The 136,351-nt window shown below is 37.5% G+C and overlaps 5 protein-coding genes, 1 long non-coding RNA gene, 2 other non-coding genes and 1 pseudogene across 16 annotated transcripts; 5 read left to right on the top strand and 4 right to left on the bottom strand.

The window, feature by feature from the left end:
* Positions 1–2,144: 2,144 nt before the first annotated feature.
* On the bottom strand, positions 2,145–17,490 carry LOC115423485 (polycomb protein suz12-B-like). The gene is made up of 16 exons (XM_030140321.1): positions 16,784–17,490; positions 15,574–15,620; positions 15,411–15,475; positions 13,359–13,427; positions 12,443–12,492; positions 12,275–12,360; positions 11,134–11,380; positions 10,339–10,441; positions 9,564–9,669; positions 8,915–9,089; positions 8,301–8,389; positions 6,949–7,092; positions 6,633–6,790; positions 6,261–6,459; positions 6,106–6,185; positions 2,145–5,438 (listed from the first exon to the last, which is right to left on the bottom strand). Exons 1-16 carry the CDS (start codon positions 16,953–16,955, stop codon positions 4,991–4,993), a joined length of 2,238 nt encoding a protein of 745 aa, XP_029996181.1. The 5' UTR covers positions 16,956–17,490; the 3' UTR covers positions 2,145–4,990.
* A 1,052-nt stretch (positions 17,491–18,542) lies between these two features.
* Positions 18,543–21,728, bottom strand: LOC115424645 (uncharacterized). The gene is made up of 2 exons (XR_003936115.1): positions 21,603–21,728; positions 18,543–20,494 (listed from the first exon to the last, which is right to left on the bottom strand). It is a non-coding gene; the product is annotated as an uncharacterized LOC115424645 (long non-coding RNA).
* A 567-nt stretch (positions 21,729–22,295) lies between these two features.
* On the top strand, positions 22,296–22,367 carry trnat-cgu (transfer RNA threonine (anticodon CGU)). Its single transcript has one exon. It is a non-coding gene; the product is annotated as a tRNA-Thr (tRNA).
* A 2,268-nt stretch (positions 22,368–24,635) lies between these two features.
* tmem220 (transmembrane protein 220) lies at positions 24,636–29,876 on the top strand. The gene is made up of 6 exons (XM_030140105.1): positions 24,636–24,877; positions 24,956–24,985; positions 25,065–25,125; positions 26,995–27,118; positions 28,133–28,192; positions 28,276–29,876. The coding sequence occupies exons 1-6, from the start codon at positions 24,767–24,769 to the stop codon at positions 28,406–28,408; spliced, it is 519 nt and encodes a 172-aa protein (XP_029995965.1). The 5' UTR covers positions 24,636–24,766; the 3' UTR covers positions 28,409–29,876.
* Positions 29,877–33,338: 3,462 nt separating this feature from the next.
* Positions 33,339–39,572, top strand: sco1 (synthesis of cytochrome C oxidase 1). The gene is made up of 7 exons (XM_030142311.1): positions 33,339–33,571; positions 34,281–34,397; positions 36,017–36,107; positions 36,203–36,400; positions 36,485–36,577; positions 37,057–37,172; positions 38,549–39,572. The coding sequence occupies exons 1-7, from the start codon at positions 33,413–33,415 to the stop codon at positions 38,681–38,683; spliced, it is 909 nt and encodes a 302-aa protein (XP_029998171.1). The 5' UTR covers positions 33,339–33,412; the 3' UTR covers positions 38,684–39,572.
* A 7,195-nt stretch (positions 39,573–46,767) lies between these two features.
* LOC115424697 (myosin-1-like) lies at positions 46,768–66,846 on the top strand. 9 transcript variants are annotated; one of them, XM_030142093.1, is made up of 38 exons: positions 46,768–46,968; positions 47,066–47,209; positions 48,701–48,857; positions 49,407–49,434; positions 49,527–49,641; positions 49,750–49,842; positions 49,950–50,013; positions 50,105–50,203; positions 50,280–50,383; positions 50,683–50,821; positions 51,498–51,616; positions 51,702–51,851; positions 51,926–52,096; positions 52,787–53,091; positions 53,213–53,282; positions 54,246–54,333; positions 54,863–54,980; positions 55,055–55,178; positions 55,525–55,661; positions 55,792–56,047; positions 56,941–57,183; positions 57,646–57,822; positions 58,460–58,605; positions 59,519–59,609; positions 59,686–60,075; positions 60,158–60,284; positions 60,370–60,488; positions 60,949–61,145; positions 61,691–61,874; positions 61,959–62,124; positions 62,211–62,335; positions 62,912–63,220; positions 63,309–63,512; positions 64,601–64,726; positions 64,839–65,009; positions 65,087–65,191; positions 65,302–65,397; positions 66,026–66,846. In XM_030142093.1, the coding sequence occupies exons 1-38, from the start codon at positions 46,768–46,770 to the stop codon at positions 66,167–66,169; spliced, it is 5,802 nt and encodes a 1,933-aa protein (XP_029997953.1). In that variant the 3' UTR covers positions 66,170–66,846. The 9 variants fall into 9 exon arrangements, with proteins under 9 accessions (XP_029997953.1, XP_029997948.1, XP_029997946.1 ...); XM_030142088.1 differs by having other exon boundaries at positions 53,201–53,282; XM_030142086.1 differs by having other exon boundaries at positions 53,195–53,282.
* A 7,610-nt stretch (positions 66,847–74,456) lies between these two features.
* LOC115424698 (myosin heavy chain, fast skeletal muscle-like) lies at positions 74,457–100,536 on the top strand (annotated as a pseudogene).
* Positions 100,537–103,002: 2,466 nt separating this feature from the next.
* On the bottom strand, positions 103,003–130,264 carry LOC115424187 (myosin-2-like). Its single transcript, XM_030141305.1, has 38 exons — positions 130,061–130,264; positions 128,178–128,321; positions 126,950–127,106; positions 125,929–125,956; positions 125,736–125,844; positions 125,564–125,656; positions 124,639–124,702; positions 124,454–124,552; positions 124,241–124,344; positions 124,025–124,163; positions 122,351–122,469; positions 122,130–122,279; positions 121,888–122,058; positions 120,614–120,920; positions 119,072–119,148; positions 118,264–118,351; positions 118,052–118,169; positions 116,862–116,985; positions 116,648–116,784; positions 115,650–115,905; positions 115,318–115,560; positions 114,310–114,486; positions 114,090–114,235; positions 112,798–112,888; positions 112,338–112,727; positions 112,053–112,179; positions 111,850–111,968; positions 111,534–111,730; positions 111,278–111,461; positions 110,415–110,580; positions 110,205–110,329; positions 109,303–109,611; positions 109,013–109,216; positions 105,789–105,914; positions 105,533–105,703; positions 103,439–103,543; positions 103,270–103,365; positions 103,003–103,185 (listed from the first exon to the last, which is right to left on the bottom strand). The coding sequence occupies exons 1-38, from the start codon at positions 130,262–130,264 to the stop codon at positions 103,003–103,005; spliced, it is 5,847 nt and encodes a 1,948-aa protein (XP_029997165.1).
* Positions 126,325–126,396, bottom strand: trnae-cuc (transfer RNA glutamic acid (anticodon CUC)). Its single transcript has one exon. It is a non-coding gene; the product is annotated as a tRNA-Glu (tRNA).
* Positions 130,265–136,351: the final 6,087 nt, after the last annotated feature.

Below are 136,351 nucleotides of genomic sequence, written 5' to 3'. Positions count from 1 at the left end.
GAAACAAGCTAAAAATACAAACGTTAACTTTAAATAAATAACGACAACGTGTGTTCGACAACAGTACAAAATCGTTCTTTTAATAGAAAACCATTCTGACTTAACTCAAAGGTTGATTTTACATCATTGTTGAAAACGCTGAATTCGTGACATGGCTCCTGTCTTGTGCAAAACGCTGCTGGTCTCGTGTGAATGAAGAAAAAAAAAAAACAAACAGTAAAATCCACCTCAGGCTTTGTATTGAAAACTCAAAGTGCTTTGCACCTCATTCAGGACCGTCCAACACAGCTCTGCTCGCCGCTTTGGGTAAACTCACTGATGTAAAGCTTTAAAAGAGCAGAAATCACAAATAAATCCCATCTGACAAACAGATTCCTGAACGTGTGCACCGGAGCCTCTTACTGCATTTCATCCGTTAAATACGAAGCCGTGGAAATGACAAAAACAACCAAAAATGCAGCATCTGGACTCAAAGAAATCATGAAGACAGAAAAAAAAAAAAATCCAGATTCTATTACAGGAAAAGCAAGAAAAGGACAAGAAAAAAAAAAGTATAGAAAACCTGCAGCAAATTCAACCCCTTTGGTCTGTGAACTACAAACTACATCTGAGCTGTATGTACATGACGGCAGACGCAAAATAAAACATAAAACCAAAAGGGCGTGGCCATCTGGACTCATCCAAGCTCCGCCTCCTCTGAAGGTGAGTCCAGTGGATAAAAACACTTTCACTCATAACATAAAGCTCATTTTCTCTTGATGACAGGTGATTATTTCATCATCTCGAAGCTTATTTTCTCATCACAGTGGGTTGATTATTTCCCATCAAGACACTAAAGATCATTTTCTAATTAATATTTTTATACTGAGCAAAAATATAAACACACCATGTACAGTATTTGTGTAACTTAAGACGCAAGACCCAAAATGAGCTGATGATGTCCTATAATTGTAAATCATGGTTAATTTTCTTGACTTATAAACAAACTTTGTGTCTATCTCCATGAGTGAGTACTTGCTCAGTGTTCTAGTGTTTCCACCCACAACACAGGTATGTCACGTCCAGACGCTGCTCAAACAGGATTAACAGTATTCAGGCCCTCCTTATACTGGGGAAAATAAAAGGACAACTCAAAATGTCAATTTCCTCAGATGTCACCATTCCGGATAATATCCCATAGGCCCCTAACATTCTACGGGCCACAATTGATAAATATTGTCAACTTGATGAGAAGACGATGTGTTGCTCTATGGCACAGGTGTCAAACATTAGGCCCAGGGGCCAAATCCGGCCCTCCAAAGGGTCCAATTCAGCCCGCGGGATGAATTTGTGTAATGTAAAAATTACACTTTTGATATTAACAATCAATGATGTCAAAATCATTTTAATTCAGGTTCCACATAATTAGATTTCAAGTGAGTCAGAACCAGTAAAATATTATCATAATAACCTATAAATAATGACAACCCCAAATTTTCTGTGTTTTTGGTGTAAAAAGTAAAATTACATGAAAACGTTTACATTACCAAATTATACTTTTACAAAAAATGTGAATAACCTGAACAAATATGAACAAATGGAAATGTCTTAAGAACAGTAAATGCAATTTTACCAATATTCTGCCTGTTACTAAATGTTTAGTGCGATTGTGATGCACATGTGAAAATGATAAACTGAGGCATAATATTGTTAAAATTGCACTTGTTTTTCTTAAGACAATTCAAGTTGTTCATGTTACTCAGATTTTTAAGGAAACTTTGTAGATGTAAACCTAATCATAATATATTACTTTTTTCACTGTTATTATTTGACTGGTCCGGCCCACTTGAGATCAAATTGGGCTGAATGTGGCCCCTGAACTAAAATGAGTTTGACACCCCTGCTCTATGGGAAGCCAATGGTGGACACATGAGATACGGAGTTGTGATTTCTTCCAACCAGCCCCCACCGTGTCCACATGAATGTCCCTGAATGCCAGACGCCACTATCATGTTCTAACAGACAGTAATCTGCACCACATTGATCAACAGGATAAACTGTGTACGATTTAATATATTGTGCAACACCTACCGCTATTAAAAAGTTCAAGAGTCACGTGGTGCGTATATTTTTGCTCAGTGTATGTTGATAAAGTTGGTTTTCTTGCTACAGGTTAATCATCTAAAAATTCAAAAGACAGTTTTTCTCTTCCTAATAGGTGAATTATTTCCTTATGTCAAGCTACAACAGCTTATTTCTGATTTTAACAGGTTAATTACCTCATCATCGCAACATATCTAAGCTTAATTTCTTTGTCATTTAAAGATAAAACAAACTAGGTAAAAAAAAAAAAAAAAAAAAGTTTCGTTTAGTTACTTGTATTTATCAGAGATTTAACAGTAACTGTAGTGACTGATTTCAGGAGAAAATGTCACATCTAGAAACTATTATGGACAAATTCATCAGATTGAATTAACAAGCACAAATTGCATCGTGTCATTCTGTTAAGCTCCATTTGCTGCAAAAAAAAAAAAAAAAAAAAAAAAAAAAGCGCTAATAGAACATTTGCGACAAGATTAAATCTTCGACCAAAACAAGAGTCATGTGAGTGCTATGTGGTGGAAAAAGGCCATTAGAAAAAGAAAAAAAAAATCAGATTAGTCTTTTTTTTTTTGTAATAATATACCCACTTTAACGAGAAAACAACCTCCAAATAATCACCATAATCATTAAAATACTTATAAAAGTATATAAGTGTAAAGGATGAATCAGCACCAGATCATAAATACTGACGACGGATCAAGTCCTCTGTTGATGCAGCACCAACTTCAGCCTCAAAGGGACAAAGCTACAACATTCATCTCAAACACAACAGAGGACTTGGATTTGGTCTGAAGGTGTGGAATCAGAAGGAGGCGGAGCTTCAAGAGGAACATCCTGTATGATTGTGTATAGATTCTGATCTGGGTTTTGGTCACAACAGGTCAGAAAAGGCCTTAAAAAGGAAAAAGTGTGACAGTTCAGGTAGATGGAAACTGAAGAGGACCTAGGATAGACACCTGGGGAACTCCACAATAGACACCTAGAGGCCTGGCGAGGCTGGAAAGCAAATTCTAGGTCTAATCGAACACTTGATAGACCAACAAGAGACCTGGTGATCCAACTGGAGACTAAACTGGACACTTAAAGACCTTAAGCGAACAAATTTGAGCTTTTACAACTAGATCAGGTACCCAGAAATTTGATTCTAGACCTACTGGATGAATCAGAGATCTAATCAGATACGTTGACATCTGAACACCGAACAGATCAGCCAATCAGGAGCGTGTAAAATATGATCCATGACCACAATCTGTACTCCTCAAGGGAAAAGACAGCGATTTACTTTAAAGGTGAAGTGAACTACAGAGCGAGCACAAAGCACTGAACTGCAGGTTCACATCTGAGACCAGCAGAAGACGTTTGAGCTCCGAAGAATCACACACTGCACTGTATATAAAGATGGATGGAAAGCCCCCCCCTCAAAAAATGTATCCAATCCATGAGGGTAATTTCTGTACAGATGCAACGACGCACATCAGTCTTGTTTAGTGTCACAAATGAGAAGACATGTTTGATAAATTTACAGTTTAATTTGTGTTCCCTGGCCCTAAATAAATAGAAATAAATAGAACATGGTCCAGAATTTCACAGTTGGTGCATCTCTAAACTGAATGGTTGATTCATTTTCACTTCTAATGTGAGAGCAGGTGATTGACAGCTGTAAAGACAAATCTCCATCTAGACTCCGCTGAACCCACTCGCCCAGAATCCATTTACTAAAAACAGTTTACGTTTCCAGTAAATCTGATCATGAACGTAAATGTACATAATCTATTGTTTTTTTCTCTCTAACCTGATGTACAATTTAAGTATTCTTAAGTTTAGGCACTTGCAGAAAGTTGGAGAAAGGTTTTAGTTGCTTACACCAAAGTATTTTTAATGTCTGAACCTAAAATCATCCAGGATTTGGAATGTACAAATGCTCAGTTGACTTTGACAGGAAATAACAGGAATTACTGTGAATGTCTCAAAAATATTACACTTAGTTTGCTACATTTATGGGTTTTTTAAGGCCCAATTTTTGCTGTTAAAATACTTTCATGAAACGACCTCTTTTCTAGCCCTTCTTCCTTTTTCTTGTTCCGATAAACTTATAATTCAACCTAAAAATGGTTTTGTTAAAACATTAACTGAAATCTTACTTTTCCACTTTTTGTCAGTGTGGCAACTAAAAATAATTACTTCAGGAAAACTTCTAAAATAAAAAAAAGATGGTTTAGTTCTCTGACTGTGGTGTTCTCAGTCGACCTCTGTTACATTAATATCTAAACATAACTGGATTCATAATAGATGCAGGACTATAGTTTCTGTAAGAGTGGTTCGCCCGTCAGATGAAAACTAATCACCTCCCTGCAACTCGACTTTCGAAAACGCATCGCCTCATCCATCTTTACATACAGTCCATGTGTGGCTGTGAATGAGCAATAACTCAACTATCACAGGGTTTGGAGGCATCTTGTAAAACCAGGTGACTTCCAGACCATCAGTAGCTTTATTGAATTTTTAAAACAGCAAGAAAAAGAGATGAGGCCTGCAGGCAGAGAGGAGCTCTGGCACATTTGCGGATCTGCAGAAAAATAGATTTTAAGCCTAAATTGTGAGCATTTAGTTCACAGCATTGAATTTGTGCCCTGTTTCACCTCTGCTTTGTGCTCTCTCCTCGGTTCTCCTCAAAAACATTTAAGAGGAAGTTTCAAGAGAGAAGAAAAGGATGCCGCCCCTCTGTTTGTCTACGTCTACAGAATCTGTCGAGAGAAAATAATCAAGATTCAAGTTTTCCGTTCGACTCACGACTTCACAAAGTGTCTCTGGTTTCAATGTTTCTTAAAAAACCCTCCTGCAGATTAAAGTTCGTCCTGTTTTGTCGAGATCCCTGCAGTAACCTGTGTTTGTGGTTCAGCTCGTCAGTTCACACCTGAACTGAACCACGGGTGGAGAGTTTCTGCTTCATCCTTCCAGTCCCAGTGGCTCCACCCTCCTCTTCCTCCTCGTCCTGCTGCTGCTGGTGTTGGTGGTTTCCATTCTCCACGATGTTCGTCTCGTCACTACAGGATCTATACTCAGATGGATCAGGGTCATGATCAGGATCCAGCTCCGGCTGGGACTCCACTGCCGTCTCCCAGTCCTCCTCCTCTTCTTCGTCCTCCTCATCCTCCCGGTCTTTGTTGGTCTGGTTCTGGAGGAGGCGGAGTTGGGCCATGGCCTGGTCGATGGTGAGCGTGCTGATCAGGTTGAAGTCGTGCATGCTGATCAGGTGCAGCAGGAAGTTACGGCAGAGGTTGTGTTTGACGATGTGAGCACCGTGGTGTTCAGCAAATGCCAGACAGGCGGCGTTCATCTGGTTATCCGCGATGAAGCTGCAATGAAGACAGACAAGTAAACATAATTTTCTCATTAATTTTTTAAATTATATTGACATAGAGCTGGTTTTCTTGTGGAAAATTAATTATCTTAAGATTGCAAAGCTTTTTTTTCTCTTGGTTTATTATTTCAAGATTCAACAGCTTGGTTTTAACAGGTTAAATACTTCATTACCTCAGCATGTGTACACTTATTTTCTTCATTATTTAAAAATAAAACAAACTATGATACTGAAAGATCATTTTCTAATTAATATTTTAATGTTGATAAAGCTGTTTTTTTTGCTACAGGTTAATCATCTGCAAATTCAAAAGCTTGTTTTCACTTCCTAATAGGTGAATTACTTCTTTATTTTAAGATACAACAGTGTATTTCTGGTGGTAACAGGTTAATTACCTCATTATCACACATAAAACTAATTATCACATTAAAAGTTTGTTTCCTTTAGTTTCTTGTGTTTGTCACAGATTTAACAGTAACTGTGGCGACTGATTTCAGGAGATAATGTCATATCCAGAAACTATTATGGACAAATTCATCAGACTGAATTAACAGACAGAAACTGCATGATGTCTTTGTAAATTAAGTGACTAAGTGAAGCAGATCTTATTGGAAAACCAGGAGAGACAGTATAAAAGTCAAAAACTAGATCTCATCACTGACCCGCGCTTCATGATGTGAAGGTTCCACAGCTTCATGATCTCCTTCTCACCCTCATTGACGTCTGTGAACTCCTCAATTTGCTGAAAAGACAAAGCTCTTCATTCAGTAAAAGCCGACGTGAATGTCAAACTTATGCGTTGTGTCTGTGAACATACCTTGACAGTCTTCTCTTTGAGCCAGTCGGGGTCCCGTTCGTCCTCGCTGTCCACTTCCATCTCCTGCGGTCGCAGCGGAATGCAGCAGTCGCTGTGGAAGTACAGCCGATTGTGTCCGCTGATGTACGTCCTCGGCTGCTCCCGATCTCCATCCTCCGACTCCAGGAACTCCGACAGACTCGGCTTTGTCCTCCTGGGTCTGAACAGAGGAGTTTATTTAGTTTTTGTCAGTTCTGTGTCCCGCAGCTTATAGCTCATCCTGGTCTGAAATCATGACTACGGACCCCTATTTGCACTTGAGCTAAAAAATACATAGAGAAAGATGGCATTTGCTGGGGCATGGCCTATACGCTGCCAGGGGTGAAACTTCACCTGCAGACGAGGACATGGGTGACGGCGGTGCGTTTGACGGGGCCGTTCCGGCTGAAGGCGAACCCTGGCTGGCTGTGGATGTCCTGAGGGTTTCCTGCATACGAACCATCATAACACTCGTTGATGGACACCTCGATCTTCGCTCCTTTAGGGTGAGGCTGTCAGAGAAATCAATCAACACATAAATAAAACTAACAGATGGACGTTGCAGAGGAAACAGGAGCTTTTTGGTTTGATGTTTTTTGCTAAAGCCGCCTCTGTTTCAACATTTACAATCAACCCATTTAAAAAGTGGAGATGTCTTATCAAGTCTCACCACGTAGTTGAAGATGAAACGGGAGTGCGACAGTTTGAGGTGTTTGAGCAGACTGTAGAGCTTCCTGCAGTTTAAGGTGCACCAGGGACAGTGCAGGTCGTCTCTCGCCTCCGTCTGCTGCCGGGTGTTGTTGTTGTACTGAAACTGAGAAGGAGAATGGGATCAGAGTCGAAACACAAACAGAACTAAATCTATACCCAGCAGCAGACATGAGGTCCAGTCATCTGTTTAATCAGAATACTTCATGAATTCCAGGGGAAATTGTTGTGTGTTACAGTTGCTCCGCGCAAGTAAAATAAAATTAGCGGGAAAGAAATGATCAGTATCACAAAAACATACATACACACCTATATATACATAAAGCTCTAAATATACACATTAAAACAGGTATGTATTCGACAAATATTATCAATATGATAATTAAAAGAAGTAACATAAATACGTGTGCAAAAATATTGTTGTGTGTAACTAAAATTATCTGGTTAATGTGCTATACTCTGGCATTATCTGATGAAAACAAGCTTCTGTACATTCCATGTGTGATTGAAATTATCTGAAGCACGTCCCAGGAACATGTTCATGATCTGCAGTTAAACTATAACACGATAACTTCATTTAGACCCTGCATCCTTTGGTGGAAAATTGACTACGCAAAAATAACAGAGATATGAACCATTTGCAATTAGCAGATTTTATTACACAGGTTCCCTTTGGTTTCATGCTAAATAGGGGACAGAGAGTTTATTCAGCCATGCCTTTTAACATTGGTAAAATTAGATATTTAATCATCACCTCATGCTTTATCGAGTCAGAAATTTGATTATAAATGCATATGAGATACAAACTGTAGTTCACATAATTAATAGGAATTCACTTTCAGTGGTTATACCAACTCATAAATACTGAAAATGGGAGCAAAAAAGCAAACTGAACAATGTTAATGTCAGGCTGCAGAAGTCAAATAAATACTACTCATTTTCTGAAACCCAGTTCTTATTTGACTAAATGGTAAATACTTTTCAGTGTGTAGTGACTAAAAACATTTATTCCTGTTTTTATGGCTCTCCGGTCAACAAGACCACCCCATAAAAATTATTTCCCGTATACCAAAATGTGCAATGCAAATTATTTCAACAAAGATGCTGCCTTTACCTCAAAAATTAACTTAATTGCACCTTAATATGCAGGATAAATTTACTGTTGCTATTATTCATATTATAAAGTTTAAAATAAATAATGACTACTTCAGTGCAGCGCTGACATGGTGTGGAGAATGTGATGTGCTGTAAATTCAGATATGTATTCGCTATCAGTGTTAATCCCTGCAGGTACAGATAAAACCTGAGTCTCACCTGGTAGAAGATGCGGAGTTTCTGTCGAGGCTCGGCTAAGATGTGTTCTCTCCTGGTCTGTGTGTCAGTGTTGATGGATTCTTTAACAGCTGCAACACAACACAGACAACCTCACTGTAAACACACAAAATGACCTTTTCTAGTTTAGATTAGATTAAATTAGATTAGATAGAACTTTATCAATCTCTTGAGCAGGGCCCTCTGGAAATTAAGGTTCCGGTAGCAGCTGAACACCGAATGTACACATATAAGAAATATTACAAGACAAAAATGAAATAAAATAGTAATAACAATCACTATAAAAATAGTAGTGAAAAACAGGCAATTGCATATTAGAAAGTACTAGTGGAAACAAAAACTAAAGTAGTAATAATAACTAATAATAAAAAACTAATTATATAAAAGTTGTTAATTATAATATGCACAGTATGTATATATGTGTGTGTAATTTAATAACAGCAGAGCTCCTAATGATATTTATAGTAACAATAATAATAATAATAATAATAAAGAAAACTAACACTGACTAGCTGTACACTGGAGTAAATAATAAACCACATTGCAGTCGCTTCTTATTTTAGACACAGTCCTACATAAGACCCCGTCCTTCTTACTTGGTGCTGGTGTGGCTCTTAGGGTGACGGGTCGGGTGTCCTGGTTGGTCTCAGAGTTGCGCGTGGCCAGAGGTTTGGCGACGGGTGCCGTTGAGTGTTCGGGGGAGTCTCCTGTCCAGCGCAGGGTGAACTGAAGGGTTGGACCCTGGGAGAAGCTCTCAAAAGGAGGCAGACGCTGCAAAAAAAACATATATATGTACACTGTTTATATATACACATATAATGTATGTGTACATGTATGTGTATGAGTGAATATATGTACGTATGTATGTATGTATGTATGTATGTATGTATGTATACATATATATATATATGAGCTTGTTGTAGACCAACTACCTCCTCCTTGTGGTGTGTTTATTTCATTGTGTAGTACCCTGGGTGGGTTTTTATGCACTTTTATTGGTTTTTATGCACTTTATAAATATATTTATATATATAGATGTCTGTGGACTTTTTTTTTTACATAATTATGTGTTTTTTTCTAGCATCTTTTATCTGACTCCCTGAACAACCGTACAAGAGTTCCTATGTGTGTATATGTATGCACAAATGGTAAATAAACTTTTGAATCTTGAATCTTACATTACCACAACTTAACCAGAATCTGGTATGACACATGCAGAGCTATAAACGTGGATCTGAGACACACCTTCCCGTCCAGGATGGTCTCCCAGGTTGCCCTCTTCTTACTGACAGGACACTCTTCCATCTCTTGCATAGACACTTCGTATTCACCATCTAGTAACTGAAGACGCCTGCACAACATTTGATCACATTCACGGTGAATTTACATGTACGTCCACATTATATGAATCTAAGTTTACATTTCCTACTCCACCACATCTCTGAGTCAAATGTTCTGCTTTGTACTCCATGATATTTGACAACTTTAGTTGTTTTAGTGTTTCATCCCTTTCCTGTGGTAAGAAACCAAGGGTCTCATAACATTTACTACATTTTAACCTAGTGTCCACACATTTTACCTGATCTTGATTGTTTGCCATTTGCAGGTTTGTTTTGTCGCATGGACAGATGAAAATAGAGACTTTTATAACCAATGAACTAACTGAATGAACTAAACCTCCTCATCATCTTGTATTTGCTGAAAAATGCATCATTACTAAGCTGAAAACAGGGCTTTTTTGCTAACTTCATAAAAAGTTGGCTTCTTAGAGATACATGGCACTAGCAGGACAAATGATGATCTTACAAAATATGATGCATCGCTGTAGATTAAACAAAGAGTTTATAAAAATAATTCAAATGAGCTCAACCTTAAACATGTAAAGCAGGAAAATGAATCAAAAACATCACATATAAAAGTACAACTCTGACAGACCATTTTTCTGCAGTTCACTACAATATCTTTTCAGTATTTCAATGTTTTTTCCACCTCTGTTGAATTGTTTATCTTGCATTCTTACCTGTTTTTATCAAAAACTGTCATCTGAGCCACAAACGTGGTTTCTCCCTCCTCCCTCACAGAGGAGCCCCTCCTCTTCCTGTTCACTGCTTCCTCTGTGAAATCTGAAAGAGACATGGACACGTGTTCAAACCTCACTGGAGCAGCTTATGCTTTTATTTAAACCCTCATCAGTGAAGGTATGGTGACAATATCAACATATCAAGAGAAGATGTTACAAAAAGGATCATTAACATGAGCTTAAGTTCTATTGAGGCATGATCAGAATGTGCACAGCTGTAAATAGTATATATAGCTTCTTTGATTTGACTTTATTTTTAATTTTGCACTTTCTTTTGCTCTTTTGTGCTTTGCTGTTGTAAATCTGGAATTTCCCCTTTTGGGACAAATAAAGGCATATCTAATCTTATCTTACTTTCTATTTATAACAGTATGTCTACGAAATAACACACAAAAACAATCTCACCCAAGACTGATGAAGCACACAACATGAGTGAACAAAGAAAGTTTGGTAAAATTAGGTTTATGTGATTAGTTTTTCCCTAATCAAGACATCATTATCCGTAAAGTTTATTATAAGTTAATTATAAGAACTAGTACATTTACACCCCCCCCCCCCCCCCGATTCTTTGTTATAAAGTATCCAAAATTACAGACATAATAGTCTAAAGTCCTAAATTTTCACCTGAAGAAGCTCCAACAACTAAATGTTTTCATAATTAAAAAAGAAACACAGAAGGAAAGAAGGAACCAATATCAGAAAAATTCATTTATAGCAGGTTTTAGTTCTCCTGACCTCTGCCATGGTGAGAGTCTCCATTGGCCAGGCCGTTGATCTGAGTTCGTGGAAACCCGGGTCTCGACACTCGGAACAGCAGCGAGTACGACTTTACCATGTGGGAGTTGCTGGGCTCGAACTCGCTGCTGGGAACAAGAAGTGATGGGAAGGAGCCCGGCTTGGCCTGGCCTCCTGAGCTGGTGTCGGGGTTCAGAGGAACCTGCTTCTTCCCTGTTGGGACCTGCTTGACCGGACAACTCACATCCTGCACAGGGAGCAGAAGAACATTAATGGCCAATCAAAGAACCACCCAGGAGGAGCTAAAACCAGTGTTGGCGATATTTTTTGAAGGTCTGAAGCATTTTCATCACACAGTCACACCTGAAACAATACAACATTGATCCTTTACTTTGACTCAGAACATATGGAGCTGAAGTCACAATTTCCAGTATAACTATAGAAACTATTAGTCGACTAGTTGAAAAATAGTTGACAGCTGATTTAGTAGTCAACAGGTCATTAGTGATATCATGCAATTTTAGCTTCAGGAAAAATTTGCATTCTATTGCTGATTCAAATTCTTGAGTATTCAGTTGTTTGTTGAACAAACTTTGGCACTGGAATTGTAAAACACAAAATACACTTTTGGTTAAAGGAAAGTATTTTATTACAGCTGCAATACTGTCTAACAAACTTTTTTATGCATTCTAATTGTACACTAAATGTTCTTGTTAAAGAAAATGTATTTTATTGCTACAATAAATACAAACAAGAGCCACTGTTTTTTTGCAGTTCAAAATATGACCAGTTGGTACAGTAAGCGATACCTAGTCGACTACTAAAATAGTCAGTAGTTGTGGTTTTATATAACTAAGGTTCCATTTTATCCAAAATCATTATTTTTTAACCCTTGTCCCTAACAGATCCATATGGCTATTTACCAATTAATGAATCATTTTTAGTTAAACATATAAAACGTGCTTTCATTTGTTGCCGTATCTCCACCGCGTACATTTTCAGATTAAAGGCACTGACACAAAAAGAAGCTCAATAGTCGATGCATTTATAATGACATTGGAAAATGTTGCTCCTCATTTACAAGGCAGAGTCTGGTTTTAGTTTAATGCTGAATACGATTTACCACATGTCCATCACTCACCTTCCTCTTCTTGTGGCAGACTTTGACCAGCAGGACCTCCAAAGAAACAGAGTTCTGCTCGTTCTCACTGTCCTGAGACGGCTTCCCTGAAACAAGACGAATCAGAACAAGTTAACGGAGGCAAAAATGAATCAGTGAAATACGACTAAAAAAAGAGGATGAACCCACCTGCTTTGTGAAAGAAGCCGGTAAAGGTGAGCTGCAGATTTGAGGCTAAGCTGTAGGAAAAAGAAACAGTTTTGAAGCTTTACCTTTAAATCCTGCGGTAATATAATGAAAGGTTTATTTATACATCCTAACAAATCAGATTTTTACAGTTTGTCTCGACATTACTGAAGTTAATAACTAATCTATTCCACTGAACCAGCAGCACAAATCAAATACCAGGACCTGAACCATTACATCTGTTCCTTTTTTTCCCATAACGAGTCTAAATGTCTGCTGTGAAAAGCGTCTATCACATGAAATTTATTACCACGGTAAGAAAGAAAAGATGGAGAAATTAGATTAAAAAAAAAACAAAAACAGAGAAGCCAGTTAAGCTCAATTTATGAACTACATGTGCTAGTTTGGTTTTTCTTTCAGATTTTTAACTGACTGACTACTAAATTGTCTTGTATATTATATGTTGCATGATACATGTTGTATTTTGTATGTATGTATGTTTTTTTAGAGTATCTTGTTAGAGGTGCACCCTAATTTCACTGTATGGAAATACAATGACAATAAAATCTCCCATCTTATCTTATTTCAATCATGTTGGAATATTATAATACCACTTTTTCCTAAACTTGAAAGAGACTGAGGAAAAATACTGATAAAAACTGAACAAGAACATTCAAACCAGTTGCAAATTTTTCACCCATTTTTACATCTAAGACCTGTACAGAACACGACACCTTGACTCTTAAATGTGAAAAGATTCTCATTACATTTACAAGTGCTTTTGCTCTTCTTTGTATTTCACATCATTTTTGTCTTTGTTCGCTTCGTTGCGTCTTTTATATCTTATTCATCCTCTCGGTTGTTTTCATCTTATTGTATCTGTGGTCGAGATTTAAAAAAAAAAAAGCTTTAAAATCACCTCTGAGTGTCCTGCTCGCCCCTCGTCTTTTCCACTTTGAACAGCAGATTGTCCACCTTGGAGGTTTTCCTAGAAATGACAGAAAAGCAATGGGAGAAACTTCCTCACTTTGCTGGACTATTTTGGAAAATAATGACAAAATAAATGACTAATAACCAGTAATATCAATCACTTCTAGAAACAGGATGGAAGGGATAAAAGATTCTTTTAGTTGCAAAAATAATCTACATCTGTCATATATCACAAACACCAAAAATAATCCAAAATTGATATGTGTTAAATAAAGTGAGCATGATTCACAGCTTCAGGAATATGATACATGTTTTTTTTTCCCTTTTTCCCCCTTTTTTATTCAATTTAATGGATGTCTTCAGAATTCACATTAGTTGTAACCATTTAAATAACTTTTCTGTGTTTTCTGACATTTACAGAGGACAGAATCAAGAAAATAAATAGGTTTGCAGACTATGATCTTATGCTTTCCTCTAATGATGAATAGTGTGTGAAATCTCACTATTTTGATGATCTGTTAATAGTTCAAATAATAATTCAGACCCAAACATTTGCTTCTTTCAGCTCCTCAAACATGAAGACGGTCTTATTTTCTTCATCTTATTTGTAACCGAATAAAATACCTCTAGATTACAAACATGTATCCTCGGGGTTTAAAGAATTAAAGCTTTTTGAGACTGTAGACTGTTGGTTCTAAAAATAATCAGTGTAATGAGATTCAACAAAAATGAGTATTTAATTAGAGGGAAGAAAATGAACAGAATAAAAACTAAACAATCAAAGATTACAGGTGTGTTTTTAATCACACATACATACATCAGTTTTCTTTAACTTTCACTCAAAACTAAAATGCAGATGCAAACCTCGAAGAAATAATGACTTGACATTCCTCATAATAATTACTGACAATAATATTTTGATCGTGATAACATTTTTTTTGCCCAGCTCTCATTTTAGGAAACACAAACTGACTGAAAACTATAAAACACTAAATTCCAAACTCATAATTTCCATACTGCTGTTCATGTCTGGTTCAACATTAGCAGTGCTTCATTTGACTGAAGCAGAAAGTGAAACTGAGCCACGTCACTAGTTTCCATGTCAAATCAGGAAAAACTTAACGGTCATGAACCAAAAACTCTAAAGGCGAAAAACAGCAGTCGGACAAAAGTTCAAGTCAGGAAAAGTAGAGATGAGATAATCAGAACTTTTACGAGGTCTCATCTGACACTCTTGTTATGATTTATTTGCTGTTAAATGACTCACAGGAACTGGTTTTACTAACTGATCATCAACATGTAAAAGAAGTTGTGTTATGACCCGATCACTGGATAATTCTAAAACAATCTAAAAGGTGATTATTCTTTGTTTCTTCTCATTTTAGTTCCCTCCGACAGATGCATTTACACACTGACAACATGTTTCAGTCAAATAAAAGCATATTTATGGCTGATAAAAGGATTAATAAATAAAAATTCTCATTGCTACCAGCCAAGAAGTGAAATGTGGACCATGTAAGCAGCTGATGAACCAATAAGCACAGCAGTCTGCAAGTCTTTTTAAGTCGCTATATATCACAGCAGTTTCCAAAACCTGTATAAAAAAAATGCAAAGGAAGTCTGATACTTCACTATCAACTTTCACCCATTTTCTGTAAGCCTATGAGGTGTTCTCTAAAACTTTCATTCATGCAGCTTCAGCTTTAAAACACACGCTACACATTTTAACACCTTTTCAGAGAAGACCAAACCACAAGCGATGGCAGCGCGTGTATCAGCAGGATCTCTTTTCTCTGCTGTGTCTGTATGCAAAGCAGCCTAACTGAAAACGTCTCCACAGCCTCAGCTTTAACTGATCCGACCGGCCCCCGCCTATAGCAGCCGGCATGTCGGTTTACTTTCCCTCAGGATAACAGTTGACCTGTTTTCCAGAGACAAAACACTCAACCTGCATTCTTCACAGGAAGATAAAAACTTAGATGACTTATTAGAAGCCTAGATGTAATTTTGTGCATCCTGAGAGCAGCGGCGGTAGTTTTACCTTTTGGCGTTATTCCTTGAGTTTCTGTGGGACATGTACGTAAGTGTCCTGTGCAAGAATATAGGCTGCAAAATGACAGGGAGACACAAAACAAGTGTTACACCTCGACTTGGCATGCTAAGATGGGACAGATTTTTGTCATGAAAGTAAAGACAACACTCACTGCGATCAAATTCCTGGTGCGAAGGAATCTGTAGATCTGAGTTGGTTCTATGAGTAAACAGAGCTACTTCAGTAACATTGTACTATTTATACATGATGAAACAGCGAACATTAGAATTTGTCACAAGTTAATTTAACAGAACAGAACATTAAATCCCATGAAAATGTCTCATATGTAGTTGCCTCATTTACTCTTGACCTTAAGTCCCACAAAAGAAGATGTAAACAATGTGTGTAAAGCATTTGTCCCTATTCTTGCCACTTTACAAACTATGTTAATTTTTAGGACTTCTCAATGTGTTAATAAGGGGTTAAAACAAGGAAAATGATTACAAATAATAAAATAGGTGACGAGAAAGAATATCTTTTAAAATTCTTTGGCTAAAATGTGGCAACATTTCCTCCACATGCAGTCAACACAGGTTATAATACAAAACTATGTAAACTATGACAAGAATGCAACAGGAGAGATGAAAAGAGTCTAAACTGTACAATGTGTATGACAGGAACACTATAATTTGTGGTATTTCAGGATATAAAATTCTAAACTGTGCAGCCTTATCCTTCTCCTCTTCCTCCACTACACCTCAAAGGTAAATATTGTACTTTTTAATCTATCCTCTTTGTCTGACAGCTACAGTTTACAGGTTCTCATAATATTCCCTTGCTGTGAAAACCACTTATCTCTCAATGTTTGTGATTAACTGAAGAATGAACATTTTACTTGTGGTTTGAATCAAACTATACTTTGTCATTTAACACAGACTAAATAATCTTTCAAAACAGTCTTGGATTTGCTGTTTTATATTGTTAAAAATTGACTTTTTAAAGACATATGGTTATCAAAGGACATATGATAATTTATAGAATATGATGTTCTGATGTACATTTAACTACACATAGTTTATAAAGCCAATCAAATTCACCCAAGCTTAAATGTGTACAGCAGGAAATTATAACACATACATGAATGCAGCAGGAAAATGAGTCCACTATAGTAAAACACTGACAGGGACAATTTTCCTGCCCAAAGATGACACTTTTCATGCTTTTACATTTAAATAATTATTGACTGGTGAACTTTAACTTGTGGTGGAAGATCCCCAAAGTACTTTTACTGAAAGCTGATCTGATTTCTTTCTCCACCACTGGGTGATGGATTAGCTACAGCTGTAACACTTATGTGAAACTTGATGGCAGCAGTAACTCACTCTCGAAGGCCTGCAGGAACAACTCGTGGTCGGCTTGAATGAGCTGCATGTTGGGCTTCTTGGCTGCAGCCATCGCGGTGGAGGACGGCTGGTACAACCCGTTGGCTTTTCCTCCAGAACTAAAACCCACCGGGTGGCCTCCAGCCGAAGAGCTGTGCTTATGTGGCGCCATCGCCAAAAGATAACCTGTCCCACTACTAGTTGTGAACTGGTGTTAAAGAAAAAAGCAACAAAAAACAAACTCGGGTCCGCTTCCTTTGTCAAAACAAAAGAGCAGCGTTTACACAAATCGGACCGCTCAGGAGACACAGCTTCATTTTAAAGGCAGATTATGGAAGTTTCGGGGTTTAATATTAGACATACATTAAGCCACTCCACGGGGTTTTCCTTCAGGTGAGACTTTAATACTTAGAGGTCGCTGAGAAGGCTTGAAATGCGCGAAACAAGCGATCAACCTCCGGCAGGCTGTCTGCCGCAGATGACTAGCTAACCGGCTAACTTCCTTAGCCAGCTAGCAACAACTCCAGGCTAACCGGCTAGCATTGTTCAGCACCCCGGCTCCTCTAAGGACGATTAAATGAAGTGCTACCCAACGACAAACACCTAAACACAAACACTACTCGTTTTAGAGGGTTTCGACTCCATAATTTCCGCGCAATTCAGTTTTTAGTCGCCGACCGCCTGTTGGCAAGTTCAGATAGCGGTATTATAAAGTGAGGCAACACTACGTAAACGTTTTCCTGCTTTCATTTTTCAAATACATTTGTTTCATGAAAAATTGTATCATTATATATGTTTTTAAAGTATGGAAGGTTACATAAGTAGCCAATTATGACATTTAAAATTAATTTAAAGGGTGAATCAATCCAAATAAGGCGCATAATTTCCCAAAATTTGTATATTTATTAAGCGTATACTTTTATTTTGGAGGCAAATTCTATCACTTCCGCTTTCCTTGCCCTCAGTTCTGTCAATTGACTGGTCTCCGCTGGAAGTTTCCACTGTGATTTGTGTTGAAAGATCCCGCCTTCTAATAGCTACAGCCAATCACCGAGCTTGTTTGTGAAACTCTACGCTCTCATTGGTTGAATTCTCAGCCGGCTGGAAGCAGGCGGTGCAAAGAGAGGAGGAACGTTTTGCCGCCTGCAGCATGAGGGGCTAGGATGAAACTTCTCAAACCATGAATATTTTAATCTCACTAAAAATATTCAATAACTGTAACAGTGTATTTAGTAGTTTAATAGGAAAATCTGTAGATCTGTATTCTGTTGAGCTATTAAAACATTCACATTGTTCAAACATTTAAAGGAAACAGACTGGTAATAATCTGTCCTAATCCTGATGAATGTTGACTAGAAGGGCATATAATTTACACTGTGACCACTGACCCCTGATATAATGAGGACTAAAATAACTCAGCACATAATGTTCTCAGTTGATGTCATTCTGCTGTTTCTCAGCTGCTGCAAAAATAACTCCATCACCATGCATTAGAGCCCTCAATGGAAGTGTTATCTTATTTCAGATATTGTTTAAAACATTTATTTCTGTGCTGTAACGTTACCGGATTTTTCATGTTTATTCAGATTTTTTTTGTTTTTAAATCCCAATGTAAACTATTTTTCAAGGTTTTGAAGGGTATTTCTTTATTTCATCAGAGAAAGCAAACTGCAGAAAGATGGGTAATGTCATCCAATGTGTACTGATTACAGGATTAAGCAAATTTAATGGGAATATATGATACATATTTTTTTTAGATATTTTAGAGTCCGATTAATCCATCAAACAGGAGATAAATTAAAATACTTACTTGTGCATCCCTGTGACTTATTTGAAAAGTATTTCATCATCTGATAAAGAGTTTCCTAAAAGTCAAAAACAACATCTTGAGATTAAATGATTTATTATTGTAACATATTCCCTTTCAGAGGCCACAGTAGTGGTAACGTACAGTAGTGCATATAATTCACTGGCAACAAACCCCGGAAAGCAAAACACAAGAGCCACTACATCATTAAATGTAGAACATATTTCTAACACTTAAGACGTGTGTAATGTGCAGATGGACGCAGACAGGAACAGTGTTGGTAAAAATGCAAGTATAGACAAATAACCTCGACACACAAACCCTGGTTTTCCAACATACATTAGACACTAACAACTCAAATTTGACAGAAACCATCCCCTTTCCATATCATGAACAATTTATCAGAAAAGTAATGATGTAGATATACAAATTCATGAGTTAATCATGAATATTTAAAAACCTACACCAATGATTTTGCGCTAATTCTGTTAACTGCAGTAGTGCAACACAATGCTAAAAAATGAGAGCAGCCCACTTTCACCTCCAGTTTAATCACATCATCACTTTCCCAGTTAAAGCGCAACATAATCTGAAATACAACATAGTCTGACCCCAGTTACCTTTAAAATTTCAGTGGTGAATGAGATTGATAGTGAAAACATAGCATCTATAATGGCCCAATTTTCTTTAAAGTGGACATTGTTATTCAGATGTAATTCAAATTCAGATGAGCTACTGCCCACGACCCTTTCTCATTGGTGCCATGGATACCATCATGCAGACACCTTGATAGGGTGCCAGGATGGTTTATGTGTTCAGATCGGTCTGAGTAACTTATGTAAGTTTTGATAATGTAACATTATTTTTCAAGCCCCTGGACCCATTTTATAAATGAGTAAGACACAATATGTACCCTTTAAGGCTAAGGGCAACAACATTATAAATCATATTTTGCTTTTAAGCCATACATCCAAGACAAAACATATATTATGTAAAGATTTCAGATGCTGCTCAGTCAACTTAATTTCTTCACTGTAAAAACTAACTTTCCAGTCTATCAAGAGTCGGTTTCATCAATAAATCAAGGCATCCCTTAGCAGAAATGACAGGACAAACCTGCATATTTTGTACCCTTTTGACAATGTATCAAGTTATAAAATATTAAGTCTAGATCATGATATGTATGTTAATGTCAAAATTATGAATTAAACATCTAAAAATAATGGACCACAAAAACATTTGCTCTTGAAAGGATGAAGAACAGTTGAGTTGTGAATAAAATTAGTGTTGGCAACTCCAAAAAAGCTTTCCTTAACTAAAATGGCAAAATCTCTGACAGTCCATTATCTCAGACAGTGATTTCCAGTGAAAGTGCAATATTTCCTTAAGAAGCTGTAACCATTTTATATGAAAGTGAACAATAATCTGCAGATACCTTGTGAGGACCCTCTGAGACAGAAACAGACCACAGAGTCTCTAAACCACATGAGTTTTAGGTAAACTGACACATTATGAATCTTCATTTCCCTTGTTCAGTTGTAGCTCATTTTCAGACCGGTATGATCATCAAGTGTGAGCAGAGTGATGGAATCAAGCTGTCTGTCTTTTAGTAACATGAGATGGCCACTTAAAACCAAACATCTAGAGTGTTCTTGGCCCAGGTCTGGGTTTCAGTGTTTTCTCCATAATATGTATGTCATGAGGAGGATGAGGCCAGCCGACAGGCCTGCGATCACAAATTGATGGATAGAGAGGACGTTTTCCAGCGTGTGGATCCTCTCCTCCATGGCACTGGTGTGGAAGTAGTCGTAGATCCCGGCTGTGATGCTCCACACTGCCCACACGGCGTCCACCACCAGCGGCATGATGGAGCAGACAGGGAGGCCCAGCGGCGCTGTCAAAGACTGGACACAACACAGAGATGAAACACAAGGCAGCTACTGCAAAGGTCACAAAGAAACAATTATTGTCTTGTTTTTATTAAACTATTGTTTTATTTTAAATCATTTTAAACTACAGAAATATATATATGTCACAGTAGAGATTGAAATCCAGTAGGATTCGTAATCCTACTAGGACAGATAGGAATCCTACTAGGACAGATTGAAATTTTAGTTTGTCCTAGGACAAACTGAAATCCTACAAGAAATTAGGATCTGAAGATTAACCCTAACCCCCTAACCCCCCCCCCCCCCCCAACCCCCCCAACCCTAAACCCCTAACCCTAACCCTAGGACAGATAGGATTTTAGTTTGTCCTAGGACAAACTAAAATTTCGATCTGTCCTAGTAGGATTACGAATCCTACTGGATTTCAATCTCTACTGCGATATATATATATATATATATATATATATATATATATATATATATACACACACACACACACACACACACACAACTTTGGAAATAATTGTTACTTCACTATGGCGAAGGAGTGGAAAACTCAACATTTGGCTTACTGTAATTCTTAGGATTTTCTCTCATATTTAAGTACTGTATGCTGTATGCTGGAGAGCCGAAGACAACTTTCCACCCTTTTCTTTTCCAACTGAACACATAATTAATAGGTATTTAAATTAGTGACTGACAACACAGACAAATGTGAAAATCACAGCTATGTGTGTAATGTAAATAAACCTAAGTATGACAATGCTTGGCACTATATAAAACTTTGTTTTTTATAAATTAATATAATCTGATGTGACAGATTAAGCAGTGGCTCATGATTAAAAGTGGTACTAAATACTTGCATTACTATGTTAGCACAGACTTTCAGCAGTTAGTCGTGAAATACGTACTAGCAGCAGAACATGAAACCAGCAGGAGCTAACATACTTTTCAAATACGGACGAGTTCAAAGTACGGATAAATATAGATTTCACCAAATATAACCATACATGGAAGACCAACTCTGCTAACCAGGTAGTCGCGTTAGCTTAGCTAGCTTAGTTACAGTGCGATAGGTTTTCAGTTAAGCTAGCAATGATGTTCCATGAAGAGAAATACTTACAGCATTAGCAACATTTACTTCTGAATCTCCAACGAGCTACACAATCTTCATACAATCAAATATCAAACCATAAGCTTTTAACATCTTCGAGCCGCTGAAAGAAAGATTGAATTCCGGTTTGATTCGTGACGTCACTTCCGGGAGTGTTCGCCGTTTCTGTGGGTGGACATCAACCTGCGCCGAGCTACTACGTAAAGAATACACTTTTTAAGAAAACTTTGAGACAGGTTAACATATAATCTATTATTATAATGCCCATAATTAACAATGACTTCTGTTTTATTATTCGGCCATATATAAAATTGCGTGCGTTAATTTTTGACGCACTTGTTCGTTTTACTGGAGCGTGTTTATTCGGAAACATATGTCATAAACTAAACGGGATTATGCTGAAAGTTAATTCATTTACATTCATTTTTGATCGCCGAATTTTAGATTAACTAAGATATATTACATAAAAACTGGCATAGTTTGAGTAAACGCGCGGTTAATCCGTTTGGTGCAGAGAGGGTTAAAAACTGCGTATTGTATATGGAGACCAGATTAAATGAACTACAGATGAGCAAATCGGAATGGAGACTTTGCCTACGGAATTTCATCATGTTATACACGTTCTAAATATAAATCCATATCTATAATTATTGTATATGTACTTTCTTCAAATTAACAGACACCGACCTATTTACATTACCAGGCGCGGTGGCCAAGTGGTAAGGCGTCGGTCTCGTAAACCGAAGATCGCGGGTTCGAACCCCGTCCGTGCCTGCGAACTGGTTGTTGAGAGACGAGTTTTTTTCCTGTGTAGTTCAGATGAACAAGTGGCGTGTGAATTTCGTTGAATGCTTTCTGTATCTGTACAAATATCATTGCAATAACCTAGATAACTTAACGAAACTGCGTTCCTCTTCTACATCCTGAAATATCGTTAACAATATACTCAATATCCTCAGCTTATCATGTACAATTATGTTCATTACCAAAAAAGCACAAAACATTGAATAATGGCCAGAATATTGTTAAAATTGCACTTAGTTCTAAGACATTGCAAGTTGTTCATATTTGTTCAGGCTATTCACATTTTTTGTGGAAAGATAGGACATTTAAAGATTTTCATGTAATTTTACTTTTTTACACTACAACTTAGAACAAAAATGGAAATGTCATTGTTTATAGATTATTATGATAGTATTTTCCTTTATTTGCAAGGGAACTGAAAAACGGATTCTACCCGGATGCAGTCAGACTACTCGGGATGGGAATCGAGACCGGATCCCAGTAGCTCGATTCCTTGGAAACATACGCGATGACATCACGCGTACGCTGCATTGTTTTGGTCAGAACGTAGCCAACACGGTGTTGAGGTAGAAACGGTCTAAAAAGATGACACCAGGTCCACTTGTAGCACTTGCAAAGCTTTCATGTCTTCAAAAGGATGGAATCCCTCCAATATACTCAAACATTTGTCCACAGCATGTGATTCATTTACAGGAATGCCACGTATTTGATACACTACTTAGCAACACTTGTGAATGTAGCGGCAGAGTGAACGCCGGGCCCAGCTCAGGTTCTGGTGCAGGCAACAAACATCGTACCCAAATACAAGTTTCTGGAGGTAGGGGAATGGAAATGAGATGCACAACAACGGGAGACGAGCTGAGCCGAGTTGAACTGGTTCGACGTAGCAGAAATGCGGCAATAGAGGAATTAGTAAAGCGTCTTTAGTTTCACTTTCACTGCACCCCCTGAACTAGGCCCGGCGTCATTTGTTGTTATTATTTGGACATACTGTGGTATATTTTCTGTGCAGAGATGGAAATATAAAAGACAGTTAATGCAAACACACCCGTTTGTACTCTTTTATTCCCTCACCCAATCAGAATCGATAAGAGAATCGATAAGAGAAAGGAAGGAATCGGATTGATAAAGCAAAATCGATAATGGAATCGGAATCGATAAATTCTTAACGATTCCCATCCCTACAGACTACTGAACTACTCCAACATCCATATACTGTCCTCATACTGTCCACCTTGCACCTTACCAACAGGTCATGATTCTGCCAAAGCCACTATTATCACTTTATTTCCACATGTAAATTGTTGCTGCTGCTCATTTTGCTGCTTACATGCATCACCACCTTCAATTTTGTACATATCAAGAGGTTTATTTTATTATATTTTAGCATATTCTATGGTAGTTGTATCTTATTCTGTTTGGCTTTTTTATTTATTTAATTTAATGTTTTATCTTTTTTCATGCTACAAACACCAAGACCCAGATGACATTCTATCATGTCTATTGGTTGAATGACAATAAAGCTGAGTCTGAGTCTGAATGAATGGGTGTGGAGGATTTTATGGTGACTTGGAATCTGACTAACTGACCTACTTGTTGACTATGACTGATCCCTTTGGATTCATCTTTGTGCTCAAGAGCAAAAACTAAACTGAAACAGCTGTAGATCCTTGATGGTTCATACTGAAGTGCACTGGAATTTTCAGGCTGGATTCTTAATGTAAGCACTGGTACGGCCAGCAGATGGCGCCAAACCTGTAGGTTCACAACATGACTTCAAAAGACACGTGTAGATATCATTAAAATAGTTGCACTTACAAAGTATCCTTTCACAAAAAATGTGAATAATTTAAACAATCATCAATAACCTGAAATTTATTCAGAAAAATAAGTGGAATTTTAACAATATCATACCTGGTATTGAGTGTTTGTACTTTTGCAGGTTCCACTGTAATTTGTAAGTTGTAATGTACATGGGTAAACCTTTTTTACACTAAAACAAAAAAAAAAAATTGCTGTTATTATTTATATGATTTATGTTATTATTTTACTGTATGTGACCTATGAGTGAAAATGAGTTTGGCGCCGCTGATCTAAAATAAAATAATGCGTCTTGTCCAGTTTGTTGTTGACTATGTTCTGTTCTTTTTAGTTAATGTTGTTATATTAATATTGTACTGTATTCTTTATGTTTTCTTAGCATTTTGTATAACAGAAAGAAAAGTTTATTGTTGACTTCCTGTCTCTGTCCGAATTTAGCGCGTCACCAGAATCATGTGACTGCACTGCATAAGACGCATCGTACGTCTGCGTGCTGACGTTATTACGTTGAACTCGGCTGGGCGGGACGTGGGAAGTTATAAACAAAAATGGAAGAAGTTAGTAAAGACTCAAACACTGAAAAGTCATGGCTTTTAGTCATCTGGCAGATCTGCAACGTCTTTATGTCGGTATTCTTTGCTCTTGCGACCTACGTGCAGGTAACTGGTTGATTATTTTCCTTGTATGTATTCTTAATCGGGCCGTTTAACCGTGGGTTTTATGTTTTCACTTTGCAGATCAATGACCCTGACGCAGGACTCTGGATGGTGAGTTCACACCGTTTGTTATTCCGAATATTCTGACATATATATGTGACATGTCAGTAATTCTATTTCTCTGTTGCAGGTTGGTTATAGTATCCCTGCTCTCCTCTGTGTATGTCTTGGCTTTAAACCCCAAGTGACAGGTACAAACATGGGCTTAAATGTGCAGTGATAAGGGAGGGTGGATATGTTTGGGCACCTGGACATTGGCTACCTTTGATTAACCTGGGTTTTGTCCTATCATTAGGAACTTTAACCCATAAAGACCTAGTGTTACTTTTGTGGCAGCTCCCAAATCAACTTTTCTCTCTAACTTTTCTAATTTAGCACCTTTTATAATCATATTATCTCTGTATTTTGCATTTTTCAGCGAAAATCAAGCACTTTCCTTCATTTAACAGACGGGAGTATTTTCTCTGTTATAGCTAACGTTTCTTCATCTTAACCGTCAAACAACGTAAACCATCTGTTTATTTTAATGTTTAACAACTTCTGGACCACTAATCCTATTAATAAAGTTAAGTAATTCAGGTAAAATTCAGTTCATCATCTTTTCATGATCATCAGATATGACCCATTTGGATGTTCAGAGGCTCTGTAGTAAATGTGGAAACACAGACATTACTTCACCAGTAAAACCCATGGAGTCTGATAAATCACAGTGGCTGTAGATGCTTATTTTCATGTTCAGTTGACATCTTTGCTGAAAAAAGGCCCTATTTCTTCTATTTTCTTTGTTGTTGTTTTTTATATAGTAACCCTAAACTTTACTCTATGAGTTTAGTTGTGTGTTGATTCAGCCAGTTTGTTTCATGTTATTATATACTGTCAGAATAATATGAGACCAAATGTAACCAGAATGCATGGTTATAATGAACAACAAAGAAAAAGCCTTCATTGCAAATAAACCTTTCATAAACATAAGGAAAACCTTGGCTTCATCTGTCAACATTTTAACCTCCAGCTATGGGTGTTCTATCCATGTTTGTGAACAAGAGTTTCACAGCTTTATACAACAAAAAAAAAAACCCAAAAAAACTGTCCACCTCAAAGGATATTCCATAAAAATGTTACAAAATGCATCTGAAAAACTGTTGCATCATGATGTTTCCAATATAGGCAATCATTTAATTACCTCCACCAAGGAGGTTATGTTTTTGCCAGGGTTTGTTTGTCTGTCTGTCTGTCCGTTAGTGTGCAACATAACTCAAAAAGTTATGGACAGATTTTGATGAAATTTTCAGGGTTTGTTGGAAATGGGATAAGGAAGAAATGATTAAATTTTGGTGGTGATCGGGGGTGGGGGGGCCCACGGGGGAGCCCATTTCCAACAAACCCTGAAAATTTCATCAAAATCTGTCCATAACTTTTTGAGTTATGTTGCACACTAACGGACAGACAGACAGACAGACAAACAAACCCTGGCAAAAACATTACCTCCTTGGCGTGGGGGGGGCCACTGATCAGCCTTGGCAGAGGTCTGCGCTCTCCGAGTGCTTCTAGTTAAAAAAAAAAAAAAGCCAAAACTTGTACTTCCCTGGGTCTCAAGAGGTTAAGCAAACTACCCTCATCTATGTACTATAAACAGTACCAATTTTAAAATCTTCAAGAATACCATAGACCTTATGGGTTAATATTAAATACACTGTGTTTCTCTTGACTTTTACTTCTAATCTTTTATGTACATTTTGCATGTGTACATTTAAATTACAAAGGATTTAGTGCAGAGTTTTAGTTTTTACTGGCGTTTTTCCACAATGTATAGTAGTAGTTTTTCCAGAAGACTCTGAATACTTCCTCCAACACTGGAATAAAACCAGCATGAGCACTGACTGTCTCTCCCTGTGTCAGATAACATTTTCCTGTTTCAAACATGTTAACATTTTTCCAAAACTGTAGCACCATCAAGTGGCGGAACCGCAACTGTACATCTCAGACAAACTGCAGACTTCTGTCAACTCTACAGTATATCTCTATTATTTGCATGTTTCATTTCTTTTCTTTTTTTGCAGAGTCTTTGCTATGGAGGCGTGTTGCGGATCTTCATGTAATGATTTCCACTGCTGTTATTTCCATGTTGGGATGGATTCTTTACAAAGAGCAGATCACAGATATCTTCCAGCAGGAGGAAGGCCGGTAGGCTTCATCTCAACCTCTGCTTACTTCTTAATTATTCACTTTAGATTAGTTATGTTTCTGCATAAATAAGGAAACTATAACTAGGTTTGTCCTGATGTCAGTCTTCTTTTGTCTTAGGGTTTATTTTGTCCAAACTCAGCTAAAAAAACTTCCAGAATGTTTCAGTGTGTATTGTTTTACTAAATTTTTCTCATGTATATTTTGATGTTGAACACATATTTTGTTAATTTCTTTTACTGTGTAAAAGATGGTGTAAAACCACAAATTTAGAGACAGGACAGATTAGTATCAGTAGATGGCTGGCATCATAACTGTAATTACTGACATTGAAGGAAAACAATAGCTAAGAAAATTAAAAAAAAAAAAATCTGGTAGAATTTTGACTTATGACAGTGCGATAATCAATGATCCACAGTTATACATTGATTGTTGTATTAATTTAGGCATGTATTACAGTGCCTAATATGTTGAGTTCAACATTTTGTAATAAAGTCAAAAACAGTCAATTAAATCCACTGTCAGTTGACCTCTTTCAAAAACAACCATCTGGTCTCTTCACCTCCCACTAAGGACCAAAAACCAGCCATTAAACCTCAAATATATAAATCAACTCAGGCTTTTTCTTACCATTGTAAGTCATAGATGCAAAACTTGGTGACATTTGAAGATAAAATATGCCATATTTAACCCTAAAAGATGGTGCCTTTTACCTAGAAATAAACTTTCTCAAAGTAGGGCGTAATCTATTATTCGCCAAATTTGAATTTTGTATTGACCTAATATTTATTTGAGCTATTTTCTGATGATTGTAACAGTATAGGTTGAAAATTAAGGAAACCTGTGTAGTTTTTCACTGAATATCAAGAACCTAAACCCAGCATAAACATCAGGAAAACCCTGCGATGTGTTGGTTCCATTGACTAAAATTTTAAGTGAATCCTTAATGACCTTATATAAGTACAAGTGAATGACATAAAAATCCTGATACATATGTGTTTTCCATGTCTTTAGAGAGTTTTCTGGCCTCTTGTTGACAGTCCTTTGGCTTCTCTTATGTCGCCACTCCGGAAGGTAAAATACAACTTTGTTCGACAGATTAATGTGGCAGATAAAATGGTCTACTTTAACATTGTGACCTTTCTGCTGTCTTTCAGAGCACCTGTTGGGATACTCAGAGTCTCCACTGCCTTTGCCATTACAGTCTTTCCCTTTGTGGCATGGCTTTATTACTACGTCAACAAGGAGCTCAGATCAAACTGGCCGTCGCACTGTAAAACTGCTCTATAGTCAACAACAGCTCGTCAGACATTCCTCATGTGTATTTAAATGGAAAATCCTAACCATCAGTGCTGCTGAAGTATCGTTAACCCTCAGAAATCTAAACCACATTTTACAGAAGGGAATCCGCAATCATTCTCTCAAAATGATTTAGCATTTTTGCATCAAATTGCACCTAAACCTTTTGCTATTTTGTCTGTTTTCCATCTGTCTACTCCATTTGTCATCATTCCGTGTCAGCCTCATGGCAAATAAGTTTCCTATATGTTGTCGACTGATTCATAGTGACATTGTGTAAAAGGCAAAGTCAATAACCATGTTTACATACTTGCTAGCATTCTATTTTGTGCCTTTGTTTTGACCAGTAATAATGTGCTGTTTACATTGTTAGTGAAAGTGAAAACTCCACTGATATTCCTATTTACACGCAGCCATGCACACCCTGACTGAAAACAGTATTCCTTCACAGTTTTCCACTGGTGGCAGATGTTCTACTATGTGAACTCAGCCTCCCTCTATCATGAATTGAAACGTGTTGAAAAGGTCAGTTATTTGATATTTGCTCATATCTAAAACCTGAGGAAATACATTGTTGTAATGTTTAACAGCTGCTTTGTTTCTTCTCCTGATCATAAATATGGACTTTTCTTTGGAGCATCTATCTGTAGCAGAAAGGATCTTACAGAAAAAAAGATCTAATATCAGTGTATCAGAAAATGCTCCATTGAAATGAAGCTAACATCAGTGAAATGTGACACTTTTTGATGCTGTGCTAATCTCTTTTATCACTCATCATCATTTGAATCTGAAATTCCATCTGGTTCATTTGAAGTTTCAGTTTTACATTTGCTTTGTTTGAGGACTGACTCAGTGTTTTTTTTTGTTTTTTGTTCCCTCTGAACTCTGATTGAGCCTCCACTTTTGTTCTCTGATGTATTATACTTGCAAATGAATCTTTCTTGCCTCCAATCTTTTGGAAGTGAGTTACAGCCATTCATTAACATATTTTTGGAGTAGTTTTTCAAAGAAATGCCACTACATTCCTATATTTAATTTAATGACCATATATTTGTGTTTAAAAAATGTTCAGAGCAGATGGAAAGATTATTATACCTGAACATACAACACTCAAGGAAATATGTTAATCATCTCAGAGGGGAAAAAAACTACACAGCTTTACTCTTTGAATGATTGTGATGGTCTAGAGACATGCACTGCAGAGCCCGTGAAATTAGACATATGTGTTTCTGTTGAAAAGCTGATTTTGTCAATCTTTTTTTTTTTTTTTTACTATAAAATGTTTGCCATCAAATGCTGACCTTACATTCCATTGGTATTACAAGTCTTTCCTTGTGACTTTGGACTGAAAGGCACAAATCAATCATGTTATCGATAATATATTAATGTTTATAATAATCTTTTTCCCTTTCAAATCAAGTGCAATATGTAAATAATCTGATGACAATAAAATCAAATAAGATAAGCAAATCTATTTTGTCTGTTGTCCAAAACATTTTTTATTTAATGCATTAATATCACTTTCACTTGCATATTAATTTCTTTTAATTTGAAATGTTTCTATGATTTTAGCATCAGTGATTTCTACATGGTTGTTAGAAACTGAAGCTCTCTTGGGCCTTTTTTCCCCCACAGTTAATACACCTTATATTTCAGGCCTTTTTTTTTTTGTTATGATGTTATACATACTTATTATAAATCATTTCATACAAAACAATCATATTTAACTTGCCTATTTTGATAAAGTTAATATAATAATATAATACTGGTTATATTATGTGCGTTTCTACGTGTTCAGTTAAAATTATATATTATCATTAGATCATATGGGGAAAGATTTCATTTGATAGGTTAAGGAAACTTTCACATTATTTTTGTTATAAATAATTTTATCAGTCAGGATGTATCTGTTTTCTTTATTTAAAAGTAAATTTTTAAGCGTAGCATTTTTTTTTTCCAATCATTATGCTCAGTGATAAAGACAATTTGTATTCGCTGATATTTCTCTACACATTGTTTTGTACAATTCTCCATATTTTTTATTTTACTTAGTCTAATTTCCCTTTATGTACGCAGTAGTGAGTCCCTCCAGGATTTTGCTGGATTCTTTTTTTTTTTTATTGTTGGGGCCTAAAATGTCTGATTTTGCGGCAGCTTTTCCAAAAAATTGCGGCGAAAGTTGTGATAATTTGAGGTTTCTTTTATTAAAGTCACAGGAACATGGGCATTTGCAAATTACCTAGAACAGTCTTTTTTGAGTTTTTAGCCTTGAAAAGCACCAGTAAGCCATGATTTTAAACAAAACAGGCTTTTTTCATTTAATCATTTATTTGTTTTTAGTAGCCAATGAGAGCGTAGCTTCACAGAACACCAGCCAATGAGAGCGGAGCGTCACAGGACACCAGCCAATAAGAGTGTAGCGTCAGGGAATGTCAGCCAATGAGAGTGGAGCGTCACAGAGCGTCAGCCAATGAGCGAGCACCGTCACAGAACGCCAGCCAATGTGAACACAACCTCATGGAATGCCAACCAATGAGAGCACAGTGTCACAGAACGTCAGCCAATGAGAGTGCACCGTCACAGAACATCAGCCAATGAGAGCGCAGCATCACAGAACATCAGCCAATGAGAGCGCAGCATCACAAAACGTCAGCCAATGAGAGTGGAGCGTCACAGAACGTCAGCCAATGAGAGTGCACCGTCACGGAACGCCAGCCAATGAGAATGCAGCATCACGGAACGTCAGCCAATGAGAGCGCAGCATCACGGAACACCAGCCAATGAGAGCGCAGCGTCACGGAACATCAGCCAATGAGAGTGGAGCGTCACAGAACGTCAGCCAATGAGAGTGCACTGTCACAGAACGCCAGCCAATGAAAGCGCAGCGTCACAGAACATCAGCCAATGAGAGCGCAGAGTCACAGAACGCCAGCCAATGAGAGCGCAGCGTCACAGAACGTCAGCCAATGAGAGCACAGCGTGACAGAATGCCAGCCAATGAGAGCGCAGCGTCTCAGAACGTCAGCAAATCAGAGCGGAGTGTCACAGAACATCAGCCAATGAGAGTGGAGCGTCACACAACATCAGCCAATGAGAACACAGCGTCACGGAGCACCAACCAATGAGAGCGCAGCATCACAGAACACCAGCCAATCAGAGCGCAGCATCACGGAACGCCAGCCAATAAGAGCGTAGCGTCACAGAACATCAGCCAGTCAGAGCGCAGCGTCACAGAACGTCCGCCAATGAGAGTGGACCGTCACAGAACTTCAGCCAATCAGCGCGCAGCGTCACAGAATGTCAGCCAATGAGAACGCAGCATCACGGAATGCCAGCCAATGAGAGCGCAGCATCACAGAACATCAGCCAATGAGAGCGCAGTGTCACAGAATGTCAGCCAATGAGAGCGCAGCGTCACAGAACGTCAGCCAATGAGAGTGCAGTCAGCCAATGAGAGTGGAGCGTCACAGAACATCAGCCAATGAGAGCGCAGCGTCACAGAACGTCCGCCAATGAGAGCGCAGCGTCACAGAACATCAGCCAATGAGAGTGCAGCATCACAGAACGTCAGCTAATGAGAGCGCAGCGTCACAGAACATCAGCCAATGAGAGCGCAGCGTCACAGAACGTCAGCTAATGAGAGCGCAGCGACACGAAACGCCAGCCAGTGAGAGTGGAGCGTCACAGAACTTCAGCCAATGAGAGCAGAGCGTCACACAACGTCAGCCAGTGAGAACGCAGCATCACGGAATGCCAGCCAATGAGAGTGCAGCGTCATAGAACGCCAGCCAATGAGAGCGCAGCGTCACAGAACGCCAGCCAATGAGAGCACAGCATGTCAGAACGCCATCCAATCAGAGCGGAGCATCACAGAACGTCAGCCAATGAGAGTGGAGCGTCACACAACGTCAGCCAATGAGAACGCAGCATCACGGAACGCCAGCCAATGACAGCACAGCGTCACGGAACATCAGCCAATGAGAGCGCAGCGTCACAGAACGTCAGCCAATGAGAGCTCAGTGTCACGGAATGTCAGCCAATGAGAGCGCAGTCAGCCAATGAGAGTGGAGCGTCACAGAACGTCAGCCAATGAGAGCGCACCGTCAAAGAATGTCAGCCAATGAGAGCGCAGTCAGCCAATGAGAGTGGAGCATCACAGAATGTCAGCCAATGAGAGCAGAGCGTCACAGAACATCAGCCAATGAGAGTGCACTGTCACAGAACACCAGCCAATGAGAGCATAGCATCAGAGAACACCAGCCAATCAGAGCGGAGCATCACAGAACGTCAGCCAATGAGAGCGCAGTGTCACAGAACGCCAGCCAATGGGAGTGCAGCATCACAGAACATCAACCAATCAGGGTGCAGCATCACAGAACGCCAGCCAATTCGAGCACAGTGTCACAGAACGTCAGCCAATGAGAACACAGTGTCACAGAACGTCAGCCAATGAGAGCACAGCGTCACGAAACGTCAGCCAATGAGAGTGAAGTGTCACAGAACGTCAACCAATCCGAGCGCAGCGTCACAGAACGCCAGCCAATTAAAGCATAGGGTCACACAACCTGAGAGCCTGATCCTTAGTTTTTCTCTTTCCTGTTGCGCGATTACACAGTTAAAGCAAACAGTTTTTTAATAAATAACTTTTATACAAATGCAACGTAGAACAACATCCCTTTCATCCAAATACATGCAGTACGTTAGTTGATTGTAATATGTTGTATTATACCCTCCCGCCTGTAGGGGGAAGCAGAGAAAACATGAACTAAAAATGGGGTAGAAGAAGATGTCACTTCCTCTTAAATGTCATCTGTCTAAACACGGATCTGAGATCAGTTTTTGGAAATTTCAGTCGTTCCTTTTTTATGTCATTATGAGCACATAAAACTGACCTGAGACCAGGAGCTTGTATGCGCTATTACTGCTCCGTTATCACGTTTTGTAAACTTGTAACCCGCTTCCTTGTTACAACAGCGGTTCAGTCAAGGTCCCGACATGTCCCTGAGTATTTTATATCACAGCTCACTCCACAACAATGTCAGACTTGTAGTGAAATGCCACCGCACTACGGCCGTCAGGTTCACACACGGTGTTTTCCGGAGAGACGGCGGACTGACACATACGCTGTGGCCGAGGAGAGTGCACCACTGCACGGTAGGTCAAAGCTAACTGTCGTCGGTACCCACCGGTTCAGTGGATGAATGAATATTTAATATCACAACAGGCTGTGCACAAATAATTCTGTTTAACCTGTCTGCTGTTGGTGTGTGACTGTTTTTAAGCTCAAATATGGCATTCAGGCTACTTGTGAAAGTCCTACAAGTATGCTAGCTGTTACCCAACGGATGTAAAAAAAAATTTAAAAATTGTCAACAAAGACATTTGCATCAGTAATAAGTCTACCTAAATACTCTGTATCAGGAGGATAGATAGCTTCTAAAGCTCTTTTGTACAGCTGTTCTATGTCTTTTAATCAATTCTTGTATTTTACTCTTTAATTTTGTTTTTTATTTATTCTTCTGTGCAGCACTTTGGTCCATTCTGGTTGTTTTAAAGTGCTTTACAAATAAAGTTGGATTGGATAAAGAAAAAAAAAAAGTAGTAATAGTATGTAATAGAAGCCACATTAATATCACTTTGCTGTGGAAAAGTTTTGAGCAAATCCAAATAATCCTTCTTAACAGCAATTATTAAAAAGTGGGTTTTCACCATCAGTTACATTTGACAATCTCTGTCAGCTAGTGTTTCATGCAGGAGAAAGTGACTTCTACATGTGATGGAACTACAGTCAAACTACACCTTTTTTGTGCCGAAGTATTAACCACTCACTAAATCTTGTTTTCCTGTGTTTACTTGTGAACAGGTGAATGTGAGTCACTGGCGCACCTGCAGAACAACACAATGGTTAAATCAGCAGAGCACCAGAAACTATTCATCACTGCCCCCACCTCCATCAGGAGGTAAGGCCAAGAAGTCTGGGGTAAGTGGAGGAAGTTCATCCGCCAGATTCATCAGGGCAGGATGAATTAGTGCTAATACAGAGAAAACACTCAAAGGGATGTTAGTTTTACAGGTAAGCTAATATCCCTTAGCAAAAGAGGTTACATTTAGACATGATGAGGGTACAGGGAAGTTACAAAACAGAGACACAGCTCATTACTGTAATGTGAAGAAGATTTTACATGTTTTTCTCTGGAAAAAGTGAGACAGATCAAAGAGGCAGCGGAAGTAGGAGTTAGTGGATGAATGTAACCTAGTCTAAAATAATGAGTGAAATGCTTTAAAATCACAATGACCAACTTGTTCATTAATGCAGATCTCGACCACTATGTGATGGAGGTAAAATACAAGATAAGAACATTATTTAACATTATTTAATATTTAATGAGAATGTCATTCCATAGAGAACATTAAAGAAGATGGTAGGTGTGGTGCATGACGCCAAAGAGACACACAAAGAAGTGACTTTTATTGCTGTCATGGTGCTGAATTATGACTTTCATAATATAATAGACTCTGGTCAACATTCAGTGATGAATACATATATATTCTATATGTTAACATTTTAATACCAATAACAATGAGGAAACATTGGGCACTGTCTGTATCTGTTACAGAAGCAGGAAAAATATTAATTTGGCTGTCACTGAGTTTAAGGAGTATTGTATTTCATGTAAATTTTTTGTCATGAAGCTTCATGACTTTGAGATGACGTGTCATTAAATCCTCTGTTGGACTTCCTGTTGATCCTCCTGGTGATTTGTATGTCAGTGTCTCTTTCCAACAGTAATTTAAGAACCAGGGTCAATGCAGGTGAAAATATAGACTGTTTTATACTCAGTGTGCTCTGATAAGGCCTTCACCTGCCGTTCTTAATAAGTTAACAACACTTGTGAAAATTCTCTTTCTCTATCATCTACTCTCTGTTCTCAGCAGCGCCTCCCCATGGTCAAAGTCTCCCAAGAAATTTTGTTGTGTCATGGTCTTGTTGGCATTAAATAATGCAACAGTTAGAAGTAACACAAAGGAACAGTCCGTAGTAAATCGTTTTGCATGACTAATTTAAATAATCTGTTAAAGGGAATCTCCTGCTAATACAAGTGTACTTAGGTCACAAAAATTACTGTGTCCACACTTTTCCAAGATTATTTTCTGTAAATTTCATCAGTAGTTTTTTCAACAACAAATGAGGGTTGTGTTACTCTAAAACATTTTGGCCTCATGTACACCGTAAAATATGGTCTGGATCTTAGTATGAAAATATAAGTATGTCTATATATGTAAACATCTATATATGTAAACAGTTTAGTTGCCCTATACAAAGTTAGTTCAGAACACATGTTAAGTTTCCCTGTAAATGTATTCCCCATTTTCTAAATAAAATGTACCTTTTCTCAAAATGTTGGAATAATAAGGCTTGTTTACGTTTGCTACTGACATGCACTTTTTTTCAAATTATTTTAGGAGTTTTTTTCCTGATAAAATCATAATATTTTTACTTAAATCATATGATAGGTACAGCTTTATAATAAATCCCAGAAGTGTCTGCTTTAAAAAGTCTTCTATGGCTTATTTTTGTCATCATTTGTCTTTCCAAAGCCAGTGACGTGGAAATCTTTAGCAATAACATTTGCTATTGGTGGCACTCTGTTGGGAGGGATGAAGTACTTAAAGAAAGAAAAAGAAGAAGGTAAGTCTTTGAATAACTAAAAGACAGAAAGATAATTCAAGTCATATTTCCAGGTAAATGAACAAGCTGCTCTGTTTGTCTGTTGTTATTTGCAGCGATTGAAAAAGAGAAGAATAGATCGATAGGACGGCCAGCGCTCGGTGGTCCATTCTCACTCATCGACCACAACAACAAACCCGCCAAGAGTGAGGACTTCCTGGGCCAGTGGGTCCTCCTCTACTTCGGCTTCACCCACTGCCCAGACATCTGCCCTGACGAATTGGAGAAGATGATCGAAGTGGTGGATGAGATCGGTAACAAAAAACAGGTTTTGATATGAAGTTACTGTCTAGGATCTGAAACGTCAGCTTCAACCACGTTTCGATGTGTTTCCACAGACAACATAAAGTCTCTTCCAAACCTGACGCCGATTCTCATCACCATCGACCCCGACAGAGACACACCAGAGGCCATGGCCACATATGTAAAAGGTACAGAAAACACACTCTGCTTTTGATAAATGTTGAACAATGTGGTGCAGAAATCATCCTCAGTTAAATAATACTACAGGGTGTCCCATAAGTCTCCATACATAGGAAAAATAAACGTTTCTTGACATAAACTATTTTTATTTATATAATATGCTCTATATGACTGCCATTTTGTCGGGAACACATTTCAATGTTTGTCTGCTGAAGAACTATAAAGAAGAAATATAAAGAAATACATGTTAGAACCATATATGTATGGAATGTATTATGTCTCCTATGTATGAAGACTTATGGGACACCCTGTAGAAGCAAATAATGTTAACTGATTTAACTGCTCATCAATTAGACTTTTTCCATTTAAAGAAAATAACAAAACTTACTTTATAATTTCTCACAAGCTAATTTGATCTAAGGCTGGGATATTTGGACAAAAATGTTTATATTGGTTAATAATGATCATCTAAATTTTTTGTATCCAGAGTTTTCCCCTAAACTGATTGGTCTGACGGGGACCACAGAGCAGGTTGAAGCCGTCTCCAGATCCTACAGAGTCTACTACAGTCAGGGACCAAAGGACGAGGACAACGACTACATTGTGAGTTACAGTTTTTCTCAGTCTATGAGTAGCTGCTTATAACAGGTTTGTCTGATGTGACCAGACAGACCGATGCTGCCTTCAGGTGCTATCAGGAAGATGATCCTTTTTGCTAGTGAATTCAAAATTACAAGTGTGTTGTGTTCAAGTGCCTTTTTAATCATAGCCAAATGAAAAATGCCTGACACACAATTTATTGTGACCTGCTACTTGGATAAAAGAGTTTTGGATGGGTTAATTCATCTACTACAGCATTTTGGGGGGTGCCTTTTTTTTTTCTTTTTTTTTGCAAATTGAGTATGCTATAAATGTGCAAATGTGCAGCAGAACGTTAATAAAAGCATTGTTTGTAATTTGCAGTGAATCCCTTATTGCTCTCCACCGTGTTGAAAAGTTCAAAGATTATTTTCATCTCGGCAGCTCATGGATCAAATTTTTTCCCAGTTCTCCAGTGGAAAATACAACATGAGGGGGCGTCAGGATTCCTGTGGTGTCTTAAAAAGCCTTGAATTTACAAATCTGCATTTAATACCTGAAAAAAGTCTTTAAAAGGTATTAAATATGATACAGTAGGTCTTAAGTTATGTTGCCATATACTGCCATAAATGTGTTTATATGTGTCTGTTTAATGTCCAAACTGCAAAGAAAGTAACATTAGTCTACTCAGTTCCACCCGTTCCAACCCAGTTATCACTAACTTTGGAGCTCCTGGTGAGAAATGACTCAGCGGTGGGAATCAAGGTGTTGGATTAAATAAATGCATTTTCCTAAATTCTAGGAGTCACGAATTTTTGCCAGTATGGCCGTGAAATAGGCAATAAATTCTGTTCGAAGTAGTTTTAAAAAGGTCTGAAAAAGTCTTAAACTTGTAGAACCCTGTAGGAACCCTGGGGCATTCATGTGCAAATTTTTAGCCAAATATGTGTAATACTGTTATGAAATGGACAGTTTATTTTTGGTATGTATAACATTTTTGCCCTCTGTGCAGGCTTGGTCAAAATTTATTTTGATATTTGCAAGATTTTTTAAGTTATTTTGTGGAGCTGACATGGGACTTTGTGGTCAGTAGAGGAAGATGTGGCAAGGGGGCGGAACTATATAAGTTGCACTTCATCCCACTCCTTTTCAAATGTGTTTTTTTTTTATGTTTTCTTTGTTGTTTTTGGTTTTAAATGTTGATATTCGAAATTAAAAATAAACAAGCAAACATACAAGTATTTACCATAATTGCCATAGCTTGTGAAGGCAGCATAAGTCCACTATCAGAGCTCGGGTCTGCTGATGCCAACAGGTTAATCTTTAATTAATCAGTAAAACTATTATGTAAAGGTAAGTATGTCAGACATAAAACTCTAAACTCTTGTCGTGTTCTTCAGGTCGACCACACCATCATCATGTACCTCGTGGGACCCGACGGAGACTTCGTGGAATACTTTGGACAGAACAAGCGAAGTGCGGAAATCTCTGCCTCCATAGCGGCGCACATGAGACGCTACAGGAACGCCAAATGAGCTGGCGTTGGCCTCGCACTGCAGACTCTGTCCTTGTTTCTTTTGTGATCTTAAACCTCAAATCATCACTGTCATGTCATGTTGGGACGCTTTGTTTACTCTGAACTAAACACATCTGCGGTAACACTCCTCATGATGGATGGTTTCGCAGGAGAGAGTGGCTCTGCGGCATGATACTGTCACACCGTTCTCCGTTATTATCCGCTGTGAACGTCACTCTGCTGCCGTTGCGTTCACTCTGCATTTTGGAGAATAAAAGCATCAAATGGAGAGAAAATAAATGTTGGAGAAAGAAGTAAAGGTGTGTTCCTGTGGTAAGGACTCAGAGTAACACGGCATTGTTGGATTCGGTTGTTTCTATTTGACAGAGTGCTTTGTTTCTTTAAAACTGGTTTGTTTTCATCACATTTATATTTACAAGAATCTGCTGGAAACCCTTTGTGTGATAACCTGAGACTTAAATTATATGGAATTTTCTATTTTACTTCTGGAAAGTGCTGCAAAAAATGTGATTATAATAAAACATAAAATATTTGACCATATTGTCCATCCTGTTTTCATATCGTTGAGTTTTTCCACAGTTGTTTTACTCACATACTGTAGTTAAATAGAAACTTGAGTCACTTGTACGTCCTTTGCAACTCTGTTTTATGTCACTTCACAGGAAAATACTGTATTTTTTATTCCACCCCCTTTCTCTAAATATGATAAACTGAAGAATGAAGAGTTTATTTATAGCTTGAGCTTGAAAATGTTCATCGTTTTCTCTAGTAGAAGTTCAGATACTTTTGGAAAAACAGACCTAATTTGAACTCTTTACTGCAGTAAAAGTGAAAAAGTTCAGGCCATGAAATGTCCTCAAAGTATAGAAATAAACCCTAAGGCTTTACTTTTGTTCGTAGTTTTCATTTTAGTCTCATTTTGTCTCGATTTTGTGAAGATATGCAGAGATGCTAAGTTTTGTTTAATCCACTCATAAAATGAAAGACAGAAAAAGAAAATCTTTTTTTTTTCATATCAGTAAAATGTCCACATTATGAATGAAAAACAGCAGAGAGGACAGTCTTATATTTTCTGCCGCTCTTTAACCTATTGTAACGTATCTAGATGAGTTTATTATGCACTTTGCTCTTTGTTATAAAAGGTCATTATTTTTCAAAAGTTATTCATTTTGTATGATTACAATTAGTACATTATAAACCATGGAAAATTACTACCGTAGCACCCTTCTCCCAAGTGAGTAAATAATGCACATGGACATATTTTAGCATTTAACATTTGATGTAGCACAAATAATAATGCATATTTACCATTGTTGTTGTTAATCATTTATGCCAGGCAACAAAAAAAAGAAGTTATCCAATTTGTATGAGCACATTAAAAAAAAAAAAAAACATTTTTTGCATGTCAAAAAAATGATTTCTTGACATTACAAATATGGCATTTTAAAGGGTTAAGACAGGTACTGGGTATTTAATATTTTTTACAGCACAAGTTAATGTAATACAAAAAAAGTAAAATATAAAATAAAAAAAATCTAATACAATAAAATACAAGTGAGAGCAAAAACTATTTGTTGTTGGTTATTTCCCACCTCAGGCTTCTCCAGGACAATTTAGTCCAGGTCCAACTGGTCTAGTATAGTGGTTTTAGATCTGGCCCTGGTCTGATCTACCAGATCTAGAAAACAGGTTTTAAAGGCAGCTTAAATACCACGGAGATAAAAGCATGTTGCTGTAGATGTTTTACCTAATTCATTTAAATATTTTAACAACTTTGCATTTATTACTTTATTTTACTTGAGTTCCACCTGTTTGTTATTTGGGATTGTAGATGATTGTACATAACTATAGATACCGGATGATTATAGTTAAATAAACACTTCCAAAAATTAAGATAAGTAATAAAGATCAGCAGGACATAAAAACTGAAAAAGTTTTTGCAGATGGAATCTTATAATGTATTTCTACTCCTGACACTGAATATTTTTATTCCTGTATGTTTTATGTTCTCTGTATTTTTATTTGTTTTTCATCTACTGTTCTGCGTAGGACAGTGTAACCTTGTAAACAAAAGTTCTGTGTAAATCAACTGTATTATTATGTGTTTCATGATGAGCTTTATCTTTGCATTGTCTCCAACCTGTAAAATCTGAGTGGCTCCCTGATGAGTGTTGGCTTTCAGACAGAGGTTAACCACAACGTTAAAGGCATCAGTGGTCGCTGATTACTTCCAGTAATAGTCTAATATCATTTCTGTCATCTTATATTAATATTTAATGAAGAGAAGTGAAGTTTCTGGGCAGAGGAGTGTTACATTGATTACAACCTGAACATCCCTTGGGCCTGTATTGACTTATTAATATCTTATCTGCTCTCACACCTGTTGTGCTCCTCCTTTAGAAAAGGGATTAGAAAAGCAAACAGCAGTTGTTCATCTCGCCGCTGCCAGACATGGATGATGCTTTACTGGAGGAGAGAGGCTTTTCAGAGACGAGGTTTCCATATGCAGCGCTCAGAATGGAATGCATTGATTTCTGGATTGATAAGATATTTTTAAAACCCATTGAGAGTCTCCTCTGTGACTTTGGTCAGAGCAATTCCAAGCATTTCACCCTCGGCATGCGTTGATCACCTCATATCGTTTTCTTGTTTGTAATTATGATGTCTTAAGACAATGATTTTTAACAATTATCTTTTGATTACCAGTTATTTCCTGGTATTAGAATGATAAGAGGAGCAGAATGATATTAATTTTAGCTATATACCCATTACAAAAACTTAGACATATCATTGAAAGTCCTGAGTTTTTCAGTACTATTTGTGAAGAACTTCAAAAAAGTCTAAAATGTCAATTAAATAAAAACGAATCAATAACTTTGATGAAGCACAATAGCTGAAATACAGAACTAGTGTCTGTTTGCACCTTTAATTTAGATCTTTACCGATTAAACAGCGCTATTGGTCAGTAGATCTGTTATTTGACCTCTGTGCAAAATAAAGGGTTTTCTTGTTTTTTCTTTATTCATGGTTTACTAAATTTAGGCACCAAAACATAATCATCTAGGTTCAGATTTAGGTTTAAAACATAAAAAGTTTGGATTAAATAGAATCTTTTATAACCTTAATCATGCATTTGAAAATGTTTCTGCCAAAACAGTCCATGCAAAAATCTTTTCCATTTACCTTCTTCAGCATATGATGAACAGGACAAAGAAAAAGTGATGCTTGATTAATGTCTGTGTGCCTGAATATGAAGGGATTTGTAGTTCTGTTAAGTGGACTACAAGTTAAATAAAAATTTGTGATGTATCTGTATGTAAGTGAAATTCATAATAAGAGAAATAAATATAGAACATATAACAAAAATAATAATGATAATTTAAAGACTATATATATATGTGTGTGTGTGTGTGTGTGTGTGTGTGTGTGTGTGTGTGTGTGTGTGTGTGTGTCTACTTATGAAGTAAAATTGCACAGAATGACTCCTCGCATATTTGTTGCATACCATAAATCCTGACTTTAGTGGCTTCTGTGTTTACTTCATTAGTCCAGTGTCTTTTGCTCTTGCAGGTCAGTTCCAGTTCGGATTTATAGCTTTTCCCTGGAGGTTTCAGTTTAACTAATCAGAGTAACTAAATTTGATTTAATTTAACTGAAAACAGTTTTCATATTATTATTATTATTATTATTATTATTATTATTATTACTTTTTTTTTTTTTTTTACTGTTATCAACATAACATGCACATTACGACATTTAACAACAGGCATAATATTGTCAAATTTGCACCTATTTCTCTGAAGACATTTAAGGCTGTTCATATTTGTTCAGGTTATTCACATTTTATTGTGAAAGCATAGATTATAAATGTAATTATTTTCCTCATGTAATGTAACTTTTTTCACATTAAACCTAGAAATGTATAGAAAGTATAAGTTTATGTGCATGAGGATCAAAAGAAAGACTCAGTTGGGGATGAATTTTGATCTATATGGCATAAACGTTGCATTAGTTCTGATATGTTAGTCTTAGTGCTTTGGGATGCTTTTAAAGAACATTGTTGTCTACTTGTAGTACCTTTTAAATTATTGATGGTATTTTATGTGTGTTTTTAGTTCAATGTTTTATGTATGGTTTTAGAGCTGAGTTTTATTATGTGTTCTATGTACATTGTCAGCGTGGATGTATGGGTGAAGTCTCTATTGTCTGTGACTTCTGCTGCTGTTTTGGCCAGGATTGCTGTCTTTCCTGATTAAATGAAGCTTAATAATTATATATTCAGAAAAATCTGTATTCAGGATCACTTATGGAGGATCATATTCCATGTGATTTGTGCTGTTCACTGTTGTAGATCCAGGTCAAGTTCCATATGTTGTCCTGTACCATACGACATACTGCATACTGTTACATTTAGCTGTTATGATTGAGAATCTGTGTGCAGGCTGCCTCATGGCTCAGATGCTTCCCATTTTTCCACAGATTGTATTGGTGCATTCATCTTGTGCAGTAGCTTTTCTTCCAGGCAGGCCCTTGTCTTTGCCGCTGACCTCCTAATCCAGTGCCGATGCACCCGTCGTCAGATCTATTTTCCACTAGGGTGAGGCTTCGGTCTGCCTCCCGCACAACCAGCTAATGGGGATTTTCTCCCTGCTCCTTCTCTTTCTTGTCCTATGACCCCTTGAGTCCACATCTCATAGTCATGCTTTAACACGCACACACACACACACACTTGTTGTCCTGTTGAGATGTGACAGAGGGGTCGGCAGACTGTGAGTTCCAGGACCGGTGTGGCCTTCTTACTCCAGCCCTGTTCGACTATCCAAAGCCAATTATAATCGCAGCTGTTGCAAGACCTTCAAGTGACATTAAGAGGCAATTAAATCTGCACCAATTAGACTGTCTATGATGCACTGCCAGACAAAATGCTCCCATCATACAGCGATACAGCTCTCCCCCCAGTAGATTACCAAATCATTTCCTCTGCTCTGAAGAAAAGAAACTACCAGGCCAACAAATGTGCATCACTGCAGTTTTTTTTCTTATATACACAGAAGTATATAAAAGTTGCTAAAAGTGCAATTTGAGGATGAATGAGGCACTCAAACAAGGAGCTGCTGTAAGTGCATTTAAAGAAATGTTAACCCTTTCATGCATACTGGTCACTCCAGTGGACAGTTATTCTCCAGCTGTTCTCTTGTATATTCATGGGTTTTGTTGTTTTAATTCCATATCAGCCAACACAGTAGACACTTACACACTATCCCATAATACACTGTAATTCATACCATTACTGTAACTTTGCAGATCAGGTTGATAAACCTGATCTGCAGTAACATGTATTAAATCAATTGCTAATTGTTATTACACTGTAAACAACAGTTTTCTTAATCAAAAAGTTTTTTTTTTGCATATTGTCTGCATGAAGTTAGTCATAACTAGTATTAGAGTATATTAAAATGTGAGAAAACATCAGATTAGCTGCATGAAAAATGCTTTTATTTCATAGCTTTCACACAGTTTATCACTTTCTGATGATGGGTTTTAAATACATGTTTTTTTGCTTCAAAAATTGGTGTCCAGCTGAGTGGACATTTTTGTAACTCCATGAAAAATAGGTTCATAAAAAAAATTTCAATCACATTGTTTTTTTTTGTTTTTTTTTTTTTCATGCCTGAAGAGGAATAAAAACACTCAGGAAAAAAACTCAACTAAGGTTCTCATAATTCATGCATGAAAGGGTTAAATAACTCAGTGATGGATTTATATCTGGATTTGATTCAGTGATGTAGATGTTGGATGGTTGGATTACAGGTTTTTTAAAATGTAATTAGGTTATGGTGGAGTTATATGAGAGGAAACAGTATTATTAGTTGCATAATTCTGCTTATTCACTATTGATTAAATATAACTTCAAGCACAAAGAATATTGATAATGTTACTTATGTCTCAAAGACTGTTAAATCATGTCATAAGAGGCACTAAAACTCTGTGCCCTGAATGATTTAAGATAGAATTTGACATTAATCATTACTTTTTTCATTTCTGTTATTAATGTTTGCATGTATGATACTTAGTGACATCTAGCGGTGAAATTGTAAGTTGCAATCAATTTATGGTCCCTTTTACAGTGTTTTTTTTCTAGTCAGTTCTTGGGGTTTTAGAAAAGGGGATATTAATTTCGATTCAAACTCATGACATTAATGTACTTTAATGCTGGAGAAAAAGAAAAAGAAAAACAAACAAACAAACAAAAAAACAAGAGAAAGAAGTATAAGTCAGCTCACATCTATTGTTATAAAATGGCGGCGGGCTGCGTCTAAGTCGGTTGTGTCATTTTTATCTGCTTCACAGGTAAGGAAGGCACACTGGTTGGTTTGATGACACATTAATGCATACATATTTATAAAAAAAAAAAAATGACATTTATGCTCTTTAATCCTGCTAAAGTCCCATAAGTCTGATAGAATTTGGTACTCAGTTGTACAAAATTAGCTATATTGCTCGTCTCGCTAGCTTAACATTGACCTTAGCACCACTAAACAGATATTGTCGAATTAGTTAAGAGACAAGTAGCAGCTAAATAACAGTTGTTACGTAAACTTTAGCTGTAAGAAGTTTCTGTTAGTCTTTTGTGCTCTACTAAAAGACCACATTTTATTCCTACTCTAAGCTAAGAGGTCTTTGGGATCCGTCTACTACCTGAAAAAATACAAACTGGTATTTAAATTTACGGTAAAACTGCGAATAAACCAAAACGACGACGTAGTAATATTAATAAACTGTACATGATGTGCTGAAATTGTTAGTTAATTTCAGGTGAAAAACCTCATTAATATTACAGTAATGTTTTCATTATTACAAAGCCTAAATGTAACATTAAATGTGTTATTTTTATTTGCACAAAAAAAAAAAAAATAAAATCAAGCATAAATGTGCTTAGTAAAAGCACATGGGCATCTTGTGTAACATTAAAATTCCAAGGATTAATGGATCAGAATCAGTTTAATAATAAATACAGAACTTTGGCAGGTGTAAAGACTTGATAATTAACAAAATTAAAAGCACAGAACACACAAGATAAAAGATAAACATGAGATAATGGTATAGGTAAATTTGAATAAAATAAAAAGGTATTATTACAGGAAATAAAGACCATATAAAGACCATACATACCATTTATATAACAAGATATTGTATATAAAGTGCATAATAGCAGCCGTTTTCAGAAGAAATTAAACAGATTATTGTCAGTCTTAAGTTTTGACAGCAACAGCCAAAACTATAAAAGTGTACATCATAACTCACATTAATTTGTCATCAAGAGATTTCAAAAAGACTGATTTCAATGAAAGTTGTGGGCAGTGGAGGATAATGGAATATTTTAATGACAAACACCACAACAAACATCCAAAATAAGGTGGAGTTAATAGAGATAGGCCTCTTTCTGGAATGTGTTAAATGTTGCCTGTCAACCCTGCTGCTCCCAACACAAACCCAAACAGTCATGTGTAATCAGCTCCGCTCCCAGACAGCCAATGCCAGAATTTGAGCGATGCCCTAACAGACCTAATCTTCCCTGATCCCAGAAAATGAGGCCCGCCATGTCGGGACCGTAAGCCCCCTAAGCTGTCGTCCCTTACCATTCATTGCTTTTTAATGGGCAGTCTGAAGGATTACAATTGAAATCATTTAAAAGTGACACAATACATCTATATATAGAGTGTTCAAAATACAAAATGGTCAGACTTGACTTTTACAAGGTGGTGTAGACGCAAGATCACCAAATATAGGAGTAGAAAAACGCCTCACGAGCTCTTATAAAAGCTGTCAAACCCTTGTTAGAGTGAGGTATGCCTGTGGTGTAGTGTCGAACAATAACAGTTCAGCGTGGAAAGTCTTATTCAAAGCATCTGACATACTAAGGCTATTCCATTGAGGTTTCTTTGTGGCCTGCAGCTTTCTGGTAAGAAAAATCCTGGCTATGCTTCAAAATCTCATAAATATTTGACTTTTTTTTTTTTTTTTTTTTTCATCTTTGCAAGCATGCTTTTTTGTCTTATCTGAACTGTGCAGCCGGACAACATGAGTGATGCCGAGATGGAAATCTACGGAGTGGCTGCCCCGTACCTCCGCAAATCGGAGCGGGAGAGAATTGCAGCACAAAACATGCCATTTGATGCCAAGACTGCTGTGTTTGTGCCGGATGCGAAGCATGAGTACATCAAGGGGAAAATCAAAAGCCTGGACGGCTCAAAAGTTTCAGTCGAGACAGAGGATAGAAAGGTGGGTGTATTTTGTAGAAGGTTCAATCCTCATTGAGAAAATGTGTGAGCATTACATTGTCCATTCAATTCACTGGACCTGTGAATTTGGATTTCAGATGGTTACTGTGCATGTGGATGACACGCGCCCTATGAACCCTCCCAAATTTGATAAGATTGAAGACATGGCTTTGCTGACGCATCTCCATGAGCCAGCTGTGCTTTTCAACCTCAAGGACCGTTATGCCGCCTGGATGATTTACGTGAGGAACAGATGTAACGTGACTGCTGAGTCATAAGCAAATCAGCAGTGTTGAAATGTAATACAGGGTTTATACTTTGGCACTAACAGAAAAGGCACCATATTGGCCAAGACAGATTTTTTCCATGAAAGCTAGTGTTGATTCAGTACATTTGTTTCTTATTTATTTGAGTTATTCTCTATATATACTGATAATATAGTCAAAAAACTAGTATTTAGCCTTAGTCGTATTTAACTTTTTGACGTGATTACAACACACTTTGACCGTGGTATTGTTTCTATAAGCTTTTACAATGTCACAACATTTATTTCAGTCACTTTTTAAGCACATGATGTTGAACCTCGTCCTGACCAACTGAAACAATCCCAGATCATGACACTACCCTGACAGGCTTGTACCGTAGGCACTAGGCATGATGGGTAATCACTCTGGAACAGGGTCAGTCTGGACTCATCAGACCACATGTAATGCAGTAACTCAGTGGTTCCCATTAATTCAGCTCAAGACCCAGAATATAAATACTGTATCTCACATGGCACAAAATTGCACCATGTATTACATCTTGCACCTTGTGTTTGTTTTGTTGCAACTTTTACATCATGTTCACCTTGTTATATTGTCTACGTCAGAATGCTTTTTCAAGGCTTTTTCTGGTCAACATTTATTAAAAATTGAAAGAAAATTCATTCACATATGATATTATTATGCATTTTAATATGATTAAGTGAAACCAAGTAAAAAGAAGTGGAAAAGGCTGTAATAAGCAATTATTCCAATGTAATGTCACATATTACATGGGATTACTTTTAGGTTTCTAGTTTATTTTATGTGACAATGCAGATGTTTCCTCAGGCTTGACATCATTTCAAAGTTGAAATTTTCATTTCTGATAAACAAGCTTTATATTACATTTTAGAAAGAACATGTAACTGAATCTAAAGTATAGACATGTACTTTGTCCAACAACATGTTCCCTCACTATTCTGTGACATGGTAGACTGAATGGTGATGCAAGTTAAAACCTCAGATCTAAACAACAGTCTAAACAAAGACTTGGCACCATGTTAAACAAATCCAGCAGCCTTTCTTACCTTTGTTATTTTAAAATCTGCCAGAAGAAAACATCCCTACACAGTGGAAGGAAGTAAAACTACAGAATGAATGTTATTTTCCCAGATGAGGCCTATTTAGACAGAGATGTGGTGAAAATGGCTTGTGAATGTGCCAGTCTTTGTCAGACTATATAAGAGCATATGATCTGGAATTTTATCAACCATAAATAATTGATTCAGATGTAAATGCACTATTTGTATTATGGTCAGTAACTATAATGAAATGACTTTTTTTTTTTCAACTGTAACAGATGACAATTACATTTATTTCGTAGTTTTATTATGTAACATCTTTACATGTAGTTAGTTACACCACAACCCTGGTAATCAGTGTAGCATTAGATTCACCTCTCTTGTTTACTTTGTGTGTGATTCATAGACCTACTCTGGGCTTTTCTGTGTCACTGTGAACCCATACAAATGGCTTCCTGTTTACAACCCGGAGGTGGTCGCTGGTTACCGGGGGAAGAAACGGCAGGAGGCCCCCCCACACATCTTCTCCATCTCTGACAATGCATACCAGTACATGCTCACAGGTAAACTATCTTAATATTAAAGGTTTACACTTTGTGTATAATAATGTATTTTTAACATATAACAGTAATTTAATCTCAAAATAACAGGAACATTCACATCTTTAAGTGTTAATGTGTAAGATTTAGGCTGCAATGTTTTTAGAGTAGCCCCAAATGCACTTCCTCTTCTTCGTTTTTCCTTTTATAGAGGGTGACATCTAGCATCATGGTGATTTATCATCACCTACTATTTCAGTTGTAATGTGCATCTCACCATGAGATGCCACTAAATCTCATATAATGGTCCTTTTAAGACTTTACACCAAATACTTGTGTCAGTACTTTACCTTCGGGATTAATTGTATTTTCAGAATGTCAGTTTTTACACTGTAAAAATTTTTTTTATCAGATATATATAAAAACAGAATTAATTGAATTTTTGTTTCATTTGAATTCATTCCAAAATACTACACTGAATATAAATCCATGAGAGGATTATTGTGAAAAATACAATCAGAGGCCCTTTTCTTTTTTTGTGACAGTAACCACTAATCATTTTTGATTCAACAGACCGAGAGAACCAGTCCATCCTGATCACGTAAGTCCAACTTTAACCTGGTGTTTGTGAAAGTTACTCTGTTTTTTTTTTTTACCTTGTGTATCATGAGTTTTACATTGTGCTCCTGCCAGTGGAGAATCTGGTGCTGGAAAGACTGTCAACACCAAGCGGGTCATCCAATACTTTGCAACAATTGCATCAATTGGAGACTCGAGCAAGAAAGAGCAACAAGCAGGAAAAATGCAGGTTTAGTCTGTTTACTGTGGGTTAAGACAATGAAATATGCGGATAAAACTGAGGTCATATAAGGATACCAACTGCTCTGCTAACTTTTCTTTCTTAAAATCCTCATAGGGAACTCTGGAGGATCAAATCATCCAGGCCAACCCGCTTCTGGAAGCATTTGGCAATGCCAAAACTGTGAGGAACGACAACTCCTCTAGATTTGTGAGTTCACATTTTATTTTTACCGTAGCAGAAAGTAAACAAGTTTAACAGCAGTGAATCAAGGCTCATGTTTTTCATACCAGTGTTTTTGTTTGTCACTTTTTTAGGGAAAGTTTATCCGCATCCACTTTGGAACAAAGGGGAAGTTGGCATCGGCTGATATTGAAACATGTATGTTTGGTTTTTCTTTCAGTGATTCACTGATACTACATCTCTGTTCTACATTTGTCAGTGTTTTGTCTCTGTTTCTCTTTGTGTTTAGACCTTCTGGAAAAATCCAGGGTGACGTTTCAGCTGCCAGCGGAGAGGAGCTATCACATCTTCTATCAGATCTTGTCAAACAAAAAGCCTGATCTAATCGGTAAATAACTGACCTCAGAATATCAGATTTGTGCACAAGCTGCACAGGCTCAGGCAGTTTGTCTGCTTTATTTTAGAGATGCTGCTGATAACCACCAACCCATACGACTACCCATTCATCAGCCAGGGGGAAATCACTGTGCTGAGCATCGATGATACAGAGGAGCTGATGGCCACAGATGTGAGGATATATTGTAGATTAACAAATGTTAAAAATAAATTACTATTATTAAGTAACTGTGGATTAATTGAGTTATCACTGTTGCTCCAATCAACTCTGTGTGCAAAGGTTGCTTCACAGGTGCTGTGTCTTTTTAGTAAGATATAATCAAACTATAATGTAAAGTGTAAAGTAAAATGACTCGTTTATATGGCTCTATATCAAGATACAGTAAATGTAAACAAAACCTTTGTAAATAATGATAAAGCAGTTTGGATATACTCACATATCAGAATGAATCTACATCTGTGTCTGCCTAGAGCGCAATCGACATTCTGGGTTTTAACACGGATGAAAAGGTGGGCATCTACAAGCTGACTGGAGCTGTGATGCATTATGGGAACATGAAGTTCAAGCAGAAGCAGCGGGAGGAGCAGGCGGAGCCCGACGGCACTGAGGGTGAGATGTCCGAACAGTGATGGAAAGGAATAAAATGCATTTTTGAGAGACAGTACCTGCTGAGTTTGTTACATAGAAGCAATAACAACATGTGGAGTCAGTGTTTCCTTTAGTATTTAGTGTTTGATTCTTTCTGCACTTTAAACTTCCACTCCACTACATCTCTGAGGAAAACACAGCATTTTATTTTCCACTACATTTATTTTACAGCTTTACTTTTGAAATGAAGGTTTGACACAATGATTAGATGACATTTAAAATACACTCCTACTAAAATGAAAACAAAAAAGTCCAAACACTGTAAACAAAAAGTGGTTCTCACCAGCCAAGTCTAGCTCATTACAGACCACAGTTCACAGTTGGAAGAATGATCTACAAAAACAAACTTGTTCCTCTGTGGGATATTGTGCAAACCATTATTTCAGGTTGTCCCTGGTTAAATCTAACTCAATATTAGCTGGAACACAATAAATTAGATATATTTTTGTGCATTACTAATGGATAAAATATGCATGAGATTTTTTACAGTGTAGCATGCAGCTCTAATACTGCTTCTGCATTCATATTCTGTTGATGTCATATAGATTTTTAATATCAGTCAGAGGAATCAAACTAGGATATGCACAATATGAATACTATGTGAAGACTTGTCTCTTGTTTGATATGTATCTGACAGTGGCAGACAAAGTCGCTTACCTCATGGGCCTAAACTCCGCTGACTTGCTCAAAGCACTGTGTTACCCTCGAGTGAAGGTCGGGAATGAGTACGTCACCAAAGGTCAGACTCCACAGCAGGTAAAATAATCCTCTATGTCTAACAACGTTTGTCCGCTACACTGGATTTGGACAAAACTCAAAGAAAAGGATGTTTAATTTCCAGGTGAACAATGCTATGGGTGCACTGTCAAAGGCCGTGTACGAGAAGCTGTTCCTGTGGATGGTCACCAGGATCAACCAGCAGCTTGACACCAAACTGCCCAGACAGCATTTCATTGGCGTTCTGGACATCGCAGGGTTTGAGATCTTTGAGGTGAGCAGGATTGTTTGTTTTCCACAGATGATTTTTGTCCGTATTCACCCAACTAATGACATTATTCAATTCAGATGAACAGTCTGGAACAGCTGTGCATCAACTTCACAAATGAGAAGCTGCAACAGTTTTTCAACCACCACATGTTCGTCCTGGAACAAGAAGAATACAAGAAGGAAGGGATCGCCTGGGAGTTCATTGACTTTGGCATGGACTTAGCAGCCTGCATCGAGCTCATAGAAAAGGTGCAGAAACTTTTTCATATAACACATTTCATATCAACCATGTGTGACCTTTTCTCATTAATGTCTGAATTTTTTCTTGCAAATTTTAAGTTTTTTTGTTGTAGAAAATGTATGACTTTGGAGCACATCTAAATATTTTTCTCATAAACTTGTGACTTTAATTTCAAAGAATATTTTCAAGAGATTTTTCTCCACATAAATTCAGTCATTTACTCATGAGTTTTGTCTCAAACATTGGACTTAAGAATCTCAGAGAATATACTTGAAAATTTATGAGAATATTATTTTTTTTAAATAAATTTCTAACTATAATGTCAGATAATATTTGCCAATTTCTGATTTTATATTCTCTTAATTTTTTCTCCTGAATTTGTGAATTTTCCTCATTAACTTGGCTTCGTAGTTGACTTGACAATCTAGGTGTAATCATCACATTCTACACATTGAAGTTTATGTACATTTGCAGTTTTAATCTTAATAAAATGCATCTTATGATTTGTTGTGCATGGAATGTACCAATGAAAACACAAGGGAATGTCTTTTTTGTTATGATGTGTTATGTGTGTCAGTGCTAAAATAATGAGTTTTGTAGGGAGTAGAAAGTGCAGATATTTGTGTTTAAATGTAGGGTCAAGTGAGGTACATATCAATTAAACCTGTTAATAACAATTAGACATCTGACCTCTGCAGCCGATGGGAATTTTCTCCATTCTTGAAGAGGAGTGCATGTTTCCAAAGGCGACAGACAGCTCCTTCAAGAACAAACTGTATGACCAACACCTGGGAAAGAACAGCATCTTTCAGAAGCCAAAGCCCTCCAAAGGAAAGGTCGAGGCCCACTTCTCTTTAATGCACTACGCCGGCACTGTGGACTACAACATCAGTGGGTGGCTGGAGAAGAACAAAGACCCTCTGAATGATACGGTGGTCCAGCTCTACCAGAAGGCCTCCCTGAAGCTGCTCTCTCATCTCTTTGCCACGTACGCGTCTGCTGAGGGTCAGTTCAGTTTTAATGCCACACAGATGACAGGAATACTACAAATACAATATGTACTCTGATCTGTTACACACATTCTTAAATATGTCATGGTGTATTTCTTCTGTTTCTGTAACTGCTGCAGATGGAAGCAAGAAGAGCGCCAAGAAAAAAGGATCTTCTTTTCAGACAGTTTCTGCACTTTTCAGAGTAAGAACCAGTTGATAAAATAATATCTGGAGGGAATTCATTAAAGGGCTTCTTAGTGCTGGAGTTGTAATTGTCTTTAATGGTACAGATTCATGTGTGTTAGTGAACACAGCCAGTTGTGAAGGAAGGATTCAGAGCTTATACGAAAGTAACAATTGGAAAACCACAAAGTAAAATACTGTGTTACAAGTAAAAGTCCACCTTAATATGGTAACATCTAAAAGAAAGGTCAGTCTAAAATAAAATGTAACTTAACAGACTTACAGTAGACATAAGGGGCTTTATAAGCTTTTATTTTTTGGAATGTTGAGATTGGTAAATCTCATTGTCTCCTATTCTACACTTCAGATGTTAGTTCTACAGCTGTTTTAGTGTCTGTTTTAATTAGAGTAATGTCTAAAAGTATTCAATTGCAAGTCTGATTTGTTTCTGTATGTTATTTGCCTCTAGTGATGTTCACCACCTGTCGCTGCTGGCTTTGTGTGTATGTGTTTGTGTGTGTGTGTGTGTGTGGGGGGGGGGGGGGGCTGCATATCGCAATCCTGAGTTAAGCTATGTCTATATACCAGTGCCACTCCCTAAAATGCAGCTTATAGAATTTTTTGTTCTTAAGACTGTTGCCTCTAAAGTAAGACATACTAAAGCTAAGTAAACTTTGTCAGTGTAGGGAATTTGCATTGGACACAATTGCTATTTAGAATTTGAAAAGTTTACCATATCAGAAAAATCAAGTGCTTGTGCTTAGTTTGTACACTGCTTGTGCTACATGAAACTTAAGAGAAAAGTGTTTGATGGAGGCTGGAAGTATTAAAAGCTTCAGGCAATGTGATTCACACTCAAGTGACATGATTCTGAGGATGTCAGAGGTCTTAGGATTTTTGTTGCTTCTTTCATGATGGCTTTGTCATGCAGGCTCTTATTTTTCAATCTTATCACATAGCATAACCAGTCTGTTTCCTGCAGGAAAATCTCAACAAACTGATGGCCAACCTCAGGTCCACACATCCTCACTTTGTGAGATGCATCATCCCAAATGAGACCAAAACCCCAGGTAAATCCAAGGGAAACAATGGAGGGTATCTGCCGATGTCACTTACCCACCAGAAAATGCCCAGTGTGGGCTGAGTGGTATAACTCAAAAACTGGTAATAAACCAGTTGAACAAGCCAGTAATGTGGATTATCTGACTGGTTTATGTGCTAATTTTTAAGGAAAAAACGTGGTTGTAATATTTGCCCCCCCTGCATTTTACTACCACTGTTTTCACTCAGTACCTTAATTGTGATTGTGGTTACTCTTGTTTTTACATTTCATTCCTATGTACAAACCAATAGATATGGATACTTGATGATGATATACATGATGGCTTGACTTGACAGTAAATGACATTTGTATGAAGCTTAAAAGCTAATATGTGAAAGTAAACTCAGGTACGTAAAAGACAAAGCAGGCATGTTTTCAGGTTGTGGAAATTCCAACTTTATGGATGTAACCTCTGCCACATTTGACCATCTAACAAAAAGTATCTCTGGGATGTTTTCAGTTGTGTTCACCTAACAGGAAGTATATTTTCCATGCAGGCTCCATGGATCACCGTCTGGTGCTGCACCAGCTGCGCTGTAACGGCGTCCTGGAAGGCATCAGGATCTGCAGGAAGGGCTTCCCCAGCAGGATTCTTTATGGAGACTTCAAACAGAGGTAAAACATTAGTATCTGTACCTGTGTAACAAAAACTGACTGAATCTCACTGAACCTGTGTGTCATGACAACAGATACAGGATCCTGAATGCCAGCGCCATCCCTGAGGGGCAGTTCATTGACAGCAAAAAGGCTTCAGAGAAGCTGCTGGGCTCCATAGATGTGGACCATTCCCAGTACAGATTTGGATACACTAAGGTAGCTGTCAAGACATATCAAGATTAGACTTTGCAGCTCTTTTTGTGGTTTTATTAGATTTCTCTTTTATAATAGATGTAACTTTTAGAATAGATGTAACTTATTACAGAGTGATCCTTTTGATAAAGGCCAGAGACTCTCATTAATCAGATGCTAAATTACCTAAAGATTAGTATTCGATTATGAGAGTCAGTGGAGCATCTGAAATCAAATCAGATTAATTTTTCTTCATGCAGAGTGAAGATGTATGCAGTTTGGGCACAGTTATGGACAAGAGGAGCAGAAAATGTCTTTTAATAAGAAATGATATAAATCCAATCCATTTTGCTGCTGACATATACTGTAGGTGTTTTTCAAAGCTGGACTTCTGGGTCTTCTGGAGGAGATGAGAGATGAGCGTCTGGCGGTGCTGATGACTCGCATCCAGGCTGTGGCCAGAGGTTACGTCACACGACTGAGACTCAAGGAGATGACGAAGAAAAGGTTAGTGACGGGGGAACATTTGTTTAGTTCTGAACAATGTGTTTAGGGCTAAAATAAGAAAGATATATGATGATCTGTGGTCACGATTACAATGAGAAACACATTGTTATTCTGCTTTTCTACTGCACAGGGACGCTATCTTCATCATCCAGTATAACATCCGTTCATTCATGAATGTGAAGAACTGGCCTTGGATGAGACTGTACTTTAAGATAAAGCCTCTGCTCCGAAGTGCAGAGGCGGAGAAAGAGATTCAGTCCATGAAGGAGGAGTTTGCACGACTCAAAGAAGAGTTTGCAAAGTCAGAGGCCAGGAGGAAGGAGCTGGAGGAGAAAATGGTCATGTTGGTTCAGGAGAAAAACGACCTTTATCTGCAAATCCAGGCGGTTTGTAAACACTCAGTATTCTGTTTGTATTGATTTGTTTCTATCGGATAAAGACATCAGGAGACGAGACCTTTCTTTTCCGCAATTCAGAAAAGTACATAATCAATAAGGTCTGATAGGAGCAAACTTCATTGATCTTGCAAGTATAGTAGACAAAGAAATTGAACAAAATAGAGGATACATAGTAAGTGGAGAGCAGATGGGGACAATAAACAAAACCGTTATTCTATTATATTAATACTATACAAACATAAAAAAAATCCTTCCCACTAGTGTTGTACAGAAAACACAACATACATACAAACAAAGCTAAATGGGATTTATATCTTTGCAATCTGTAAAAAGATTTATAAATTGCCCAACTAGATAAATCTAAGGATAAGACAAAAAGAATTTACAATGTTTTTTAGTCATATTACATTTCACAAAGTTAATAAAACAATAAAAATAACAAAAAATAAGTATATTTTTATGGCTAAAATACACCTTGTACAATCTGTTACTGCTTTAAAATGGAGTATAATGAGCATGCTGTAAAAATGTTTGACTTATTTGTTTCACAACTTTGCTGAACATGATCCTGATAAATCTAACTGATCGAGGACAGTAGTCAAAGATCTGTTATTTCTGTACAACAGGCTGTTATGAGGGATAAGCTCGTACTTTTGGGATATTAATCATTATTTGTTAAAATTATCTCTTCAATAAGCAGCTGTGAACTAATAAGAGCTAATCTAAATCTGACTGGTCGTTGTAATGATATAAACCTCTCCAGGCTGATCAAAACCTCTGCATCAGCCTGTTGGCATTTGTTTTACATTACTGACCAGGTTAATGAATGTTATTCCTTAATAATCTTAAATAATCATCCCTTTGTGGAGCCCATTCTTTAGGAGAGGGAGAACCTGTGCGATGCTGAAGAAAGGTGTGAAGGCTTAATAAAGAGCAAAATTCACCTGGAGGCTAAAGTCAAAGAATTCTCTGAGAGGATGGAGGAAGAGGAGGAGATCAACGCTGAGATCACTGCAAAGAAGAGGAAGCTGGAGGATGAATGTTCAGAGCTCAAAAAGGACATCGATGACCTGGAACTCACCATCGCCAAAGTAGAGAAGGAGAAATATGCCACAGAAAATAAGGTATCTGATCATTTTACCATGTCGTAAACATGTGTGGATCATTACCAGAAGTTCACAGTTTATTTACATTAAAGTACAGATGTATACTGTGGTAAAAGTAGAAGCACTGTTTTCATCTTGTTATTCTTGTGTGTGATATTCTCTGATGGATTTACAGAAGGATGGTCTTTTCTGTGTCACTGTTCTATGCATTTAGGTTAAAACCAGGTTTGATGTTGTGAAAGGATACAGTAATGCAACATAGAAAGATTGGATAATTCCTTTTACTTGCATTAAAACTAAAGGAACAAGCCTGTTGAAAACATATGGAGTAGAAATTACAGATATTTGTACTAAAATGTAAGGAGTAAAAATACAAAAAAAACCCAAACCTATACTGAAGTACAGTATTGAAGTATTTGCATTTTGTTTCAAACATGTTAACCTTTATCCAAGAATATTAAAAGTAAATCTGCCTTTTAGGTGAAGAATTTGGTAGAGGAATTAACCACTCTTGAAGAAAACCTCCTGAAGTCCTCAAAGGAGATCAGAGCTCTGCAGGAGGTGCATCAGCAGACTCTAGATGACCTGCAGGCTGAAGAAGATAAGGTCAACTCTCTGATGAAGCTCAAGATAAAGCTGGAGCAGCAGGTTGATGATGTAAGTAATTAATTAAGATTTTATGTTTGAGAAGTTTCTAGCATTGCCCAATGAACAATAATTATTTTACTTTTACTATAACTGTATTACATGTAAGGGCTTTACATAGTGAAAACACCTTTGATAATTAATCTAAACAGAGTTACTGACATTCAAGTTAAACCTCCAAATGTTGCACCTGGTTTTAAGGTATGAAAGTGCAAACATGAACCTCTGTATAATGCACAATCATTTGTCTCTTCCCACTGTTGATTTCTTGCTGTTTATGCTTGTTGTGATGATGAAATTGAGTTGCAAGTGAAGCTGTTACTGTTAATCATACCCTCTTTAGGCATCTGAAATTTATGCTGTTTAATATTAAAAGCAGTAACTTGCAGACATATTTACCCAGTGCAATGCAGTAATTACTTGAATCATTTCTAGTAAACAGTTGAAAGATGAGGTTGAGGACAGGTGAAGAAGAAACAACACAGGAAAAAAACATATATGATTCTCTCACATAATTATTGTCGTTGAAGTACAATAATTTTAACCCCCCACTACAATACACTAACATGCTGCTGAAGTCCCATAGATTCAGTGCATATTCATCTGCATTGTTTCCTGTGGATTAGTGCTTGACATACATGTTTTGTAGTTGGAGTGTTCACTGGAGCAGGAGAAGAAGATTCGCGCAGACTTTGAGAGATCCAGAAGAAAACTGGAAGGAGATCTGAAGCTGTGCCAGGAAACCATTATGGATCTGGAGAACGAGAGACAGCAAAATGAAGAAAGACTGAAGAAGTGAGTCTTTAGTTTATTGTGAAATTAAAAATGTAGCTTGTATTTAGTCTCAGCTGTTTATTAGATAGAAACAAGAATTACGATTCATTTTTGACAATAAAAATGATTGCATTTTCTTATGAAATGTCAAGTCCAGTTACAGGGATTCTCTTTTAAATTGATTTATTATCCCTAATTTTAACACACATCTGTATAATAAAACATAAGCAGTGCTAAATATACAGTAAATATGTTTTGGAAGAGATGGTTTCAGTTTGTTAAGGAATAATTTGTGAAACTGGAGCTGTAGTCGAAATAGACAGATGGATCACTTTGGCCAATCAATTAACACTAATAGGAAGTTTAATAAGCTATCTGTATGTGCAGAATTGGTCTCCCCTTGGGTCTCTCAACTGGACATTTCAGTTATGTGATATTCCATATAAACCAGGTAATTGCTTTCAGTTTGCTGTTTGGCAAGTCTGGTTTATTTATTTAGATATGTACCACTTGTTACTGACTTAGATTGTTGGTTCAACAGTTAATCTAGGCTGTTATATCTGCAAATTGTCCCAAACTGTCATTATCATACTGCCTTGTAAAAATCTGCTATGAGTTAACCTCTAGTTCACAGTTATAAAAAATCTTCTCCAGAAAACAAAAGCAGGATTATTCCACAACTCGCACATTCATCCAATAATTACTTTTTAGTGACATAAAGTATGCAAGGTTTTCATGTTTTGATTAAGAACAAAAAGTCCACTTAGATGCAAGTACACACACTGTTTAGACTTCTGAATTACTGATATCTTATGTAATATGGACAAAAATATAAGGATGACTTAAGTTATAGTGTAAGAAAAAGTTATCTGTGTTTTTAGTGATTCAATCAATGTAAATATAAATAAAGAAAAATTAAATGACCTCTTTTCAGGAAGGATTTTGAAATCAGCAACTTGCAAAGCAAAGTTGATGATGAACAAGCCATCAGCACTCAGCTCCAGAAGAAGATCAAAGAGCTGCAAGTACGTCACTGATGCACAATATTTTATTCAGTATGTCCAGCACATACTTTTACTAGTTTATACAATTAAACCATAGGCTCGTATTGAAGAGCTGGAGGAGGAGATCGAGGCTGAACGCTCAGCTCGAGCCAAAGTGGAGAAGCAGAGGTGTGATCTGTTGCGGGAGCTGGAGGAGATCAGCGAGCGTCTGGAGGAGGCCGGAGGAGCCACCGCTGCCCAGGCCGAGCTCAACAAGAAGCGAGAGGCTGAGTTTCAGAGACTACGTCGTGATCTGGAAGAGTCCACGTTACAGCACGAAGCCATCACTGCTACCCTGCGTAAGAAACAAGCCGACAGCGTCGCAGAACTCAGCGATCAGATCGACAACCTCCAAAGAGTCAAACAGAAACTGGAGAAAGAGAAGAGTGAGCTGAAAATGGAGATCGATGACATGGCAAGCAACATGGAGAGTGTCCTGAAAAGCAAGGTATTAGACTGTTAATAGAACCTGGAGGAACCTGACTCATTTATACAGATCTGACTCTTAACACTGATTCTCTGTGTTTCAGGCTAATCTGGAGAAACTGTGCAGGAGCCTTGAGGATCAAATGAATGAATATAAGACCAAAGCAGATGAAGCCCAAAGATCTCTGAGTGATTATACAACACTCAGTGCTCGTCTGCAAACAGAAAGTGGTATGTCTGTGATCATTATATAAGATAAAAAAAACATACAAAAACACATTTATTGGTTAATTTGTGTCCTTTTTGTCCTTAACAGGTGATCTTTCACGACAGCTGGAAGAAAAGGAAACCACTCTTTCCCAGTTAAACAGAGTGAAATCTGTTGGGAGTCAGCAAATTGAAGAGTTAAAGAGGCTGTTGGATGAGGAAATTAAGGTATGAAACACACAAAGTAAACTCTAATGTTACCATGAAATATTCACGATTCAACAATGAAACAAAGCCGCTGGATATGTCCTATTATTCATGATTTAATTTACATGGGCTGGCAGCCATACTCGACAGAATTAATTGAATAACTTGTCATTCTTCGGGAATGAGAATGGAGCAATCACTGTCAGAAAAAATCTGAATCAAAATTTTAAGTGTTTCATTTCTAGTGTCAAACGTATCTAGATACTTTGTTCTTCAAATTGTTATGTACTTGTATTGATGAATTGATCATTTGCACACATTGTAATCCATATAAAATCAATAACACATACAAAGAGGGATACTTTATCTTAACATTATGTGTTGATCAGTTTTCTTTAAAGGTTTCGGTGGGAGGCTGAAGATTTTCACATTTTCATTTAAGTGGTGGCATTCTTGAGTTTGGTAATGGCTCCTTTTTCAGGCTAGAAACGCCCTAGCACATGGTCTGCAGTCGTCCCGTCATGACTGTGAGCTGTTACGAGAGCAGTACGAGGAGGAACAGGAAGCTAAAGCTGAGCTGCAGCGCTGCCTGTCCAAAGCCAACAGCGAGGTGGCTCAGTGGAGAACCAAATATGAGACAGATGCCATCCAACGCACGGAGGAGCTCGAGGAGGCCAAGTACAAACTGTTCCACCATAATGTCAAGGAATAATTCATTTATTGTTATTTACTAGACCAAAGAACTAAAAGTAGTATAGTGAAGTGCACTAATATATTTCCTGTTTCTTTTCATATTTAGGCGTCATCCATATTTTGAATGCAAATATACTTTCCTTTGCTTTTAAATTTGTCCAGAAAATATGTCTCCTTACTATCAGTGTTGCAATACGGGTACCAGTAACTCAGTCACATACACATGAATTACAAAATGAGAAAGGTTTTATATAAAACATAAGCCTGAACCAGTCAGATGATAGCAAACATCAGCTGCCCTCAAAATAAGTGTGAGGTTGTTATTATTGTTTTATCACAAGTCATAGCATCATCATATTGCTGGAAAATGTTATTGCACATTGCAGGTTGAACTCATACCGTGCAGGCCTGATCTAGATCTAATGAAGTTGTGCACTAGTTTTCCACCATCAGACAATGACTAGAAAGACAGTTTGTCTAACAGATAATCAGTTTAACCTTCTTTCACACAGTCTGTGTTTGCTTTGAAGGAAAAGGCTGGCCCAGCGGCTGCAGGAATCTGAGGAGATGACAGAGGCAGCAAATGTCAAATGTGCATCACTGGAGAAGACGAAACAGAGGCTGCAGGCCGAGGTGGAGGACCTGATGGTGGAGCTGGAGCGATCGAACGCAGCCAGTGCCACCTTAGACAAGAAGCAGAGGAACTTCGACAAGGTATTTCTCTCTCTGGGACTTATACACAGTCTCATTTGTATCTTCTCATGACTTTACCGATTCCACTGTTTCATCATCCTGTAGGTTCTGGCTGAATGGAAACAGAAATATGAGGAAGGTCAATCAGATCTGGAAGTGTCCCAGAGAGAGTCTAGATTGTTGAGTACAGAACTTTTCAAGCTGAAAAATTCTTATGAAGAGGCTCTAGATCATCTGGACACCATGAAAAGAGAGAATAAAAACCTCCAGCGTAAGGGAGAAATGATTGTTTTGATCCTAAAATAAAACATGTGAATTTGAGTTTTACCAGCAAAGACTCTTTCTTTATATTTTCAGAGGAGATTTCAGACATCACTGAGCAAGTTGGGCAGTCTGCGAAAACTATTCATGAGCTGGAGAAAGCTGCAAAGCAGGCCGAACAGGAAAAGAGAGACACTCAGGCAGCTCTCGAGGAAGTTGAGGTTTGTTTTCTAACTCCACATCAGAAAAAGTAGAATTTTAAAAAGCTGACAAACAATTCCATATGTTGTTTTCATAATGTCTGCATCATGGATGTCAAACATGTGGCTCACAGGATGAATTTGTAAAGTGCAAAAATCACACTGAAGATAAAGTGAAAAAATAACAAGAAAAAATTAAGTGCAGTTTTAACAATATTCTGCCTGTTACTAAATGTTTTGTGCCTTTGTAGATCTGATCCATAATGCACATTTGTAAATGATAAGTTGAGGCATAACATTGTTAAAATTGCTCTTATTTTTCTTAAGAAATTCCATTTTTTTTCAGGTTATTCATATTTTTTTTTGTTGGGATAGTTTATAAATGTCATTATTTATAGGTTACTGAGCCATTATTTTACGGGTCTGACCCACTTGAGATCAAATTGGGCCAAATGTGGCCCCTGAAGAAGGATGAGTTTGACATCTCTGGTCAACATGAAAAACAGATCAAAGAAAGTTTAGAAATAACTTCTCTATGTTTTTATGTGTATTTCCATCATTTTAATCATAATGTCCACTTCATTTCTGTCCTCGTAGTCTTCTCTAGAACATGAGGAGGCTAAAATCCTTCACCTCCAACTGGAGCTGAACCAGATCAAGTCAGAGGTGGACAGAAAGGTGGCGGAGAAAGACGAAGAAATTGACCAGCTGAAGAGGAACCACCAGAGGACTGTGGACACCCTGCAGAGCACGCTGGACGCCGAGACACGCAGCAGGAACGACGCAGTCCGGATGAAGAAGAAGATGGAGAGCGACATGAATGAGATGGAGATACAGCTGGGTCACGCCAACCGCCAGGCAGCCGAGGCAACTAAACTAATGAGAAACCTGCAATGTCAGCTGAAGGTCCGTGTGCTTTTAAATCTAAATCTCATCGTGACTGGTCATTATGTTCACATACAGTGATGTGCAGAAACATTGCCTTTTTTCACAGGACACACAGGTCCATCTGGATGAAGTCATACACACACAGGAGGATGTAAAAGAGCAGCTGGCGATCGCTGAACGCCGCAACAGCCTGATGATGGCTGAGAATGAGGAGGTGAGGGCAGCACTGGAGCAATCCGAGAGAAGTCGCAAACTGGCAGAGCAGGAACTGATTGATGTCAGCGAGAGGATCCAACTGCTACACTCTCAGGTGAGGAGACGATGACTGCTTTTACACAAAGAAATTGTTGATTATTGGCTTCTGTGTTCACCATTTTCATGACTGTAAGTGCTATGTCATAATTTAAAATCACAATTTGACAGGATTCTTGAAAAATTATCAAGCTCTGCAGCAAAACTCAAGTTAAAATATCAAGAAGTAAAACAGCAAGTGCCTTTTGTGCATTTTGCTTTTTCGAAGTTTTCCACTAGTGCTAGTCTTCCAAATGTAACCTCCACCTTTATTTCTCCAGAAGTCAGCATTGCAAAGTTTGCTTATATCTTAAAACCTATTTATCCTGCGTTCAGGTGCTATGGGAATTATGGCAAATACTACATGCGAACTTGAAAATCGTACATGAATGCCCTGTCACATTGTGAAAATTTTGATACACATACTACTGAGATGAAAATAACCTCTGACCTTTTCAGCATGGCGGAGAACGATGAGGGATTCATCGCGAATGATAAACAATATTTTTATTCGCATTCTGCTGCTGTTAGCTGATGATTTTGCACATTACACACAATTTGCCAAAAAAAATTACAAAAAACAAATGTGGTAGCAGATGAATTAATATATCCAAAGCTGTTTCACCCAAGTAGCAGGTCACAAAATAAAAAATCTAGTGTCAACCATTTTTTATTTCACTCATAATTTTCAAAGTGGAAAAGATCATCTTCCCAATAGCAAATGAATGCAGTGTTAGAAGCAAATCTGTGATAAATATCAAAAGTAGAACTGTTCCTCATTCTGACCAGTAATGAAGGCTTTTCTTGTAGCAGAAAATCTCCACTCCAGTAGGAAAAGCTGTTGTCTTGTTGGTTTGCGTCCAATACATGGAGGTGACTGTAAACAAACAACAGGCCTGTTGTGAACTGCAAGAAAATCACAGTTGAATGCATTCATGTCCAAAGAACCTAAATGGAATATTCTGTTTACATGAACCATATATCCAGAATAGCATCTGTAAACACAGATGGTGCATGAAAAAGAATGTGTAGAGGAAAGGAGGATTGCCACATGGTAAAACCAGGATATGATTAAAAGCCATGTTGTCTACTCTCCTCTCTGAGCAGAATGGAAGTCTCCTCAACAGTAAAAAGAAGATGGAGTCTGATTTAGCTCACCTGCAGTCGGAGGTGGAGGACACAGTGCAGGAGGCGAGAAACGCAGATGAGAAGGCGAAAAAGGCCATCATGGATGTAAGTCTGTCACGATAAAATCAGTGTAGAGTCATTGAAATGAGGGATGGCTGGACTCTGAGCTTGTATGTGCAGATTAAATTTCATCACTCGATTTGACATTTGCATCCAGGCTGCAATGATGGCAGAGGAGCTGAAGAAGGAGCAGGACACTAGCGCTCACCTGGAGAGGATGAAGAAGAACATGGAGGCCACAGTAAAAGACCTGCAGCAGCGCCTGGATGAAGCCGAGCAGTTGGCACTGAAAGGAGGCAAGAAGGAGCTTCAGAAGCTGGAGGCTAGGGTAAGAACAACAACAAGACTACATCATTATGTCTAAAAATACACAGAACAGTCATTTATAGTAAACATGTTCTAAAGGTACGTGACCTGGAAAACGAGTTGGAGGCAGAACAGAAACGCAGTGGCGAGGCCATGAAAGGGGTTCGGAAATATGAAAGGAAAATTAAGGAGCTCACTTATCAGGTCAGTGGCATATCCACTTATGTAACAGTGAATTTAACAAACTGTGACTTAAAATATGCAAAATACTGTGAGAGTAAGAGTGTTATATAATAAAAGCAATAATATTTTAGGGAGAGGAGGAAAAGAAAAATGTGACCAGGCTCCAGGATTTGGTCAACAACCTGCAACTGAAAGTGAAGGCATATAAGAGACAATGTGAAGAGTCGGTGAGTAAAGATGAGTCCGATGACTGATTTGTGTGACGATCCTTGTAGCGAGTTGTTGTGACTCAGTGACATCAGGTTGTTGGAGTCACAGGTTTAGGCAGTGGCCTATGAAAGTAACCTCTGTAGCTGGAATGTTGTTATGAATCAAATATTACAGGATTTTTCTTCATATCACACAGCAAAATACCCTTTACTACAAAACATGTATAGAAATAAGCATAGGCTTTTGCAAAGATTGTCAGTTTTTGTATTTCAACAAATTGACAATTAATGAAAAAATAGATGTTATTGGCAAATCTCTTACTAAACGCAGGACTAGGGAGTTAAACAGTGTTAACTCATCCCAGTTATTGTATGTAAAGTCTGTGGTCTCAGAGTGACGGGATAAAGCATGAAACAGAACAAATTTTTTCTTTACTGCTACATTTCCATTCCGAGACATAGTAAAGAGAAGGCTGATGTTACATAGAAAGTGAAGGAATAGCTGCATTCATTTGTCATATTTTAAGGAGCCACCACTGCATTAACAATCACTTGATCACTTCCGGTACTTCACCTATATGAGTAAACTGTGGCATGAGTCATCCTATAAATTCTCCCTTCCCGTACTGTTTTCTGTCACACTCAGGAAGAACAAACCAGCATCCATTTGGCTAAATTTCGGAAGGTGCAACATGAGCTGGAGGAAGCTGAGGAGCGAGCTGATATCGCAGAATCCCAGCTGAATAAATTGCGGGCCAAGAGTCGGGATATTGTTGGCAAAGGGGATTAAAAATCTGCGAAACAAAGATACCACCAACATGTTGGGTTTTGACAAAGCAACAGCGACTTGTCAGCATTTATGTTAGGATATTATATGATGATGATAAAGAATCAGACAGAAAATATCAACAAATATCATTGACTGACCCAAGTGACGCATTCTGTTATGTTCCTAATATCTTATTGTTTGCAAAGGTAAAGTTTATGGATGCGTAATAATGACTTTTATCATAATGTAGTAATTCATCCTAAGACAAAAAGCAAACTATGTGTTATTATTGTAAAATTTAGTAAATATGTCTAACCTTTTATCTTGCATCATCATTAGGACAGAGCTTTAGTGTCCTTCCACAAAGGTGTTGAGTGTTTTATAAAACACTTTAAAAGCAACACCTGCTAACATCTTACCATCTACTATGAAGGAGGGTTAACAAGTAAATTCTGGTTCAACTCTGGGTTCTCAGTATCATGAGAGTGGTTTAGTTCTTACAGGGGTGAATCTATATGTAACTTGATCTGCAAACATAACCTGCTCTGGGCCACGATATGTTCCTAATAGTCAATCAGAATATCTAAAAGCACCATCTACTCCCTCATGAAGCTGCTTATATTAACACATTATGACCAAAAGCATCTACTGATCTAAAATGTTTACTAACTACTGAACCACTAATTCTGTCAATACATGTAAATAATTCAGATAAAATGCAGTTTCTCATGTTTTTACAGTCATCAGATATGACCCATTTGGACGTTCAGAGGCTCAGAAACACCATCATCTCCATTAACATTGATTCACAAGTAAAACCCATGGAGTTTGACAAATAACAGTGGTTTTAGACGCTTGTTTTTATGTGCAGTTAATGATATTTCGCTGAAAAGTCATGTTTTTTTCTGTTTTGATATAATAATCTTTGAATTTGCTTTGAGTTCTGCATAAACAGTAAATTAAATATAGGAAAATACTTATTTTTCACTGAAACATGCAACATGCTGAGAACAATATAATGAATGGTGATAAATAACTCAGATTAAATGTAGAGAAAAATTAATTTGTAAGTCACTTCAAAAGTAGTTCCTGGGTTCTTAAGGGTTATTCTGTATTTGTAACATACACAGAGGAAAAGTAATGATAAAATTAATATAATTCATCTTAGATGGATTTGGTTACTAACCTATCTGTATAAATACAACCAAGTACGGAGTGTTCGTTCAGAAGGGTTGAACAGTTTGTGATTTAATAAAGTTCAACATAACTGATGTTCATCTGGTCTCTTGTGTTTCGAAGTCTGCGATCAGTAGAGTTCAAGATGTCCCAGGAACGCTTACGCTGCCATCAGGTACACATTGACCTGAACTAAAAATGAAGTCTTATCATGATGTAAAATACATCAAACATCGTCATAATGGCAGTGGAATTTAATTACTTTTGACAGAAAATTAATATTCCTAGGCGCTCATTTCTGCAGGTCAGACAGGTCATATAGCGGCCTCTCTTTTCCCCTGGGGTTCAGCTGCAACAAGAATTATGTCAAATAAAAAAATCTAAAATACTTATAGTGATATCTAGTGATAATGTCATTGATGTAGGTCCCTATACTTAAGCTTTTAACGGCACTTAAAGTTCTAGTTTTAAGAGAAATATAGTGATTTTTGTACTTTTTATACCATTAACATTACTACTAAGTTGGTCTAGTTAACTTCACCAATATCAACGGTCACAATTGTATAATCAGTGTTTAAATGGACAATTCTACTTTTTGTCCATAAGAGACTGATATGAATATGAAAGAACTCAATTCTCGCGGCCTGCAATACAAATTACCAACCAAAAGATGGAGACACCACATGTTCATCATTATTCACAACCTGTCCCTTTGTGTCTTCGACCAGCGAAGCCTGTTAAATCCAATTTAATTTTATTTACATTTTTATTTGAAGAACATCTTTACATTCTCAGTCTATTCATATCCACTAACAGCTGAAGGGATTTGTGACATTAAGACTTTTGGTCAAAATAGTTGGAGTCTTAAGATAATTCAATCTGAGACATGCATAGCACAAAAATGGCTGATCGGTTTTAACTCTAAGTGTATAATGAAAACCAGCCTTTACTATCATTAAAACTTTAGAATAATTAACTTTTATTTCAAAGTACACACTGTCTCTTATGCGTCACAGTTCTTTTATTTGAATTATTAAAGTAATTTTTGAGTCACAGATTCAATCAATTTTCAGGGTTTCTCCTCAGTTTAATAGAAGTATAATCAGATTATATAACAACCTGACTCCAGATTGTGCTGGTTAGGAGCTATGAGGAAGTCCACCTCCGATGCTCACCATAGCTGAAGACAGTTGGCCCAGGTGGGTGGGGATAAAAGAACGATCAGCGTTTCTGTTGGTCCTCTTATTGAATAAGCAGGACAGAAACCAACTGACCCGCTTACGCACCCCCCCCCCCCAGTAAAACCCATGGAGTAACCCCCCCATCCCCCATATGACACCCTGTAGTCTGTGTTTGAAATAGAAGACCTGAGTTGCAGTGTTTTTCTCTCGTAAACTAGTAAAATTTTGCTTTATTTTGTTTCTTCCTTCTAGTGACTCCCTTTTTTTATATCCCCAAAATCAAGTTTTAGGGATGTAATATTTTTTCTTTGGTTGTGGGCCTAACCTTTTTGGGTTAGTCTATCATTTTGATAGAATCAGTGGGTGATGGTTTTTTTTTTAATACCCAAAACCACCTTTTACAACCCTGCTTGTTTAAAATCGCTGAGGGAAATGTATAGTGACTTTATTAATTCTGCCTTCACCTTGTGTTTGGGAACAAAATGAATTTAGAACTGTTTTATGCAACACATATAATGGTTTCTAATCCAAAATATTTGAGGAAATAGGATATTGTTTAGATTTTTGCAATTGTTAATAAGTAGTGAAAAGAATCAAAAATGAGTTTTGTGTCATATTCCTCATTTTTAAACATATGTTGCAGTAGTTTACTTCGTAAAAATGTTTGTGAATACCTCAAACATTTCAAGTTGAATTGAGAAATTAGATCCTTTTTATACAAAGGGAATATAATGTAAGTATGAAATGGTCTTTGACTTGATTCTAAGTTTTACCATGTTGATAAGCATCACACTAACAAATAATGTACTCTGTGGTATCAGCACATTCCATTATGCAGTGTAAAGAATAATAGAAATAACACTTAATAAAATAAGATATCACAATAACAGTGATATTAGGGTAAGGAGTCAAAGCAGGAATCTCACAAATAATGTCAGATTCCTGCTTTGTGTCCAAGAAAAAATTGATCTTTTTTTAAGATCCGTCAGCTTTGGGCAGCAAATCTCTCATAGAGGGATAGTTTTCATTTCCTGTTGCACTATTTTGACCCATCCTGAATCAAAAATTCTCAAATGAAACCAGACGCAAAAGAATATCTAAAATTTAGGAGATTAAACCCACCTTTTTAATACAGTTACAGACCAAAAATATAAAGCAACTCTTACAGCTGACATGACTTTGTCATGACAGATAAATTGGATCTTGACAACTGCTGTAAGACCATGACTTATATGTACAGATAAAATGGCTGTGAGTTAATTAATTAAACCAGGATTTCAGTCAGATGAAAGTGTTGATAAAATCATGTCCTGACTTAAACTGAAACCCACAACCGATCCTGGAAATCTACTCTTAACGCTGCAGTTTCTCTTTAGTTTAACTTTAATAAGTCACATTAAACATTAGATGGCAAAACTGAAACCCAAGAGATGAGACAAAATCCAGAATAACCCGGCTCTGACATCTGGGCTTCGTGGAAAGCCTGCGACTTAAAGCGGACTTCATCAAAATCCATCTTTTTTAGTCCTGTCAGCAGCTGGTACGTTCATGACATTTGTAGAAATCCCTGTTGAAGCAGGGTTAGAGTTACAGCTGTACATGTATGACTTTCACAAGCAGAGCGTTACGAACGAGGGCTGAAGGTAACCTCCGAGCGAAGAGGAAGTGTCCGGGGGAGGAAGAGGAGGAGGACGCTTCATGAGGTGACAGGTTGTCGGTTGCTCTAACACTAACTGGAGAAACACTGTCCAACAGTTTATTGTCAAACTGTACAGTTATCCAATCACCGCACAGTGGAAAACTAAGCCCCATTAGATTCTTATGAATATACCAACACATATCTAATCTTATGAGTTAATTTTACTGCATCGTGCATGTGTGTTACCAGAAACGTAGCTGTCAGATCAGTGTCGTGGAATAAAAAGTGCAATATCTACCAATATTTGTAATGGGTTAGAAATATAAAGCTGCAGAAAAAAGAACTACACAACGTACAAATACAATACTTTGCACAATGAAACAAAAAAAAAATTAGTATTAGGTGTTATGATTCAAAAATTAGCTTTGTTTTATTAATGTCAAAATTTCCCACAGATTTAACGCTAACATTTGGATCTTTTCTTAAATGGCCATAAAGTTCCCTTTGAAAGATCATGTGAAGATATAACTATTAATAGGAGTAAAAACACAACATCGCTCTTCTTGACAAAGTTTATACAAATGTTGATATGCAACTTGTTTTCAATGTGAAGTCAACAGTCCAAGTGAAGTGATAATTTGCTAAAGTCTTTCCTATCAGGCACAGACAACAATGTCAAACAATTCATTTCTTTTCTTTAGTTATTCAGGCCACTTTCTCCTGGTTTCTAAGTTACCAGCATCTTGAGAAGCAGTGTGAAGTATGTTCAGGCTGCTGTTCACACTTGTTCTACTTGTTGCCCCCCTTTAATATGATGACCACTTAAGTTTCACACACTCTCCCATGCATCATCTAAATGCAGCACAGCGGGCATCGTTACGTGTTAACTCGCAAACACTGGCTGTTTCTGACCTTGGTGTGAGTCTGCACCAGAGACATTGAGAGGGTTAGACATTCAGTTTGAAAATATTTTTATTGTAATTTATTTTGTCTGTATCGTGTTCCTATTACTGTGCCTGTATTTTGTACAGTCTTAAACACTCTAAAACCTAAACAGCTGCCAGCAACCAAGAGAATCCACGAATCTAAGATGTTTATCAGCTATTGAATTGCTATTTCTATTGGTACATTTAACCCATAAAGACCCAAATATCCACTGACAACCAAAATCATTTACTGACATAAAATGTTTAATACCTGTTGATCCACTAATCCTATCATTACATGTAAATAATTGGTGTAAAATACAGTTTGTAATCGTTTAATGGTCATCAGATATGACCCATTTGGATATTCAGAGGCTCTGTAGTTACCGTGGAAACACTGTCATCTTCTACAACATTGATTCACCAGTAAAATCCATGGAGTTGGATCAATGACGGTGGATGGAGACACTTGTTTTTATGTTCAATTAATGATATATTTTACTTTTTCATCAATTTTCTCTGTTTTTGATATAATATTCAGCTCAAATTTGATCTTTTATGGACATCAATCATAATCTGTAAATTGAATATAGAAAAACACCAGATTTTCACTTAAGAATGCAAAATACTGAGCATAATATTGGAATAAATGGTGATAAATCACTTAAGAAAAGTTAAAAGTAGAGAAAAAACTCATTTAGGAACTGCCACACAAGTAGCACTGGGTCTTTATGGGTTAAAAAAAATGAATGAGCTTGAGGGGAAATCAAAAATTGAAAATGTATGGCATCCTGCAACAGCTTCCGCTCTTGGTCCACCTCAGGCTGAATATAAAGATTGAAGACACTGCTGTGGAAAATAAATAACACCTTTCCAACCCTCTGCGTCAAATCATAGAGCAGAGCAGTCGAATTTAAGTGAATCTCAAAAAGTAAATGGCAGTTACATATTTAACCCCCTACTTGCCAAAAAAAAACACTTCCAGTCATAGGTTAAATTTTCTGTAGTTTATAAACAGAGTCCAGAGAAGTGGGGAAAAGTATTGTTTTCACTCAGATCATTGATGTTATGACATGACACCACCGAAACCATAAACCTTTAAGTAAGATTTTAATGACTTTTACCTTTTTTTTTTTTACACACTGCTGGATGTGGTGCAGGTGGAAATCAATAGTCCTCCAGATTACAGCGTTCCACAACATGTCAGAGAGCTCAGACACTGACACATGAGACTGGAAGTAGGTTATCATAAATACTAAGTGGTAATAAATGATAAGTCACAGTTAAAATCACCCACGGGCTTCTACTGCTGTTAAAAGTTTGGCTTCTGATTTATCTCCGGGTGCTCATTACCGAGCTCTGCTGCGGGTCGAGTGTTAATGATTCATGGTGTAAACAAATAAAATGACTTTGCCCAATATGGGACCTTAAATAAATAATGGTTTTGTAAATCATACTTGATCTCAGGCGTTCTTTCATCGTTAGTTTTTTCGGCTTCTGTAAATCAAACCGTCCCTCAAAACACCTGAAAAACCCAAACCAGACTAAATACAAGTAGTGAAAATTTCATGGTTAATGATTGATTGATGATGATTCAAGGCGTGAAAACATTGCAAATAAACGCTCTAGATCAGAAGTGGCAAACATGCAGCTCGTGGGCCAAAACCGGCCCACCAAAGGGTCCAGTCCGGTCCAGATATTTACAGATATTAACAGTCAAGAGTGTCAAACTCATTTGGCCACATGCAGCCAAATTGATCTCAAATGGATAAACAAATTTTTATTTTTGTTTTAGATTGAAAAGTAAAATTTTCTAATGAAAAGGCTTATATTACCATTCACTATCCTTTCAAAAAAATATAAATAATCTAAACGTGAACAACTTGAAGAAAACCAGAAAAATAAATAAAATTTTAACAACATTCTGCCTGTTACTATATGTTTTTTGCCTTTTGTTGCCACTGTGATCTGTAAGCTGTAATGCAATGTGTAAATGAGAAGCTGAGGCATAATATTGTTAAAATTGCACTTTTACTTTTTTGCACGAAGACAGAGAGAATATTTGGAGTTAGCATTTACAGGTTATTATGCTATTTTACTGGTTTGGCCCACTTCAGATCATACTGGGCTGAATGTGGCTGCTGAACTAAAATGAGTTTACCATGCCTGCTCTAGGTGACTGCAAATTTGAGAAAAATGTTCCATGTAGTTTCTAGATAAACAAATACGCTTTTTTTACTCAAACTCATCTCTATAAATAGTAAAACCAGGGGTCCCGTAATGTTTTCCAGAGCTCAACACGCTGTCGGCTTGTAAATCCATGCAAGGTGCCTTTAGAGGTGGATGAGCAGGGGGGTTTTGTCTTGAAGGTTAAGATGCATCATGGAGACACTGAGTTACGCATGGTTTATCCTCTTAAATTCCTCGAAAGGGAAAGGGAAGTCGGCAAACACAACATGAACCTTCAAAGCTAATGACAGCACTTGACAGTCTGGAAGGCGTGTAAAAATAGAGCTGGAGTATCGTCACCTGCCACCGCCGACATGTTCCTATTACCACTCGCAGATCCTGTGGCATATTTAAGTACCCGGCAGAGATCGATAATGCGTCTTGATTGGCATGTGAAAGGACACTGCCAAGTTTGGATCATCACTGGAGCATCCGTCTTAATAAAAGCAGCCTCGGCCTCCTGCAGGTGTTCATTTAGACGCCTGCTGTTTGCTGATCACACGTAAGATCTGACATTTTTCACTCTTACACAGACACCTGACAATACTGATGTACACTGATATTTGCAAAGTAATGTGTTTGGTTGATTTGCAGGATAAAACATTTGACCCAGTTCTGCTGAGGAGTGTAAACCTGGTAAGAGAGATACATATGATCTACAAAATAAATCTAAATTACCATTTAAAGGTTAAATGTTTTATATTAAAGCTGTAGATTTATGAGGAAAAACCTCAGATATTTACATGAGAAAACTTGGAAAAATAGAAGTCCTGTTAAGTTTAATAGGTGTAAAGTCGGGTATTAAAAAAAAGTTTGAGTTTTTTTTCTAGTAAATTTATGACTTAATCAGAGAGTATTGTTTGTTTTCTCAAGAGTTCATCATTAAAATATTTTTCTGGCAAATTTATGATTTTGTAATCCCAGAGAATGTATTTTCTTGTAAATCTATAGATTGTTTCTTGTTTTGGAGAATATCTGAATTCTCTCATATATTTCCAACTTTAATCTTGCATTATATTTCTTGAAATTTTCTGACTCACTACTGCTCAAGATGTTTTTATTTGTACCTAAAGTGATCCTTACACATCATTGTCAGATTCTCCTAATGTGCAACTTGGATATATTTATATATTCATATATTTTTGTCAGCTACCAACATGAGCAGTGATGCCGAGATGGCCCAGTACGGGCCGGCGGCTGTCTTTCTTCGTAAACCGGAGAAGGAGCGAGTGGAGGCTCAGAACCGGCCATTCGACGCCAGAACAGCCTGCTTCGTTCCTGATACCAAGGAACTGTATATCAAAGCTGTGATTCAGAAGAGAGATGGTGGACAAGTCACCGCAAAGACTGAGGCAGATGAGGTGACTTTAAAAAAAAAATTATATTTACTGTTTCCAGTGATAGATAATGGAGTGCGTCTGTGGCAATCAAATATGCTCAGTCATATAATGTCGTCTGCAGTCACATTTTTTCAGTGTGGACAGGAAATACAAACTCCAAGAACCTCCAGGTCTGAGACTAAATTTAGTCATTAATTAAATTGAGACTGTGCGAGTTTCCTTTTTTTTGGGACCATGTGACTGTTGCACATCTTCACATCACAGTGATACTGATGTGCGATATTGTGAAGCCCTAATGAGAACAGTAATGAAACTGCAGTATTCACTCATCGATGCTTTTTATGAAAACAGAGTAAGCCTCTGTCTGAAATGAACTAAACTCTAGTTGCACAGAAGAACCCAAAAACTGAAATGTGGGTCCCTGCAGTCTCCACACTTCATTAAATCTGGTCCAGTGCTGGAGATCAGTCTTTGTGTTGTTGGTCCAGTTTGTATTTCATTAAATAAATCCCACTCATCTCATGCAGTGCTGAGCGTAGGATGCAGTGACCGTACTTTCCTTAGACACTGTCAGGGAGATGTTATGGTTGAATATTGACTCATGGGGAAGTGATCCATGGTATTAAATGGACTAAATCCATGGTTTAAAAAAAAAAAAAAAAACATAATAAGTATAACTTTGTCAAAACTTGCCATTTTTAGTGTGTAGTTGCCCCTCTATCTCTGTCTCTGCCCCTGACTGTTTCAGTTAATAAGAGGGAAACTGGTAACATCCATATAATGGAAGGAGGACAATTAAAGACCCAATAACAGGATTATTCCAGAAAAGGATTATGATTATTATTATTATTATTATTACAAACAATGACATTCCTCCCTCACTGCATTCTTTATGATACTCTTAAAATCATTAATGGATATGTAGATTTTTAAGTTTAGATCCTGCGGAACACATAAAACACAAATCATAATGGTCAAATGTTAAAATATTTCCAGGCATCTCCACAACTGATCAATCCAAAAAATAATCAGTTATCAGCAACTGTTTTACAGATGTGTCTTCTTAAATGTCAGGATTTGATGCTTTACTTTGTAAAAACCTGAGATTAAACTCAATAATATTGAATTTTTGTCACTGCTTGAACAAAAAAATGCAGTGAATCCCCTTTTGCTGAGGAAATCATAACCAGTTATTTCTATTTTCTGACATTTCAATGCATTGATGTTGTAATCCATAAAGTATGTAATTGTTAACTGCAGCCCTTATCAATAACATTTCCACTCCTCTACTGTTCTGGATTGATTTTTATCTAGACTGTAACAGTCAAGGAGGAAGATTGCCATCCCATGAATCCCCCAAAGTACGACAAGATTGAGGACATGGCCATGATGACCCACCTCAACGAGCCTTCAGTGCTGTTTAACCTCAAAGATCGTTACGCAGCCTGGATGATTTATGTGAGTGAGACATGGGAGGATTTTATGACCGTTTTTGCTGAGGTTATTGTGTATCTCATACTGTTCGTTTTATGACTGTGATCTGCAGACCTACTCAGGGCTCTTCTGTGTCACTGTAAACCCCTACAAGTGGCTCCCGGTTTATGACCCAAAGGTTGTGGCGGCCTACAGGGGCAAGAAGCGCATGGAAGCCCCGCCCCATATCTTCTCCGTCTCTGATAATGCATATCAGAATATGCTTACAGGTAAGAAGGCTGTTTTCAGAGATACCAAACATAACACAGCTGTAACTGAATTTTGAAAATATCAGCAAAGAAAATACAAATTGATGTACTTTTTTCTTTATTGCATTAAAAGCGATCAAGTCAAGGCTCTGAAATGTCATCAGAGGATAAACGGCTAAAGTCAAAGTGAACCTTACTTCATTTTAATATAATGTTCAGATATTAAATTATTCTAACTTCAAATCAAATGAAAAACAGACTGAAAATATTGAGCATTAACTTCACACCAGTGTGCAAATCTCTGTCTTCCATCATTTTTATCTCCATGTGTGATTATGCACAGACTAATTCAGAGACCATGTTTTTAGTATGTGATTATCCAATCTATTGATGGTAAAATTGGTCTTGATCTTGAAAAGGTTTGTACTAATGTGGTGATTCATGGGGGTATAGCTCAGTGGGAGAGCATCTTACTGCACATCAAGAAGTCCTCAGTTCAAGTCTGGGTGCCCCCTCAGCTTACATAATTTAATATTTTTCATTAATTTATTAACATCATGAACTTCCCATTGGGGCGAAAAATATCTACTTAATGTAAAAAAAAAAAAAAAATTATGGATGGTTCCCCTGAAATGTGACCAAACAAAAGTAAGAGTCTGTTTGTAACATGTAAGGACTAGAAAGTGCAGATAGGAACAGGAAGTTAAGGTTACATATAGTTCATATATGTGAACCTTGAGCTCTGGAACAAAGTAAAGAAGATGAACCACAGTGTCTTCTCATTAAGCATAAGGAGCCCATATTATTTCTCATCTCATCCATGAGAAAACATCACAGTCACTTTAGATGGAAAACAATAACCTCTTCTAGGTTGTTTATTACAGGTGAGTTTGTTTATGTTCAACTGAAACCTAGTTTTGCTTCATTTTTGTGAGATTGATCCAGTTTTGCTTGACAATTAAAATTTAAACCTGATGACTAATGAAGTGACATTGTATTTTACCTGTCTTATGTATTCCTGTTACATCTTAAACAAGTATTTCTGTCGCCAACAGATCGTGAGAACCAGTCTGTCCTGATCACGTGAGTGTTGATTATAAAAATATATAAATGTGTTTTAAGCAGATTCCTGTCTGTTTTTAGGGGTTATTTATGTTTCTTTTACTCTGTTCACAGTGGAGAATCTGGTGCAGGAAAGACTGTCAACACCAAGCGTGTCATCCAGTACTTTGCGACAATCGCGGTGGCTGGTGGTGACAAGAAAGAGCACTCATCACCTGGCAAAATGCAGGTACTGGAAGCACAACGTGACACAAGCACAATATCCCCAAAATTAAATGGAAAATAATGGTTACCTTTTCCAGGGAACTCTGGAAGATCAAATCATCTCAGCGAACCCTTTGCTAGAGGCTTTCGGGAACGCCAAAACTGTACGGAATGACAACTCATCCCGATTTGTAAGGATGCGCTCTTCAAAGTAATCTCCTAACAATTCAAGAAATGGTTGAAAACAGTCCCATCATCATCACAGATTTTCTGTTTCACAGGGCAAATTCATCAGAATCCACTTTGGAACAACTGGAAAACTGGCTTCTGCTGATATCGAAACCTGTAAGTGTGTTTCCTAAAGTCATTACAACTTAAAGCGTACGAATTAATCATTAAATGTATATCTGTGTAGATCTACTGGAAAAGTCTAGAGTGACGTTCCAGTTGTCTGAGGAGAGAAGCTACCACATCTTCTACCAAATACTCACTGGACACAAATCAGAGCTAATAGGTATGAGGAGGAACTAATTATTAAAGCTGTCAAACACATGTAGGGGAGTAAAAAGTACAATAATACTCTCTGAGATGTAGTGGATAAGGTAATGTAAAATAGAAATACTAGTACGAGTACCTCTAGTTTGTACAGCACAGTTTGTTACATTATGATGGCTAATATTTTAAACACATAAATGATGTTTTTCATTACAGAGATGCTGCTCATAACAACGAACCCTTACGACTTCCCCATGATCAGTCAGGGGCAGATCTCTGTGGCCAGTATCGATGACAAAGAGGAGCTGATCGCCACAGATGTGAGTCACACATAGAACGGCTTTAAATAGCTTTCCCTTTATTTTTCAGAGGCTTTAGCATCATTTTGGACCATTTATAACTCACCGGCCAATAGGCCGTGAGCTATTGTGAAGACAGTGTTTCCACCATCGTTGTCATCTTTGTTAGCAATTTCTTCAAACATCTCTGACTAAACTGCTGGTTGGATTCATTTCACATTTTTTATGTATCGTCCTTGGGACAATGTCTACAATGTTTGTTCACAGTTTTGAGAAATTTTACTTCTGGAATTTTTGATGAATTTTTGAACTATTAAAAATTTGCCTTTACTTATAATGGACCATATTTTGATGGTCTATAACATGGAAATGGTTGGAGATATCAATATAGTCCCTATTGATCACTGATTGGAAGTCATACATGGACTTTCATTTAATTAATTGAGTTATCCTCCAGTGAAAGTACCACCCACTTCTATTGGGAGAGCTCCTGCATCAAGACCACATGACTCTAACATAGTGGCAGAACCTGACAACCTCACAAATTCAGCTTGTTATTGATTCTTGATAGAGCATGACAATAAGATACAGGGACATCGGTCCTATTTTTGTTATTGTATGTCTTCAACAATTTGAAAAAACATTAAAACAAAACTTGCCTAAGTGTTCTGGAGACTAATTGGGGAAATCTGAAATTTGGAGATCTGAGAAAAGTCATTTTAGTTTATGTGATGTCTAAAATGACTTCAGGTTCTCCACCTAAACCATATAGTGGAAGGTAAGTCTCTGTTACTGTACAGCTGTGTTTCCCGACCTTCAATCCCAAAGTCACCAATTGACAGAGCAAAATATGTAGCTGCAATATGGTCTGTGAATTCATTTCCCTAATTAAAACAGAGGAAATGTGATTTCTGGAAGAATAGGCTGTAGCACCTATTCTTGTTGAAATTGAGATAACCCTCAGTTAGAAAAAGACTCAACAAGAACAAAATGGTTTAAAATATGTTTTTAAAAAACAGAGACATTAAAAATGCAGTTCTATGGCCATTCGTGACACATTTTTGGGTTTGGATCTAGAGTTTGTAAAGCGCTGCTGTGCACTGATGTTGGGTTGGATTCTGCTGACAGTGTTTGTCATGTGACAGACTGCCACTGATGTCCTGGGTTTCACCAATGAAGAAAAAATGTCAATCTACAAGCTGACTGGTGCTGTGATGCATTATGGGAACATGAAGTTCAAGCAGAAGCAGAGGGAGGAGCAGGCGGAGCCCGACGGCACTGAGGGTGAGTATCTGCACTTACACTGAAGTCTGGTCCACCATCAGAACAGATCTACAGTAGATAAAGGGTTGGAAGGGGTGTAACCTCCTGTAATTGGTTTAAAGTACAGTGTTTTCAGTTTGATCTGGACTAAGACTCTTTGTTTTGGTTGAATCTAAAACCATCGGTGGTTTCATAACTGCACATACAAATCAGATCAAGCTGAAAAGTCCAAAAGTCTGAGATTGAAGGCATTAGTGCCTGATGGGAAGTGAAACTGTTGTGATGGCATTTTGACACCTACTTTGTTCAGTTCAAAATGTTCATCAATGCTCTGAAACAACAGAACAAAAAACATGTATTTATTTATTGACCTTTATTTATCCAGGTAAGTCAATTGAGAACCATTTCTTATTTACAGTGAAGACCTGGCCAAGAGGGAGCAGTGATATATAAAACAATATAAGATTAAATATTGGCAACAGTAGGAAACATGTTTATAGAAATTTTTACCCTGTAAGGAGATGAAATGAATGGAAAGTGTAGGAAATCTAAGCTTACTTTGCAGTTATCCTTCCAGATTCATACACATGACATGGATATATAATGACTGTACTGTCATTCACAAACACCATTTACACAAAGTTCTACCAATTTAATCACGCATGCCTTTGCATTTACATTAAACAAAGATATTCAATATATTTTAACATTCTGCATTACATACCATTTATCTGCTTCCTTCTATGCACTTGTAGTTGTACATTGTGGTTTTCATCGCCACTGAAGACATGCCTGATGATTTTCTGTGTAATTCCCAGTGGCAGACAAAGTCGCCTACCTCATGGGCCTGAACTCTGCAGACCTGACGAAAGGCCTTTGCTACCCCAGGGTCAAAGTGGGGAATGAATACGTCACCAAGGGCCAGACAGTCCCTCAGGTAACCAATCGAACCTTCAACACTGACAAAGACTTTTACTGTGAAAATGTATTTTATTTTTATTTATTTAACCTTTATTTAACCAGGAAGTCCCTTGAGGTAAAATCTCTTTTTTGAGGGAGACCTAGCCATGGGGCGCATCGGTACAATACAAAAGAACAGACAGAATAAAAAACTTACATACAATTAAGACAATGTAAAATCATTGGAATCCAGTTTAAGAATAGCAGTTACACACTTCTGTAAGATAGTTTATCAGAAGAGATTTGAATTCATCCAGGGTAATGACCAAGGTGCTGTTTAGGAAAAAGCCATTTTACCAAGTTCTGAGTGGATTATGGGACTCTGAAGAGGAGCTGATGTGACGAGTGGGAGTTGTACCTACTCCTCGCTGTAGACAGGAGGCAACAGAGATATGGGGGTAGTTTGCCCAATACAACGTTGTAAGTAAATGCAAGCCTCCTGAGCCTTAGTGAAGGTCATGAGGCCAGAGCATGCAGTTCACAGTGATGGGACCTGAAGGCAACATTTGTAATAAAATAAGACACTTATGGAGGAGGCACCACAGGAGTCAGGTCCTCATCTAAATGTAGCACATATTTTAACTCAGTTTTTGCTTTGAAGATGTGCTGGAGGCATCTGCTGTCCTCTGAGCGGAAAATGCAAATATTATATATGGATGAAAATCAGAGTAATAAAAGTAAGACAGACTTGTTTTGAGCTGCTTATTTTATCTCAGTCAAATCACTTGATGTTCAGGTGATTCACACACTCCAATAAAAGCATACTAACATTAGCAACATTTTTGTCCATCCTGCTCATAGAAAGTTGTAAAAACTCATGTTAGTAATATGCATCTTCACATTTTCAGGTCACTAATGCCGTTGGTGCTTTGGCCAAATCCGTCTATGAGAAGATGTTCTTATGGATGGTGATTCGAATCAACGAGATGTTAGACACAAAGCAGCCCAGGCAGTTCTTCATCGGAGTGTTGGACATCGCTGGGTTTGAAATATTCGACGTGAGTTTGGACTTAACTCTAGCAGTGTGTTTTTCCTTCTGATGCCATACTTGGTTAAAGGTTTATTGTTCTCGTAGTTCAACAGCATGGAGCAACTCTGCATCAACTTCACCAACGAGAAGCTGCAACAGTTTTTCAACCACCACATGTTTGTTCTGGAGCAAGAAGAATACAAGAAGGAAGGGATCGACTGGGAGTTCATCGACTTTGGGATGGACCTGGCAGCCTGCATCGAACTCATAGAAAAGGTACGATAAATAAATCCAGTAAATACAAATACAATAAAATATGGTTATTATAGCGCAGAAGATTTTGTCTTAACTTAATCTTTCTTTTTTTTTTTTTCTATTTCAGTTCAGTTTCAATTAAATTTGTAAGACAGAATTTATTCTTAAAAACTGAAGAGTAGAATGAAAGATGGCAGAATGCCCAAAGTTTTGTACAAAGACATAGGTAAAAATACAAGATATGATAAAAGTAGTAAAAATAAGAATAAATATAAGATATATTAAAACTGATAAAATCAGATACATAATAATAAGGACAAATAGCATCTAAAACACATCCAGAATTTGAATAAACAGCACAAAAAAAGCTGAATATTGGCAGCACTTCTGTCTTCTTTTATCTTATCTACTGTTGTTTGTTATAGTTTTCATAATTTTTCGCATTTCAGTTTAGTTTTTGTTAACAAAAGTCTGGCTGTTCATCATTAAATAAATATGTAACATCATGGAGTGTGTCTTCTGATATTCATTCACAGCCGATGGGTATCTTCTCCATCCTTGAAGAGGAGTGTATGTTCCCCAAGGCATCAGACACTTCTTTTAAAAACAAACTCTATGACCAGCATCTGGGAAAGAACAATGCTTTCCAGAAACCCAAGGTTGTCAAAGGAAAGCCCGAGGCTCACTTCTCCCTGGTGCACTACGCCGGCACCGTGGACTACAACATCACTGGATGGTTGGAGAAGAACAAAGACCCTCTGAACGAGTCTGTGGTCCAGCTCTACCAGAAGTCACCCATGAAACTTTTGGCCTTTTGTACGCTTCATTTTCTGCGTCTGAAGCAGGTAAAATGGTGACTTAGATTGTTAATACAGATGAATTCTTATTACATTTCTAACAGGATGTCTGTGTTTCTGTTTGTAGAGTCGGGTGATGCTGGAGGTGGCAAAGGTGGAAAGAAAGGAGGGAAGAAGAAGGGAGGCTCCTTCCAAACTGTGTCTGCAGTTTTTAGGGTATTTAAGGGATTTTTAAAGTCCTCAGTCTCTGATCTAATGAACTCCACAAATTAAGCATCAATAAGTTTTAATATATCAATGGAAACAGCAATCAACTACTTCAATGAATCAAATGGCCTGGGACAGAATCACCTCTGTGCACCTCTGTGTTGTTTTATTAATTTACTGATCACGTAGTCCATTTCAGGCTGACGCTGCATTAAGACAATCACTTTTGCCTCTTGAAAAACAACAGAAATCAAAAAAAAGTGTGCACCTGTAAAACACCAATCAGTAATGTGCGTTTTCCCACCATACACTGTGGGTAAAAGACATGAGTTTCTGTAGGCTTTTTGTGTTTCAGAAACTGAACATGGTGAATGCTGCATTCATGTCATATCCTTTAAACCATTACTATGAGCAGATGGCATGGAAAAAAGCTGTGGAACATTTAATTCAGAGTCAGAGATAAGAGATTTCACACAGTTATAACATATATGTATATTGTCACAGATACAGAAATGTATTGTATCTTTATCTAATATATATTTTTCTAATTACCAACAGCTTAAGGTGCATAAAGGTTTCACAATAGTTGCACTTTTCCAAGGACAAGATGGACTAATTGTTTTATATTTTCGGAGTTTGTTGGAGTTGCTCTCTGGCTTAAAATGTCATCTGTAAATTTCTGAAAGGGTCACACAAATAGAACATGTTACATTTTTCAGTAAAAACTGAAATAATTTGACTTGAATTTTACAATTGTACAAACATTTGGAAGAGCTAGTACTGATCAAAAATGAAAACACCCTCAAAGAAGAAATGACTCCATTAGAGACCAGGAATTAGATCTGGACAAAGTCATGTATTTAGTGTTAACGTCCTTTGTGTTAGTTTGGCTCAGGTGCTGTATTAACTAAGTCTAAGTCTGGCAGCGGTAGACGAAACTTTGCGTTTTGATGAGGTTCATTTTATTTCACTGACAGTTTCTGTTCTGCAGGAAAATCTGGGAAAACTAATGACCAACCTGAGGAGCACCCACCCTCACTTTGTACGCTGCCTGATTCCCAATGAGGTTAAAACACCAGGTACTGATTTACTGTAAAACTCCAACTGAGAGACACTTGTTTCAGCAAAAACTAGGTAATATTAATCCATGTCATTTAATGTCACCCTCACCTCAGGTATCATGGATAATCACCTGGTCATCCACCAGCTTCGCTGTAATGGCGTGTTGGAAGGAATCAGGATCTGCAGGAAGGGATTTCCCAGCAGGATCCTCTACGCTGACTTCAAACAAAGGTCAGCGTCAAATGTCACCCCTGAAGAATTATTTGAAGATGACAAGTACTGCTGAGTTCATCTCCATTCACTCATTATTCATCCAAATGTGAACAGATACAGAATCCTCAACGCCAGTGCTATTCCAGAGGGACAGTTCATCGATGGAAAGAAAGCTTCTGAGAAGCTTCTGGGATCCATCGACATTGATCACACACAGTACAGATTCGGAGCCACAAAGGTACAGTTTACAGGGTAAAGTTTTGAAACACTGACAATAGACACGCATAGTTATTAGTTCATTATTGTTATTTCCTTTGTGACATTTTCATCGTTAGTTTCAGTTTATTTTGTTTTTGTTTTATGTTATCCTGATATCCCCTTCACCTAACAGTCCTTTGTCACATTATGTTTGAAAGAGAACACATTCAATTGTGCAAATTTATGAACAAACCTTAAATATAACTCAACAGGTAAATATTGGCCTTTGTCTTACTTTCCAAAATCAGTGCTAAGCTTATATGTTGATGCATCCCTAGTTTAATTTTTGCAGTTGTTTAGTTTCAGTTTGGGTTTCTTTGGTGGTTAGAGGGCTTTCACACTTTACTTGTTTTGGACTTTTTGCTTTGGTCCATATCATCTATGTCAGTGTGAGACTTTATGTGGCAAAGAGTTGGTCTTGTTCTGTATTAAACTAAGGTTTAAAATGAGCCAAATTAACAACATGCTGATGTCTTTGGCACAGCTGTCTATAAAAGAGATGCAGCCACATAGATGGTGACGATAGGTTGTATTTTTGTGATCCTAAAACTGGAGTGTGAAAACAAAACCAACCAAACAAAATATAAACAATGGAAAAGCATATGCCATAGTTCTGACTTTTTTGGGGGGCGGGATTTTTAGTTTAGTAATGCATCATATTTTTAAGGGCTGAGGTTGTACGTTTGTCAGTAACCAGAAAATTTATCTGGATACAACAACAGTATATAACAGATATTGTGTGGACAGAAATATGTGTACAATCCACACAAGATCCAACATGAAGTGCAAAATGTTTGTAATTCTTCTTTGGTGAAGAAAAAGCTTAAAAACCAAGCCAACTCTAGGTTCGAGTCATTTCGATGATAAACCTTACTGTATTTTAGTTAGTTATGCAAACACACAACAGAAAACCTTATTTTTTTTTAAATTCACTTTTTATTTTGTTGAGGGTCATCGCCTTGTTTCAGATCAGACTGAACTGGGCTCATGTTGCCTTCTGCAGGTCTTCTTTAAAGCTGGTTTGCTCGGGACTCTGGAGGAGTTGCGAGATGAAAAACTAGCCTCGCTGGTGACTCAGACCCAGGCTCTGTGTCGCGGTTATCTCATGAGGAAAGAGTTCTCCAATTTAATCGCCCAAAGGTGAAGTCAACACAAAACATATTCGTTTTTAATCCCACTAAAGTAGTTTACAGAGTTGGGACTGAAGTTTTGGTGCTGTGTTTTGTCACAGAGACTGTGTCTGGATTCTGCAGTACAACCTACGCTCATTCATGAATGTGAAACACTGGCCGTGGATGAAGCTGTTCTTCAAAATAAAGCCACTTCTAAAAACTGCAGAGACAGAGAAGGAGATGGCCACCATGAAAGAGGACTTCATCAAGTGTAAGGAGGATCTGGCAAAGTCAGAATCCAAGAGGAAGGAGTTGGAAGAGAAGATGGTTTCCCTCCTGCAAGAGAAGAATAATCTTCTTCTGCAAGTCCAGGCGGTGAGTATCATGTCGTGAAAGCTGACCTTCAGGTTATGGCATCGTTCTCTGATGTGGTCTCTGTATTCTCCTCAGGACTCGGAAAATCTTTGCGATGCAGAGGAGAGGTGTGAAGGCTTAATTAAAAGTAAAATCCAGCTGGAGGCCAAACTCAAAGAGGTGACCGAAAGACTGGAGGACGAGGAGGAGATAAACGCTGAGCTGACGGCCAAGAAACGCAAGCTCGAAGACGAATGCTCTGAGCTGAAAAAAGACATTGACGACCTGGAGATGACTTTGGCTAAAGTGGAGAAGGAGAAGCATGCCACAGAAAACAAGGTGGGTCATTTCACCTGGACCATTTGGTAGAAAAAATTTACAAATGAGAAAAATGGGACATATTTTCGGGTTCTTGTATGTTTTTCATTCTACACTAAGCAAACCTGCCATCTCAAATGAATTGCAGTACAGGTTGTCCACAAAGTCTCTTTACAATTTAAAAAATGTATTACACAAGCAATTGATGGGATATGTTAATCAGATTTGTTCTGTGTGCTCAGTGGTTATCGTTTTTATCACATTGCATTTGCACCCTGAAGCAAAAGATCTCTGATGCCATTGATGAGGTTATGCTACAATGAACATGGCAAGAAATCCAGTACTGTCCTGATGTGGTTTGTGCAACTAATGGTGCCCCTATAGAGGTGTAGCTGAATCAAAGAAAAAACAATATCTACTTTTCATTTATAGTAATTAAAACAGATTTGTCTATTCATTTGCTTTCGTAATAAATGCACTAAATTGTAAAGAGACTTTATGGACGCCCTGTGTATCTCTTCCATTGTGAAGTATCTTTTTTTTTTTTTTTTACCAGCCATCCTTCACATTAATGCAATTCACACCATATTATGTCTGTTTCCTATCTGGAGGACCCTCTCACAAATAGTTCCTGAGGGAGGAGTTTTTGTCTTCCTTGTTTTGTTCCCAAATCTGAGAACACATAGAAGCTTTTATGACAAAGTTAGGAGCAACCATCAACTCCAAGTGGCACACAAAGGAATCTACAAATGCAGACAACAATATAAAACCTAAAAACAGGGGGAAAAAAATCAGCATTTACTTTCTGAAAGGAGTCTTGAGCTGAGATTAATTACCTGGAACCAAAAACAATAAACCAACACAGTACACTCTGAAATCACATCAGAAGCGCTGGTGGAGGAGGCAGATTATGCAGATTGAATCAAACAAATGTTATCAGTTTGCAAACATCTGCTACCGATATGAACAATAAACAATTATATGCTTCATAATTGTAATGATGTATATATATGTTACTTATTGCAGGTGAAAAATCTCACAGAGGAGCTGGCTGGTCAGGATGAAAACATTGGTAAACTGACCAAAGAGAAAAAAGCCCTTCAGGAGGCTCATCAGCAGACTCTTGATGACCTGCAGGCCGAGGAAGACAAAGTCAACACCCTGACCAAAGCAAAGTCCAAGCTGGAACAGCAAGTGGATGATGTGAGTCATTGCAGCAGGAACACCTGTTTGGATCTAAGCTACCAAACCAAGTGCACCTTTTTTATTTTTGTTGATTATTTTTAAAGTTTGAAGTTTATTTTTTTCAGGGACAATGCATATGATTAGACACTATATGTGCCAGTGCGCAAGATTATGGCCAAGGCTAATTTCCATCTTCGGTCCTTACATAAATTTTAACATCAATATTCTTTCAATATATACATTGTTCATTTAAGTGAGACAGGGAAACAGACAATGCCTTGTAGTTATACAGATTTTGTAAATTCACAGTTCTTCAGATCTTCTTTTATATAAAATGGTCATGTCTAATATAAGGTCAGTTTGATTTGGAACAATAAGGAGCATAAGGATGTGGAAAAAATAGCCGTTGCTTTTATCACTCTGCATATTTTAACCACACTTCTATACTTACATCCTAACACCATGCCTCTCTGTATTTATACCGTTGTGGAAAAAATTATTAGACCACCCCTTGTTTTCTTCAATTTCTTGTTCATTTTAATGCCTGGTACAACTCTAAAGGTACATTTGTTTGGACAAATATAATGATAACAACAAAAATAGCTCATAAGAGTTTAATTTCAGAGCTGATATCTATCCATTTTCCTTGGTTTTCTTGATAATAACTGAAATCACTTCAGTTCTTACATCAATATCTATGGCATTGTACTGACAAAAACAGTGCTTTTAGGCATTCCATGTTTTCTTTTCTGTCTGTTTTAGTCCCATGATACACACAGGAGTTAGTACTTGATTGCATAACCATTGTTTTTGAGGACTTTTGATGGTCTAATAATTTTTTCCGTGACTATATGTGGGAAACAAATGTAACTGATGATGAAATCCTCAAACACTGCCTGTCACTAAAGTACTTAATTGAAAATGTATGTCTTACTTATAAGCTTGAAGGTTCATTAGAGCAAGAAAAGAAAATCCGTATGGACCTGGAAAGAGCTAAGCGGAAGCTGGAGGGGGATCTAAAGCTGACGCAGGAATCCCTGATGGACCTAGAAAATGACAAACAGCAATCTGAGGAGAAAATTAAGAAGTAGGTTCATGCCATTGTCACAGATTATTGTTGATGGAGGAGTTTTCATCTTCCCTGTTTTGTTCTGAAGTCTGACGGCACATGGAAGCTACTATGACAAAGTTATGACGCAAACATCAACTACAGGTGACACACAAAGGAATCTGCAAATACAGACAACAATATAACCCTTTCAAAGCAGCTGTGGCTCTGGTGCCAGAATTTTGCATGCACCTTCGTTAAAGTTAACATATATCCTATTTACAAAATTCAAACTGCATCTGAAAGCTGAGATTTGGAGCTCTCTATTGCTATACAACACATTATGGTAGTGGCCTGCACTGGCTGAGGGGGAGGGGTGGAAGTAGGCGGAACAGAGAGCAGCAGTGTGCAGTTGGTGAGAGAGAGATGGAAGACTTTTATTATTTTAAGTGAGGTTTTAGCTGTGTTTTTGAGCTGAATTATTGTAAATAATTGTAAATAATAGCGATAGTGCTGTTTTGGAGTGTTCTACTGTTGTGCTTGCCATGTTTTTGTCGAGTTTCACAGGGTTTTTTCCACCTTTTTGTCACTGTTTTTATTTGTATTTTTGTGGTTGGTATAGTTCATTGATAGTTGTGTTTTAGCTGTAAATATTAGATAAGAAAAGAAAAAAATATACTTTATTAATACCCCAAGGGGGAAATTCAAATGTACTGCAGCACAAGACAATATACATCAAATAAAATAGAAAAATAAAAAAATATAAAAAAAAATTGTTAAAGTGACTAAAAGTGACAAAAAAAAGCAATAATAAGGATAAAGTATGAAGTGTGCAGTAGGTAAGTAGGTGACGTTTACAAATGCAAAAGTCTGTTCAGAGCAGCAAGTAATTTAAGCCAAGCTGCTGTTATACAGTCTGATGGCGGATGGAATAAAGGAGCATCTGAAACCTTCAGTCTTGCACCTGGGTGGGATAATCCGCTGGCTGAATGAGCTGCTCCTCAGCCACAGCTCATCATGCAGAGGGTGAGAAGAATTGTCCAGGATTGCATAGATTTTGTCCTTCACCCTCCTCTCAGCCACCATATCAAGGCATATTATATAAATATATGTATATTTTTGAGTGTGTGTAAATACATGTATATAGGCAGAGAGCTAGCCAGGGTTGAAAGAGATGGACTGTCTGCAAAAGAAGCAGATCATGGATGTTTTTCTCAGTGAAATGACAGGCTCTGTCTACAACTAGACAGGAAGTGCAACAGAGACTATCATACAGACTAAAAATGATGTGATAATAATGCTTCGAGCCATACTGACAGTTTGTCTTCTCGCAGGAAAGAATTCGAGAACAACCAGCTCCTCAGTAAGATCGCAGACGAGCAAACGATCAACAACCAGTTCCAGAAAAAGATGAAGGAGCTCCATGTAATAGATCTCACATTCGTCACATCACAGTCATGATGATGATAAACAAAGCTTCAACTTTGATCGCTTGTCCTTTTTCTGTTTCCAGGCTCGTATTGAAGAGCTGGAGGAGGAGGTGGAGGCCGAGCGGGCGGTCCGGGCCAAGGTGGAGAAGCAGAGGTCGGACCTGGCCAGGGAGCTGGAGGAGATCAGCGAGCGCCTGGAGGAGGCTGGAGGAGCCACCGCCGCCCAGATCGAGATGAACAAGAAGCGAGAGGCTGAGTTTCTCAAACTGCGGCGGGACCTGGAGGAGTCGACGCTGCACCATGAGGCCACAGCCGCCGCACTGCGCAAGAAACAGGCGGACAGCATGGCCGAGCTGGGAGAGCAGATCGACAACCTGCAGAGAATCAAACAGAAGCTGGAGAAGGAGAAGAGCGAGTTCAAGATGGAGATCGATGACTTGGCCAGCAATATGGAGACAGTGGCAAAAACAAAGGTGGGATTTGGATTATTCATCAAGTATTCACCAACGATTGAATTTAACTTGTTAGATGTCTAATTTTTTATTGAATTGATCTTTTAGGTGAATCTAGAGAAGACATGTCGCTCACTTGAAGATCAGCTGATGGAGCTGAAGAGTAAAAATGATGACAACATGCGTCAGATTGCAGATCTCTCCAATCAGCGAGCCCGTCTCCAAACTGAAAACGGTAATTCCTTTTCACTTTGAGTTCAGTCACTCGGTCAGTTTATTATTCAACATAAACAGTTTGAAAAGGATTGAAAAGGACTGACTGAAGACACAACAAATGAAATAGAAGTACATTAAAAAACAAGATGAAGTACATTAAAAAGACAAAATATAAAATAGGATGAAGTACATTACAGCATGAGTGAATACAGTGTCCCTTCAGGTGACCATGAAATGTTTCAAAAATAGTAGAAGGATTTCAAAATCATCACAGAAGTTGACAGGCAGCAGCCATAGTTCTGTCCTTCTTTATCAGATTGTAGAACATTACAGTAGTTGGTCATCTGCGTAACTAAAATATCAACTTGTGGTATATGTACATTAAGACACCCGTTCTTAACTTGTCTCACTTTGGGACACACTTTTTCTAGTTGTTATGAAATATTGAACCACTTTTACTGAATGTTTGCTCATACATGACAATGAAAAGGGTTCAAAATGATGGTAGTGTCAAATATTACTGCTAAATGACCTCCAGACTCCACATCCATATCTATGCTCTTAAGTCTTTCCATCCCTTGTCACTGCCAAAGTGTGTAAATCATATTTATCACATATCTCATATTTCAGCTTTCAGTTGCATGTTGGTGTTGTATTTTGGGAATGACCACATACTGCATGTCTTCCCAAATAAAAGTCTTCCGGCTGACTTTTGCTTCACAACCTGCCATTTTAGAAAGCAGGGATTAAAATGAACTCATAAATGTATTACTCTTAACAGATTTTAAGGTTTTATTGGAATCGCTTCTTGTTTACTGTAGCTGAGTTTTCCCGCCAAATGGAAGAGCGGGAGAGTCTGATTTCCCAGCTAACCAGAGGAAAGCAGGGTTTCACCACGCAAATCGATGAGCTGAAAAGACTGATAGAGGAGGAAACAAAGGTACCTGAAGAAAAACATTTTCCTTTTCTGGTGTCCCAGGATGTCTTTCATGATATCCCATATTGTTTTATTGCTTTTAGGCTAAGAATGCCTTGGCTCACAGCTTACAGTCTGCTCGTCATGACTGCGATCTGCTTCGTGAGCAGTACGAGGAGGAGCAGGAGGCCAAAGCCGAGCTGCAACGCAGTCTGTCCAAAGCCAACACTGAAGTGGCTCTGTGGAGGAACAAATATGAGACGGACGCCATCCATCGCACTGAGGAGCTCGAGGAGGCAAAGTAAAGAGATGACATGTCCTTTAATGACGACATCATTTATCAACGGAAGTGCAGTTTATCATCGAGAGATCATAAATTGATTTCATTTACATAACACTGCTTGTTTTCTTATGATAAATGGTTGTTATCTAGTTATCAGAAGAAGGTGAGCTTTGTTTTAATCAGACAATCAGCCCTTTATCACAAGAAAACAAATGGTTGTTTCTTCTTAGTATTTGTAATGCTTATCAGAGATCAGGATGCAGAGATGGCAGCAACTTCAGCAACTGCTTTAAGGACAATATTTCAGATGAGGGAATCAACATTACAGACCAACATAACCGACTGCACTCCAGTCACCTTTGAACACAGGCAGAAACTGCATTATGTCTTTCTGTTAATGATAACATTCACTTATTTCCACCCACATTTTCATGTTCTCCATAATTAACCCCTGACCTTTAGAAAACAAAACTCATCAGTCTTTGTCAATGAAGGAGAAAACCAGATCTCCAGGAGCTAATTTTTCATGACAGGTTATCTCTTTTATCAAGTTAACAAGATATATATATTATCAAGAGAAAATGAGTTTTCTTTTTCCTTCTTTTTTTCTTTAGGAAGAAATTGGCCCAACGTCTCCAGGAGGCTGAGGAACAGATCGAAGCGGTGAATTCAAAGTGTGCATCACTGGAGAAAACCAAACAGCGCCTTCAGAATGAGATGGAAGATCTCATGGTTGACGTGGAGCGCTCCAACAGCGTGGCAGCAACACTCGACAAGAAACAGAGGAACTTTGACAAGGTCATAACTTCCTTCACCATCCTTTCTTTAGCATCTCAAAGTCATAAAAAAATTGAGGAATAAATGTCCAAAAGAATAGGATCAAAAACCAAGTTCTCATCTTATCCTAACAGATTCTTGCTGAGTGGAAGCAGAAGTACGAAGAGTCTCAGTCAGAGCTGGAAGGCGCTCAGAAGGAATCTCGTTCTCTGAGCACCGAGCTGTTCAAGCTGAAGAACTCATATGAAGAAGCACTGGAACATCTGGAGACGATGAAGAGGGAAAACAAAAACCTGCAGCGTAAGTAAAGCTGTGATGAGTAGAGGAGCTATAGTCATATTGATACAGCTGATGTCCATGTGACCACTGGATTTAGTATTTGTTTTAACATTATTTTCCCCCAATGGGGGATGACAATTATAATGATAAAACTTACAATTTAAAATTTTTGATGGACAAAGCAAAATCGGGAAGATAATGTGATAAACCTGTGATAAAGTCAAAGAAAGGCCAAAGAAAGACAGAGTTTAAGGTTAAAGTGGGAGAAAGTGAAAACAAGAAGATAAAAGATGGACAATGGAAGGCATCATGATGAGAAGTTAGACAAATTAAAACATTTGGGAAAATGCATCATTATGAAAATTGTAAATTAACAGAAAAGGAAAAAAGCTAGAATATATTATATAAATATATTATAATATATTAATATATTGCCTAAATAAAGCAAATAAAATAACAAAATTTTATATGACAGACCCTTCAACACTGAACTGATTTATGTGAAATTCATGAAAGCAGTGAAAGGGTGACTTTATAATGGGATAAAATTTTATGATTGCAAAAAATGGCAGCGCTCCACTTAGGAGCAGCGGCCTGATGTCCCTAATCATCTAACTTAATTTAATTTGATATACTCTGTACTGTCAAATGATAATAAAGACAATCAATTCAACCAATCAATTCATCAATCAATTAAAAAAAAATTGAAATAGTAATACTGCAGTTATCAGCACGTTTTGCATAATATTGTAATTCAACCAAAAGAAGAAAAATGTGTAATGAGGAGAGGTTGGACATTTTGTTTCCTCATGAAGACATGGACAGTGACAGCAGAACATCTGTTTATTACAACCTCCATAAGAAGACACAATCTGACTCCACGAGGTTCACAAACAAATACAAACAATGCACATTTCAACACTATGCCACAGTGGAAGTTCCTGATCATATGAAGTGAACGGTTTGGCTTCACAGACCCAAATGCATTGACTAAGTGATGGGTAAAACCTTCAACTCAATTCTAGAATCAGTGAAGGGAAGCCAGGATCAGGGATGAAGGCACCGATTTGCAGTGTTTCAACTAGTTGGAGGCGAGGGAGTGATGTTGATTTATTCCAGACAGGAAGGAGTTTCAGTAATCAGTCTGGAGAGGATTTATGTGTGGATGTGTCACTTTCTCATGTTGGTCCTTAATTGGAGAAAGCAGCGTTTTTGATATGTGGTTCAAAGGTGAGTAATTCATCAAATAACCCTATGTTTCTCGCTGCAGACTTTGGATTGGTGGATATTTTATGTTTTTCAACCTTTTTTTTTTGTATAACAACCACGAAATACTCAATTTGAACCACGACATACTGCTCATCTGTTATCTGTGTGGAGATGAAATGAGGAGGAGATCCTTCATCAGTTCTGTACCTGAAAAATGTACTCTGTTACAACTGAAAAAGCAAGAATATTAAGAGTAAGAAGTATTTCAACACAGGAAAAAATGAAGCTAATTTTAAGTAATTTTACACAGGTTCATGTTAAGGTTACTTCATTTATACCTGTAGACTTATTTTACAGTCAGATGATGATGATGACGATGACATCCTTTTAGCATTTCTTGAAACACAATTATACGTAACATGAAACCAAGACATGAGTCAACTATAGACATGTTTCAATAAAAGTAATTCAAGTTCCAACAATCAGGGCATAAAAGATAAGAGAGAGATGGGTCACTAAAAAGAATGACTGTGATAAAAGATAGAAATAAGACTGAACTAAGACTAAGGTTAAAAGAACTTTGAAGACCTTAAAAACCCAATAAAAAGAAGTTTAAAATTCAGTCAGTATCTACATAAATATGATGATAATAATAATAATAATAAACTTTATTTGTATAGCACCTTTCATACAGAAATTGTAGCCCAAAGTGCTTCACATTGATTGAAAAAAATACAATATTAAAATACATTTAGATTTGATTAGAAATACAATAAAATAAAAATAAATATAAAAACAGCGCACATTAAAATATTTGATTATGCATAGAATTTTTGAAGTGCAAGAAATAAGATGAAATGTGAGAGAAATACAATAAAATAAAAATAAAAGCAACGCACATTAAAATATTTGATTATAAATAGAATTTTTGAAGTGCAAGAAATAAGATGAAATTTGAAATACAGTAAAATAAAAAATAAAAACAGAAATACAATAAAATAAAAATGAAAAACCGCACATTCCTGGTTCCCGAATTGTGACCCCATTTTTATCTCCTTTCAAAGGCTAATGAGAATAAAAATGTTTTTAATTTGGTTTTAAATATATTCAGTGAACTGGCTTCTCTAATGTCTTTTGGAATTGTATTCCATAACTTTGGTGCATAGTTAGTAAAGGCTGCGTCCCCCATTTTCTTTGTCATATTTCTGGGAGTCGCTAGTAAACCTGCGTTTGATGACCTCAGTGTTCTAGTTTGTACATAATTGATCAGTGAGTTTGCAATGTAACTTGGTCCGGTTCCATTTAGAGCTTTATACGTGAGGAGTAGTATCTTAAAACCAATTCTGTAGGTTACCGGTAGCCAGTGCAGGGAAACCAACACTGGAGTAATGTGCTCTCTCTTCTTGGTTTTGGTTAATAACCTAGCTGCAGAGTTCTGAATCAGCTGAAGTCTATCTGTGGTGCTTTTTGGGAGACCTGTAAGGAGTGCATTACAGTAGTCCAGTCTGCTGGAGATAAAAGCATGGACCAGTTTTTCAGCATCCTTTCGATTTATAACCGGCATTACTTTGGCTATGTTTCTGAGGTGGAAGAATGACGTTTTAGTGACTTTCTTTATGTGGGACTTAAAGTTTAAGTCTGAGTCTATAATGACTCCCAGACTTGTCACTTCTGGTTTGATCCAGGAAGTGACAGTAAATGGTGATAAGCAGTATAATTAGAAGTTATATAAGCAACACATACAGTACAATCAAAACTTAAATAAAAATCTGAATAAATTTATTTCAAAGTCTGTCTGCCTTCATTTATTCCAAACACAGAGGAGATTTCAGACCTGACGGAGCAACTTGGCGAGACTGGAAAGACGATCCATGAGTTGGAGAAATTCAAGAAGCATGTGGAGACAGAGAAATGTGACATGCAGACAGCGCTGGAAGAAGCTGAGGTACAGATGACACTAAAATGACCATCAAATAATTAAAAAAGTCAACAGTATTTGTTTGATTAACCCCTCACAATTTCTTCAAGGCTTCCCTGGAACAAGAGGAGTCAAAAATCCTACGCACCCAGATGGAGCTGAACCAGATAAAGGCCGAAGTGGACCGAAAAGCAGCAGAGAAGGATGAGGAAATTGACCAGATGAAGAGGAACCATCAGAGGGTCATCGAGTCCATGCAGACCACTCTGGATGCTGAGGTCCGGAGCAGGAATGACGCCCTGAGGGTGAAGAAGAAGATGGAGGGAGACCTGAATGAGATGGAGATACAGCTGAGTCATGCCAACAGGCAGTCTGCTGAAGCCCAGAAACAGCTGAGGAACGTTCAGGTTCAGCTCAAGGTAAAGAAACAAGAAGAAAAGTTTTACTCCTCCTGAAAAAGAAACAAAAAAACAATCCACCAGAAGTATTGTTTAATCTTCGGACATTGTATCCTGATGATGAAGTTGAAGGAAAGGGATTGTCACAAATAAATACAGTAAATATTAAAGCCAAACACTTTTTTTTAAGGTAAAGGAGTTATTTTCCTGCACTGAAGCAATTTGGTTTCTCATAACTTGATTATATGTGATCTGGAATAGAGAACAACAGCTCTCATTCTTCTAATCTCCAACTTTAGCTGTGTTCCGTTCTTCTTTCTTTGCTCTCATGTTCTTTTCATGATGATTTGACCACAACAAAATCACAGTGAATCAGCTTTTCTTAGTTTTGACTTGTCCCATTTCCACATGTTTTCTTCAAGATGTGTTTATACACTGATGGAAGTCACATTTTCAGACACAATCTCAAATATTATCATGAAATATTTATGGAAAAATCTTTTTTTGTGTTCTAAGAGGTGTGGCTGCATCAGGCAGATACAAACAAATGCAAATGATTTTGTTGGTCTATTGTTAATAAGATAAAATAACAAAATTAAATTGTTGACAGTTTCAACATGTCATTTCCTGGATGTGTTTCATTATATGCTTAAACATCCAGCTTTGATCTCAGTGGAACTGAGCATGTGCAGAAGGAGCATATGGGTTTGGAGAATGGAACAATACTTGGCAGAGTTCAATGACTGAAGAATGATATACATGCAAAAAGTATCTTTCCACATCTGGTTGGTTATCATAACACCAGACAAAGAGTCAGAGCCTGTAGTAATGAGTGTTTGTGCTTTCAGGATGCACAGATCCACCTAGATGAATCCCTCCGAGGACAGGATGATATGAAGGAGCAGGTCACCATGATGGAGCGCAGAACCACCCTTATGCAGGCTGAGATTGAAGAGCTTCGAGAGGTTGTGGAGCAGACGGAGCGGAGCCGTAAAATGGCTGAACAGGAGCTGGTGGACGCCAGTGAGCGAGCGGGCCTCCTGCATTCTCAGGTAGGTCCGTTGCAAATATTATCTGTCCTCATGAACCTTTTTGATTTAGATAACTCACCTCTGCTTTGTCTCCCTCAGAACACCAGCCTTCTGAACACCAAAAAGAAGCTGGAAGTGGACACAACTCAGCTTCATTGTGAAATAGAAGAAGCTGTTCAAGAGGCCAGGAACGCAGAGGAGAAGGCCAAGAAAGCCATAAATGATGTACGGTGCTCTTTACGTCACTTATTTTAGTAAATGTGAGGATGTGTAGAAGCTAAAAAATGCTGTCATTGTATTTGCAGGCTGCGATGATGGCTGAGGAGCTGAGGAAGGAGCAGGACACCAGTGCACACCTGGAGAGGATGAAGAAGAACCTGGAGGTCACAGTGAAAGACCTGCAGCACCGCCTAGACGAGGCTGAAAACTTGGCCATGAAGGGCGGCAAGAAGCAACTGCAAAAACTGGAAGCCAGGGTTAGTGTTGTCATCGTATTCAGTTAAATGTGTGATGTGACCACGGTGGCTGAAGAGAATGTAGAAGAAACCTCAGGTGTTTTGTCTGGCTAAAGGGCTATAATCCATTTTATTGTATTTTTATTTAACCTTCATGTAACCAGATTGGTCCCTTTGAGATGGTGGATATCTTTTTCAAGGGAGACCTAATCAAGATGAGAGCAATACAGTCACTTAATTACAGTTTTACAATAATAAAAGCATTCACAAACACAGAAAAAACTTAGGCAATCAGTCGAAGAACATTTACAGATCAACAGCCTTGATTCCAGATTTTAACGCTCTCTTTAAAATCTGTCAAAGGAATCAGTGTTTGTAGCTGGAGGTTAAACTGAAGCTTGCTCCAGGCATCAGGAGCTGAAAACCTAAAAGAGTTCTTTGCTAATTCAGTTTCCTAATTTGGTAACAAACAATTTTGAAGTGTTCATTGAGCGGAAATTGTAACTTCCATAATTCCACTGTCAAATGTAGTCTCCTGATTCAGAATTTAAAATCACATCACACCAAAGTAACCAGCTCAAAAAAGGCATTAACATTAAGTTAACATGTGACAGAAGGTCGTTCTTCAACATGGTACCGGTTTAATAAAATGTCCTTCTCTATGAAACTCAGTGGAGACGTGAGCATACATCCTTGCAGGTCTGTGAACCACTGAAACCATGTGACTGTTTTCTGCTCTGAGCTGAATTGAACTCATCTCCACCAACACGACTTTGAGGAAATGCATTTCATTTTGCATCATCTGCAGTTTGTGTCTCTGTTTAGCTGAAACCACTGAACCACACAGAACATGAATAATCAAAGTGACACTGAATCAGTGGTGACACCAGCAGCTTCTCAACAGAAATGTCACAATTCCTTGTTCTGCCAAACAGAAACTGGAATTTACAGCCACACTTGTTCATGTTTAGCAGCAAACTGGAACAATAATATGCTGCAGCAAATAGTATATTATCATAATAATGAGAAAAAGGCAGTTAACAAAAGCAATGAATTAAATTAATAAATCTTTGTAACCCTTAAAAGTTTAGGTATTTCCTGAAGAGAAAATAAAGCTGTTCTAAAACTTGGGACCAGGTCAGTATATTTATTTTTGTTACCAAGTATGGATAAGTATTTCATTATAATTTTTCATATATTGTCCATACTATTCAGTATATATTTTTAGTATAATTTTGTGTGATATTTTTACACAGTCTCTTTGCACTTTAAGTGTTTTTGTTTCAAGAAACAGTGCTAAACTGATTTTCATCGTTCCTATTACAGTGATAATAAAGATCTATTGTATTCCACATTTTGTCATTAAACATTTAAAAAATCGTATTATATCCAACTGTTTAAGACACAGAGGCCCTGTCACAGAATGCACCTTGTCAGGTTTATTATCACTCACAAGCTAAGAAGAATATTATATTCTCATTTCAATTGTCTTCTCATTCTGTTTTGCTCAGGTCCGTGAGCTGGAAAGTGAACTCGAGGCAGAGCAGAAACGTTCCACTGAGGCCATCAAAGGCGTCCGCAAATATGAACGGAAGGTCAAGGAGTTGAGCTATCAGGTAAGTGAAGAACAAGTCTGCCTCTGGTTCATTAAAACTGTTCATTTGACTTGGTGACATCTTTTCTTTCAGTGTGAGGAAGACAAGAAGAACAACATTCGCCTGCAGGATTTGGTGGACAAGCTGCAGATCAAAATGAAAGCCTACAAACGACAGGCTGAGGAAGCTGTGAGTCTGGACCTGTTGACAGAAATCAGACCGTCAATAAAAGTAAAGCATGTGTAATGACACTGAAATGTAAACGCTGAATGTGACGTTGCAGGAGGAGCAGTGTAACGTGCACATGGCGAGGTTCAGAAAGGCTCAGCACGAGTTGGAGGAAGCAGAGGAGAGAGCGGACATCGCTGAATCTCTGGCCAACAAGATGAGAGCCAAGAGCCGCGAAATTGGAAACAAGGTCAGTATTTTTAACGCAACACAAAACACACAGTGTAGCCACAGTGAAACCATGTCCCAATAAATACATCCAGATTGTGGGAAAAATATTGGCTCTTCAGCAACAGAATGAAGTATTTGATGTCTGTAGATCATTTTGAAGTTAGAAGAATAACCTCATACTATATTACAACAAGACTACAACATTAATGATTGGAGCTGCCAACATTAGAAATATTTTATTCCTGTCTGTGTTGTATTTTTAAATATGCTTAAGTGCAAAACGTATTATAACATATTTTTTTTACCTCCTTTGATGTGTAATTAAACATACATTTTTCTATTGCACTACACGTCTGTGTTTAGGCATCTTAAACTTCTATTGTTTTTTTGTGTTTATTTGCATGCTTGTACCTTTGTGCTACCTTTTAGGATGACAGTTTAACATCTATCCAGAGACTACAGAGGAAAAATAGCCATCAGCTTAACTCTGGTGCATTTACAGCAATGTGATTTAATGTATAAAATCCCTGTTAAATAAACTAATAAAATAAAATAAATAAATAAAAATGACATAATGCATGGATATATCCTGATTTGTGTTTGTTTTCCAGGCTCAAGAGGGACAGGGAGAGTGAGTGGATCTGGACCAGATGTCTGATTAGACACCAACTCATACTATTATATCTGTGACAGGTTTGTCTGAGTAATATTGTAGATTCTCCCCTTCAGAGTAGCACAGAGTGTTAAATTGTTAAACCAGTCAAACCAGTAATTGTCTATCAAATGTATGGAAGCTACATACAGTCACAGAAAAAATTGTTAGACCATCACAAGTCATCAAAAACAATGGTTATACAATCAAGTATTAACTCCTGTGTGTATCATGTGACTAAAACAGACAGAAAAGAAAACATGGAATGTCTAAAAGCACTGTTTTTGTCAGTACAATGCCATAGCAATTGATGTAAGAACTGAAGTGATTTTGGTTATCAAGAAAACCATGGGAAATGGATATATATCAGCTCTGAGATTAAACTACTATGAGCTATTTTTGTTGTTATCATTATATTTGTCCAAATAAATGTATCTTTAGTTGTACCAGGCATTAAAGTGAACAAGTAATTGGAGAAAACAAGGGTGTTCTAATAATTTTTTTCCGCGACTGTACAGTGTGTCGTAAATTCACCACTTGGGGATTAAGATGATGAGCTAAGAACACAACACACTGATGGTGGTTTGAAGACATAGTTTAGTTTATTATCTTTGCGAAAATAGAGTTTTGTTTGCTCACATTTTCCCTTTAAACCAGAGAGAATCTGCAGAAGCTGGAGCCAAACATGTAAACAGAAAAATATACTAATACACTCCTCTTTAACCCAAAAAATAAACCAAATGCTGGAGTTTTATGGTGATTTTATTTTGCTTAAGGCAACACATCCACTACCACAAAGATGAACATAAATAAAGGAAACCTCATGTGTGTATCATCATTTTGCAACATCATGTTATTGAAACCAAAGATATATCATTTATGTGCAGAAAATATTCCAGTTTACTCAGGAAAAAAACAGTATTCTTATTACATGGTTTCCATTATTGATAAAAATGACTATTCCACTCATATTTTCCTATTTACATACAGCAGTGAAACTGTTTATCTTAAATATTTTCCACTGGTGTTGGATTTATTTAAACAGCCCTCTTTTTTTAATTCTGTCTTGAATGTCCATTTCACAAACGTCTGAATCCGAATGTGCTAGGTTTGGTATAAAACCTATTTCAGAAAATCCAACTTCTGTGACCCTTATGAAGGTCGTGACCCTCATCAAAATATTGTCAGATTTGAGGAATAGTGTGTATGAAAAGATCAAACCTTTGGATTTAGGACGTTTACAAGATGACAGTTAAAGCTTGTTGATGCCTTTTTTTTTGCACATGGAAAACTGATGAAAAGAAGAAGCAATAGCTTAGTTTGAGGAAGTGTTTACTGGATACAGCGTCCAAAATTAACCCCAGTCAAGCACAAATGAAGATAAAGTTTGACTTTGATGGATAAATAAATAAATTAGGGTTGTGATAGTTACCCTCACTGTCCACCACATCCATGATAACAGCAGAGAATCAATTCAGAGCAGGTTAGTACTATGTTTTATTTAATGACAACTGAAAACATGATGGATCACAAAAAAAACCAACAAAAATGCTAAAAGTTCAGAATGAAAGTTATAAAGCTGATTGATTCATAACCATCTCTTTAAGTGGAGTCTGCATTTTCAGGTATTTACTTGAGGTATTCAGATGATCCCTTTTAGAATTTTATGGTTGGTAAAGGAGACAAAAACTTTAATTTTACTGTATGTCAGGGGTGTACAATTTTTTTGTTCAGGGACCACATACAAACCAATATTACTTCAACTGGGCTGGATCAGTAAAATAACAGTAAAAAAAGTAACATGATGAAAATTTTTACAACTACAAAGTATCCTTTAAAAATGTGAATGACATGAACCTGAAATTTCTTAAGAAAAATAAGTACAATTTTAATAATTGTATACCTCAGTTTATCAATTGACAAATATGCATTACAACTTACAGATCACAGTGGATCTACAAATACACAGAACATTTAGTAACAGGTAGAATATTGTTGAAATTACACTTCCTTCTCTTTAGACATTTCAGGTTCATATTTGTTCAGGTTATTCAATGTTTTGTTAAAGGATAGTTTGTAAATGTAAACCTTTTTCACGTAAGTTTACTTTTTTACACTAAAATTTTAAAAAAATTGGAGTTGTCATTAATTATAGGTTATTTTAATAGTACTTTACTGCTCTAACTCACTTGAGATCATATTGGTCTGTATGTAGCACCTGAATTAAAATGATTTTGACATCCTTGATTGTTAAAATCTTAAGCATAATTTTTGCATTTCACAAATTCATCACACAGACCAGATTAGACCCTGTGGCAGGCCGTATGTTTGGTACCCCTGCTGTATGTAAACAGGGATTAAAGTGGAATATTCATCTGCATGTACAGTCACAGATGCAGCAGATGGTTTCAGATGCTATTATTTTATTTCTCTTCAGTATTTGTGCAAACTGTGGCTTTAAATGGACAAATAAATACAGAATATGGTTTACAGGTTAAGAGCACATTCCAGACTATTTCACACTACAGACACAGCAGATTTATCGTCTTCCCGGCAGATGTTTGTGTCTATTCTCCGTTCTCTTTTGCCTGAAAGAGAAAAAAAGCAGGTTATCGTATTAATCCAGATTGAGACACAGGAGGAGAATGGGACCGACTCACCTTTCCCAGGTCACGGCTCTTCACCTTCATCTTGTTGATCTGAGACTCGGCGATGTCAGCTCGCTCCTCAGCCTCCTCCAGCTCATGCTGCACCTTCCTGAGTTTAGCCAGATGAGTGTTGGCCTGCTCCTCCTGCCGACGACACATCGAGAAACACTTATCTCCTGCCAAACGACGCTTCAGGTCTGAGATCTGACAGGAGAACATGCTACTTACCGCTTCCTCCGCCTGCCTCTTGTACGCTTTGACCTTCAGCTGCAGTTTGTCCACCAGCTCTTGCAGCCGCGTCATGTTCTTCTTATCCTCATCCGACTGATTGGAAACACATTATTCAACTAATGGAAACTGCAACACGACGCATGTTTGTAATACCATTTGACTTTACCTGATATGTGAGCTCCTTAATCTTACGTTCCAGTTTGCGGACACTCTTCACTATGTCCGAACCATGTCTTTGTTCTGTTTCAAGCTCATTCTCCAGCTCTCGAACCTGTATGAGAAGAAGCAAAAGGTTCTTCACTATATTAGTATTAGATGAAACTGTGGCTCTCCCTAATTTAGTTTAGTGATCAACATTTATGAAAGTGATCGACATTTAGGCAATAGGATAAGTTGAATCATAAAAGTCTGCACATTTATTGGTAAAATGCTACACCTAAGGTCTCCGACTATATGTTTTAACCCTCTACAGCAGGGATCTCAAACTTGTTTAACCCCAGGGGCCACATAGAACCCGATTTGATCTCAAGTGGATCAGACCAGTAAAATAATAACGTCATAACCTATAAATAATGGCAGCTCCAAACCTTTCTCCATGTTTTAGAGTGAAATAAAAGGAAAATTACATTATGAGAACGTTCTACAAACTATTGTTTAAAAAATGTGAACAACATGAACCTGAAATCCGAAGAAAAATAAGTGCAATTTTAACAATATGTGCAACTAACAGATCACAATGAAGTTACACATACACAAGACATTTAGTAACAGGTAGAATATTGTTGAAATTACACTTTTTCTCTTGAGACATTTCAGGTTGTTCATATTTGTTCAGGTTATTCACATTTTTTGTTAAAGAATAGTTTGTAAATGTAAACATCATAATGTAATTTCACTTTTTTTTTACACTAAAACAGAAAAATTTGGAGTTGTCATTATTTATAGGTTATTATGATAGTACTTTACTGCTCTGATACACTTTAGATTATATTGGTCTGTATGTGGCCTCTGAACTTAAATGATTTTGACATCCTAGATTGTTAAAATCTTTAGTGTCATTTTTGCATTTCACAAATTCATTCAGTGGGCCAGATTGGACCCTTTAGCGGACCAGTTTTGTTTCTGTATGTTTGATACCCCTGTTCGAGACACCTCATACATACTAGAGTAGACAGGAATGGATAAAGACCAGACCAGATGCACTCAAAAAAAAATGCATATGATTTTTTTTTTTTTTTAATATGATTTTCATTTTCCGCCATTTTCCTTCAATTACACTGAAAAAACACCATCTTTAAGTGATTTAAAGTTAGGTAGATGTGCATTTATTTTTTTTTTACACCAATTTTTTCACCATTTTCTGTCCCATCAATCTGTAACTAAAGTAGCACTGCATTAATACATCCCTCAATATATTGTTATAAAGATATGGAGGTTGAGCAGCTGGTGGGGTGGTAAATATCTGTTTATCAACCTGAACTAGTGCCTTTCTGGACAGTCTGGACGTGTGAGGATGATATGTAGAGCTGCCTCTGGGAAAAAAGCGAGTAAATTTATAAAGACCATCGGTAACAAGAAATTTAGCTATGTATAATCATAGTATTGACGTTAAATAAATTGGAGTGAGCAATGTTCAAATAGTTTTGGTCTGTAAATAAAATCCAGAGTGTAAAACCAAGAGAAAATACAGTCAAGACCAGTGGAATTATATGTTTTTAGTGATTAACAGGAAATCACTGCTCTCTTAAGAAATAAAAAAGTAAGCTCAAGGAAGAGATGAAATATGTTAAACAGATTTCAGACAGTAGTTTTTTATCATTAAAATTTGTAGATTATTTAATGGACACGGGATACCTCTTTTTCTAATGATATTTAACACTTCTGAATAGTCAAAATGATGAAAATATTCTTATAGATACTTGGGTATATGTTCATATTTTGCTGTGACATATTGATTGTTTTGTTGTTACTCATAACTACACCTTAAGGGTTATAATAAAGGAATTATTGAGCTGTAAAGACCTGAATAAATCATGTATTTGCACCAAACTTCACATTAAAATCCCTCAGATGAAAAAGTCCCCATTTAACAGAATGTGTTTATATGCATGATGGTGACTTTGCATTAGTTCCTTCCCTTGAATCACTTTATCCCCAGACACTTTCCACCCACAGTCAGCTAAGGTTCACTTTCTTCTACATTCCACAGAAGCTGAAAAGAGTCCAGTGGATATTTGTCAGTGCAGCGGTTCAACTTTACCCTGGCTTCCAGTTTCTGCAGTTGCTTCTTGCCGCCCTTCATGGCCACACTCTCAGCCTCGTCGAGCCGCTGCTGCAGGTCCTTCACCGTGGCCTCCAGATTCTTCTTCATCCTCTCCAGGTGAGCGCTGGTGTCTTGCTCCTTCTTCAGCTCCTCAGCCATCATCGCAGCCTCGAGAGAAAAATAAATGGCAGTAGATGTGTAGATGTTTTGGTGTGGTGAAAAGGGGTTAAATTGTTCCATCGCACACACTTACATCTGTGATGGCCTTCTTGGCTTTCTCTTCAGCGTTCCTCGCTGCTTGCATGCTGTCGTCCATCTCACCCTGAATCTGAGACAAATCAGCCTCCAGCTTCTTCCTGCTGTTGAGCAGACTGGTGTTCTGGAAGAAAAGGTCATGTTGTATACACTATGTGGACAAAAGTATTGGGACAGGTTGAATTCAGATGTTTCTTTTCTAACAGGGGTCTGGGATACAAAACAATAATGACAAATGTCATGATATACTTTTATATTTTGATAAATATCAGTGCATTGGTTAGTTTGATTTAAATTGTTGTCTTTGCTTCCAAAACACCTCAGAGATGGTTTTTACGCAACATTAATTTTTTTTAAATCCATGACTATGGTTTTAAATGTTGATTTTTACCTCCGCCAAGGAGGTTAGGTTTTTGCCAGGGTTTGTTTGTTTGTTTGTCTGTCTGTTTGTTTGTCTGTCCGTTAGTGTGCAACATAACTCAAAAAGTTATGGACAGATTTTGATGAAATTTTCAGGGTTTGTTGGAAATGGGATAAGGAAGAAATGATTAAATTTTGGTGGTGATCAGGGGTGGGGGGGCCCATTTCCAACAAACCCTGAAAATTTCATCAAAATCTGTCCATAACTTTTTGAGTTATGTTGCACACTAACGGACAGACAAACAGACAGACAGACAAACAAACAAACAAACCCTGGCAAAAACATAACCTCCTTGGCGTGGGGGGGGGCCACAGGGGGGGCCACTGATCAGCCTTGGCGGAGGTCTGCGCTCTCCGAGTGCTTCTAGTTATATCTCAAATCAGCATGAACAGGACATCCTACAGCTGTAGCCATGATGTGTCCCAATATTTTTGTCCATGTAGTTTATAAAAATCAATATTTCCTTAAAGTTTAATGGGAGATTTGTCTTTCTAAATGAGATGTGAAGAAATTAGATGGTTAGTTGTGGTAGAAAATTATCATTTACAGTCAGAGCATGAAAAATATTTTAAAAATTTAGAGGTAGAACATTTAAAATCATAGTCATGTATGAAAAAACAACAAAAACAATGTTGAGGGAAATTAAGTAAAAATCTGAGGCATCTCTGAGGCATTTTGGAAGCAAATATAACAGTTAACACCAAACTAACCAATGCAATTTATCCCAATATAAAACTATATTATGACATTTTTCATTATTGTTTTGTATCCCAGACCCCTGTTAGATAAGAAACACCTGAATTCAATTTGTCCCAATATTTTTGTCCATATTGTATGACTATATTTATAATATTTCATATCAACTGTGAGCTCAGCCATTACCTTCAGACATGTTTAATGCAGGTAACTGAAGTTTTTAAATACAGTAACAGCTGTTTTCCCCTGATAAAAATAGCCACTCTTGGTTTTTCAGTACAGTTTTAATGCGAGCATGAAGAGCATTCCACCTATCCATACTGACTGAAGTGAACCCTGATAATTAGATAGTTAAAATGTGAATCCAACCAGATATTTTGTGGAGTTATAGTATTTTTAGTTTCAGTTCATTTGCGAGAACCTCCCTGTATGATTTCCCTGCGGAGGTTGTTACTAAAAAGGTTAATTTTGGAAAAAAAAAAAAAATCCTCAGTCTCCGATTAGAACTTTTGGCAAGTTTTAAAATATTCTCTTACATGTTCCTTCAGCAAAGTATGAAATGGTGTTTAACAGCCAGTAACTGAGTAATCCCAGCAGAGGTGAACAGGTTCATAGAGCAATAAACTCACTGGACACTTCATTCATTATGTTCATTAGGTTCATTAGGCTCCTTATGATCCTGTTCAACTTGTCAACTGTCCATTACAGTGAATATCCAATTAGTCAACAGAAACTCATTACATTTCAGCATAAGGACAAGACATGACTGTTGCTCTGACTATAAATCCACCCATCCAGTCTGGTTCTGAAAAAATGTAAACAGGCTGAGGTGGGGGTGATCATGTAGGATAGGAGCAGTTCAGGGACATCAGGACAACAGAGAATCACCAGATACTAATACAGAACCACATGAGACTCTGAAAGGGTAGTTGGAGTTTTACAACATGACAAAGACCAACCTAGATATCATTTAATGGGCGTTAGATTTTGATTTTTTTTTCTCTTCCCTTTCTTGCTGTCAAATAGTCTTAATACTTTCCCAAAGCCTTTTTAACTTAGCAAATGCACTCAGTAGCACTGTAGTGTTTAACCCTTAAAGACCCAAACAGCCACTGGCATCTACTGATCTAACATGTTTCATACCTGTTGATCCACTAATTCTATCAATACATGTAAATAATTGGTGTAAAATGCAGTTTGCCACCTTTTCATGGTCAGCAGATATGACCCATTTGGATGTTCAGAGGCTCCATAGTGAACGTGGAAACACTGTCATCTTCTACAACATTGATTCACCAGTAAAACCCCTGGAGTTGGATCAGTGAGAGTGGATGGACACACTTGGTTTATGTTCAGTTAGTGATATATTGTGGTGAAAATAAATCACTTCAGAAAGGTTAAATAGAGAGGAAAAAATCATTTGGGAACTGCCACAAAAGTAGCTCTGGGTTTTTATGAGTAAAAAAAAAAAAAGATTTCCTATTAAAACAAATGGCAAATTAACTCTAGGAGGCGGTGGTTTTATGATGTAAAATCTATTTCCTAATGGTGGTCTGGCCATTCTGAACAGGATGGTACAAATGCTTCAGGTCACCATCAGAAAGTAAATGAGGTTTGTCAGGCTCTGACTGAACGACGGTGGACTGAACTCCTTGGATTAAAGGTTAAAGGTTAAGTTTAATTCACTTTATTATGCCCTTTAGGGATGTTCAGTCTTCATTGTACCCATCCGAATACACACAGCAACGCACTCCTTTAGCATTTACCATTAGCATCAGTACATTAGGAACTGCCACTATAGGGCCTTGGCGACCAACTCCAGATCAATGGTCAAGGATTAGAGGTGATAGCATTGTTTTTTGTGTTTTTAATAGCATTTGTTCTCAAATTTATGAGAAAACTCTATGAATTCTGAGATCATACGGTAATATTTTCAAGAAAAAACTCTTTTTATTAAGTATGTGAAGTTACAAAACAAAACATGTAGTGGTGTGGTTCACATGCAGGTTTGTAGTAACTCTGGTTTCTCATTCTGACTATGAGAGGAATTTGCTGTGTTTATATTTGTGAGACATTTTCAGGAAAAATGTCTGTAAAATGTGAACCTGTGAATGAAGCAGTTGGACTCTCTCGTTGGAGTCCAGCAGCTCCTGCTCGGCCAGCTTGCGGCTCCTCTCCGTCTGCTCCAGAGCGCCTCGGACCTCCTCCATCTCCGCCTGCATCAGATTACTCCTGCGCTCAGACATGGCCACCTGCTCCTTCATGTCTTCGTTGTTTCTCAGCACATCGTCCAGGTGAATCTGAACCTCCTGCGCAGTCAAATAAAAAGCGTCTCTTAACGTTAATCAGGTGACCACAGCCGGTTGTTGACTCACTCCTCCTACACGTGACCCACCTTCAGCTGGACCTGAATGTTCCTCAGCTGCTTCTGGGTCTCGGCTGCCTGGCGGTTGGCGTGGCTCAGCTGGACCTCCATCTCATTCAGGTCTCCCTCCATCTTCTTCTTCACCCTCAGAGCGTCGTTCCGGCTGTGGACCTCAGCGTCCAGATTGCTCTGCATGGTGTCGATGATGCGTTGGCTGTTTCTCTTCAGCTGCTCGATCTCTTCATCCTTCTCCGCAATCTTCTTGTCCACTTCAGACTTAACCTGGTTCAGCTCCAGGTGGACCCTCAGGATCTTGGATTCTTCATGTTCCAGAGAAGCCTTTAAATTTAGAGATGAGAAAATAAGCACACGGGAAAGAGTTTGTCAGCAGTGTGGTTGTTTTATTATAGATAGATAGATAGATAGATAGATAGATAGATAGATAGATAGATAGATAGATAGATAGATAGATAGATAGATAGATAGATAGATAGATAGATAGATAGATAGATAGATAGATAGATAGATAGAGAAGTGAAACATAAATACAATACAAGCAATCAACATATTCGACCATTTGCCAACACACCTGCGGCCCTTCAGGCATATACATGTGCAATTACACACAACATCACCAAAAAAACCACACACACACAGGTAAGTAAGTCAACATACACATATAGGTTATTGAAAAACTGACAACTACACCTGATTCATTTAACAGTCTGATGGCAGAGGGAATAAACAAGGTTGTATATCTGTTCCTTCTCCTCTGAGGCACATAATAATTTGGCCCTGACGGCGTTAAAGTAAATCTGTGTTTAAGGACATGGTTTGGCTTATGATGCTTCTGGCTTTCTGGACCATATACTTCTTGCACAAAGAATTTAAGTCTTTTAGCTGGAGCAAACCTTTAAAAATTGTATCATTACCTCTGCCTCCTCCAGAGCTGTCTGAGCCTCAAACTTCTCCTGGTCAGTCTGTTTCTTTGATTTCTCCAGCTCATGGATGGTTTTCCCTGCTTCTCCAACTTGTTCAGTCAGATCCATTATTTCCTCTGGAACAAAATTAAACTGGATTCAAAACTGGATTCAAGGCTTTAGTTCTGCGCAGCGTTACACAGAAGAAGAGCCAAAACATACGCTGCAGGTTTTTATTTTCCCGTTTGAAGGTCTCCAGTTGTTCCAGACACTCCTCAAAGCTGTTCTTCATCTTGAAGTTCTCAGTGCCTAGAGAACGGACCTCCTTTAGAGCCAATTCCAGCTCGGTTTGACCCTCCTCATGTTTCTGTTTCCACTCAGCCAGAATCTGCAGGCAGAAACGCTTCATATTAGTATCAGAAGAGATGTTCAGTCTGTAGTTTTAGATCTGCTGGAAAGGAGCAGGTTTTATTTTACTTATCAACTGTACTAAGATGAACATGAAGTACATGAGGATCATCTTGTGTTAACTCTTGGGGACATAAACTGATGGCTTGGAACAAAAAATAGCCTCAAACCCAAAGATTAGTTCATTTAAATCAATGATTTGGAACCTTACAGTATAATTGCATCACTATCTTAGTTTTTAGTTCACTGGCCATGAACTATTGTGATTATATGTGGCTTCCTTGGGACAATGTCTACAAAGTTTAACAGTTTCCAGAAATTGTGAGTTTTGAAATATTAAAAATTTGCCATTAGTTATTTTGATGGTTTATAACATGGAAAAGGATAGAGATACCAATATAGTTATTATTGATCACTGATAGGAAATCATATTGGAAGTTTCACTGAATTAGTTGGTTTATCCTCTGGTGAAAGTACCACCCACTTCTGTTGTTGTCAGTTGAGATTGATCTCCTGCATCCAGACCACAGGACTCTAACATACAGACAGAACCTGACAACCTCACAAATTCAACTTGTTATTGTTTCTTGGTTGAACATACCGGTGAGCTATAGGGCCATTGGTCCTAATTTTTGTAGCTTCCAACATATCCCACATTTTAATATAAACATAAAAACCTTGTCAAAGTTCCGTTGTTTCTTGTCGAGTGCAGCTGCAGCAGAGTTGGACCTCTCCACATCCATCATCAGATCTTCCACTTCTCCCTGCAGCCGCTGCTTAGTCTTCTCCAGAGACGAACACTTGGAGTTCACTGCCTCCACGGCTTCTTCTGCCTCCTGCAGACGCAGTGCCAGCTTCTTCCTGGGGGAAAAGGTGCGTTAACTTCTGACGAGAGGTCAGTCTGCTCTGAACTCATGTGGAGGTTCTTCATACTTTGCCTCTTCCAGCTCCTCTGTGCGTTGGATGGCGTCCGTCTCATATTTGGTTCTCCACTGAGCCACCTCGCTGTTGGCTTTGGACAGGCAGCGGTGGAGTTCGGCTTTAGCCTCCTGCTCCTCCTCATACTGTTCTCGTAACAGCTCACAGTCATGACGGGAGGACTGCAAACTGTGTGCCAGGGCGTTTTTAGCCTGGACAGAAAACCATCAGAAATGATCAGACACTTATAACACTAAATTAATCTCTCAAACTAAGGAGGAAGTAAATCTATGTGACACCAGACATCATCAGTATTTCTTGTCGGTCTCACCTTCACTTCCTCATCATGAAGCCTCTTCAGCTCCTCGACCTGCTGAATAAAGGCCTGTTTTCCACGACTGAGCTGTGACATTAAAGACTCTTTCTCCTCCAGCTGCCGAGACATTTCAGCTGTGTGATAAGTGGAAAACAATCAGGACCTCCTCATGTGTGGCAGGACAGGACTTCTGCCTCAGATATGATCTAATATCTCACCATTTTCAGTCTGTAGCCGAGCTTTCTGGCTTGAAAGGTCATTTATTAATCTGTGGTTCTCTTCTTCTTTGGTTTTGGCCTCATTCAGTTGATCTTCAAGTGAGCGGCACATTTTCTCCAGATTAATCTGACAAACATATCACAAGTTTCATTTAGAAAAATGGACAAAACTGGGCATAAAAACATTTTCATCACCATCGATAAAAATAAATATGAAGCTTTATGAAGCAGAAAATAAACTGAATCTGAAATATGTGTGGACAAAGTTGAAGCTGAATGTCAGACCTTGGACTTGGCCATGCTGTCCATGTTGCTGGCTAAGTCGTCCATCTCTAGCCTCATCTCACTCTTCTCCTTCTCCAGCTTCTGTCGGACTCTTTGGAGGTTGTCCAGCTGCTCTCCCAGTTCAGCCACGCTGTCGGCATGTTTCTTGCGTAAAGTGGCGGATGTGGCCTCGTGTTGCAGTGAACTCTCCTCCAGCTCCCTTCGTAGTTTGAGAAACTCAGCCTCTCTCTTCTTGTTCATCTCGATCTGAGCAGCAGTGGCTCCTCCGGCCTCCTCCAGACGCTCACTGATCTCCTCCAGCTCCCGCGACACATCACACCTCTGCTTCTCTACTTTGGCCCGAGACGAGCGTTCGGACTCGATCTCCTCTTCCAGCTCCTCGATCCGGGCCTGCGGGTCAGAAACCTCCTGAAGCGGTGTAGCTTTATGGAGTCATCATAAACCAGAACCGATCGTTTACCTGAAGTTCTTTAATCTTCTTCTGCAGCTGTACACCCAGTGCCTGCTCGTCTTCAACCTTAGTCTGAAACTGTGACAACTCGAAGTCTTTCCTGTCAAATCAGGTCAAATATTAAAGCTACACACTACAAAAAGACAGCAGTAGAATAACTAATAATAACAATTACCTGACTATGGTACAGGTCCTTACTTAAGTGGCAAATTTTGTACTTTTTCATGCTTCATGTCCCACATACTGAGACAATTTCCCACACTTTGATTTTGAAGAATAAGCATGATACACGCCATTCATTCATGGATAACTGAATGTTATAAATCAGGGATGTCAAACTAATTTTAGTTCTCACATAGAGACCAATATAATCACAAGTGGGTCAGACCAGTAAAATAATAACAGTGAAAAAAGTATAATTACATTATGAAAATGTTTACATCTACAAACTATCCTTTAAAAAAGGCAGAATATTGTTATAATTGCACTTGCTTCTGTTAAGACATTTCAGGTTGTTCATATTTGTTCAGGTTATTCACATTTTGTGTGAAAGGACAGTTTGGAAATGTAAACATTTTCATCTAATGTTATTTTTTTACAGCAAGACAAAGAGAAAACTTTGGAATTGTTACTTATAGGTTATTATGTTAGTATTTTACTGGTCTGACCCACTTGAGACCACAATAGCGATATATATGACCTCTGAACTAAAAGTATCTAATATCTTCAGTGTCATCTTTAGTTTAATTTTTGCATTTCACAAATTCCGGATTGGACCCTTTGGTGGGCTGGTTTTGGCCCATGGGCCGCATGTTTGACACCCCTATTATAAATGAACTGAATGAAATAGTACATTTGTGTTTTTCCGTTTATCAGTGTTATTGTAATTTATATTTTTCGTTTGGCTTCAGGATTTATTTTCTTTTCATTCTCAGCTAAAATACTTAACACTGAACAAACCTTTCATTATTGTGTATTTTTCTGAATGTTCTTAATCTTAATCTTCTTAATCCACTTCTTTGTAAGTGTTGTCACGTTCTGACCATAAAGATCTAAAATCACAAAACTTTCTTGTTTTGTTGCATCTTTACCTTTTATTTCCTCTTGTTGTGTCTTTTACATCACTTTTTGATTCTCTTTATTTTCATCAGAGAACAACAGTATATATATGAGAAGCTCACATTTTAATTATTGTCGTAGTCTGTTTAGTAAAACAATAAGACCCACCAGACTTTAAGTCTACCTTTAAGCATTGATATGGTTTGTCTGGTGATTCCTTTTTTCTGAAATTTCGAACTCACTTTTTTAGTTTTTCATCCAGCTGCTGCTTCTCGTTTTCCAGGTCCATGATGGACTCTTGAGCCAGTTTCAGATCCCCCTCCAGCTTCCTCTTGGCTCTCTCCAGGTCCATGCGGATCTTCTTCTCTTGCTCCAGTGAACCTTCCAGCTGAAATCACATCCCGTCATGTATGTTAGCATTGACGTTATCGGACAGCTGCCCTCTCTTGTCCACACACTCACCTCGTCCACGTGCTGCTCCAGTTTGGTCTTGGCTTTGGTCAGGGCATTGATCTTCTCCTCCTCGGACTGAAGGTCATCTAACACCTGCTGATGGGCGTCCTGCAGTGCCCTCTTCTCTTTGGACAGTTTGGTGATGTTCTCATCTTGACTCATGATTTCTTCAATCAGGTTTTTCACCTAAAATATCAGAACATGTAGAAAAATACCCTCATTTCAGTTAATTTGTTCCCAAATTTCAAAAAAAAAAAATTAATTCCCTTGTTTTGATTAATCTGAGGCTATTTGGAATAAATAACACAAGAATACATCATGAATGAGGCCATGAGCTACTGTGAAGGACCTGTGTCCAGTGTTGTCTTTGCTAGCAATTTCTTCAAACATCATCTTCGATGAAAAAACTGGTCAGATTCATTTCAAATTTTATATTTGCATCCTTGGGACAATGTCTACAAAGTTTGTTCGTAGTTTGGAGAAATTTAGATTTTGGAATTTTTTTCCAAATTTTGGAAATGTTACAAATATGCTTTTACTAATAATGGTTCATATTTTGATGGTTTAAAACATGTAACTAGTTAGATATATCAATAGAGTTACTATTGATCATTGATAGGAAGTCATATATGGAGTTTGATTGAATTAGTGGAGTTCTCCTCCAGTGAAAGTACCACCAGTGAGATACAGGGACATTGGTCTTATTTTCTTGAACTGAACTTTCTCTTTTCAGTCGGAAAAAGACAAACATCCAGGCACTCACTTAGTTGGAAAAAGAGTGAGTGCCTGGATAATTCTCTTTTTCCTATTGTTCGTACCCTCTCCATGAACACCTCTGGTTTGTCTAATACCAGTAGCTCCCTGTGAATTTTTTTTTTTTTTTTTCTCTTTTCAGTGTTGACTCTTATCACAGTCTTTTGAGTTACTGAAGCAGGAGGATTTCATGCTTAAGGGACAAAACCAGTCTGTTGTGTTGATTCTCATCACTGACCAACATCATGAGGTCCGTCATGTTACCTTGTTCTCCACGGCGTGTTTCTCCTTCTCCACTTTGGCCAAGGTGAGCTCCAGATCATCAATGTCCCTCTTTAGCTCTGAGCACTCGTCTTCCAGTTTCCTCTTCTTGGCGGTCAGCTCGGCGTTCACCTCCTCCTCATCCTCCAGTCGTTCCGTCACCTCCTTCAGCTTGGCCTCCAGCTGGATCTTACTTTTGATGAGTCCTTCACATCTTTCTTCGGCGTCCAGGAGATTGTCTGCTTCCTGAGACCAGGACAAATGTCACAGCTAAAAACCCAAACCTCCGTTACAGTCCACTATAGGATTGCATTTTTGTATTTGGTATCACTTACAGCCTGGACTTGAAGCAGAAGATCATTCTTCTCTTGGACAACAGAGACCATTTTCTCTTCAAGCTCCCTGCGCCGGTTTTCAGATTTGGCCAGATCTTCCTTCAACTTTGTAAAATCCACCTTCATCTGAGCCATTTCCTTTTCAGCTTCGGCGCTCTTTAGGAGAGGCTTGAGCTTAAAGTACAGCTTCATCCACGGCCAGTGTTTCACATTCATGAAGGAACGGAAGTTATACTGGATGGTGTAGATCGCCTCCCTGTTGAAATAAAACTCAGGTCAGGTTATGCTGCAGGTTGGAGCTATAGGGCTGGCTTTCTTCTGCACCGGGCAATGACACTGACATGTTCCGGTTGTCTACACTAGGTTTGGAGGGAGTTAAAAATAACACTAAATACTCTTCTCTGCAGATGTTATGATCATGGTGAGACCATATTGTGCTGTAAAAGTTGAGCCTTGAAATTCATGACATTATATCCTGTGGTTGTTTTGTTCATCAGAGCTGCATGATTTGGAGAAAAAGTCATATAATGATTTGTCACATTGTAACTTGAGTCTGTTTCTAATTTACTGATCCTTATTCCCCCAATTCAAACATAGGCTTTTTTTGGGGTGTTATCAGCTGATAAATGAGTGTCTTTTCCTTTCTCCAAGCTATTATTATTAAGGTTAAAGGTCTTGTATTGGTTGACTTTTAAACATACAGTATGATAACAGAATAACACAGGGTGTTTGTGAGTGGTGAGGGTCAGATTTATGGATTAATTTTCAAAGTTAAGGATAATTAAGGCCTTAATTTATGACAAATTTAAGACTTTTTAAGAATCTGCAGACACTCTGTAAAAGCTTTAGTTAAATATCAGGTCCTGACTTGCCCTTGTGAAACCTGGGAAAATTCAACTTATGTCCCCAGTGGTGATGAAACCCATCAGATGCTTTAGACTTGTGTTGTCATGTCAAGTTGCTCAGTGTGGTGTTATCTGTCACATCATTCTATTTACTTTCTGGCCACCATCTTCTGGTACTCGAGGCGGACGAGGTAGGCGCGACACAGAGCCTGAGTGGACGTGACGACCTGGGCTAAACGCTCGTCTCTCATTTCCTCCAAAGCCCCCAATAGACCGGCTTTAAAAAACACCTGAAGGACAGGGAATGATCAGACAGTGTAACTCAGGGTCACCAGTAAAACAGCAGAGTGACCGAAGAAACACTGACCTTAGTGTGTCCAAACTTGTACTGGGTGTGATCCACATCGATGGAGCCCAGCAGCTTCTCTGCAGCCTTTTTGTTGTCCATGAACTGTCCTTCTGGAACGGCGCTGGCATTAAGAATCCGGTATCTATAAGGCAGGGGTGTCAAAGTCATTTTAGTTCAGTTGATCTGAAGTGGGCCGGACCAGTGCAATCTATATCATAATACTGGAAGGTCTCAGAGCATCATTGAATATCTCAGCAAGTTGATGGGACCAATATTTTGGGAGATATTAGTCATTTTGGAATACAGTAGCCTTACAATGATGTTGCTCGGTTGACCGGAAGCGCAGTACCATGCTGCATGATGGAAAATGAAGTTAAAAACAGGAATGACGCATTTACTAACTTCAGTCCCTAGATATCGGTATTAACCACGGGTCAACACACTAGTGATAGCATAATAGCTGATAAATAATGACAACCCCTCTACAACTTTTCCAATTGTTTTAGTGCAAAAAAACATTAAATTATGAAAATATGAAAGCCAGCTATTCTTTCATGATGAAGCTGTGAATAACCTGAAAAAACTGAAATTTAAACTGAAAGTTTAAGTGCAATTTTAACAATATTATGCCTCAACTTATCATTTATACATGTGCATTACACACAGTGTTACACAAACATTTGGTAACAGGAATAATATTGTTGGAAATTGGAGCTAAAACAAGAACAATTTCTACAATATTAAGTTTCAGCTTGTTATTAACACAACTTACAGATCACAGTGGATCTGCAAATATCCAAAACATTTAGTAAAAGGCAGAAAGAATATTGGTAAAATTTGTTCAGGTCATTAACATTTTATTGTTAAAAGACAGTAAATGTATATATTTTCATAATGTAATTTTTATTTTCATTAAACCAAGAAGAAAATTTCTAGTTGTCATTATTTGTAGGTTATTATGCCATTATTTTGCTTGAGATCGCAAGTGGTCTGTATGTGGCTCCTGAAATAAAACGACATCCTTGGTTGTTAATATCCTTGGTTGTTAATATTTTCAGTGTAATCTTACTAAATTTATCCCGCAGGACCTTTAGTGGACCAGTTTTGGCCCAGGGGCCATGTGTTTGACACCCCTGCTATAAGGGGAGGAACAGGTTAATAACAGATCTGAGTTTGAGACAAGTGTTTAGTCAGAAAGCTTCCATTGCCTTTGTTTGAAGTCTCCATAGATTATTCTGCTGGGAAATCCTTTCCTACAGATGCGGATTCCCTCCAACACACCGTTACATCGCAGCTGATGGATGACCAGGGAGTTTTCCATCACACCTATGTAAAAGAGGAGGATAGTTAAGTTTATCTGTTAGATTTCCCAGGTTATTGGTGATTTCTGACTTATAATGAGTGGAATATTCAGACCAACCTGGTGTTTTTGTCTCATTTGGAATCAAACAGCGAACAAAGTGAGGATGAGTTGTTCTCAGGTTGGTCATGAGCTTCCCCAGATTCTCCTGAAATAGAATCAGGAAGTATTCAACATCATCATTATGTCTCTGTTTATAACCTGTATTGACTTGTATTCTGGAAAAATGTGCTCATTGGCCATCATATTAGGACCAATTTGGCTAAAGAGTGTGAGAAGGGAGGCAATAAAAACATGTCATGCCATAAATTTACAAGAAAAAAGTCTCTGAGAAGTAATTTACAAGAAAGAACTCACAAATGTATAAGAAAACATTGTGAATATTCTCTGAGAATGTAAAAGTCATAAATCTGGTAAAAAAAAAAAAAAAAAATCTGAAATTTAGTGTGATAAAAGTCCTGAACTTACAGAAAAAAACCTGCAATAAATGCAAATCAATCACATTTATATTTTCTATATTAAATTTCTCAGTTTTATTTGGTTGGATGACTTTTAATTACATGGAACATCAAATGCCCGTTTGTCTCATAAATGTATCACTATACTCTCAGAAAATATCCAGATCCTTTTTTTCATAAATTAATTTAAATCTTGAAAATGTAAAGTTTTTTTCTTGAACTATTGCTGCCCTTATCTCACTCAAAATAACCTTGCCTTCACCTAAATTAGCCCTAATATGTCATACTCCTGCAGTTTGAAATGACCAAATTAAAATTATACTTATGGTTTAGAAGCTTTTTATTTATATTACTAGATAATAGATGTAGAGGATATAGAAATGTTGAAGAGTTCCTGGTCTGTATCTCACCCTGAACAAAGCTGATACCGTCTGGAAAGATGCTCCCTTCTTCTTGGTTCCTTTCTTGGTTCCTCCAGCAGCAGCGTCTGCATTGAGATACATTTATTATATGACTGTCAGGTTTTTAGACATACTAGTCGGAGTGATTTCTGACACATGTGAGGAAATGTTTGTTTTTATAAAAGCCTGAAACATTGCAACTGTTGAATGGTGGTGAATTCAGTATCTGTGAGAGATAAGTGGGTAACTGAGTGACTTGACTATTTCCTCTGTTTTTAGTGCTTTTTTTCACTGGTGCATCCATATGAATCCATAAATACTTTTCATCATATTGTAATTTGGATGGTCTGACAGGAAAGTGGCCTCTGAACGGACTTGACTTTGATTAGAAAATCAACCTGCTGATTCTTTTCAGTATTTTTATATTTAGTCTTGTGGTGTGGACTGACAGGAAGGAAGTACATTTTCTAATTCTGGGTGTTTTTTTTTTTTTCAGTCATTTCAGCTCCTGTAGCTTTAACCCTCACAATTACCTTGTAGCAATTTAACAAATGTGCCAAAAACACAAGAAACATGTTTTTTTTTGGTTGTTTCTCCCAGTTTGTGATTAGATTAGATGAGATTAGATGAAATTTTATTGATCCCACAATGGGAAATTCACTGGTAAAAGCAGCAAGAGAATAAAGTGCAAGAAAAAAAATGTGCATGCATAAAGATAGTGCAAACAATCTAAAAAATAATGATAGTAGGAAGTAAAAAAAAAACACTCTAGGCTATACAGGCTGGGGAAGCAAAATTTACAATGAACATTTAGTTGTTTTTTCTCAGCAGGCACTACGTCAATTGTTTTGAAACCAAACATATATTGATGTCATAATCATACCTAACACTATTATCCATACCTTTTCAGAAACTTTTGTCCATATGAGTAATCAGGAAAGCAAACGTCAAAGAGTGTGTGATTTGCTGAATGCACTCGTCACACCAAAGGAGATTTCAAAAATAGTTGGAGTGTCCATAAAGACTGTTTATAATGGAAAGAAGAGAATGACTATGAGCAAAACTATTACCAGAAAGTCTGGAAGATACTATTAAAGAAGAATGGGAGAAGTTGTCACCCGAATATTTGAGGAACACTTGCGCAAGTTTCAGGAAGCGTGTGAAGGCAGTTATTGAGAAAGGAGGACACATAGAATAAAAACATTTTCTATTATGCAAATTTTCTTGTGGCAAATAAATTCTCATGACTTTCAATAAACTAATTGGTCATACACTGTCTTTCAATCCCTGCCTCAAAATATTGTAAATTTTGCTTCCCCACCCTGTATATAAATTTACTTAAGAGTAGAATTGCGATATGTCAGACAGTACAGATGAGACACACTAAGGCAGGTACGATGCAAAACATTTGCTCATGAAAGTAAAATGGCTAAAAATGTTGCAGTATACCATGCTGTTTATTTTCACTTGTCATCTAGATTACAGAATTTTCCTCAAAATTATGTACAGATACTTGAGACCTTAGTTGAATAGAGGAGGTTTAGAACATACCGTCTGATCCGGAGAAGCTGGCGTAGAGCATGGAGAGAATTTTAACTGATGACTTCTGGTAGAGCTGGACCACAGACTCATTCAGGGGGTCTTTGTTCTTCTCCAACCAGCCGCTGATGTTGTAGTCCACGTTGCCGGCGTAGTGCATCAGGGAGAAGTGAGCCTCTGGTTTACCTTTGACTGTTTTCGGCTTCAGGAAGCAGTTGTTCTTGCCCAGATGCTGGTCGTACAGTTTGTTCTTGAAAGACGTATCTGTGGACTTTGGGAACATGCACTCCTCCTCAAGGATGGAGAAGATGCCCATCGGCTGGAGAGAAAGGGTTGTTATTAATGCCTCTGTGCCACATTCTACATTTAGGACCAATCTTTTACTTGAATATGGAGTTTGTAGAGTAAAACATCAGAGTATAATACTATAGAGTAAAATATCATTGTCCTTTCCTGTTTAGGAGAACAAAGTAGGTATTTTTTATTCATGTCAGAATCAGATTTAGAATACTTAATTAATCCCACGGGAAATTAATGCGTGTTACAGTTGCTGTAAGCTGTAAATGTACACATATATGTAGCTCTAAATATACACTATATGGACAGATGTATTTAGACACATCATGACTACAGTTTGTAAGATGTCCTGTTAATGCTGATTTGAGACAAAAACATCAATATTTCCTTGAAATTTAATGGGAAATTTTTCCTCCCAAGTGTGATATGAAAAAGTAGATGGCTAGTTGTGGTAGAAAATGATTATTTCCAGTCAGAGCATGAAAAATAATTTAGAAATGTAAATGTAGAACATTTAAAATCATAATCATGGATAAAATAAACCCCAAACAAAACGCTGAGAGAAATTAAATAAAAACTGTCTCATTTTGGAAGCAAAGATAATTTAAATAAAACTAACTAATACAATGCAATGATATTTATCACAATACATAACTATATTATGACATTTGCCATTATTGTATGTATTCCGCACCCCTGTTAAAAAGAAACACCTGAATTCAACGTATCCCAATACTTTTGTCCAAATAGTGTAGATATCAAATATCAAATATACACATTAAAACACTCTATTAAACACAATTAAAACAGCAATATGCAATAGACAAATAATATCAATATTATAACTAAAATAAATGTAGATAAATATGTGTGCAAAAATATTGTTGTGTGTACTTATAATTGCGTGGTTATAAGGTGGAGTTAAACAGTCTGATGGCCACAGGCGTGGATGATTTCCTGTGTCATTAAGTGGAACATGTGGGTGGTACCTTCTCTATGAGCTCAATGCAGGCTGCCAGGTCCATCCCAAAGTCGATGAACTCCCAGTCGATCCCTTCCTTCTTGTATTCTTCTTGCTCCAGAACAAACATGTGGTGGTTGAAAAACTGCTGCAGCTTCTCGTTGGTGAAGTTAATGCAGAGCTGCTCCATGCTGTTGAACTTCAGACAAACAGAAAATGTTTAATTCAAAGTATGAGCATCATTATGTTAGGCACAATCTGAGAACCTACGTCAAAGATCTCAAAGCCAGCGATGTCGAGGACTCCGATGAAGTGCTGCCTGGGCTGTTTGGTGTCCAGCTGCTGGTTGATGCGAACCACCATCCACAAAAACATCTTCTCGTACACAGACTTTGCAAGGGCGCCGATGGAGTTGTACACCTAGAAAAGAGAAGGATTAACGACAGATTCGACAGAAAATCAAACTGCAGATTCTGCTGCATCTGTCTTACCTGTTGAACATTCTGTCCTTTGGTCACGTACTCATTTCCCACCTTCACTCTGGGATAGCAGAGATTTTTCAGCAGATCAGCAGAGTTTAGGCCCATCAGATAGGCTGCTTTATCTGCCACTGCAAGACATAGAGGCAACACCTGTAAACATACAGCTAGAACACAGGAAATCTTTAGGATCAGTAGTTTCTATCTGCGTGCATTGTTTTCCTTCAGGTTTCAGAGGCTAGTGAAGTTTATGGTATCTGGGAGGTTGGGGTTGTCCCACAAGAAAATGCCATAGTTTTCATAATATCATATAGATCAGGTTAGATTTCATTTAACTTTATTGATCCCTTTGGCAGAGCCCTCGGGAAATTGAGGTTCCAAAAGCAGCAAAACAACAAATGTGCAGTATAAGAAATATTGTAAGAACATAGTAATACAATAACTATACAAAGAAACTGCAAAAAAACAGTTGTGAAAAAGCATTCAGTTGCACATTGGAAAAGTAAAAACAACAAATAACAGAGTAGTAATAATAAAGTAGTATTAGTAATAATAGACAATAATGAATAGCTATTATAAATATGTTATAATATTATATAATATAAAAAATTATCATTAGAGTGTTTAGAATAAGAAGATGTGAAGTTCTGCCAAAGATGCCAATGTATTGGATTGTAGAGATATGAACTGAATTTATTTCCACCAGCAAGGATTTATGTGACCACTAGAGGGAGTAGTGAGTCACTCTGCTGGTCTCCCATGGTGAGAAAAACTAAAGCCACAGGGACTTTGACCAAAGTGTCAGAAAAATACCAGATGGAATGAGAACCACCAAGAAACAACTTTTAGAATCAAAGAAAAAAAGTGATTAACATAGAAGTTATCAATTTCAGCACTGGCTCTAAAAGAAAAGAGGGGGGTTTGATGCTGAAATGGCAGCATTTCTTCTACACGGGGAAGTTTGATACTGAGGTTTACGAAGGTATAAAGTTATTATGGGATGTTCTTATCTTTGGTAAGTTGCCATTTGTTTATCCACGGTTCAGACTAAACTGTGAGTGAACTGGAACTTGTTTGTTGGATTCCAAACAGATCTTTAGTTCAGCAATTGACAACACAAACCGTACAGAAAACGGAGGTGATTTGTGGTTTTACTGTGGCTGCTTAAAAACAGCTAAACTAGCAGAGCTAAGCTAACAGAGCTATAATGTAAACTATCAGCTGATGTAGCACGTGAAGATTATAAGACACATTGTTATTTAGACTGAAATAAGCATCTGTGAGTTTTGAAGAAGAAAACTCGATGATACTGTAATACAGATGTGTGTAAAGAATGAGCTTTATACTTTATACAGTGGGTGATATAGTCTGTGCATACATAATGTTGATTTGTTGATAGTTTTGGTAATTCGAAGTGTATTCTGGTACTTAACTGCCCCCTGCTGGTGGGGTTTGGAATATTAGTACTACATATAAAGCCTTTAATCTGCCTTTTATTTACTTGCTAAATTGATTAGTCATTTGATCACAGGTATGCAGCTGGAATTAAAGAATTTAATGAATCAAACTGGTCAATTATCTTAATCGTTACCTAATATATTAATTGTGGCAGCTCTAGTTAGTTATATTACTGGTGTTATAGGGATTGAAAACCCTGATGTAACAGAAGAGACTGATCATCCTCACCCTCGGTGCCGTCGGGCTCCGCCTGCTCCTCCCGCTGCTTCTGCTTGAACTTCATGTTCCCATAATGCATCACAGCACCAGTCAGCTTGTAGACAGAAACTTTCTCCTCGGCGGTGAACCCCAGAATATCAAAGGCCTCCTGTATCAAAACGTAGAGACGTCAGATGTGAAGCAACTGGCGAGCAGCGTGAGCCCAAAGCGTTTCAGTCGACTCACATCTGTCGCCATTAACTCGTCAGCATCGTTTATGCTTTTGACGCTGATTTCCCCCTGACTGATGAAGGCAAAGTCGTAGGGGTTGGTGGTGATGAGGAGCAGATCTGCAGCCCAACAAATCACTTTAGAAGCATCTCTGAATGTGTATGAGTGAGCAAGAAAAAACAACAGAAAAATAATGAGGACTTAAATGAAAAGCAATCTGTAACTCACCAATCAGCTCAGGCTTCCTGTTGCAAGTAAGCTGATAAAAGATGTGATAGCTCCTCTCAGCAGCCAGTTGAAACGTTACTCTGGATTTCTCAAGTAGATCTGTCAGAGAACAAAAAGACACAAAAGAGTTTATTGCTCAAAAACCCATTAAAGGGAAGACATTTACAACATTTATTCAAACTCACATGTTTCAATGTCTGCAGATGCCAGTTTCCCTGTTGTGCCAAAGTGAATACGAATAAATTTACCCTAAAATCCACAAAAAAAGATGAACAAATAATAGTTATAATGAGATTATTTGTAGAGCAAACCAGTGTTCAACACAGTTTACAGTAAATACATAAAGTGTTGCAACTAAACACATCACTCTTTATTAATCTATTGATTGTTTTGTCAATTCATTGTTTTTTCTGGAAATAAAATATCACAAAATAGTGTTGGCAAACCAAATATATTCAATCTGCTGTCACAGGAGTAAAGAGACTGGAAAATATTAAAGATTATATATAGGTTTTCATGGACTTTAATGATTTTTGCAAGCTAAAACATGATTCATCAATAGTTTTTGTCTCTAAAAATATATGCCCTGAATCTGCAATATCTACAAACACCAACTATAATAACATCAGCTCTTGTACCGGTGATAATATGCATTATTTGTTAAAAACATTAAAAAAAAAAAAAAAAAAGCAAACACCTAAGCAGTTCTGAAAACACATAATTAGCAACTTGGCTCAACTAAAAAGTCTCCAGAGGAAAAACTTATCTCAATTTTTAGGCATTTTTCACAATTTTCATGAAACAAAAATTATTCAGGAATTCAACAACTGGTTATTTTTTATGGTTTTTGTATAAGTATATCTCTGTTTATATAAACTTAAGTGAAAAAAAATGTGTTAATCATATTAAATATTGCCAAGCACTTAGTCATTATCAAAATATTGTTTATTATTTCAGCTGTAAATAAAATACACATATAAATACCGAAAATTTTCAGAAATATGGAATATAAGAGGAATGAAACCAGAATAAAACATCAGCGACAAACTGTTAACAATAATGGATGAATTAAAACTTCTGTTGATGAGGCAGAACTAAAATGTGACTCACAAAGCGGGATGAGTTGTCATTCCTCACGGTCTTGGCGTTTCCAAAAGCCTCCAGTAGCGGGTTGGCCTGGATGATCTGATCCTCCAGAGTCCCCTGTTCACCAACAAACACAAACTGAGCTCTGCTCCCATCGGAAAAACTACAGACCAGCTCTCACACTGCCATGCCTCACCTTCATCTTACTGTTTGCGTCCTTTTTCTTGTCTGCAGACATTGCAATTGTTGCAAAATACTGGATCACACGTTTGGTGTTGACAGTTTTCCCTGCACCGGATTCTCCACTAGACAGGAAGTCAGAGCATCTTGACTTGTTTGATCTGATCTACACAGAGTCTTTTCAGAGATGTGAAAACAGTTGTACTTACGTGATGAGGATCGACTGATTCTCACGATCTGAGACAAAACACAGGGTAGTTACACAATGAAACAATCTGGGTTGGTTTTAATCAGAATCAGAATACTTTATTAATCCCATGGGAAATTATTTTGTGGTGCAGCTGCTACATGCAAGTATAATTAAAGTAGCAGGAAAATATACACACACATATAAGATATGTAAGAAAACTAAGAAGATAAAAATATAAACATGCGCTAAAGTGACTAAAAATGACATAAATGGTAATAATAATAATTATCATAAATAAGTAACAAGTGTGTAGTAGGTGGCATTGATAAAAATTAGGCAAGTGGCAAGTGAGTGACATAACAGATGTAAAAAGGCTGTTTATAGCAGGATGTAATTCAAACTGCTAAAACACATGTTCCCTGACCGGGAATCGAACCCGGGCCGCGGCGGTGAGAGCGCCGAATCCTAACCACTAGACCACCAGGGACCTACATGCCTGCCACAAACTATATGGACAAAAGTATTGGGACACGTTGAATTGAGGTTTTCTTTTCTATAATGAATCTGGGATACAAAACAATGACAAATGTCATAATATAGTTTTACATTGCAATAAAACCATTAGATTGATTAATTTGGTTTAAATTGTTATAGTTGCTTCCAAAATGCCTCAAATATGCTTTTTACTTAATTTCTTTCAACATTGGTTCTGTTTTTTTATCCATGACTATGATTTTAAATGTTCTACATCTAAATTTGTAAAATGTTTCTTGTTCTCTGACTGTAAATAATAATTTTCTGCCACAACTAATCATCTACTTTCTCCACATCTCACTTAGGAAGAAAAATCTCCCATTAAACTTTAAAGAAATTTGATGTTTATAAACTGTATTTACAAAAATATTGGGACGTATCATGGCTACAGCTGTAAGATGTTTCATTAAACACTCATAGAAGATCCTGAGTATTGTCCAGCTCTTCTATGAGTCTGGCATGGTCCATGCCATCCTCTATGCTATCCTGTAGAGCTGATGACATACCGGTGAGCATGAACTGGTAGGCGTTGTCTGACAGGGCGAAGATGTGAGGGGGGACCTCCATCCTCTTCTTGCCTCTGTAGGCCTGGACCACCTCAGGGTTGTAAACTGGAAGCCACTTGTAGGGATTCACAGTCACACAGAAGAGCCCAGAGTAGGTCTGCATGTAAATGTACGCGGCAATGGTGTTAACCTGATGATCCCTGAGCGAGAGTAGAGGTCAAGACCACCTAAACTGAGACAAACACTAGACCAGATGCACAGCAGAAGCACATTTCTGAACACGTACAACTATTGTGTACATGCAGTGATAAGGATTCCTCTTGGCTATAATAATTCCTTCTTTTAACCGAAAACATTCTCATATTTTTCTTTAATCTTACATTTTACATTTTAGCGAAATGGGGAAGTTCTAAAAGTAGAATAAGTAGAGTTTAGTCATATTAAAAAATTAATAATCAGTATTTTGATCTATGTTTTGACTTTTAGCTCCAGATTTGCCCTGGACGCAGCTCTCACATATAAAGTCTTTTATCAACACATTAAATAATAATGTGAATATCTTTCTGCACTAGAGTTTCGGTTCTGTTATCGAAGTGAGTAAAAGTGTAAGAATATTCTGCCTTAAAATGAAAGTAAAACTATAAAAATATTATCATAAAAATATACTTAAAATAGCAAAAGTAAAAGTGCAGAAGTGATCTTTTTAGATTAATCTATTTTTTAGGATCATAATTATTGAAACGCTAATCTTCTCCTTGGTTTAATGCTTTAATTTTGCAGCTGCTGGTGATGATGGGGCTCATTTTAATCACTGTTCATACTGTGAAGGAGATTAATCTATAATAATACATAATATTGATTTTTACTCTGCACAGATAACATGAATTTAAATGTGAAGTAAAAAGTGCAATTTTTGTCTCTGAGATGTGTAGTACTTTAAAGTATTAAGGAGCAGAAAATGGAAATACTCGAGTAAAGTACAAGTCCCTCACATTGTCTGAATAAAACCAGATGATATATGATGTTAATTTGTAGGAAGTTATAAAGGGCACTTTTAGTTTTTAGATATTTTATTGATCCTCTCACATCTACATTTATTAGTTGAGAGATGTAGTTGTATAAAACTTTCAGATTTATTTTCTTCTGATCTCAAACCTCTGTCTTTTCCATATTTTACCTACTCTATCCTCCTGGTTTTCAGCTTGTACGTCTGATCTGTGTGACTTACGTAGATCATCCAGGCGGCGTAGCGCTCCTTCAGGTTGAACAGCACCGCTGGCTCGTGGAGGTGCGTCATCATCACCATGTCCTCGATCTTATCGAACTTTGGGGGATTCATGGGAAACACTTGGTCCTCCTTGACGGTCACAGTCTGGGAAATGAAAACACAGAAGAGATTAGAAAATAATGATTCAGATGAGTGAATGGGCTGCATATTTGGTGAAAATCCTGCAAGCACACAAAGTTAAACCTCATACAAAAAAAGCAGAAAATGTGGTTTTTATTTTAACTTGCAACAGACATTTTCATTCCTACAGTTAGAGCACTTTAAATCCTCTAAATTTGGACATTTTCATCACAGAGTGAAGAAACTAGAAAATATTGGCTTCTAAGAACCTTGAATCAGAAATTTCAGACCAGGGATATCAAACTTGTTTTCGTTCAGGTTCCACATTCAGCCTAATATGACAACAATAAAAACATAACCTATAAATAATGTCAACTCCAAACTTTTCTCTATGTTTTTGAATGAAAAAAGTAAAATTACTGTCTGAAAATGTTTACATCTGCAAACTATCATTCAAAAATGTGAACAACTCGAACAATCTGAAATTTCTCAAGAAAAATAAGTGCAATTTTAACAATATTATGCCCCAGTTCATCATTTATACCTGTGTATTACAACTTACAGATCAGAATGGATCTACAAATACACAAAACATTTAGTGACAGGCAGAATATTGTTAAAAAATTACACTTACTACTCTTAAGACATTTCATGTTGTTCATATTTGTTATAAAATGCAAGTTTGTAAGTTATTTGTCACATACTTTTTCTTGCATAATTTTTTTACACTAAAACAAAGAGAAAAAATTGACATTATTTACAGGTTATTATGGTAGTATTTTACTGGTCTGACCCACTTCAGATCATACTGGTCTATTTGTGGACCCTGAACTAAAATGATTTTGACATCCTTGATTGTTAATATCGTCAGTGTAAATTTTGCATGTCACAAATTCAGCCCACGGGTCTGATTGGTCCATATACATTGCGGCCATTTGATTTCCATTTTGATATTAATAAATAAAAAATAGAAAACAATTCGTGTCTTGTTTTTCGTTTTAAAATCAGTAAACGAAAAACGGTAAAGGATCTGAATCCTGTTGTTTGTCATAAAATCGAAAAAAAAAAAAAAAAAAAAAAAATGGAAATGACTCTATTTGACTGTGGGTGCTGTGGAAACTGGAAAATTGGAATTGAAAAAAATGTTTTCCTTTGCTATTCCGATTTTGCCATAGTTAGGTCTTTTTTAATGACCCAGAAAACGTTATTTTCCCACAAGACCAACAAAATCAAAGTAGACATTTGTAGTTCAGATTTGTTAGATGTCTTTAGATCAATATTCAGATTTTAAGCATCTGGAGTCTGAGTTCGACTCACCAGAGTTCAAAAACGGAAATCGAATGCCCCTACACGGACCCTTTGTGGACCCTTTGTCGGGCTGGTTTTGGCCCATGGGCCTTATGTTTGACACCCCTTTTTAGACTGTTTAATTACTGATGAATGTACCAGTTAGAGGAGACAACTGATGGATTAAATCATTCCATTTCTAACCAACAAATACTGATGGATATTCACTGTCTCTAGAAACTTTAAGAAGTTGAGGATTTTCTCCACATATAGAAAGTCTCAGGGAAACTAAGTAGCATTTAGAGCTTCAGGGGAGGCTCCATGTCTCCACACTAATAAAATCTGCTGCTTCTTTATTGCAGCTTTTGCAGGATGACTCCCTGAAGCTGTGTACAAATCCTTCCACATCAGCCTGAATAACATCCTCGTCCATTCACCGTTCCTCTACTCTCAGCCTACTTATCCAGTCCACCCACTCTGTCGTCCGCCGTCTTCACCGTCACTTTGCCATCCACCTTGTCCTGGATCTCAGCTTTGGTGTACAGCTCCTTATCGTCAGTGATGAAACACGCCGTCTTTCCATCGAAGGGCCGAGTCTGCGCCTCCGTCCGCTCCTTCTCAGATTTACGGAGGTATTGAGCGGCCGGCCCAAAGATCGACATCTCCCCATCTGCGCTCATTTTCTGACTCACAAAGGAGACACACTTTTCATCATTCATGTCCTTCTACACCGGAGATGATCCTGGTCCTCCAAATGCATCCTGTACTCACCTTGATGATCACGTCTGATAACTATGAAGCTCAGAGGTTTGAAAAATAGTTTCTGAGAAGACACAACACACAATATGTTAACCTTTTCACACATCTACTACATGTACACACTGACGACCTGTGGACTTACCTTCCTCACATCCTTAAAACCAGTGGCACCGCCTCTTTTATATGTGACCACTGTCCTTGGTGGACGCCGTCTGTCTTTACATGGACATGCACAGGTCGAGTTACATGAACCTGTTGTTTGTTCATCATGGAGAAGGATGGATCCTGGATTAAGATGAAGAAGCAGCGGGGTTATATTTAGCTTCTGGTATTGGGAACTTTTTCATTCAGAAATATGGACCAAATGTGGAGTAAAAGCCTTCATTATACTAAAAGGATTTAGATCAGGGGACACATTCAGCTCAATATGATCACAACTGGGCTAGACCAGTAAAACTCCAAACTTTTCTCTATGAAAAAAACTAGTTTACATTCTGAAAATGTTTATATTTACATAATATCCTTTAAAAAATCTGAATAGCATGAACCTGAAAATTCTTAAGAAAAGTTGTTTTATTTGCTTTTTTTTTTCCATTTTTTCTTCCACTTAATCTAAATTAACATCATAAACATATGATGATTTGACAGAATATGATGCAGTTTTTATAATTTAAGGTCATTTATTTACATCCTTTAGGGGTTTAGAACATTATTTCTACTTGTAGTAGAGTAGTGAGTAGTACTTGTAGTTACTCAGGATATTTATACGATCTGCAGAAGCTCACGCACATTTGTACAGACTGAAGCTTAATATTTGATTATCCAATGTGTTTTGAGAGTCTTACTCCTGCTATTTTGGTGGATAAAGCCAATTGAAGTGATTAGTGCCCGGACACGAACAGGCAGACAACCTTTAAAAGTGGATTTGAAGAGGATTGATTATATTCCTTTTAGAGGATTATTGCAAGCAGCTGGTACGGAAATAAAAGGCCATCAAAGCCAGAGTGGGATACAGTCGTTTTAACAATGAGACTGTGGCGTCAGGCCAAAGACAACAGTCCGCTGTGAGAAGACCATTGTTATTCATCCGCTGGCAGGTTCCATAATCACAGCACAGACCGAATTCTTCTGTCCGTTGTCTCTTTATCAAGTTTGTATTGTAGCGCCTTTTATTGGAGGTTGTCGAGTTGTGTGACTGTAATGTCACAGCAAGGTGAGCTAAGGGACAGAACCGGCTTTGGCAGCAGGTTTGGGTTTCACCCTGACTGGACAGTTGATATCAGCTGGAGACATTTCATCCATCGGTTACTTTGAAGCCCGTGCCTTTCAAACAAACCTTCAAAACAGTTAAGGCTCTGGATATAATTATTAGACTGTCTGGGAGTCCTTCAACATGACTATTAATGTTCAGCTCTAGAATATTAATTGTTTTTCATCATCAAATCAGGTCCATGAGGATTTGGACAGCAGCACAAATCTATCAGTGGATTCCATCTTTTTAAAGAATGTACTGAATTGTTGATTTAGAGTAGAATATAATACAATACAATGAATAGAATAGAATAGAATAAAATAGAATTGAATGAAGAGAGGAGAGGAGAGGAGAGGAGAGGAGAGGAGAGGAGAGGAGAGGAGAGGAGAGGAGAGGAGAGGAGAGGAGAGGAGAGGAGAGGAGAGGAGATACTTTGTTCATCCTGATGGGGAAAATTGAAAATATCCAGCAACTCACAAAAAATCCACAATTGCAACACAACAAGTATATAGAGATAAATATTTATAAATATAAAAGTTACATAGTAAAAATAAAATAAAAATACTGTGGTAGTAAAGGTAAAATAAAATCAAAGATCATCTGGCTACTCCTGAAGTGTTATGGAAAGTTTTCAGGATGTTTTTGATGACATGTTGCATTCAATTTTAGTTGTGTTTTATTTATTTTAACAACTTTATACAGTGACCTTGAGTGTCCTGAACAGTGCCTATAAATAAAATGTATTATTATTATTATTACTATTATTATTACTATTATTATTATTATTATTATTATTATTATTATTATTATTATTATTATTATCATTATTATTATTATTCCCACACATTGGGCATTAAGTATGTAATTAATTACTGATCGCTGTTAAGCAATGTATGCACTTCTGCCCTTTGCAGCCTCACTAGTAATTCTCGAGCTTACAAAATTGAGTATTTTCTCCCTGTGGATGACTCATACCCTAGTTGAACATGTTTGATTATTGACTGAATTCTCATGAGACCGCAGTGAACCCTGACCACTAAATTCTAATCACGTCGTCCTTTAGTCTGAGTGACTTGTGTCAAATCTGAAGAAATTCTTCCGAGGTGGTCCTGAGGAATCACATGAGACCTGACTGAGATGACAACAGATGAACAAACACACACACACACACAAAAAAAACTAAAAACATAATGCCTCCAGTTAAAGCTCCCGAGGGATTCTGTAATATCTGCTTGACTTTGGTTTTGGAGCAAATAAAAAGTGGATCATTTAGTTTGTGATTGACTGCAATACGTCCAAGAAAACTCCATGAATATTTAAAACAGCCACAAGGTAGAAAAATGCATGATACGGGTGAACTGAGTCCAAACACAAAATACAATGCTTCATTTGCAGATATCACTAATACACCCAGGAGATGTGACCTTTGACCCTAATCAATCAACGGACACTGACAGTGCATATATTGTAAAAGACACTCAGAGGTCAGACTACATGACCAAATAGACACAGTTAGCATCATAGAAAACCACAACAGACCTAATTCAACCACAGAGTTTTATTTTTAAAATAAAAATAGACTTTCTGTCAGACAGAATCAAGCGTTTGTTTGTAGCTGATTTGATTGTCTCATCTCTGGATTAAAACATCTCTTATGTGTCTAGAATACATGAAAAAACATTAATATTCAGTCTGTTCTGGGGTTCTGAAATCCAGCGGGACATCCAATGCTTCTGATCAGAAATAAGAAATGGACAAAGTGACAAAAATAGCCTGGTTTTTCAGGTTTTTTTTATTTTTTTTAATTTTTTTTGGGCTGTTGTTTTAGACAAAGCTGCTTTGTACATTGGTGACAGAATGAGGAGGAGGAAACACATTGGACACATGCAGAGTGATGTGCTGATTAATTTATCAGACCCATTTCTCTGAAAAATAAGACGACAGCACATTAAAATTTAAGAAAAAAACATCAAACTGTAATTTAAATTATGTAAATAGTTTTAGATAAATTGCAGTTGACTAACATTATTTTGGTAGTTCAGACTTATTTTGACTGTGTGAATGTAATTCATTTGCTTCTACATCATTGAAACTCATGAGAAAACATCTGCATCTCCATCTTGTTGCCATGGCAGCATCCTGTCAGCAGCACTGTGTCGATCTCAAGTATAAATTAACTAATCAATGAAATTAAAACAATAGCCTTACACTGTAATTAGACTTTTATTCACAAATGTGGAAAAAATAAAGGGTTCTGACAAGAGGCAGATTTTGCAGGAGCACCTTTAGAACTCCATGGACAAACCCATAACATCTAGTTCAAACTAGATGATAAAATGATTTCAATCTAATTGCAAGTTTTAAAACAACACCACCGCTATTGTTTTTTTAAATATTAACCTAAAATCCCAAAGTAATGCCTGAAACATCCATGGTTCAACAGATTCTAGAACCACATTTAGCAGCAACAAGTTGAAGTGATCATTCTCTGTATTCACCATAAATGGCTTTTATAAATATGTTTATACTACATGAAATGAATGTAGTGTTACTTGATCATTTTAATTCCAATTTGTTCAGGGGTTCCTGCCTGAATCTGGCCTTCTGTTGGGATCAGGATACTCCAGATAACAGTTTGAATGACACATACTGAAGGTCTGAGTTGGATCAAAACCAAAATGGATTACATAGTGTAGTGACTTTTTTTTTCCCCAAACAGAGCCAAATTGATTAAACTGATGTCAACCAGATGTAACAAAGAAACGTGTTTATTGTCCTTACGATACAGAAAGGAACTGTCTTTAGTTCACATTTAGAAACATTCAGAAGATTTGTTTCCATAAAATGTCAAACCGATTTGAAACAAACCTTTGAAAAGCTGAAAAAAACTTTCTGTAAACTTGATTGAAGTGACTAATCTACTCTACTTTGTGTCTCCAGCAGGTGGCGCTGTAGGGTACAATAGACATGGCTCTAATGAACAGTAGAAGAAGCAGAGCGCTCTGACGTTTTCATCTAAAATGTTTGTGATGTGTTTTTATATGTATAAACCCTTTAGGAATTTAGGAATTTTGTCTTTTTAGAACAGGGGTGTATGCTTTGAGTCAATACAATAAATTAATACACACTCTAGAATTGTAAGTGATGCCATATGGGGGTATTTTACAGCTGCTTGTTCATTCTACTGACTTGAATTTACACTAATGATCCTCTAAAAATCTTTTTTACATCCCAGAGGGGTCGTCATCCCAGAAGTGATAATGTATGTTTTTATTTTTACACACTCAGAATGCAGTTATTCTGTTTGTTTTTACAAGCTCTAAATCACAGTACATTAAATTAAATTGTGGGTCACATCTGCAGAATGCAAATTTAACTGAAGCTCCAGTGAAAAAGACTGAATTGAATTTTTCTTCCGATCCCAAAGGACCTGCATCGTATCCACAAGTGACTGTATTCTCCATTGAGAGACAGAGCTCATCTGTTTGACCAGACCGATACTTTCTGCTCGCCGAATTTGATGTAACAGACGACAACAAGCCGGACGGACAGAAAAGTCCTTGTTCTGCCCCAGGACATGACAGCTCAGCCTGACAGTGTCCTCTTTTGTATGTCCTGACACAAAGTGAGAACCACTGGATGTTTCTATGTCTAAGACACTCCACAACATGTCCTGCAGATCAAAACCAAAGCCTGTGTCTCTGCCAATGGAACAGCGGGTGAAAGATGCTTAGTGTCTGTGTTTCCCTGGTCATGGTTGTAGCCGTGACCCTGCAGAGGCTCTGGATCATTTGGGACATTAATGAGATCCAGTAAGTGTCAAAGCAGTTCTGCTCTGCTTCATTTACATTCCCAGACTGCTTTAGAGACAGGTTTTCTCCAACACCATGGTAAGAACTTCATATTTATGCCTTTCTTTTTAACCCATAAAGACCCTGTGGTACTTCTGTGGCAGCTACTAAATGAATTTTTCTCTCTATTTAACCTTTCTTAAGCAATTTATCACCATGTATTATATATTATCTTCTGTAATTTTGCTTTTTTTCAGTGAAAATAAGGTATTTTCCAGTGTTTAATTCACAGATCATGTAAATGTTCATGAAAGCTCAGAGTAAATTCAAAGGTTATCAAATCAAAACCGAAGAAAAAGTCACAATATATCGTTCATTGAGCATAAAACCAAGTGTCTCCATCCACTGTCATTGATCCAACTCTGTGGGTTTTACTGGTGAATCAATGTAGAAGATGACGGTGTTTCCACGTTCACTACAGAGCCTCTGAACGTCCAAATGGGTCTTATCTGATGACCATGAAAAGATGACAAACTGCATTTTACCTGAAATATTTCAACATATTGATAGGTTCAGTGGTTCAGAAGTTATTAAACATTTTAGATTAGTAGATGATTTCGATCACTGGTGGCTTTTTGGCTCTTTAAGTGTTAAATATACATGACTATAGCCACCAAAAGCTTATAGAAAACACAACAATAGATGCTAAAGTGTAGGAGGAGAGTGAGCTGTGAGGGAGACTTGAGACTTAACATTATTTTCTAGTGATAATAGTCGTTCAGGCAGTCGGAGATGAGCAGTAATTAAGATGTTGGAAGTGAAATGAATTGTTGTGTGAAATGGAATGTGTTGTGTGTCGTGATACGAACCTTAGAATAGCAGAACAATGTTTTTAAGAGCCAAAGCTGTTTCTTTTTGATATTTAATGAAGCCTGTAACGGCTCAGGTTTCATCTATAAAGGCAT

Source organism: Sphaeramia orbicularis, chromosome 8, assembly GCF_902148855.1.
Source record: "Sphaeramia orbicularis chromosome 8, fSphaOr1.1, whole genome shotgun sequence".
NCBI classification, from domain to species: Eukaryota; Metazoa; Chordata; class Actinopteri; order Kurtiformes; family Apogonidae; genus Sphaeramia; species Sphaeramia orbicularis.
The sequence above is the reverse complement of the archived record's forward strand: the minus strand, read 5'-3'. Positions and strand labels throughout refer to the sequence as shown.

What these genes read in the sequence shown, in the direction of transcription:
- LOC115423485 (XM_030140321.1), bottom strand. Translation starts at nt 16,955, where the DNA reads ATGGCGCCACATAAGCACAGCTCTTCGGCTGGAGGCCACCCGGTGGGT. An exon ending in CGGCTTCTTTCACAAAGCAG is followed by an intron (nt 12,361 to 12,442) that starts GTGGGTTCATCC and finishes GTCTTGTTTCAG; the next exon opens with GGAAGCCGTCTCAGGACAGT. An exon ending in TCTGCCACAAGAAGAGGAAG is followed by an intron (nt 11,381 to 12,274) that starts GTGAGTGATGGA and finishes CTCCCTGTGCAG; the next exon opens with GATGTGAGTTGTCCGGTCAA.
- tmem220 (XM_030140105.1), top strand. Translation starts at nt 24,767, where the DNA reads ATGGAAGAAGTTAGTAAAGACTCAAACACTGAAAAGTCATGGCTTTTA. An exon ending in CTCTTGCGACCTACGTGCAG is followed by an intron (nt 24,878 to 24,955) that starts GTAACTGGTTGA and finishes TTCACTTTGCAG; the next exon opens with ATCAATGACCCTGACGCAGG. An exon ending in CTGACGCAGGACTCTGGATG is followed by an intron (nt 24,986 to 25,064) that starts GTGAGTTCACAC and finishes TCTCTGTTGCAG; the next exon opens with GTTGGTTATAGTATCCCTGC.
- sco1 (XM_030142311.1), top strand. Translation starts at nt 33,413, where the DNA reads ATGTCCCTGAGTATTTTATATCACAGCTCACTCCACAACAATGTCAGA. An exon ending in AAAGAAAGAAAAAGAAGAAG is followed by an intron (nt 36,108 to 36,202) that starts GTAAGTCTTTGA and finishes TGTTATTTGCAG; the next exon opens with CGATTGAAAAAGAGAAGAAT. An exon ending in ACGAGGACAACGACTACATT is followed by an intron (nt 37,173 to 38,548) that starts GTGAGTTACAGT and finishes CGTGTTCTTCAG; the next exon opens with GTCGACCACACCATCATCAT.
- LOC115424697 (XM_030142086.1), top strand. Translation starts at nt 46,768, where the DNA reads ATGAGTGATGCCGAGATGGAAATCTACGGAGTGGCTGCCCCGTACCTC. An exon ending in ACGACAACTCCTCTAGATTT is followed by an intron (nt 49,843 to 49,949) that starts GTGAGTTCACAT and finishes TCACTTTTTTAG; the next exon opens with GGAAAGTTTATCCGCATCCA. An exon ending in CAGCTCTCGAGGAAGTTGAG is followed by an intron (nt 62,336 to 62,911) that starts GTTTGTTTTCTA and finishes CTGTCCTCGTAG; the next exon opens with TCTTCTCTAGAACATGAGGA.
- LOC115424187 (XM_030141305.1), bottom strand. Translation starts at nt 130,264, where the DNA reads ATGAGCGCAGATGGGGAGATGTCGATCTTTGGGCCGGCCGCTCAATAC. An exon ending in ACAAGTTTGGACACACTAAG is followed by an intron (nt 116,785 to 116,861) that starts GTCAGTGTTTCT and finishes CCTGTCCTTCAG; the next exon opens with GTGTTTTTTAAAGCCGGTCT. An exon ending in TCGGCTACAGACTGAAAATG is followed by an intron (nt 111,969 to 112,052) that starts GTGAGATATTAG and finishes CTTATCACACAG; the next exon opens with CTGAAATGTCTCGGCAGCTG.